Below are 117,054 nucleotides of genomic sequence, written 5' to 3'. Positions count from 1 at the left end.
CTTCGCGCTCTCCTTCTCAAACTGAATAGAACACAGACTATAGGCTAGTCTTCAAACTGAACAGAACACAGACTATAGGCTAGTCTTCAAACTGAACAGAACACAGACTATAGGCTAGTCTTCAAACTGAACAGAACACAGACTATAGGCTAGTCTTCAAACTGAACAGAACACAGACTATAGGCTAGTCTTCAAACTGAACAGAACAGACTATAGGCTAGTCCGTGCCGAAGTGTGCATTTTCTGGACTAGGCCTGATAAAAACAAAAATCGGAATAAGCCATTGACTCTCCTCCTGAACTGCCACCGTAGTCCTACACAGCACAGCCATTCATTAGGCAGCACACATTAACGTTTTGGATGAGTAAGAGCAGAGCAGGCTGGGGCTCAGGGTTAGAATATCCACTGCAGTGTTTAATGCAGCCTAGTTTTATTTAAACCATCCCAGCAGCCATTTTAGAAATATATCTTTGCTCTATGCTTCTCCGAGCATGCATTTTGTTTTCTATAGGCTATGGATCATTTGATTTAGACCACACTAAATAGGCACACTTGATATTGCACACCCAGCAGAGAATCGGAGTTGAGGGGCAGCATCGGGCACACATCGATATATAGATATATATAGCCTATTAAGCAACTAATTCTAAAACGCTGAGAAATATTGAAATTTCATCAATTACGAATTACATGACCCTCCCCTGGACTAGATTTTATTTTATTTTTATAAACCTCCCCTTGACTGAAATTGAAAAAGCATGACCCTTCCCTGTTTTTCTCCAGGTAACCATTCTGTAAATGTTTATCCATCCTCTACTGTAAAATATGGTAGTGGATCTTTGATCAGCACAGAATGTCAAGGATCTGGAAAGATTCTGTATTGGGGAATGGTCTAAGATCCCTCCCAATGTGTTCTCCAATCTAATAAAACATTTAGGAAAATATGTATTTTATTTCATGATGATGTCAATGTTACTGCAAACATTCTTCCTTCAACAACTCTACTTCCATCTGTCGTTGTGATTTAGCAGAAATAAACAAGTTTGAGTTGAAAGATTCAAGTTTATTAATTTCGCATTTGCTGTTTGTGTGATTTGACAAGAAAAAAATATAAAGTTAGGATTCTGGCCTTACAGACTGGACTCACTTCATACACAGCAATGCAGCTAGGGGGAGCTAGAGCACAGGCTACGACCGCCTAGCCTCTACCATCTCTGAACCTCATATTATAGAGTTGAAAGGATAGGACAAATAAAGTGTCCGAACTACACACTGACTCTTGGTGGTGCCTGACCAATGTCGATATCTTTCAGACTGATGGGGGGGCTACATTAATATTTTGCTTGTTATGGCCTGTTTTTGTTTTGGGGCTGCCCCTGTGTCTTGTGAGTCGTGACCTTAGACTTACATAATAAGGTCGTGGCTGCTCAGGCTGTTTTATTAGAACAGGAAATCAGGGCCACGTGAAGGAAGTGAAAGCATGGAGACTCATTGGAGGGGAACAGTTACATTCTCCTGTACTTCTGCATACTTCTTTAGCCAGTAGATCTGAAAGTCAAAAGTGGTCCCCGAAAATTGCATACTATGTCCCATATGTGCAGATATATGCACCCCGTCATTGCTCTCGCTCTACTGTGTGTGCATCTTAGCTGTCACTCAAATGGCGAAGGGCTGAAGCTCATTGGCTAATTGCAAGTGGGTTGGCACACGTGGGGAAAAATGTATAGTCTCTTTCAAACTTGGGATTTAGTGGCTAATTGAGGTAAGACAGTAATTCTGATCATAAATTATGCATATATGAACTATACATTGACACATCCAGCCCAAAGCGGGAAGTTTGAAAAAGACTTAGTAGTGGCCAAAGTTCCGGAGCATGTCTTTAAGGAAGTAGGGAGCAGAGGGAAGAAAGAGCCAGAGGCTGTGTTCACAATCTTTTACCTTCCATACAACTTAGTAGGCATGTGAGTGGTTGCTTATTGTAGTATGTGCAGGGTAGAATACTCATTTTAGAATACTTGAAAAAAGTATTACTGGTCAAAAAATCTGTACTGGTCATATAATAAACACCATCAAAGAATAAATACAATCTTTCACAACTGCATTTGATTTGCACAGCAGCATGTCTCAGTGGAGGGAGTTGACAGTTGATATCTTGCCAGTCCCACTTTGGTGGCATGTGTCTGATTTGATGTTTGATTGAATTCCACACTAACATTCCTACTGCCTTTATGGGTTTCTCCAAACACCACCTGGAAACATTGGACAAATCTTTATTGTAACACTCATCACCTGTGTGTCATCCATATAGTATGGAACATTGCCCTCAGTCAACTGTTGCATGACTTCTGAGTATTTGTGATGAGTCCACTTCTCCCGACTCAAAACATATTAAGGGCCCACATTATTTTCTTCCGACTGGCTGACAAATTGTTCTGCCTTATTCCAATACATCATTTGTTATCTGAAACCAATAAAGGTGTTGAAGATGATTTGAAAGCTTCAAAAAAAAAAAAGGAAGTACTCTGGAGAACCATGTCTGATTATGTGACTGGCACTGTGTCAGAGAGAGTGTGTGTCAAAAACTGTATTATGCTTATCAGGGGCGCAACTTTCACTGGAGTAGCATTTTTGTCCCCCCCAGTTTTATCATTGGAATTTGATACAAAACGAGGCAATGGTGTGCTTTAGGACCATGCGGACGCCTCTAAGTGGTCGGGCAGGCTCTTTGGAGTGTTTATCCGACTGGATAAAAAAAAAAGTACAGTGAGGGAAAAAAGTATTTGATCCCCTGCTGATTTTGTACGTTTGCCCACTGACAAAGAAATGATCAGTCTATAATTTTAATGGTAGGTTTATTTGAACAGTGAGAGACAGAATAACAACTAAAAAATCCAGAAAAACACATGTCAAAAATGTTTAATTGATTTGCATTTTAATGAGGGAAATAAGTATTTGACCCCTCTGCAAAACATGACTTAGTACTTGGTGGCAAAACCCTTGTTGGCAATCACAGAGGTCAGACGTTTCTTGTAGTTGGCCACCAGGTTTACACACATCTCAGGAGGGATTTTGTCCCACTCCTCTTTGCAGATCTTCTCCAAGTCATTAAGGTTTCGAGGCTGACGTTTGGCAACTCGAACCGTCAGCTCCCTCCACAGATTTTCTATGGGATTAAGGTCTGGAGACTGGCTAGGCCACTCCAGGACCTTAATGTGCTTCTTCTTGAGCCACTCCTTTGTTGCCTTGGCTGTGTGTTTTGGGTCATTGTCATGCTGGAATACCCATCCACGACCCATTTTCAATGCCCTGGCTGAGGGAAGGAGGTTCTCACCCAAGGTTTGACGGTACATGGCCCCGTCCATCGTCCCTTTGATGAGGTGAAGTTGTCCTGTCCCCTTAGCAGAGAAACACCCCCAAAGCATAATGTTTCCACCTCCATGTTTGACGGTGGGGATGGTGTTCTTGGGGTCATAGGCAGCATTCCTCCTCCTCCAAACACGGCGAGTTGAGTTGATGCCAAAGAGCTCCATTTTGGTCTCATCTAACCACAACACTTTCACCCAGTTCTCCTCTGAATCATTCAGATGTTCATTGGCAAACTTCAGACGGGCATGTATATGTGCTTTCTTGAGCAGGGGGACCTTGCGGGCGCTGCAGGATTTCAGTCCTTCATGGCATAGCGTGTTACCAATTGTTTTCTTGGGGACTATGGTCCCAGCTGCCTTGAGATCATTGACAAGATCCTCCCGTGTAGTTCTGGGCTGATTCCTCACCGTTCTCATGATCATTGCAACTCCACGAGGTGAGATCTTGCATGGAGCCCCAGGCCGAGGGAGATTGCAGGTATTTTGTGTTTCTTCCATTTGCGAATAATCGCACCAACTGTTGTCACCTTCTCACCAAGCTGCTTGGTGATGGTCTTGTAGCCCTTGTGTAGGTCTACAATCTTGTCCCTGACATCCTTGGAGAGCTCTTTGGTCTTGGCCATGGTGGAGAGTTTGGAATCTGATTGATTGATTGCTTCTGTGGACAGGTGTCTTTTATACAGGTAACAAGCTGAGATTAGGAGCACTCCCTTTAAGAGTGTGCTCCTAATCTCAGCTCGTTACCTGTATAAAAGACACCTGGGAGCCAGAAATCTTTCTGATTGAGAGGGGGTCAAATACTTATTTCCCTAATTAAAATGCAAATCAATTTCTAACATTTTTGACATGCGTTTTTCTGGATTTTTTTGTTGTTATTCTGTCTCTCACTGTTCAAATAAACCTACCATTAAAATTATGGACTGATCATTTCTTTGTCAGTGTGGCAAACGTACAAAATCAGCAGGGGATCAAATACTTTTTTCCCTCACTGTATGTTTCTAAAACCAAAGTTGCGCCACTGATGCTTATCAGCGTTTTGTCAGGAAGGCATGTGACAGAGGGTGCCATGCCAGGTCTTGATCACCCCGCCAGACAGCACAAGCCTGTTTTTGATGCCTGAAAGCAGGACAGGGCCGGGGCGGATCGGCAGATTTCACATGCCAGTAAGATAAGGGTTGTGGTGGGCTACTAAGCCCTGGATCTCCATCCCCTCACAGGCGTGGGTGGGTCATGTGCCTTCTGATTAAGAGGTACTCTCTTCATCACCCTAAATGTACCAAGTCCATGGATAAAGATGTGGGGTGGGGCTGTGAATATCAACGGTAAAGTGTGGTTTGGTTCGTTAATGATGATTAGCTAAGGGGAGTAGGCCTACAATGGCCTAGTATGTTGCGGTTAGCAACATCAGGCTGACTGAGTAAATGTCTGATGAGGTCACTACAGTGTCATTTTGTCAGGGCTTTTATGTGATCACATGAGAACAGTTTTCATAACAGCCTTGATAAGCCTATACATTTCCTTGATTTGGCCTTGAGTGTGTTGGACTTCTAAAACCGACATCAAAATCTGTGTGTCTGTACATGCACATGTGCGTGCTCGTGTGTTTTGTATACCGAAAAGGTATGACATGAAACGAGTCAAGACAGGAATGTACTCAGTGTGGGAACCATCTTCCCACCAAGGGTACACAGGGGTTCACATGTCCCTTAGTCTGGCCATTGCAAAAACAAAACCATTATTATATTTAAAAGGTGTTAAATATGGGAAGGTCAAACAAGTTCCTTTTTAGATTCATTAGAAAGTGGTAATGGCTTCCTCTCAGGTTAGGAGGGTGTAACCTTTTTAAATGAGGTAAATCTCTAACATTCAGAGGAAACTGAAAGCATCTTTACCTGTGATGGAAGTCTTGTAGTTTTTAACAGTTCGCCAAATCCCAAAACCATTTGAAGATCTTATTCGACCCTATTGGGAAAAGAGTTTCTGCATAAATAGGAGTATTACTACTGCAATGAGGGTTTGATTAAATAGAGCATATATAACAGACACAGCTATGTTTCAAAACATCCAAATGACTCTGATGATTTGTAGTGTGACTAAAGACAACCCATCCCAATCTGAGACAGAGGGATGGTGCAAGTGATCTGTCTTGTGTCAGGAGGGATGTAGACGCTGTGACGCCTGGTGACATGCAGGACGTTTAGGAAGTCCACACAAGGTCAAGCCTGGTCCACTCTCTCTGTCATCAGATGGACAGGAGATCATCATGAGATTAATTAAGAGGCCCAAAATCAGTTCAGGTCTATCACCCACTAACAGTGGAGCTCTTTTCAAACAGTGTTGACATTGGGAAAGGACACATTCTCCTGTTTAGCATCTGTTGAAGGTTTATGAGTGCCTTTGTGATTAGAAGGGTTTAACTTTTTTATTGATCATTTCTAGCATAGGCCACTAGGCCTACCTTCCACCTTGGGTGAGAATAAATGAAGTTATTAAAAAGGTTTATTGACCAGTATGGTCTGTCTTTTTTCATGCTCTACAAATGGAGAATATGAGTTTAGTTTGGTTAAAACTGTTGAGATGTCAAATGTCGCTATGAATCATATTACCCAGAGGTGGGTATAAACCTGGGTTTCAAGCTTCGAGTCTACATGCTGTTGCACACATCCAATCACATTCTGGCTGTGTTTACACAGGCAGCCCAACTCTGATCTTTTTCCACTTATTGGTCTTTTGACCAATCAGATCAGCTCTTTCTACAGTAATGGGGCAAAAGATCAGAATTGGGCTGCCTGTGTAAATGCAGCCTCTGTAATGTATCACCTACATTACTTGCATGAAGTTGGTTCTGGATCATGCTTTTCTAGTAACTCTTTGGATTCCTCTCTAGTTGCCTCTTTGTAATGTAGACTTAATATACACTGAACAAAAACATAAACGCAACATGCAACAATTTCAAACATTTGACTGAGTTACAGTTTATAGAAGTAAATCAGTCAATTGAAATAAATTCATTAGGCCCTAATCTATGGGTTTCACATGACTGGGAATGCAGATATGCATCTGTTGGTCGCAGATATGCATCTGTTGGTCACAGATACCTTAAACAAAAAAAAGTAGGGGCGTGGATCAGAAAACCAGTCAGTATCTGGTGTGACCACCATTTGCCTCGTGCAGTGTGACATCTCCTTCACATAGAGTTGATCAGGCTGTTGATTGTGGCCTGTGGAATGTTGTCCTACTCCGCTTCATTGGCTGTGTGAAGTTTCGGGATATTGGCGGGAACTGGAACACACTGTCATACATGTTGATCCAGAGCCTCCCAAACATGCACAATGGGTGACATGTCTGGTGAGTATGCAGGCCATGGAAGAACTGGGACATTTTCAGCTTCCAGGAATTGTGTACAGATCCTTGCGACATGGAGCCATGCATTATCATGCTGAAACATGAGGTGATGGCGGTGGATGAATGGCACGACAATGGGTCTCAGGATCTCGTCACGGTATCTCTGTGCATTCAAATTGCCATCGATAAAATGCAATTGTGTTTGTTGTCCGTAGCTTATGCCTGCCCATACCGTAACCCCCACCCCCCCACACCACCATGGGGCACGCTGTTCACAATGTTGACATCAGCAAACCGCTCGCCCACACGATGACATACACGCTGTCTGCCATCTGCCTGGTACAGTTGAAACCGGGAGTCATCTGTGAAGAGCACACTTCTCCAGCGTGCCAGTGGCCATCGAAAGGGAGCATTTGCCCACTGAAGTTGGTTATGATGCCGAACTGCAGTCAGGTCAAGACCCTGGTGAGGATGACAAGCATGTAGATGAGCTTCCCTGAGACGGTTTCTGACAGTTTGTTCAGAAATTATTTGGTTGTGCAAATCAGCAGTTTCATCAGCTGGCCGGGTGGCTGGTCTCAGATGATTCTGCAGGTGAAGAAGCCGGATGTGGAGGTCCTGGGCTGGCGTGGTTACGTGTGGTTGTGACGCCTGTTGGACGTACTGCCAAATTCTCTAAAACGACATTGGAGGCAGCTTATGGTAGAGAAATTAACATTCAATTATCTGGCAACAGCTCTAGTGGACATTACTGCAGTCAGCATGCCAATTGCACGCTCCCTTCAAAACTTCAGAGATCTGTGGCATTGTGTTGTGTGATAAAACTGCACATTTTAGAGTGGCCTTTTATTGTCCCCAGCACAAGGTGCACCTGTGTAATGATCATGTTTAATCAGCTTCTTGATGTGCCACACCTGTCAGGTGAATAGATTATCTTGGCAAAGGAGAAATGCTCACTAACAGGGATGTAAACAAATGTACAGTATGCACTCAATTTGAGAGTAATAAGCTTTTTGTGCGTATAGAAAATATCTGGGATCATTTATTTCAGCTCATGAAACATGGGACCAACAATTTACATGTTGCATTTATATGTTTATTATAATTGTGAGTGGATAATGTGGACAGAAGTTCATTTGGATTGGATAATATAGACAAGATAATTGCAGCAATCCATCAAGCCTCCTTACCGACAGAGGTGTGTCGTTTAAAGCTTCCCCAAGGGTAGAATTTATCTTTTTTTCTCACGAGACCACAACCATATTGGTTCACTTATCAGACTTATCGGACTGGTCTGCTTTTAACAAAATATTCACATTGGGAACCCATTACATTTCCATTCATCATTATCATATATGATGAGGTTGAAGCCGAAACACATCCTTAGCCTACAGTTAAATAAATTACATATTGAAGATAATTTATGATGTGCTGTCCAATCGCTTTCATTATTCCTCCCCAATTCCACCCCTGCCCCTTCAACCCTCCATAGCTTTACCAGCAGGTGGTTGACTTCTTCCTCTTACCCACAGGACACAGAGAGAGTTCTAAACTTCTGAAGGATACCTTTTTAGAAATAAAAAGTGGTGTGTAGGTCAGCAAAGGGGCCTTGAGGGTCCATTTGGATCAATTGAAATAACCTTCACAGATTTGCAGCCTTCCACAGGGCTCTTTTGGTCCAGAGCAGTTCACCACAATTTACACATGACGTTATCCTTGTTTGTCTGTCCATCCTTTGCCTGTCTGTGTTTGTCTGTCTGTCTCATAATTCACAACTGCAACACAAAAGGTGAGGGATCAATATGTAGGGCTTCATCTTCATTTTTCTGACCTGGAGCTTCATTTGCTAACTTTGCTTAGTTCTAATACAATCAGGTCTTAAAATGTGAGGAAACGCAATTTAAACAACATTTATATACATTAATAATGTGTATGTCAGATTTGCTTTGATTTTGCGTTAAATGTTGTGATTTATAAATGAAATGCATGTCTCTGCTGACGTAAATAAACTACAGCCCCCACCATCCTCAGCGTGTAGGGAGGCGTGGCTTGAACAATATAAACACGGCGATTCCACTCTGAGAGCCCTCACTTGACTTCAAGACCGGGTTTATCTAACTGTGTTTGGCAAGGACCTTCAACACTTGCATTCGGTTAAGGTGTAAATTGGTTGACAGTCCGTATTCATGAATCTTGTCTAGAGCTGCAATAAACCAGACAGCGCTCCGAACAAAAGCCACTGAACGACTTGCCTATAGCCGATAGCATACATGCATTGTTTTTATCTAGCTATAGCTTGATTTAGTACATATTTATTGGTGCCCAGTTAAACTGTGTCTACAGCTATGAATAAATCTAAGCTAGCAATCGGACTTTTAGTCGTAGGCACTCTGACGGCAGTTTTTGGAACGGTTCTTCTTTTCGTTGGACCAATCATTATCGACGACCAAATAGTCAAGGTAAGTGAAGGAGATTCAAGTTAAATAATATTGCTTTTACCTATAGGTTTTTAATAATCTAAAAACCTCTAATGCAAAGGCAATAATTTTTACCCTGGTCAGTCACGACTAAAGTATAGCGAAGTGCCTATAATGAACCTGACGTACACATTACTGATTGATTTAATTTATTAGCTATTAACATTAGTAGGTTGATCCAGCCGGAGACATTAACGTTACATGCATGTATCAGTCTTGGCCAACTGCCATCTGCCAAATGAGGCCCACTTTTATTTTTTTATTTTTTACATCACATGCACTCAATGCAATTGAAAACAACCGCCATTTACAACGATATCCATAAACAATTTTACAACACGTTTGAGTTACATTTTTTTATTTGTTTTTTGGGGGGATTTTTACATTAATTTATTCACATTTTATTATCGAGCTGGAACAAAATGTAGGATCTCTTGATTCATATTTTAATTATTAAAATGAAATATGTGCATGTTCGTATCAAATCATTTAACATGTAATGTAATTTCAATCTTCTCTTAGTTTTATCAAGCAGAAACGTAAAGCTGAATAGTATGCACAATACTGTAAGAAGGTATATCATCAAGAAAGAACTAGCCTAACATTTAGGGGGAATTGTGGGGCAAAACCAATCGATGATGAATAGATACAATTATAATATACAGTATATTACCTAAATGTAGTTTCCTATCCTGACATACAAAGTCTCAGCAGGCAGCAATGTGAAATTTATGTTTTACAGTGAGGGGAAAAAAGTATTTGATCCCCTGCTGATTTTGTACGTTTGCCCACTGACAAAGAAATGATCAGTCTATAATTTTAATGGTAGGTTTATTTGAACAGTGAGAGACAGAATAACAACAAAAAAATCCAGAAAAACGCATGTCAAAAATGTTAGAAATTGATTTGCATTTTAATGAGGGAAATAAGTATTTGACCCCCTCTCAATCAGAAAGATTTCTGGCTCCCAGGTGTCTTTTATACAGGTAATGAGCTGAGATTAGGAGCACACTCTTAAAGGGAGTGCTCCTAATCTCAGTTTGTTACCTGTATAAAAGACACCTGTCCACAGAAGCAATCAATCAATCAGATTCCAAACTCTCCACCATGGCCAAGACCAAAAAGCTCTCCAAGAATGTCAGGGACAAGATTATAGACCTACACAAGGCTGGAATGGGCTACAAGACCATCGCCAAGCAGCTTGGTGAGAAGGTGACAACAGTTGGTGCGATTATTCGCAAATGGAAGAAACACAAAATAACTGTCAATCTCCCTCGGCCTGGGGCTACATGCAAGATCTCACCTCGTGGAGTTGCAATGATCATGAGAACGGTGAGGAATCAGCCCAGAACTACACGGGAGGATCTTGTCAATGATCTCAAGGCAGCTGGGACCATAGTCACCAAGAAAACAATTGGTAACACACTACGCCGTGAAGGACTGAAATCCTGCAGCGCCCGCAAGGTCCCCCTGCTCAAGAAAGCACATATACAGGCCCGTCTGAAGTTTGCCAATGAACATCTGATGATTCAGAGGAGAACTGGGTGACAGTTTTGTTGTCAGATGAGACCAAAATCGAGCTCTTTGGCCTCAACTTACCGTGTTTGGAGGAGGAGGAATGCTGCCTATGACCCCAAGAACACCATCCCCACCGTCAAACATGGAGGTGGAAACATTATGCTTTGGGGGTGTTTATCTGCTAAGGGGACAGGACAACTTCACCGCATCAAAGGGACGATGGACGGGGCCATGTACCGTCAAATCTTGGGTGAGAACCTCCTTCCCTCAGCCAGGGCATTGAAAAATGGGTCTGGATGGGTATTCCAGCATGACAATGACCCAAAACACACGGCCAAGGCAAAGGAGTGGCTCAAGAATAAGCACATTAAGGTCCTGGAGTGGCCTAGCCAGTCTCCAGACCTTAATCCCATAGAAAATCTGTGGAGGGAGCTGACGGTTCGAGTTGCCAAACGTCAGCCTCGAAACCTTAATGACTTGGAGAAGATCTGCAAAGAGGAGTGGGACAAAATCCCTCCTGAGATGTGTGCAAACCTGGTGGCCAACTACAAGAAACGTCTGACCTCTGTGATTGCCAACAAGGGTTTTGCCACCAAGTACTAAGTCATGTTTTGCAGAGTGGTCAAATACTTATTACCCTCATTAAAATGCAAATCAATTTCTAACATTTTTGACATGCGTTTTTCTGGATTTTGTTGTTGTTATTCTGTCTCTCACTGTTCAAATAAACCTACCATTAAAATTATAGACTGATCATTTCTTTGTCAGTGGGCAAACGTACAAAATCAGCAGGGGATCAAATACTTTTTTCCCTCACTGTACATGACATACAGTGGGGAAAAAAAGTATTTAGTCAGCCACCAATTGTGCAAGTTCTCCCACTTAAAAAGATGAGAGAGGCCTGTAATTTTCATCATAGGTACACGTCAACTATGACAGACAAATTGAGAAAAAATAATCCAGAAAATCACATTGTAGGATTTTTTATGAATTTATTTGCAAATTATGGTGGAAAATAAGTATTTGGTCAATAACAAAAGTTTCTTAATACTTTGTTATATACCCTTTGTTGGCAATGACACAGGTCAAACGTTTTATGTAAGTCTTCACAAGGTTTTCACACACTGTTGCTGGTATTTTGGCCCATTCCTCCATGCAGATCTCCTCTAGAGCAGTGATGTTTTGGGGCTGTCGCTGGGCAACACGGACTTTCAACTCCCTCCAAAGATTTTCTATGGGGTTGAGATCTGGAGACTGGCTAGGCCACTCCAGGACCTTGAAATGCTTCTTATGAAGCCACTCCTTCGTTGCCCGGGCAGTGTGTTTGGGATCATTGTCATGCTGAAAGACCCAGCCACGTTTCATCTTCAATGCCCTTGCTGATGGAAGGAGATTTTCACTCAAAATCTCACGATACATGGCCCCATTCATTCTTTCCTTTACACAAATCAGTCGTCCTGGTCCCTTTGCAGAAAAACAGCCCCAAAGCATGATGTTTCCACCCCCATGCTTCACAGTAGGTATGGTGTTCTTTGGATGTAACTCAGCATTCTTTGTCCTCCAAACACGACGAGTTGAGTTTTTACCAAAAAGTAATATTTTGGTTTCATCTGACCATATGAGATTCTCCCAATCCTCTTCTGGATCATCCAAATGCACTCTAGCAAACTTCAGACGGGCCTGGACATGTACTGGCTTAAGCAGGGGGACACGTCTGGCACTGCAGGATTTTAGTCCCTGGCGGCGTAGTGTGTTTCTGATGGTAGGCTTTGTTACTTTGGTCCCAGCTCTCTGCAGGTCATTCACTAGGTCCCCCCCGTGTGGTTCTGGGATTTTTGCTCACCGTTCTTGTGATTATTTTGACCCCACGGGGGTGAGATCTTGCGTGGAGCCCCAGATCGAGGGGAGATTATCAGTGGTCTTGTATGTCTTCCATTTCCTAATAATTGCTCCCACAGTTGATTTCTTCAAACCAAGCTGCTTACCTATTGCAGATTCAGTCTTCCCAGCCTTGTGCAGGTCTACAATTTTGTTTCTGGTGTCCTTTGACTGCTCTTTGGTCTTGGCCATAGTGGAGTTTGGAGTGTGACTGTTTGAGGTTGTGGACAGGTGTATTTTATACTGATAACAAGTTCAAACAGGTGCCATTAATACAGGTAACGAGTGGAGGACAGAGGAGCTTCTTAAAGAAGAAGTTACAGGTCTGTGACAGCCAGAAATCTTGCTTGTTTGTAGGTGACCAAATACTTATTTTCCACCATAATTTGCAAATAAATTCATTAAAAATCCTACAATGTGATTTTCTGGATTTTTTTCCTCAATTTGTCTGTCATAGTTGACGTGTACCTATGATGAAAATTACAGGCCTCTCTCATCTTTTTAAGTGGGAGAACTTGCACAATTGGTGGCTGACTAAATACTTTTTTTCCCCACTGTAGTTGATAGACCTGCGTGTCTTACTTTCCAAGAACCTCTCCATCTCCTGCTCTTTTTATGGTTATGCCAAAACCAATTCACCCATGGGAATAATGACACTTTCTACTGCTACCATTATCCCTATTGGTGTAGAAAACAGGGGTATGTACATATTTTACATTTACATCATTTAGCAGACGCTCTTATCCAGAGCGACTTACAAATTGGTGCATTCAACTTATGATAGCCAGTGGGACAACCACATTTTTATTTTTTTGTGGGGGAGGGGGGGTAGAAGGATTGCTTTATACTATTCCAGGTATTCCTTAAAGAGGTAGGGTTTCAAGTGTCTCCGGAAGGTGGTCAGTGACTCCGCTGTCCTGGCGTCGTGGGGAAGCTTGTTCCACCATTGGGGTGCCAGAGCAGCAAATAGCTTTGACTGGGCTGAGTGGGAACTGTGCTTCTGTAGAGGTAGGGGGAGCTAGCAGGCCAGAGGTGGATGAACGTAGTGCCCTCGTTTGGGTGTAGGGTCTGATCAGAATCTGAAGGTAAGGAAGTGCCGTTCCCCTCACAGCTCCGTAGGCAAGCACCATGGTCTTGTAGTAGATGCGAGCCTCAACTGGAAGCCAGTGGAGTGTGCGGAGGAGCGGGGTGACATGAGAGAACTTGGGAAGGTCGAACACCAGACGGGCTGCGGCGTTCTGGATAAGTTGTAGGGGTTTAATGGCACAGGCAGGGAGCCCAGCCAACAGCGCGTTGCAGTAATCCAGACGGGAGATGACGTGCCTGGATTAGGACCTGTGCCGCTTTCTGTGTAAGGTAGTGTCGTACTCTGCGAATGTTGTAGAGCATGAACCTGCAGGATTGGGTCATCGCTTTGATGTTAGCAGAGAACGACAGGGTGTTGTCCAGGGTCATGCCAAGGCTATTTGTTGCTATAAAGATGCGTTGAGGCACTCGCATCGAGAAAGCGATAACATATAGTTGTGTGATGTTTACCTTTTAAGAATTATTTTCCTGCAGTGTAGGCTACAATTTTTTTTTTAAATTTTTATTCTTGTCACTGTCGTGCAAGAATTTGAACAAGCTGGAGCATGCGCTGCAACAATGTAACAAAATAGGAAGTTGCTGAAGTAGGCACTGGTCCCAATGGTTCAGCTGGTTGGAGCAGAGTGCTTCTGGCAGCAACATACTTTTGATCAGTGGTGTAAAGTACTTAAGTAAAAATACTTTTTATTAGTTTTTTTGGGTGTCTGTACTTTAGTATTTCCTAGCCTTGAGTCAGGCACATCTCCCGGCTATCTACCTCTCTGTCAACCGGACGGGACCTCCTAGAGTCGACACGGAGCCCCGACGATCCATCAAGACTGGTCTGCCGACGTAATCGTCTGTGGTTTCAATAGGCTTCCCATTGCGACAACCACGAAGATCCATCTGCTAGCCCCGGCCCGCTAGCACACGCAAACGACAGCCGTGCTTCCTGATCGCTGTGCTGTAGTACCAATTCGAACTGCTCTCGGACTCACATTGCTGTTCACTGGACCTTATGATCACTCAGCTGCACAGCTGATGCCTGCTGGACTGTTCCTTTACACGGTGTCCTGTTTATCTGTTTAGCCTCAGCCCAAACTTTATCGCTATTACCAGTTGTTGTCTTAGATCTCTCTAATAACACCTGATTGCTTTATGCCTCTCTCCCATGTCAATATGCGTTGCCTATTGCTGTTCCAGTTAGTTCTTATTATACAATTTCACTGTAGAACCCCAAGTCCCTCTCAAACTGCCTCAAATAGTTCCTTTGTTCCACCCCCCATACACGCCGAGACCGGCTCAATCGGTGCCTCCAGTGATGCTATCACTTTCATTGTTACCCAACGCTTAGGTTTACCTCCACTGTACTCATATCCTTCCATATCCTTGTCTGTACATAATGCCCTGAATCTATTCTACAACGCCCGGAAATCTGCCCCCTTTATTCTCTGTACTCAACGCACTAGAAGACCAGTTCTTAAAGCCTTTAGCCGTATCCTTATTCTAGACCTCCTCTGTTCCTCTGGTGATGTAGAGGCAAACCCAGGCCCTGCAGCCCCCAGTATCACTCCTACTCCCCAGGAGCTATCATTTGTTGACTTCTGTAGCAGTAAAAGCCTTGGTTTTCTGCACGATAACATCAGAAGCCTCCTTCCTAAGTTTGAGTTATTCACTGCGTTAGCACACTCCGCCAACCCTGATGTTCTAGCAGTCTGAATCCTGGCTTAGGAAGGCCACCAACAATTCTGAAATGTCCATCCCCAACTACAACATTTTCCGTCTAGATAGAACTGCCAAAGGGGGTGGAGTTGCAATCTACTGTAGAGAGAGCCTGCAGAGCTCTATCATACTATCCAGGTCTGTGCCCAAACAGTTTGAGCTTCTACTTCTAAAAATCCACCTTTCCAGAAATAAGTCTCTCACTGTTGCCGCTTGCTACAGACCCCCCTCAGCCCCCAGCTGTGCCCTGGACACCATATGTGAATTGATTGCTCCCCATTTATCCTCCGAGTTCGTACTGCTTGGTGACCTAAATTGGGATATGCTTAACACCCCGGCCATCCTACAATCCGAACTAGATGCCCTCAATCTCACACAAATTATCAACGAACCTACCAGGTACAACCTTAAATCCGTAAACATGGGCACCCTCATAGATCATCCTGACTAACTTACCCTCTAAATACACCTCTGCTGTCTTCAACAAGGATCTCAGCGATCACTGCCTTATTGCCTGTGTCCATAACAGGTCCGCGGTCAAACGACCACCCCTCATCACTGTCAAACGCTCCCTAAAACACTTTAGCGAGCAGGCCTTCCTAATTGACCTGGCCCAGGTATCCTGGATGGATATAGATCTCATTCCGTCAGTAGAGGATGCCTGGTTGTTCTTTAAAAGTAATTTCCTCTCAATCTTCTTTTTTTTTTTTTGGGGGGGGGGATGGATCAGCTTAATATTGCAGATAGATTGTATCTTCTATCAATGTAATTGTCTGCATCACTTCCAATCCCCCATGTTTTTTATATACAGTGGGGGAAAAAAAGTATTTAGTCAGCCACCAATTGTGCAAGTTCTCCCACTTAAAAAGATGAGAGGCCTGTAATTTTCATCATGGGTACACGTCAACTATGAGGAAAAAAATTCCAGAAAATCACATTGTAGGATTTTTAATGAATTTATTTGCAAATTATGGTGGAAAATAAGTATTTGGTCAATAACAAAAGTTTCTCAATACTTTGTTATATACCCTTTGTTGGCAATGACACAGGTCAAACGTTTTCTGTAAGTCTTCACAAGGTTTTCACACACTGTTGCTGGTATTTTGGCCCATTCCTCCATGCAGATCTCCTCTAGAGCAGTGATGTTTTGGGGCTGTCGCTGGGCAACACGGACTTTGCAAAATATGCAGAGCTGGGAAGATTGTATCCCCCATATAAATAACATTCTATTGGTAGCAAGAATTGTATATAATTGTATTTAAATTGAAAGATTCTAATTTTTGAATCCGGTGTCGTTTTGCGTGTCAGTTCATAAACACTATGCCATGGGATCGGTACGTCAAAAATCTCTTCCCAACTATTTTGCAATCTGTATGGGACGGCTGTCAATCCTTTGGTCCTTAAGTGAAACTGATATACTTTTTTATTTATCACAGTCTTCCTTAACCAATTATGTTCTTTAATGCAAGGCCGACAGACAAGTTCCTTACTTTCTCCCCCTTCCACTTTCCTCTTCCACTTTTGCGGTAAGGCTGCAATTATTTGGTTGTAATTTTGGGTAGAGCAGACATTTCCATATGTTTTTGTTAGCTGCGTGTGCGACATAACTCCACCAGTCCTACCGATGATATCATTTACGAAGATTATACCTTTTTTAAACATTCTGTCAAAAAATAGTTTTTTTTTGTCAATTAGTATATTTGAATTTAACCACAATATTTGTTGCATTATTTGTTCTGTCGTTTCTGGAGGATTAAATTGAAATTGCAACCAACTGTCTATGGCTTGTTTTAGAAATAGTGATATTTGGGAGATGATTTCCTTTTCAAATAACTGCAAATGAGTTGTTGTAATCTGAATAAAGGGAAAAAGGCCTTTCTTGAACATTGGGTGAGACAATTTTACTAATTTGCTTGAGAACCAGTTCGGATTTAAGTATAACTTTTGTATGACTGAAGCTTTTAGTGATAGGTCTAATGCTTTAATATTTAATAATTTCTGTCCTCCGAATTCATATTCATTATATAAATATGCCCTTTTAATTTTGTCTGGCTTGCCGTTCCAAATAAAATGGAATATTATTTTCTCATATAATTTAAAACTGTTCGCTAGGCGTAGGCAAGACCATAAACAAATAGGTAAACTGGGATAATGCTAAAGAGTTAAACAGGGTGATTTTTCCACAAATTGACAGGTATTTTCCTTTCCATGGTAGTAAGATCTTATCTATTTTTGCTAACTTTCTATAAAAGTTTATTGAAGTGAGATCATTTATTTCCTTTGGGATATGTATTCCGAGTATATCCACATCACCATCAGACCATTTTATTGGTAAACTACATGGTAATGTAAGAAATGTATTTTTTTGTGATCCAATACGTAATATAGTACATTTGTCATAATTTGGTTGTAATCCAGAGAGGTTAGAAAATGTATCTACCGTATTTTCCGCACTATAAGGCGCACCGGATTATAAGGCGCACCTTCAATGAATGGCCTATTTTAGAACTGTTTTCATATATAGGGCGCACCGGATTATAAGGCGCATAGAATAGAAGATACTGTAGTCAAACGAATTGACTGGGGTTGCGTTATGCATCCACTAGATGGAGCTGTGCTAAAAGGAATGTCAACAAAACAGTCAGATAAAGTCAAACTTTATTAAGCGTGCTGACAACTCCGTTCACTCCCATGGTAATGTTGTTCAAACGTTAATGTGCATATTAACAATATCTCCCAGCCTTGCTCACTCCTCTCCCAAACGTGGAGGGGAACCTTTCCCTGATTCAGTAAACACGTAGTAAAAGAAACAGTCTGATACCACTAAATCAAACGTTAGTGCATAACTCAACATTGTTCAGTTACATATAACACGTAAAGCTCACTTTTTCAGTTCATTCCCCATCCACGAACCCCTCGAATTCTTCTTCTTCAGTGTCCGAATTGAACAGTTGGGCGACTACGGCATCCAACCTGCCCGGCTCCCTCTCGTCATTATCCGAGTCAGTGTCGCTGCTGTTGCCTGGCAGTTCAGAGATTATTCCTGCCTTCGTGAAAGCTTTGACCACAGTTGAGACCGATATATCAGCCCAGGCATCCACGATCCATTGGCAGATAGTGGCGTAAGTCGCCCGGCGCTGTCTCCCCATCTTGGTGAACGTGTGTTCGCCTTCTGTCATCCACTGCTCCCACGCAGCTCGCAGTCTAGCTTTGAACGCCCCGTTGACACCAATATCTAGCGGCTGGAGTTCTTTAGTTAATCCACCCGGAATGACGGCAAGCTCCGAATTAGTTTGCTTCACTTGTTTTTTGACAGCATCGGTGATATGGGCGCGCATTGAGTCGTAGATCAATAGGGACGCTGCTGTGTGGAAAAAGCCACCCAGTCTCTTGACGTAAATTTCTCTCAGCCACTCACTCATCTTTTCCTCATCCATCCATCCCTTCGGGCTAGCTTTGATGACGACGCCGGCTGGAAAGTTCTCTTTTGGCAAGGTCTTCCTCTTGAAAATAATAATGGGTGGAAGTTTCTGGTCATTAGCCTGGCAGGCGAGAACTACAGTGAAGGATGACTTCTCATTCCCTGTGGTGCGTACAGACACCGTACTGGTCCCCGTTTTCTCCACAGTGCGGTTCACGGGAATATCAAAGGTGAGTGGAACCTCGTCCATGTTGGTGATGTGCTCTGGCCGGATCTTCTTTTCAGTGATCTTCTTTTTGCAGTATGCGCGGAAAGTGACCAGCTTTTCTTGGTAATCTTTTGGCAGTTGCTGCGAGACGGTAGTTCGTGTGCGGATGGAGAGATTACGTCTTTTCATAAACGAAAGCACCAAGAAGGACCGCCTCGAAATTCATCGATTGTCATGTCCCGTGCTAGCGCTGTTGCCTTCATTCGAATAGTGACTGTAGAGACGCTTCTACTTGCTGCTCTCTGTTCAACAACCCACTGTTCGAGTTTGTCCTCTAACTGTGGCCATCTCGCTTTGTTCCCTCGGAAACTCTGTTTAGTCTTCTTTACTTGGCGCAGGTCATCTTCTTGCTTCCTCCACTTCCGTACCATTGATTCATTAATGTTGAATTCTCTCGCTGCTGCTCTATTCCCATATTCTACTGCATGACCGACAGCCTTGAGCTTGAACTCTGCGTCGTAAGCGTGTCTCTTGAAAGGTGCCATTTTGGGGTCTTTATACACACACAAGTGGTGTGGGACTGTGAGTAAGCACAGTACCGGTGTGTACTGGCTACCGTAATGCTGCAAGTGGTGCGGCTTTGTAGTTTACCAGTCGTACTGAAACATTTCATTTTTATTATTGTTTTTATTGGTTTTTCATACTGAAACATTTTGACAGAGCACCTTGAGCGCCGTGTACAACCAGTATGGATCAACCAATTAACCAATTGATCCATATATAAGGCGCTCCGGATTATAAGGCGCACTGTCGTTTTTTGAGAAAATTAAAGGCTTTTAAGTGCGCCTTATAGTGCGGAAAATACGGTAGATCCTCTGAGGCTGTGGAGGGATTCTAGTTGTGGATTTAAAAGAAAAGATGAATCATCAGCGTACAATGACACCTTTGTTTTTAAGCCCTGGATTTCTAATCCTCTGATATTATTATTGGATCTGATTTTAATAGCTAACATCTCGATGGCCACAATAAATAGATATGCCGATAGTGGACAACCTTGTTTCACTCCTCTTGACAGACTTTCTGAGAAATATCCATTATTGACTATTTTACACCTAGGGTTACTATACATGATTTTGACCCATTTTATAAGAGATTCTCCAAAATTGAAATGCTCCAGGCATTTATATATAAACCCCAGTCGAACTTTATCAAATGCCTTTTCGAAGTCTGCTATGAATAGCAGGCCTGGTTTCCCATATTTTCCATAGTTTTCTATTGTTTTCAATACTTGCCTTATATTATCTCCAATGTATCTTCCATGTAAAAAACCTGTCTGATTACAATGAATAATATCCGACAATACCTTTTTAATTCTATGCACTATACATTTGGCTAGGATTTTTGCATCACAACACTGAAGTGTAAGGGGCCTCTAATTTTGTAAATGGACTGGATCTTTATATTTTCCACTTGTATCCTGTTTCAGTAATAATGAGATCTTCTTCTTGAGTGTCAGATAATCTACCATTTACATAGGAGTGGTTAAAACATGCTAATAACAGTCCTCTTAGTATATCAAAAAAGGTTTGGTATACCTCGACTGGTATGCCATCCAACCCTGGAGTTTTCCCAGACTTAGTCTTTAATTGCATCCAGAAGTTCCTCCTCTGTAATTTCACCTTCACATGAGTCTTTGTGTGGCTGTTAATTTGACATTATCAATAGAAAAAAAATCTCTACCATTAGCTTCAGTTAGAGGAGATGGAGGCGACTGAAAAGAAAACATATGCTTAAATTTCCTCTCAATCTTAAATAAACATGCCCGTTAAAAAAATACAGAACTAAGAACAGATATAGCCCCTGGTTCTCCTCAGACTTGACTGCCCTTGACCAGCACAAAAACATCCTGTGGCGTACTGCATTAGCATCGAATAGCCCCCGCGATATGCAACTTTTCAGGGAAGTTAGGAACCAATATACACAAGCAGTTAGGAAAGCAAAGGCTAGCTTTTTCAAACAGAAATTTGCGCCGTGTAGCACTAACTCCAAAACTGGGACACTGTAAAGTCCATGGAGAATAAGAGCACCTCCTCCCAGCTGCCCACTGCACTGAGGCTAGGAAACACTATCACCACCGATAAATCTACAATAATCGAGAATTTCAACAAGCATTTTGCTACGGCTGGCCATGCTTTCCACCTGGCTACCACTACCCCGGCCACCAGCTCTGCACCCCCCGCTGCAACTTGCCCATGCCCCCCCCGCTTCTCCTTCACACAAATTCAGACAGCTGATGTTCTGAAAGAGCTGCAAAATCTGGACCCCTACATATCATCTGGGCTAGACAATCTGGACCCTTTCTTTCTAAAACTAGCAGCCGAAATTGTCGCAACCCCTATTACTAGCCTGTTCAACCTATCTTTCGTAACGTCTGAGATCCCCAGAGATCCCCAGAGAAGCTGCCGCGGTCATCCCCCTCTTCAAAGGGGGTGACACTCTAGATCCAAACTGTTACAGACCTATATCCATCCTGCCCTGCCTTTCGAAAGTTTTTGAAAGCCAAGTTAACAAACAGATCACCGACCATTTCGAATCCCACCGTACTTTCTCCGCTATGCTATCCGGTTTCCGAGCTGGTCATGGGTGCACCTCAGCCACGCTCAAGGTCCTAAACGATATTATAACAGCGATCGATAATAGACAGTACTGTGCAGCCGTCTTCATCGAACTGGCCAAGGCTTTCAACTCTGTTAACCACCGCATTCTCATTGGCAGTACTAAATAGCCTTGGTTTCTCAAATGACTGCCTCGCCTGGTTCACCAACTACTTCTCAGATAGAGTTCAATGTGTCAAATCGGAGGGCCTGTTGTCTGGAGCTATGTCAGGGTTCAATTCTTGGGCCGACTCTTTTCTCTGTGTATATCAATGATGTCTCTCTTGCTGCTGGTGACTCTCAGATCCACCTCTACGCAGACGACACCATTTTGTATACATCTGGCCCTTCATTGGACACTGTGTTAACAAACCTCCAAACAAGCTTCAATGCCATACAACACTCCTTCAGTAGCCTCCAACTGCTCTTAAACACTAGTAAAACTAAATGCATGCTCTTCAATCGAACGCTGCTGGCACCCTTGACGGGTCTGACCTAGAGTATGTGGACAACTACAAATACCTAGGTGTCTGGTTAGACCGTAAACTCTCCTTCCAGACTCACATTAAGCATCTCCAATCCAAAGTTCAATCTATTTCGCAACAAAGCCTCCTTCACTCATGCTGCCAAACATGCCCTCTTAAAACTGACTATCCTACCGATCCTTGACTTCGGCGATGTCATTTACCAAATAGCCTCCAACACTCTACTCAGCAAATTGGATGTAGTCTATCACAGTGCCATCCGTTTTGTCACCAAAGCCCCATATACTACCCACCACTGTGACCTGTACGCTCTTGTTGGCTGGTCCTCACTACATATTCGTCGCCAAACCCACTGGCTCCAGGCCATCTATAAATCACTGCTAGGCAAATCCCCGCCTTATCTTAGCTCATTGGTCACCATAGCAACACCCACCCGTAGTATGCGCTCCAGCAGGTATATCTCACTGGTCATCCCCAAAGCCAACACCTCCTTTGGCCACCATTCCTTCCAGTTCTCTGCTGCCAATGACTGGAACGAATTGCAAAAATGTCTGAAGCTGGAGACTCTTATCTCCCTCACTAACTTTAAGCATCAGTTGTCAGAGCACCTTACCGATCACTGCACCTGTACACAGCCCATCTGAAATTAGCCCACCCAACTACCTCATCCCCATATTGTTATTTATTTTGCTCATTTGCACCCCAGTATCTCTATTTGCACATAATCTCTTGCACATCTATCATTCCAGTGTTAATACTAAATTGTAATTATTTTGCACTATGGCCTATTTATTGCCTTTCCTCCATAACTTGCTACATTTGAACACACTGTATATATTTTTTCTGTTGTATTTTTGACTTTGTTTTGTTTACCCCATATGTAACTCTGTGTTGTTTTTATCGCACTGCTTTGCTTTATCTTGGCCAGGTTGCGGTTGTAAATGAGAACTTGTTCTCAACTGGCTTACCTGGTTAAATAAAGGTGGGGGGAAAAAATGTGGGTGTCTGTACATTACTAAGATTTCCTTCACTGTAATTAAGGGGCCTAGCCCAAACCATGAAAAACAGCCCCAGACCATTATTCCTCCTCCAACAAACTTTACAATTGGCATTATGCATTGGGGCAGGTAGCGTTCTCCTGGCATCCGCCAAACCCAGATTCGTCCGTCGGACTGCCAGATGGTGAAGCGTGATTCACTGCTCCAGAGTTAAATGGCGGAGAGCTTTACACCACTCCAGCCGATGCTTGGCATTACACATGGTGATCTTCGGCTTGTGTGCGGCTGCTCGGCCATGGAAACCCATTTCATGAAGCTCTCGACAAACAGTTATTGTGCTGATGTTGCTTCAAGAGGCCGTTTGGAACTCGGTACTGAGTGTTGCAACCGAGGACAGACGATTTTTACGAGCAACAGCACTCGGCGGTCCCGTTCTGTGAGCTTGTTTGGCATACTACTTCGCAGTTGAGCCGTTGTTGCTCCTAGACGTTTCCACTTCACAATAACAGCACATACCGGGGCAGCTCTAGCAGGGCAGAAATTTGACAAACTGACTTGTTGGAAAGGTGGCTTCCTATGACAGTCCCACGTTGAAAGCCACTGAGCTCTTCAGTAAGGCCATTCTACTGCCAATGTTTGTCTATGGAGATTGTATGGCTGTGTGTTCGATTTCATACACCTGTCAGCAACGGGTGGGGCTGAAATATCCAAATCCACTAATTTGAAGGGGTGTCCACATACTTTTGTGTGTGTGGTTGTGTGTTTGATTCCCACATGGGTCACACACTGAATATGGGCTACTGTCAGTGAGACCCTCCCACAGAGCATAGATCGAGCTGTCGTACTGAACACCATGTATATTAATGTGTACATATGTTTTGTATGGTAGTTAAAGCATTATTGTCCTCTCCTCAGAACTTAGTGATAGACCCTAAGAATGAGATGTCCTACACCATGTGGAAGGATGTCCCTGTCCCCTTCTTCATGTCTGTCTATTTCTTCAATGTCCTGAACCCTACCGAAGTCCTGGCTGGAGAGAAACCCATGGTGGAGCAGAGAGGACCCTACGTATACAGGTAGGACTTCACACCTGACATCTTACCTCTAACCCTTATCACTGACCTATGGCGGAACAGAGGGCCCTTCACCCCTGACCTCTGATCTCTTACCCTTAGGCCTGCTTGTTTCACATGGTGGATTAGAAAGCACCCCTAGTGCACGATTTAGGGAAAAAGGTGCAACTTTATAAGGAATATGGAACCATTTTGGCTTTAGTGTCCTGGTGTTAGTATGGGTAGTAGTGTAACCCAGTATGTCTTTAGGACTGACAGCGGTGTATACTTCGGTCCATAGGCCTGGACCAGTGATTCCGCTAGCCGGTAATAACCGGCTTTTGTCCGAGTTAATGCATTAAGAAAAATGTATTAATGAAAAGCCGGTAAAATTATTCATTTTAGCAGATTCATTGATTTGAAATGAATCAATTTTTATTTGTCACATGCGCTGAATACAACATGTGTAGACCTTACCGTGAAATGGTTACTTACAAGCCCTTAACCAACAATGCAGTTCAAGAAATAAGAGTTAAGAATTAAGAAAATATTTAATAAAAAAAGTAACACAAACAAATAACAATAACGTGGCTATATACAGGGGGTACCGGTTAGTCAAGGTAATTTGTACATGTAGGTAGGTGTTGTGATGAGTTTTCTGGTATCAAGTAATTCAGGATGCAAGAGAATAGTTAAACACTTAGATGGAGAGTTGGTTCAAAGTATTTAATATTGCGGTACTGGATTCAGCATAAATTGCCCCGCGTTATATGAACTAAGTGTTCTCTGAACTAACTGAACAAAGGAAATCTCTTATAGCTTATAGCTTATATACTTGTTTGCAAGCTACTTCTATCCAACAGTTGCCAACCATTATTGAGTGTCAATCTTCACCACATATAGGATCACCCTAATGGTATTGTGTTGCACTCTAGTCAGGATATTCCATAACGTACTCATAAGATTAGCACCAGTGGCCCCCCAGCTATCTTGGCCCGCATACCTTCTGGCACCCACCAGTGACATAAAGAAATACATGGAATGTCCTCATCCTCCAAATCCTTATGCAGCTCATAATATCTAACATGAACTAATCCTGTATAAAATACGTAATATCAATCCCCCATTTTCCACAGATATAACATTACTTAAACCAAACAAACAAAACCTACAAATTTAATTCCTAACCTCATGACATCATCCCAGAAAAGACATTGATTCATGACAATTTGTAAGTTACATGTAGACTACAATATAGGTAGATGAATATATCCCAATAAAAATAACTTCAAATACATTCTCAATTTCTTCATCCAGAGGAGCCCCAAGCTTTTCTCTGGCCACTTGGGGCGCTATCTGATCAACTGAGGTAGTCTTGTTTCCACATTTCCAATCCTGTAAACCTTATATCCACTGTTATACAGTTCCAACATCACATTCCCCACACCCCAATCAACATTATACAATGGACTCTACACTTGAATATCATGATATAGATGAAGAATTTTTACTTTCCCTCCTTGCATTAATATTGACTGATACATCTCTAGCTGTAATCACTAATCCCATCCTGTATTTCTGTAATATTTCCCATAGCTTTAGTTAAATTCCCAAAACCTTCCTATTCTGATGGCAAGTATGTACAACATGCATCTCCCCCTATAATCGCATACATTCCCCCTTTATCTACTGTAATAGCATCCAATGCTATGCAATTATCAATTGCATATTGTCCAATGAGTGACATTTCATACCCAATTGCTTGAAAACCCATGAATGTTAATAGGTACCATGTTCAACTCTGTTCAACCCTGACTCTGTTCCCATAATATGCCTGAGGAGAGATACAAAGGATAACACTCTGGTTTCAGTTAGTGATAAATCAGTATAGCCTTGGATTAGTTAGGCTTGAGGAAAGGTCAGATCAGATGAAAATAGCATAAACATTCCTATGTCACACCCCATGATGGGAACCAATTAAGTTCTTGCATATCAACATAGGGTTACATCTATCTTAGTGTTCACTGATTAACTATGTTGATCTTATAGTTCACTGAGTCTGAATAAATGTAACTATAGTCTACTGAAAAATCATCAACATATACAAATTAATTATTCAACCCAAATTTAGAATGACAATGCTTAGTGATTCACATGGGCCTTATCAATAAAAGTTAACCCTCAACTTAGCACATATCACCACTCTTAGAATGTACACTTATATTACTTACAGTATAACAATCCAGAATGCTACTATTACTATTCAAAATGAATTGCCCATGACAATGTCCCAACTTCAATGTCTCATCCGAGTCACCACCATCTCTACACACAATGTTGTATTTGAACAGATCTCTCTGCATTCTCACTCATCGTGGACTCCTGTCCCACTCCAGAGAAAAAAGGCATGAGAGAAAAGCAGTTGATAGCTTCTATTGGCTGTTGTACACCGGTTGCAGGTAGAAGTGGTGCTGTACAGGAACGTCTTCAACGCCTCTGATGTCCATCTTCAGCCGATTTTTATTATTTATTTTTTTGAGTTTCACACCAATCTAGGCCGAATTATCCCTGCTATGCATCAATACACCATCTGTATTTACCGCAAGAGAAGACAGAACATAACAGTTTAGTTGAGTTCATTCCTAATCCAATAAATCCATATAAGCATTGACTATATGACAAATTATTATGTTTTACTAATTATTCTTAATACCAATTTCTAATATACAGTGGGGGAAAAAAGTATTTAGTCAGCCACCAATTGTGCAAGTTCTCCCACTTAAAAAGATGAGAGGCCTGTAATTTTCATCATAGGTACACGTCAACTATGACAGACAAATTGAGGAAAAAAATCCAGAAAAATCACTTGTAGGATTTTTTAATGAATTTATTTGCAAATTATGGTGGAAAATAAGTATTTGGTCACCTACAAACAAGCAAGATTTCTGGCTCTCACAGACCTGTAACTTCTTCTTTAAGAGGCTCCCCTGTCCTCCACTCGTTACCTGTATTAATGGCACCTGTTTGAACTTGTTATCAGTATAAGAGACACCTGTCCACAACCTCAAACAGTCACACTCCAAACTCCACTATGGCCAAGACCAAAGAGCTGTCAACGGACACCAGAAACAAAATTGTAGACCTGCACCAGGCTGGGAAGACTGAATCTGCAATAGGTAAGCAGCTTGGTTTGAAGAAATCAACTGTGGGAGCAATTATTAGGAAATGGAAGACATACAAGACCACTGATAATCTCCCTCGATCTGGGGCTCCACGCAAGATCTCACCCCGTGGGGTCAAAATGATCACAAGAATGGTGAGCAAAAATCCCAGAACCACACATGGGGGGACCTAGTGAATGACCTGCAGAGAGCTGGGACCAAAGTAACAAAGCCTACCGTCAGTAACACACTACGCCGCCAGGGACTCAAATCCTGCAGTGCCAGACGTGTCCCCCTGCTTAAGCCAGTACATGTCCAGGCCCGTCTGAAGTTTGCTAGAGTGCATTTGGATGATCCAGAAGAGGATTGGGAGAATGTCATATGGTCAGATGAAACCAAAATAGAACTTTTTGGTAAAAACTCAACTCGTCGTGTTTGGAGGACAAAGAATTCTGAGTTGCATCCAAAGAACACCATACCTACTGTGAAGCATGGGGGTGGAAACATCATGCTTTGGGGCTGTTTTTCTGCAAAGGGACCAGGACGACTGATCCGTGTAAAGGAAAGAATGAATGGGGCCAGGTATCGTGAGATTTTGAGTGAAAACCTCCTTCCATCAGCAAGGGCATTGAAGATGAAACGTGGCTGGGTCTTTCAGCATGACAATGATCCCAAACACACCGCCCGGGCAACGGAGTGGCTTCGTAAGAAGCATTTCAAGGTCCTGGAGTGGCCTAGCCAGTCTCCAGATCTCAACCCCATAGAAAATCTTTGGAGGGAGTTGAAAGTCTGTGTTGCCCAGCGACAGCCCCAAAACATCACTGCTCTAGAGGAGATCTGCATGGAGGAATGGGCCAAAATACCAGCAACAGTGTGTGAAAACCTTGTGAAGACTTACAGAAAACGTTCAACCTGTGTCATTGCCAACAAACGGTATATAACAAAGTATTGAGAAACTTTTGTTATTGACCAAATACTTATTTTCCACCATAATTTGCAAATAAATTCATTAAAAATCCTACAATGTGATTTTCTGGATTTTCTTTTCTAATTTTGTCTGTCATAGTTGACGTGTACCTATGATGAAAATTACAGGCCTCATCTTTTTAAGTGGGAGAACTTACACAATTGGTGGCTGACTAAATACTTTTTCCCCCCACTGTACTCCCCTTATCAGTCTATCAACTACACTGCAGATTCACAGGATCGAGAAGTTAGACCTCAAGTTCTGATAGGGAAACCCTCGACAGACAGAGAAAAGAATGGTTGGAAAGTCAGGTGATTCTTTAACTTCTGGAAAATCTTGAAGTCCTTGGATGTTCTTGGAGGTCTGTCCCTCCGCCGAGGGAATCAGCCATATCACCTAGCTCATCAGTAGCATTGCCATAGTCTCCCATCACTTGATTCTGGTCAGCTCCAGCGTCCTCAGCTCCCTCATCTCTAGGTCATCGGTTTCCTCGTAGTACTCTGTTGCAGTGGTTTAGATGATACCAGGTCGCTCTCCCCTCTATCCGTACAGCCGTTGGTGTAGCCTGGGTGATGATGTATGGTCCCTTTTAGCTCTGAACCTTTTTCCGTTGCTAGGGTCTCGGATCATGCAGAGTCCCTCTCAATCCACCAACATCGTTTTGTGGAGTGTGTCATTCTGGCAGCGTACCAATGGGGAAGTTGAGTCACTGCTGCAAAGACACACAGACACAGACAGACACAAAATAAAACAATGCTCCGCAGTGGCGGTGCCATCTTCCTCCTCTGGGGTTGGAACACTCCTACAGTGGGACACATGGATGCAGGTATCTCTCTCTGCTACTGTCCCCTCCATCGAGGTAGCCAGCAACACCTAGTACTGACCTCTCCACCTAGGTTTTGTCCATCTCTTAATTCTGTAATCCTTTACCGCCAGTCTCCAGGGTGCAGACAAGGCTCATATTCTCCTGCTAGGTTGGGCAGAGAAGCCTTCACCCGTGGGAAGAGAGTCTTAAGAACATTGTTAGGTGAGACACCGTATGCTACGATACCCTGTCTTCTTATCAGACAGGAGAAGCCTTGAGATTAGGAAGTGCACACTAGTTTCATAGACGGGCCTCCTCTACACCCTGCCTCCTACCACAAATACACTTGCACATAAAACATTTAATCTAACCCATAACACATTAATTACTACTGCTCATATTCTTAAATCAATTTGCATATTTTGCATATTTACCAAAAAGACCTATGCGACCAGTGCTTACCCCCTTTGGACACATGACTCACATTGATTCATGCGTTAAAAAAACCCCCAAAAAACAACATTGCCTGTTAAAACAAAATAATAAATTGAATTAAAATGACAACCTTTGATAATACCTTAACTTAATTGTATCCCATAAGGTAATTCAAGGAATATTAAAATTGACTAGCGACAGGTGTCCCTCATTCAGGACTAGCTCTCTCACTCTGTCCATGTCATGGTCCGAATCATATATAGGACTATTGCCAAATTATAAACTTCTTCATAATTATCAGTATTACTAATGACCCTCAACTCGGTATAATAAATTACCTTAAATTCATCATCCTATGTCACTCTGTTGTCCAGTGTGGGTGATCAAATCACACTAGAAAGTCAGGACAGAGGTCAGAGGTCATTCAAACCCTTCAAAGAAGTGTTTCATTCTATAGTAGACTAATCATTAACAACAGTCAAAACATTTCATAAATGTTGTATCCCAAGTGTACATTAAGTCCTCATTACATTTCTTCTTAAAAGAAATCACGTGTTTACCCAAAACTCACTCAGAAAACAAAAATTTCAGAAAATTGTGTACCCCTTTAAGACTTATCTCTAACCTGTTAAAACCCCCTAAAATAAAAATAAAAAAACCTATGTAACCATGTATAATAGGTGGGTTGTGTGTGGTTATTTGAAAAACCATATTGGAAAACAACAAACAAAAATGGCCAGGCCTTATTTAAGTTGGTAGCTCCCTCTTATTACCTAATCCTGAATGTAACTAACACCTCTTCCCAAGACCATATACATGGGAACATCTGTAAAATATACTGAAAGCCCTTTTCTCCTTACTCGTAATCATGGCAACGATAATTCCACTGTCTTCCCTTAACTCATTAATCGTTTGTTTCAAATTAATTACATGTGACTACTCCAGAAGAAGATGACAAACTCTCTCAAAGATGAAAGCCACTCAAGGTTCTCTGAGTTTACAATTAGTATTTTTAATTGATTACCCTTTAGACTCTCTCACAATGATTATTCAACCCCAGCATCGGTTCCTTTTGATCCCATATCAAATTATCATGGTATCGTTACTGGATCACTGTCCAACGACATAGGTAATATCTGTTTCCCCTTAGATTGTTCCTGTCACCCCTATAAATTTAATATTTTAGTCATTCGCAAATAAAATCAATTACTACGCATAAAGAATCAGTGATATTTGATCCCAAGCGTCTTATTAAAAGGTGTTTGAGATGATGATAATAATAATAATAATAATAATAATAATAATAATAATATGCCATTTAGCAGACGCTTTTATCCAAAGCGACTTACAGTCATGCGTGCATACATTTTTGTGTATGGGTGGTCCCGGGGATCGAACCCACTACCTTGGCGTTACAAGCGCGGTGCTCTACCAGCTGAGCTACAGAGGAGATGTGATCTCCTACGTCTTCCTTAACAATTATACTGTAGGGTACTTCCACCAATCATATAGGAAATAATCCTGCTCAAAACACATCAGATAATACCACGTTTCATTGAGTTGACTACACCTTCTAATATAAACCTATAATCCCTTTCCGGTAATGTAGTCATCACAACCTGTTGCATTGATGTATTAAAATATAAACGTATTGTTTAATAAATCCAGAACCTACAAAAAATGTACTTCCCCATCAGCGTAATATTCAAAACTACCTCCCATCCACTTTTCAACGTACCAGAAACAGATTATCGTTTTTAGAATTATAGAATTGAATAATAATAATAATTATTATTATTAAAAATTGGCGCGTATTCATGGATGCCAAGGGACGCCAGGCTTCCCCAAAACATGTAAAATGTTCCTTCAATTCGTTTGAAGCCGAATGTACTGTATATCACAAAAGAAGGCATCCGAGCAAACGAAACAGTGCCCCTCTGTATGTGAAGGCCATCTATCTGATGCTGTCTGGTCAGAAAGAGTATGATATTGTTGCCGCCCGTTGCATTGAATGCAAGGGAAGCCAGCGAGTATTAGGTCTCCCTTTATATTTTTTTAAATAATAGCCAATCAGCGTTGAGCTAAACTGTGAATGGTCCTGGCGCACCAAAAAAAGTGTAAAGGGAAGCCAGTTTGGATTTGGCTTCACACCAATCACATCACAACAAAAGCCAAACGTCATTGACAGAACTTGAATTGTTGCGTCTCGTTGTCCTCCAGTGGCTGAAATTGTCCCTTTACTAAATTAGCCATGGATGGAGATAGGGATTTGGACTTGTGGTTTTACTTAATTCGCCGTACTGGACAATAATTATAATGGAGATTCTGATCCAACCATAAATGCATACATTGTGCCCCTGGCCTGAGAGGATGGAAGTTCAATGTGTAGTAGGCTAATGTTAACTAGCTGGCTCATCATTGCCCATGAAAGGAAGTTAAGCTAGCGAGCAAGCATTTTAGCCAGGACAACAACTAAAAGCATATAGCCTACTGTATGACAGTCATAGACTATTTTGGCGACATGCTAGAGAGGAGGATGGCATTGGGTGAGTCAACGTTTTTTTCTTCTACTTGCGCACAAACACACACCCACATCAGTACCATGGACAGCCACTTCATATTTAGCTTACATTGATTGGACTAAATAGTTTTTGGTATCTTTTCATTGTCACTGTATTAGACTAAGCATAGGTGATTTGATGTTGAAATGGTGCTGGAATAGTGGAGGCAGCTCCTGTTTTCTTTGCGACTTGCGGTAACTCTCTGTGGTTCCAAATCAAGTTGTTTAATAGTCCGAAAATGTCGGGAACTTGATTGACCATGCTGTAGGTCATGTAATTGTTTGTTACATGCAATATTATTTGTGTACAGATGTTGCTCTACGGTTTTGTGATGAAACAAAGGTGTGGTTGAATTTATTCTTCCACTGTGTCTTATCGTCTCGGTCTTAGGCCTATATACACTATATATACAAAAGTATGTGGACATCCCTTCAAATTAGTGGATTCGGCTGTTTCAGCCACACAGCCATGCAATCTCCATAGACAAACATTGGCAGTAGAATGGCCTTACTGAAGAGCTCAGTGACTTTCAACGTGGCACTGTCATAGGATGCCAGCGTTCCAACAAGTCGGTTCATCAAATCTCTGGACTGGTGAAAAGCTTGCAGCCATTGGACTCTGGATAAGTGGAAACCAGTTCTCTGGATTGATGAATCACGCTTCACCATCAGGCAGTCCGACGGACAAATCTGGGTTTGCCAGGAGAACACTACCTGCCCGAATGCATGGCGCCATCTGTAAAGTTTGGTGGAGGAGGAATAATGGTCTGAGGCTGTTTCATGGTTCCAGGGAAGGGAAATCTTAACGCTACAGCATACAATGACATTCTAGATGATTCTGTACTTCCAACTTTGTGGCAACAGTTTGGGGAAGGCCTTTTCCTGTTTCAGCATGACAATGCCCCCGTGCACAAAGCGAGGTCCATACAGAAATGGTTTGTCGAGATCGGTGTGGAAGAACTTAACTGGCCTGCACAGAGCCTTGACCTCAACGCCATCGAACACCTTTGGGATGAATTGGAACGCCAACTGTGAGCCAGGCCTAATCGCCCAACACCAGTGCCCGACCTCACTAATGCTCTTGTGGCTGAATTGAAGCAAGTCCCCGCAGCGATGTTCCAACATCTAGTGGAAAGCCTTCCCAGAAGAGTGGAGGCTGTTACAGCAGCAAAGGGGGGACCAACTCCATATTAATGCCCATGATTTTGGGATGAGATTTTCGACGAGCGGGTGTCCACATACTTTTGGTCATGTAGTGTATCACGGTCGCAAGGCATATGAACTAACAGGTTATAGAGCAATCAATGCAATTATCACAACACAGGTTCTGATATGGCTTTTTTTGTGGGGGGGGGGGGGAGCTTTGCTTCCCCAGTGATAAAAAAACAAAAACAATTTTTTTAAATATTTAAAAAACAAAAAATGTTTACCCACACACCCCTACTGGCTGCATACTAACAACAGGCAGGGGAAATCACACAGGCACAAGGAGATTGAAAATGATAGAATGGCTCCGGCAGCTTTACTGTACGTTCTGCACAAAGTAGTTTTCTGATCCAACAAAAGCCTCTGCAATATACGTATGACCCATGGAAAAACCAAAACAACTTACAGTATCTTAGTCAGGATGCAGTGTCTCGTCGATGGAATCAGGGCCTTGGTCTCTTACAATATGTGATTACTGCATGGTTAAAACATTTAGCTGACTGCTCTGTGCCATGTATCCGTCTCTATATCCAAGATACGGGGAGCCCCTGGAGGGTTGTTTTTCTTGGCTGAAATATTGACATCAGTCGAGATGGAAGAGGAATAGTTGGAGGAAGGGATGAGCAGAGGGGTAAAGTGGGTGATGGCTGTGCCCCTTTTTAGGAGAGGGGGGACATTGGTGCTCCTGACATTGGGAGGATCTCGATTGGTTTTGCTCGCCTCTTGCCGCCTCGCCTGCTTTTGAAAAATGTCAACAACAAAAAAATCCATCCTCATCAATGCCCAATAATGACAAAGCGTAAACAGGTTTTTAGAAATTAACACATTTAAAAATTTAAAACAGAAATTCATTTTTTACATAATTATTCAGACCATTTGCTATAAGACTCGAAATTTGAGTTTCCATTGATCATTCTTGATGTTACTACAACTTGATCGGAGTCCACCTGTGGTACATTCAATTGATTGGACATGATTTGGAAAGGCACACACCTGTCTGTATATGGTCCCCCAGTTGACCGTGCATAGGAGGACAAATAGATCGCATTCTTCTCATACTTTCACTCTAGGAGCGAGGGATGAGGAAATGTTTTTCTTAGTGAAAGGGTACGATGGGGTAGACTCGAACCCTATTCGAGGGTCTTTTCCCTCTCTCTCCTCCCTCTTGCTTTCTCTTACTGTCGCCTCCAGGTTAGTGTTTTTTGTCATGAATCGTGCTCTGGAGGCAGTTCTGCAGAATGGTCACTAGCTGGCCAATTTGGACTTTGCAGCTGGCCAATCTAGGGGAAATTGCTCAGTTCTGCCTCAAGGATAGGACTCATCCTAATAGAAACCGATGTTATGGTCAATCCAGCCTCTGTATTGGCCGTACAGCATTTACTGCAATGTGGCCTCTGCAGAAGTCAGGGCATTCATACATCTTGTGCTTCGCAGAGCTGTTGTCAAGGTAGTGAGTTTGTGTTTGTACAGGAAGTACCGCCCCTACCTACCGTCAACCAATCATGTCAATACGGAGCTATACGGAGCCATCCGCATTGATACAAAATATGGGAGGCGCACAGCGATGTGGTATGGAGCTTGATTTGGCCTCTGCAAGCCTCCGAAGGTGCCGCATTTGCGTCACACCCTCCATACGGAGCCTCCGGACTGCATCGCCGGATCAAGCATAAATCGTCTTTAAACGTCAACCTGCCTGTCTCTGTCTCTTAGCGTCTCTGTCACCCCTGAATATCGGACCCCTGTCCTTATTGCTCTGGCCTCTTTCACCCTATAACTTAACTATCCACTGTCTCTCTGTTTTCAAACCGATCTTCTTTCTCTCTACCTTTCCTCCCTTTCTCTTTATTCTCTAACAACTTTTCTCCGTTCTCTCTTAAGTTCTCTCCTGTTTTTTGTCTCTGTAAGCTAATAGGAGCCAGTCTCAGTGGAATGCCCTCAGTGGTTAATAAGCGGAACAGTTATGACCTAGTACTGTTGTGCTGATGGGAGGAAAGTCTGCTTTTTAGATCTAAAGTGCTGTGAAAAAGTATTTTCCCCCTTTCTAATTTTCTCTACTTTTGCATATTTTTTATACTGAATGTTATCAGAGCTTCAGCCAAACCCTAATATTAGATAAAGGGAACCTGAGTGAACAACTAACGCAACAATTGCATACTTATTTCATAAAAGTTAAGCAACACCAATGCCCCTGTGTGAAAAGTAATTGCCCCCTTACACTCAATAACTGGTTGTGCCATCTTCAGTTGCAATGAATTCAATCAAACACTTCCTGTAGTCATTGATCAGTCTCATGTTGCTGTGGAGGAATTTTGGCCCACTCTTCCATGCAGAACTGCTTTAACTAAGCGACATTTGTGTGTTTTCAAGCATGAACTGCTCGTTTAAAGTCCTACCACAACATCTCAATTGGGATTAGGTCTGGACTTTGACTAGGGCATTCCAAAACTTCAAATGTGTTGCTTTCTAGCCATTATAGCATAATGGGACCCATGTTGTCCAAAATGTTAGACGTCTGTCCATAGAACATTCTTCCAAGAGTCTTGATGATCTTCCAGGTGCTTTCTGGCAAATTTGAGTCAACTCTTTGGACGAGATGGTTCCCATCAATGCTGCATTCCACAGAAAGGACCTCATACAAACGGTCAAGCTTGGTGGTAGTGTGATGGTTTGGGAATGCTTTGCTGCCTCAGGACCTGGACGACTTACCTTAGTAGAAGCAACCATGAATTCTGCTCTGAATCGGAGGATGTCATGCCATCCGTCTGTGAGCTGAAGCGCAGCTGGGTCATGCAGCAAGACAATGATCCAAAACACGCAATCAAGTCTACATCAAAATGGTTAAAAAGCAACACATTTGAAGTTTTGGAATGGCCTAGTCAAAGTCCAGACCTAATCCCAATTGAGATGTTGTGGCAGGTCTTGAAACGAGCAGTTCATTCTTGAAAACACACAAATGTAAGTGGGCAATTACGTTTTACTTTAATTGGTTGTTGCGTAACTGCGTTAGTTAAATAAATAAATAAAATAAGAATACTTTTTTGTTATAAACTCCTTTTATCTAATTATGTTTTGGTTGAAGATCTGATAACATTCAGTTTCAAAAATATGCAAAAATAGAGAATCAAAGGGGGCAAATACTTATTCAAGGCACTGTACATGTTTTATTTTGAGTGTTGTCCTGTGATGTATGCCTAAGTCTAAGTTTGTTTTCGTTCTGGAGGTTTACTTTGGGGCATATGGTTTTCAGTATTTGGAGTTCAACATTCTGTGGCTCTGAGCCTCTACATGTGGACCATTGTGTAACAGTTAGGCCAGTTGGAGAAAAAAATTGTCTCTGTGGGGGAGTGCATAGTCATGGTTTTTCTGCTCTCGATCAGCAAGTAGGGAAAAATTGACAGGCTTTACCCCTGCAAGTTCACTCTTCATTCAGATCTCCAGTCAACTTTCATGTATGATTTAACAATCAATAAAGTATTCATAAATGCCTCAATGCCTTATAAACCCCTTATAAATGACTTGTAAACCCCTTTAAAGTTGTAAAGTCTCTCTATCCATTTACATCTACAGTCAGTTTGAGGTTGACCTGGGTTGTGTGGTTGTATGTGTTTCAGGAAGCGTATTCAGAAGCAGAACATCACGTTCCATCCAAACCACACAGTGTCGTATCTTGAATACAGGAGCTACTTCTTTGAGCCTAGCATGTCAATGGGCAATGAGTCGGATGTGGTCACCATCCCCAACATGCTTGTGTTGGTAAGACTGCACTGCTGAGTGCACACACACTCACTAACTTATTAGAACTGGACTCTCCCTCACCTCTTCCTCTTTCCCCTCTGTCTCCCAGGGTGCGGCAGTGATGATGGAGAACTTGCCGTTCGCATTGCGTCTGATGATCAGCACCACCTTTAAGACCTTTAAGGAGGGACCTTTCCTCACCAAGTCTGTAGAAGAGCTGATGTGGGGCTACGACAGCAAGCTGGTGGACTTCCTCAATAAATGGCTCCCTGGGATGCTACCCTCCACTGGCAAGTTTGGCCTCTTCGCTGAGGTGAGTGGGTGAGCAAGACGGTGGAGGAGAGGAGAGCAAGCCATTTTAGACGGGAGGGAGGTGCGTGCATGGGCAGTTTTCCTATTATGTAATTCATTGACAGACCTTGAAGAGCTATTTATAACCTGTTAGAAATGAACAGTTGATAAACTAGCCCATGTTAGCCAGGTAGGTAAGTTAGGCTAACCAGCTATCTAAATCTTGTAGTTATAGTTGAAATCGGAAGTTTACATACACTTAGGTTGGAGTCATTAAAACTTGTTTTTCAACCACTCCACAAATTTCTTATTAACAGACTTTAGTTTTGGCAAGTCGGTTAGGACGTCTACTTTGTGCATGACACAAGTCATTTTTCCAACAATTGTTTACAGACAGATTATTTCACTTATAATTCACTATCACAATTCCAGTGGGTCAGAAGTTTACATACACTAAGTTGACTGTGCCTTTAAACAGTTTGGAGAATTCCAGAAAATGATGTCATGGCTTTAGAAGCTTCTGATAGGCTAATTGACATCATTTGAGTCAATTGGAGGTGTACCTGTGGATGTATTTCAAGGCCTACATTCAAACTCAGTGCCTCTTTGCTTGACATCATTGGAGAATCAAAAGAAATCAGCCAAGACCTCAGAAAAGAAATTGTAGACCTCCACAGGTCTGGTTCATCCTTGGGAGCAATTTCTAAACGCCTGAAGGTACCACGTTCATCTGTACAAACAATAGTATGCAAATATAAACACCACGCAGCCGTCATACCGCTCAGGAAGGAGACACGTTCTGTGTCCTAGAGATGAACGTACTTTGATGCGAAAAGTGCAAATCAATCCCAGAACAACAGCAAAGGACCTTGTGAAGATGCTGGAGGAAACAGGTACAAAAGTATCTATATCCACAGTAAAACAAGTCCTATATTGACAACCTGAAAGGCCGCTCAGCAAGGAAGAAGCCACTGCTCCAAAACCGCCATAGAAAAGCCAGACTACGGTTTGCAACTGCACATGGGGATAAAGATCGTACCTCTGGTCTGATGAAACCGAAATAGAACTGTTTGGCAATAATGACCATTGTTGTTTGGAGGAATAAGGGGGTCTCTTGCAAGCCGAAAAACACCATCCCAACCGTGAAGCACGGGGGTGGCAGCATCCTGCTGTGGGGGTGCTTTGCTGCAGGAGGGACTGGTGCACTTCACAAAATAGATTGCATCATGAGGAAGGAAAATGATGTGGATATATTGACGCAACATCTCAAGACATCAGTCAGGAAGTTAAAGCTTGGTCGCAAATGGGTCTTCCAAATGGACAATGACCCCAAGCATACTTCCAGAGTTGTGGCAAAATGGCTTAAGGACAACAAAGTCAAGGTATTGGAGTGGCCATCACAAAGCCCTGATCTCAATCCTATAGAAAATGTGTGGGCAGAACTGAAAAAGCGTGTGCGAGCAAGGAGGCCTACAAACCTGACTCAGTTACACCAGCTCTGTCAGGAGGAATGGTCCAAAATTCACCCAACTTATTGTGAGAAGCTTGTGGAAGGCTACCCGAAACGTTTGACCCAAGTTAAACAATTTTAAAGGCAATGCTACCAAATACTAATTGAGTGTATGTAAACTTCTGACCCACTGGGAATGTGATGAAAGAAATAAAAGCTGAAATAAATCATTATTCTGACATTTCACATTCTTAAAATAAAGTGGTGATCCTAACTGACATAAGACAGGGAATTTCTACTAGGATTAAATGTCAGGAATTGTGAAAAACTGAGTTTAAATGGATTTGGCTAAGGTGTATGTAAACTTCTGACTTCAACTGTATCATGGCAAGAGTACGTGCCCAGGGGCCCCCATTTTGATTTTGTTGAGTCACTCAATTATCATATTGTTATAATATGGGGGCTAGTTTAGGGTTGCCACATAGATGGACACTACATGACCACTTCCACATTCCATTCCTAGGGGGCAGCAGCAACTGGGTCAGGTGCCCTGCTCGGAAGCATTGATAAGTACATAGGTGCGGGGTGATCGGCAATCAGTGCGAGAGGTGGCCAGAAGCCTCTTTCCCTGCCAGTGGTCATTTTGTGTTAATGTTACCTCCTTTAGTTTGGGCACGCCTGTTTAAAAAAAAAATAAGACGTTTTCTTTTGTATACATTTATATCGGCATCAACTAAACAAACAATAATTGCTTGGGCATACCGACCCAGGAGTCGAGACTGAGCTGGCCCTGGACCCAGGTAAGGTTGCTGTGTCCTGGGGCACACGTGCATAAAACACTGTTCTCATATTCTGACTTCTCACCTAATTGCACACATTAAATCCGGTTACAGACCACGTAGCTATGCCTAGGACCCCTAGACATAACGAGTGTATTTAAACCGGTAGGCTGGCTAATCGGTTACATAACAATAGGAACACCCAAGACATGAGAATTGCATGAAATTTGCTTTAACTGCAGAATTCTCTCTCTGCCCAATGGCAAAATGTGTAGAATTGCAGGAAATGTGCTTTTAAAAATGCAACGAGGGGTGGGAACTGTTTGAACAGTTTGGGATCGCATGGGTTGTGAGGTGGGGCTTTGTTACTACGGCAATTAATGACAATATCCATCTGGACCTTTGCCACCTAGGAAATGTGTGTGTCCGGACCGCAAATAGTATTTGCGTACCCCTGATCTACAACCTGTTTAGGTTGGCTGTCTGGTTTTAGTGAAGGGTCAAATGTCAATCTGTGTCCGTTTCTTCCATCAGTTCAACAACTCAAACACTGGTTTGTTCACCATCCACACTGGGAAGGATGACATCAGGCTGATTCACAAAGTGGACTCATGGAATGGCCTGACCAAGGTGAGAGGTCAGAGGTCACACATCCATGTGCCTTCACCTTTACAGATTGGGCTGAGAGGGGCTGTTGGAAGAAGCATAGATGAGAAACTGAATTTGGCCTCTTTTACAAGGACTCCATGGAAATCAATGGCAACTGTTACAGAGTGGACTATTCTGGCTATATACATTAATCAAAAGTTCTAAAATGTGACTGTAGTGAAATCCTGAATCAACTCTTTCAATTATGTCCTGCTCTAGAAAGCGAGCTCATTGTATAATGGATGATAACCCTCGGTCTCTCTCTCTCTAGTTGACCAATTGGAAGACTCCTCAGTGTAACATGATCAACGGTACAGCAGGACAAATGTGGCCTCCCTTCATGACCAAAGAGTCTACACTGCCCTTCTACAGTCCTGACGCCTGCAGGTACAGACAGACAGACAGGCAGACAGACCAGACAGGCAGACAGGCAGGCAGACAGGCAGACAGACAGACAGACAGACAGACAGACAGACAGACCGACCCTCACTCTTTCTCTCTGTCTCTAAAGGTCTTTGGAGCTGGTGTACCAGCGTGAGGGGATAATGGATGGGATTCCTCTGTATCGTTACGTGGCTCCTAAGACTATGTTCGCTAATGGCTCAGACTACGCTCCCAACGAGGGATTCTGTCCCTGCAGACAGTCTGGCCTCCTCAATGTCAGCAGCTGCAGATCCAGTCAGTGCACGCACACACACACACACACACACACACACACACACACACACACACACACACACGCACACACGCGCGTGCACGCAGTCACACCCGGAGGCATGCACATGTTTTTTTTAGGGCTGCAGGTAGCCTAGCGGTTAGCGCATTGGGCCAGTAACTGAATAATGGCTGGTTTGAATACCCAAGCCGCCGAGGTGAAACATGTCTGTGTCCTTGAGCAAGGCACTTACCCTAGTTTCCTCCATGAGTGCCGTACTACTATGGCTGACGCTGTAAAAAAACACATTTCACTGCACCCATTTTATTTTTTCAAACACATGGACACATCTCAGGGGTGACCGTCATATACCCTTTTAGTCATGACCCAGATACCTTGTCTGAAAAACAGACTGGTGGAGGGGGTATGACAAGCACGCACACAGAGGAGCCATGCCGCGGTGTACGCACACAGAGGAGCCATGCCGCGGTGTACGCACACAGAGGAGCCATGCCGCTGTGTACGCACACAGAGGAGCCATGCCGCTGTGTACGCACACAGAGGAGCCATGCCGCTGTGTACGCACACAGAGGAGCCATGCCGCTGTGTACGCACACAGAGGAGCCATGCCGCTGTGTACGCACACAGAGGAGCCATGCCGCTGTGTACGCACACAGAGGAGCCATGCCGCTGTGTACGCACACAGAGGAGCCTGTGTAAACAGATGGAGAAACACTTAGGCATGAGACAACATACCATGATTCACTTATGTTCCTAATCTAGCACCCCATAGAACATGCCTCTCAAGATAACATCCTGTATGCACTTGGGGCTGAATTGTATCTTGAGAAATGCCCACATACTGTATAAAAGTTTTGTATAAATCATGCATTGATGTCAAGGGGAGATTTGAACAAAGTTCATAGTCAGGATTCAACCGCTTGTCTCACAAATACTTCTTACATAGGATATTTATGATAATGATGATTGTGATGTTGTATTAACATTGTGTTCTAGACTCCCCCGTGTTCATCTCCCACCCCCACTTCTACAATGCTGACCCTGTCCTGCTGGACTTCGTACAGGGACTTCAGCCTACTGAGGGCGAACATGGACTCTTCATAGACATCCACCCTGTGAGTAACAGACAGACACACACACAGCTAGCTAGATAAACACACAGATGGCTAGCTAGCTAGAGACACGCACAGCATTTACACACACGTCTATAATGGGGTACAAATGCTTCAGGCTGCCTGGCGGCCCTCTGCCTGTCAGGCATAAGGAGCCTCATCAGTCAAGTCATCAATGACATTTTATTTGATCTCTGACACCAAGTGGTGACAGTAGCAAAGGAAAAACAAGCTGTGCGTGAAATAACTTGAGCACACCCGTAGTTTTGTCGACGCTTTGGACACTTCTTGTGTGTTCTTCTTATTATCGTTAGATGTAGTGTCATGGTCGAAAACGTACCCACCATAAACTATGGTATGAACAGAACATTAATGTACCCAGTATCTCTGTTTGCCCATAATGTCATTATCTATATTTATCTGGTATAAACCGAGTAGAGATCGTTGTCTTTATTGCCCACAACTCTTTCTGTCTGTGTGTTTACCACCCAGAGATGCAGTAAAAGTGAGGTTGTTTAGTCCTTATCTAAATTGGTTGTGTAAACACATCTGATCTGACAGCTGTAGGGAATGTCCAATGTTCATACCTACTGTCCTAGTGGCAATCACCTAACCCATAAAAACAGAGTGCGCTTGGCTATGGCAGTTTCTTACAATAATCTGTCCCCTGGACTGGGGGAAATTTGTCTTGGACATTCATTTTCAGAGACATTCACATGAGGACTCTAAGTTTAGAGGCAGGAGAAGCTAAAGCAGGGGTAGACAACTAGATTCAGCCGCTGGCCATTTTTATGGGATGGAGTGGATGGTCAGGGGGCTGGAACATAATTATAATAATTTGTACACTGCAAATTGACCACAACTAAGCCCCAAAATAAATTGTATTTGAAAATAACAATTTCATACTTTTGAATATTTTGAGACAAGATCATGTACAGTTGAAGTCGGAAGTTTACATACACTTAGGTTGGAGTCATTAAAACTCGTTTTTCAACCACTCCACAAATTTCTTGTTAACAAACTATATAGTTTTGGCAAGTCTGTTAGGACATCTACTTTGTGCATGACACAAGTAATTCTTCCAACAATTGTTTACTTATTCACTGTATCACAATTCCAGTGGGTCAGAAGTTTACATACACTAAGTTGACTGTGCCTTTAAACAGCTTGGAAAATTCCAGAAAATGATGTCATGGCTTTAGATGTTTCTGATAGGCTAATTGACATCATTTGAGTCAATTGGAGGTGTACCTGTGGATGTATTTCAAGGCCTACCTTCAAACTCAGTGCCTCTTTGCTTGACATCATGAGAAAATCTAAAAGAAATGTAGACCTCCACAAGTCTGGTTCATCCTTGGGAGCAATTTCCAAATGCCTGAAGGTACCACGTTCATCTGTACAAACAATAGTACGCAAGTATAAACACCATGGGACCACACAGCCGTCATACCGCTCAGGAAGGAGACGCGTTCTGTCTCCTAGAGATGAACGTACTTTGGTGCGAAAAGTACAAATCAATCCCAGAACAACAGCAAAGGACCTTGTGAAGATGCTGGAGGAAACAGGTACAAAATATCTATATCCACAGTAAAAACGAGTCCTATATCGACATAACCTGAAAGGCCGCTCAGCAAGAAAGAAGCCACTGCTCCAAAACCGCCATAAAAAAGCAAGACTATGGTTCGCAACTGCACATGGGGACAAATATCGTACTTTTTGGAGAAATGTCCTCTGGTCTGATGAAACAAAAATAGAACTGTTTAGCCATAATGACCATCGTTATGTTTGGAGGAAAAGGGAGCAGCTTGCAAGCCAAAGAACATCATCCCAACCGTGAAGCACGGGGGTGGCAGCATCATGCTGTGGGGGTGCTTTGCTGCAGGAGGGACTGGTGCACTTCACAAAATAGATGGCATCATGAGGAAGAAAAATTATGTGGATATATTGAAGCAACATCTCAAGACATCAGTCAGGAATTTAAAGCTTGGTCGCAAATTGGTCTTCCAAATGGCAGCTCTGTCAGGAGGAATGGGCCATAATTCACTCAACTTATTGTGGGAAGCTTGTGGAAGGCTACCCGAAACGTTTGACCCAAGTTAAACAATTTAAAGGTAATGCTACCAACTACTAATTGAGTGTATGTAAACTTCTGACCCACTGGGAATGTGATTAAATAAATAAAAGCTTAAATAAATCATTCTCTCTACTATTATTCTGACATTTCACATTCTTAAAATAAAGTGGTGATCCTAACTGACATAAGACAGGGAATTTCTACTAGGATTAAATGTCAGGAATTGTGAAAAACTGAGTTTAAATGTATTTGGCTAAGGTGTATGTAAACTTATGACTTCAACTGTATGTCTTTTTATTTGTGGGAAAACTTGGAAGAGATTTCCTAAATGATGATTTTAGTCTTTTTTATTTTTTAAATAGCTTGTGGGTCGCCTGTTGCTGACCCCTGAGCTAATGGATGTGAGAGCGGATATCACCCCTTTGTTTTACATTAATTTTTATTTTTTAACCTTTTTCTTTTGGTCCAGCTCCTGTGCCAAGTTGGCAGTACTGTATGTACACTCTGCACTGTACTCTTCATAGTACACAGAGGAGGACTTGGAATTGGTCAGACGCTAATAAGACCTTGCTGTAGAACCATGACAACATGAGTAGGTTTGTCGGACCGTAGGAGTGAAAACCGTTAGTGACCAGGGTAGCTGGGGTCCTCGATTATACAGAGGGCTTTGCTGTGGCAGCGGTTAGTGTAAATATCCTCTATAGATGGCAGCTCTGTCCTTTATGATTCTTTGTACAGTCTTCACAAGGCTTTGTATTGTGGTCACACAGGTTTTAGTTTGTGTGCCATATGGTAATACACCCAGTCAATGATTCAATTAGAAAAGTTCCCAGCTAAGTGTCTGACTGTCCATGCTTAACTCCCTCAGACATTAGCAGCTAAAAGTCTAGTCAGTGGAATCTGGGCACCCAGAACCAAAACATGCATGCTGATGGTAAAAAGTCTTGCGAGTCTTCAACTCCCACCTCCTCGCTTCCTTCTCAAGCGTATTAGAGGAGAAGGTCGAAAGTCCCTTCCCTCAGACCACCTTCTCCAATGTGTTTTGAGGAGGCAAGGAGAGAGGATGCGAAGAATCGCAGAAAGATAAATTGACAAAGAGCCCATGCCAGTGTGACCTGTAGCGATAAGCTAATTGTAATTGCAGTATTGATTATTATTTTGACGTGGGTGTTATGTTATGAAACCTGTGTTATGATGCCTGTATGGTACCACTAAACCAGATTAGTCCTATAAAATTAAGTAAGCCAAGATTTGAGGGTAAGGTGTGACTGGTCTTTTTGGCTGCGATCTACTGTTGCTGGCCAATACAGTGGAACAATCTTGGCACGATTTTATAATGTGGATGCAGGTGATTGAGATGAGGCACGTATGTGTGCACAAGAGCTGCTAGTATTTTGCCTCTTTATTTGGCCCATGGTACATAGTGGGATAAGATTAGCTTATGTTTATGATTGCTGACTAAGCAAGAATCACACACTTGTTTTAGATAACTCGTTTTCTCTACTCTCACACCAATGTCAATTATAAAGGCATGGTAGACACAAAAACTGCTATAAGCTTTTCCCAGCGATTGGTTAATTGACCAGTCTGTTGGTGTAGCAATTAAGGGGGATCAACCAGAACAGGGCTTGTACCAGTGACCTTTTGGTTCCAGGGCTATGGCTGCTGCGGTGACCTTACCACCACACCGCAGTCATGAGTCATGACCGCAGTAAAATTCCAAATGACCCTTGAGTCATGGTAATCTCCTTTATTTCACTCTGGACATGCCTTAGTAGCAGCCTACCCAACTTGCTAATGTTCATCAGGTCGCTAATGGCCTGGTACTCAGGGTTCTATTGTCCCTCTCGCTCTGACATCAATGCAAATGCTATCAAATCACATTAAACACTTAGCAAAACAGTATGTGCTTTAAAAACTCACCTCACTGTGATTTGATCAATTTGAAGAAAGAAGTTCAACAGCAGATTGAAACATGGCTGTTGTGGATGTTGTTTTAAAGCCTAACAGTAGTGCTTTCTAAGGTGATTAATTAAAAACACCCAAATGCATATTAGCGCTTATGCAAAAACATAGGCTTATATATGAGCCCCCCCAAAAAACTGAATTAAAATGATTGTGTGGCATTTATACAATACATAGCCAACCGAATATTACACATGGTAGAAAAACATGAATCAGAATTTTTGTAAGATATCTTTCGTACAAAATTGGTCTAACCTAAATTATACAAATTCAGATTTAGCCTATAATTATAGTGAATTTGTTTTAGATTTTGAATAGCCTAATAGGGCTTTTTTAAATTTTTATAATTAAGACTGTCACAGAATATCTCACCACCGTGCGTTTCTATCTCCTCCCCTCTCTTCTTCATTCCTTTCTCCAGCGCGCAGAGATGGGGGCTGTCAACAGTTTAATGGAATTTGTTTCGTTGTGAACATGTCACTATTGATGTTCCTGAGCAGAATACATTTTGTTTCCCAATTTAAGCACAGGGTAGTTTGGCCGGAATATCACCTGTGGCACAGCGAAATTACCAGAGTAGCATACCCAACATGAGTGAAAAAACGTACTGGTGGGAAAGTGGCCTCCAGTTGCTATTCCAGTACATACGGATGACTTTTTTGTCTTGCCCATTTTGATAATGGGCCATTCTAAATCAAAACTATTTTGACATATTAGTAAAGACAAGATTAAGTTGAGGGTCGTCTGATGGGTGAAAATATGATCACTTGTCGGGTGTTCAGCCTGCGGCAAGGAACAGGGTGGCAGGTTTTTTTGTTGTTGCGACTTTCTCAAATCATCAGCAGCCTATAGTCGCATCATGCAGCCCATGTATCTTTTGGATTTCTAAGGCATTCAAAGTTTTGTATCATTTACAACTAAAGTTGCCAAATACAGTTGAAGTCAGAAGTTTATAGTGGGGAGAACAAGTATTTGATACACTGCCGATTTTGCAGGTTTTCCTACTTACAAAGCATGTAGAGGTCTGTAATTTTTATCATAGGTACACTTCAACTGTGAGAGACGGAATCTAAAACAAAAATCCAGAAAATCACATTGTATGATTTTTAAGTAATTAATTTGCATTTTATTGCATGACATAAGTATTTGATCACTTACCAACCAGTAAGAATTCCGGCTCTCACAGACCTGTTAGTTTTTCTTTAAGAAGCCCTCCTGTTCGCCACTCATTACCTGTATTAACTGCACCTGTTTGAACTCGTTACCTGTATAAAAGACACCTGTCCACACACTCAATCAAACAGACTCCAACCTCTCCACAATGGCCAAGACCAGAGAGCTGTGTAAGGACATCAGGGATAACATTTTAGACCTGCACAAGGCTGGGATGGGCTACAGGACAATAGGCAAGTAGCTTGGTGAGAAGGCAACAACTGTTGGCGCAATTATTAGAAAATTGAAGAAGTTCAAGATGACGGTCAATCAACCTCAGTCTGGGGCTCCATGCAAGATCTCACCTCCTGGGGCATCAATGATCATGAGGAAGGTGAGGGATCAGCCCAGAACTACACGGCAGGACCTGGTCAATGACCTGAAGAGAGCTGGGACCACAGTCTCAAAGAAAACCATTAGTAACACACTACACCTTCATGGATTAAAATCCTGCAGCGCACGCAAGGTCCCCCTGCTCAAGCCAGCGCATGTCCAGGCCCGTCTGAAGTTTGCCAATGACCATCTGGATGATCCAGAGGAGGAATGGGAGAAGGTCATGTGGTCTGATGAGACAAAAATAGAGCTTTTTGGTCTAAACTCCACTCGCCGTGTTTGGAGGAAGAAGAAGGATGAATACAACCCCAATAACACCATCCCAACCATGAAGCATGGAGGTGGAAACATCATTCTTTGGGGATGCTTTTATGCAAAGGGAACAGGACGACTGCACCGTATTGAGGGGAGGATGGATGGGGTCATGTATCGCGAGATCTTGACCAACAACCTCCTTCCCTCAGTAAGAGCATTGAAGATGGGTCTTGGCTGGGTCTTCCAGCATGACAACGACCCGAAACACACAGCCAGGGCAACTAAGGAGTGGCTCCGTAAGAAGCATCTCAAGGTCCTGGAGTGGCCTAGCCAGTCTCCAGACCTGAACCCAATAGAAAATCTTTGGAGGGAGCTGAAAGTCCCGAAACCTGAAGGATCTGGAGAAGGTCTGTATGGAGGAGTCGGCCAAAATCCCTGCTGCAGTGTGTGCAAACCTGGTCAAGACCTACAGGAAATGTATGATCTCTGTAATTGCAAACAAAGATTTCTGTACCAAATATTAAGTTCTGATTTTCTGATGTATCAAATACTTATGTCATGAAATAAAATGCAAATGAATTACTTAAAAATCATACAATGTGATTTTTCTTTTTTTAGATTCCGTCTCTCACAGTTGAAGTGTACCTATGATAAAATTTACAGACCTCTACATGCTTTGTAAGTAGGAAAACCTGCAAAATCGGCAGAGTATCAAATACTTGTTCTCCCCACTGTACATACACCTTAGCCAAATACATTTAAACTCAGTTTTTCACAATTCCTGACATTTAATCCTTTTAGAAAATGTATGCACTCACTAACTGTAAGTCGCTCTGGATAAGAACGTCTGCTAAATGACTAAAATGTAAAATGTAGAAATTGTTTAACTTGGGTCAAACGTTTCGGTAGCCTTCCACAAGCTTCTCACAATAAGTTGAGTGAATTTTGGCCCATTCTTCCTGACAGAGCTGGTGTAACTCAGTCAGGTTTGTAGGCCTCCTTGCACGCACACGCCTTTTCAGTTCTGCCCACACATTTTCTATAGGATTGAGGTCAGGGATTTGTGATGGCCACTCCAATACCTTGACTTTGTTGTCCTTAAGCCATTTTGCCACAACTTTGGAAGTATGCTTGGGGTCATTGTCCATTTGGAAGACCCATTTGCGACCAAGCTTTAACTTCCTGACTGATGTCTTGAGATGTTTCTTCAATATATCCACATAATTTTCCTTCCTCATGATGCCATCTACAGTGGGGAAAAAAAGTATTTAGTCAGCCACCAATTGTGCAAGTTCTCCCACTTAAAAAGATGAGAGAGGCCTGTAATTTTCATCATAGGTACACGTCAACTATGACAGAAAAATGGAGAAAAAAAATCCAAAAAATCACATTGTAGGATTTTTTATGAATTTATTTACAAATTATGGTGGAAAATAAGTATTTGGTCACCTACAAACAAGCAAGATTTCTGGCTCTCACAAACCTGTAACTACTTCTTTAAGAGGCCCCTCTGTCCTCCACTCGTTACCTGTATTAATGGCACCTGTTTGAACGTGTTATCAGTGTAAAAGACACCTGTCCACAACCTCAAACAGTCACACTCCAAACTCCACTATGGCCAAGACCAAAGAGCTGTCAAAGGACACCAGAAACAAAATTGTAGACCTGCACCATGCTGGGAAGACTGAATCTGCAATAGGTAAGCAGCTTGGTTTGAAGAAATCAACTGTGGGAGCAATTATTAGGAAATGGAAGACATACAAGACCACTGATAATCTCCCTCGATCTGGAGCTCCACGCAAGATCTCACCCCGTGGGGTCAAAATGATCACAAGAACGGTGAGCAAAATTCCCAGAACCACACGGGGGGACCTAGTGAATGACCTGCAGAGAGCTGGGACCAAAGTAACAAAGCCTACCATCAGTAACACACTACGCCGCCAGGGACTCAAATCCTGCAGTGCCAGACGTGTCCCCCTGCTTAAGCCAGTACATGTCCAGGCCCGTCTGAAGTTTGCTAGAGTGCATTTGGATGATCCAGAAGAGGATTGAGAGAATGTCATATGGTCAGATGAAACCAAAATATAACTTTTTGGTAAAAACTCAACTCGTCGTGTTTGGAGGACAAAGAATGCTGAGTTGCATCCAAAGAACACCATACCTACTGTGAAGCATGGGGGTGGAAACATCATGCTTTGGGGCTGTTTTTCTGCAAAGGGACCAGGACGACTGATCCGTGTAAAGGAAAGAATGAATGGGGCCATGTATCGTGAGATTTTGAGTGAAAACCTCCTTCCATCAGCAATGGCATTGAAGATGAAACGTGGCTGGGTCTTTCAGCATGACAATGATCCCTAACACACCGCCCGGGCAATGGAGTGGCTTCGTAAGAAGCATTTCAAGGTCCTGGAGTGGCCTAGCCAGTCTCCAGATCTCAACCCCATAGAAAATCTTTGGAGGGAGTTGAAAGTCCGTGTTGCCCAGCGACAGCCCCAAAACATCACTATTCTAGAGGAGATCTGCATGGAGGAATGGGCCAAAATACCAGCAACAGTGTGTGAAAACCTTGTGAAGACTTACAGAAAACGTTTGACCTGTGTCATTGCCAACAAAGGGTATATAACAAAGTATTGAGAAACTTTTGTTATTGACCAAATACTTATTTTCCACCATAATTTGCAAATAAATTCATAAAAAATCCTACAATGTCATTTTTCTGGATTTTTTTTTCTCAATTTGTCTGTCATAGTTGACGTGTACCTATGATGAAAATTACAGGCCTCTCTCATCTTTTTAAGTGGGAGAACTTGCACAATTGGTGGCTGACTAAATACTTTTTTTCCCCACTGTATTTTGTGAAGTGCTCCAGTCCCTCCTGCAGCAAAGTACCCCCACAGCATGATGCTGCCACCCCCGTGCTTCACGGTTGGGATGGTGTTATTTTGCTTGCAAGCTGCCCCCTTTTCCCTCCAAACATAACGATGGTCATTATGGCCAAACAGTTCTATTTTCATTTCATTAGACCAGAGAACATTTCTCCAAAAAATACGATCTTTGTCCCCATGTGCAGTTGCAAACCGTAGTCTGGTTTTTTTATGGCGGTTTTGGAGCAGTGGCTTCTTCCTTGCTGAGCGGCCTTTCAGGTTATGTCGATATAGGACTCGTTTCACTGTGGATATACACTGCTCATAAAAATAAAGGGAACACTTAAACAACACAATGTAACTCCAAGTCAATCACACTTCTGTGAAATCAAACTGTCCACTTAGGAAGCAACACTGATTGACAATACATTTCACATGCTGTTGTGCAAATGGAATAGACAACAGGTGGAAATGATAGGCAATTAGCAAGACACCCCCAATAAAGGACTGGTTTTGCAGGTGGTGACCACAGACCACTTCTCAGTTCCTATGCTTCCTGGCTGATGTTTTGGTCACTTTTGAATGCTGGTGGTGCTTTCACTCTAGTGGTAGCATGATACGGAGTCTACAACCCACACAAGTGGCTCAGGTAGTGCAGCTCATCCAGGATGGCACATCAATGCGAGCTGTGGCAAGAAGGTTTGCTGTGTCTGTCAGCGTAGTGTCCAGAGCATGGAGGCGCTACCAGGAGACAGGCCAGTACATCAGGGGACGTGGAGGAGGCCGTAGGAGGGCAACAACCCAGCAGCAGGACTGCTACCTCCGCCTTTGTGCAAGGAGGAGCAGGAGGAACACTGCCAGAGCCCTGCAAAATGACCTCCAGCAGGCCACAAATGTGCATGTGTCTGCTCAAACGGTCAGAAACAGACTCCATGAGGGTGGTATGAGGGCCCGACGTCCACAGGTGGGGGTTGTGCTTACAGCCAAACACCGTGCAGGACTTTTGGCATTTGCCAGAGAACACCAAGATTGGCAAATTCGCCACTGGTGCCCTGTGCTCTTTACAGATGAAAGCAGGTTCACACTGAGCACATGTGACAGAGTCTGTAGACGCCGTGGAGAACGTTCTGCTGCCTGCAACATCCTCCAGCATGACCGGTTTGGCGGTGGGTCATTCATGGTGTGGGGTGGCATTTCTTTGGGGGCCGCACAGCCCTCCATGTGCTCGCCAGAGGTAGCCTGACTGCCATTAGGTACCGAGATGAGATCCTCAGACCCCTTGTGAGACCATATGCTGGTGCGGTTGGCCCTGGGTTCCTCCTAATGCAAGACAATGCTAGACCTCATGTGGCTGGAGTGTGTCAGCAGTTCCTGCAAGAGGAAGGCATTGATGCTATGGACTGGCCCGCCCGTTCCCCAGACCTGAATCCAATTGAGCACATCTGGGACTTCATGTCTCGCTCCATCCACCAACGCCACGTTGCACCACAGACTGTCCAGGAGTTGGCGGATGCTTTAGTCCAGGTCTGGGAGGAGATCCCTCAGGAGACCATCCGCCACCTCATCAGGAGCATGCCCAGGCATTGTAGGGGAGGTCATACAGGCACGTGGAGGCCACACACACTACTGAGCCTCATTTTGACTTGTTTTAAGGACATTACATCAAAGTTGGATCAGCCTGTAGTGTGGTTTTCCACTTTAATTTTGAGGGTGACTCCAAATCCAGACATCCATGGGTTGATAAATTTGATTTCCATTGATAATTTTTGTGTGATTTTGTTGTCAGCACATTCAACTATGTAAAGAAAAAAGTATTTAATAAGATTATTTCATTCATTCAGATCTAGGATGTGTTATTTTAGTGTTCCCTTTATTTTTTTGAGCAGTGTAGATACTTTTGTACCTGTTTCCTCCAGCATCTTCACAAGGTCCTTTGCTGTTGTTCTGGGATTGATTTGGGATTGATTTGCACTTTTAGCACCAAAGTATGTTAATCTCTAGGAGACAGAACGCGTCTCCTTCCTAAGCGGTATGATGGCTGCATGGTCCCATTGTGTTTATACTTGCGTACTATTGTTTGTACAGATGAACGTGGTACCTTCAGGCGTTTAGAAATTGCTCCCATGGATGAACCAGACTTGTGGAGGTCTACAATGTTGGCTCATTTCTTTTGATTTTCCCATGATGTCAAGCAAAGAGGCACCGAGTTTGAAGGTAGGCCTTGAAATACCTCCACAGGTACACCTACAATTGACTCAAATGATGTCAGTTAGCCTATCAGAAGCTTGTAAAGCCATGACATCATTTTCTGAAATTTTCCCAGCTTTTTAAAGGCACAGTCAACTTAGTGTATGTAAACTTCTGACCCACTGGAATTGTGATAGTGAGGGGAAAAAAGTATTTGATCCCCTGCTGATTTTGTACGTTTGCCCACTGACAAAGACATGATCAGTCTATACTTTTAATGGTATGTTTATTTGAACAGTGAGAGACAGAATAACAACAATGAAATCCAGAAAACGCATGTCAAAAATGTTATAAATTGACTTGCATTTTAATGAGGGAAATAAGTATTTGACCCCTCTGCAAAACATTACTTAGTACTTGGTGGCCACCTTGGTGTAGTTGGCCACCAGGTTTGCACACATCTCAGGAGGGATTTTGTCCCACTCCTCTTTGCAGATCTTCTCCAAGTCATTAAGGTTTCGAGACTGACGTTTGACAACTCGAACCTTCAGCTCCCTCCACAGATTTTCTATGGGATTAAGGTCTGGAGACTGGCTAGGCCACTCCAGGACCTTAATGTGCTTCTTCTTGAGCCACTCTTTTGTTGCCTTGGCCGTGTGTTTTGGGTCATTGTCATGCTGGAATACCCATCCACGACCCATTTTAAATGCCCTGGCTGAGGGAAGGAGGTTCTCACCCAAGATTTGACGGTACACGGCCCCGTCCATCGTCCCTTTGATGCGGTGAAGTTGTCCTGTTCCCTTAGCAGAAAAACACCCCCAAAGCATAATGTTTCCACCTCCTTGTTTGACGGTGGGGATGGTGTTCTTGGGGTCATAGGCAGCATTCCTCCTCCTACAAACACAGCGAGTTGAGTTGATGCCAAAGACCTCGATTTTGGTCTCATCTGACCACAACACTTTCACCCAGTTCTCCTCTGAATCATTCAGATGTTCATTGGCAATCTTCAGACGGGCCTGTATATGTGCTTTCTTGAGCAGGGGGACCTTGCAGGCGCTGCAGGATTTCAGTCCTTCACGGTGTAGTGTGTTACCAATAGTTTTCTTGGTGACTATGGTCCCAGCTGCCTTGAGATCATTGACAAGATCCTCCCGTGTAGTTCTGGGCTGATTCCTCACCGTTCTCATGATCATTGCAACTCCACGAGGTGAGATCTTGCATGGAGCCCCAGGCCGAGGGAGATTGACAGTTATTTTGTGTTTCTTCCATTTGCGAATAATCGCACCAACTGTTGTCACCTTCCCACTAAGCTGCTTGGCGATGGTCTTGTAGCCCATTCCAGCCTTGTGTAGGTCTACAGTCTTGTCCCTGACATCCTTGGAGAGCTCTTTGGTCTTGGCCATGGTGGAGAGTTTGTAATCTGATTGATTGCTTCTGTGGACAGGTGTCTTTCATACAGGTAACAAACTGAGATTAGGAGCACTCCCTTTAAGAGTGTGCTCCTAATCTCAGCTCGTTACCTGTATAAAAGACACCTGGGAGCCAGAAATCTTTCTGATTGAGAGGGGGTCAAATACTTATTTCTCTCATTAAAAGGAAATCAATTTATAACATTTTTGACATGCGTTTTTCTGTCTCTCACTGTTCAAATAAACCTACCATTAAAATTATAGACTGATCATTTCTTTGTCAGTGGGCAAACGTACAAAATCAGCAGGGGATCAAATACTTTTTTCCCTCACTGTATAAGTGAAATAATTTGTCTGTAAACAATTGTTGGAAAAATTACTTGTCATGCACAAAGTAGATGTCCTAACAGACTTGCCAAAACTATAGTTTGTTAACAAGAAATTTGTGGAGTGGTTGAAAAACGAGTTTTAATGACTCCAACCTAAGTGTATGTAAACTTCAGACTTCAACTGTAACTCTAAATCTTGCATATAGGACCTGTTTCAAATTATCACTTTTACACTCAAAATATCAATTCTATTTCATTCAGCGAAGTTCAATTATATTCTTCTGACTATAAAATAATGGCACAGTATTTATAAGCATATCTTGTCTGCTAAATGAACAAGCCTATGGTGCATAGCCAAATACATTTGGCCAGCTCATATTGTGTTATTCTGAAATACATTTTCTTCATATCATGTTTCTTTTGACCTGCCTAAAATAAATAATGTATTTGTGATGGTGAATGTTCAGTTGATTTATGATCCTAAGACATGCATCAGAGGCTTTTGTGCTGCTTGTATGAGTGGAGCCTGGAGATGCTAAACATGTTTGTTCATTTAATGGTAAACTACCGTGAGACCAGCAGTGTTTTGCATGACAATAAGGTCTGATAAAATCTAATGACTGCCACAGCCCTATCCATGGGAAGTGCAGTAGTGCACTACCTCCTGTGCCACTAACTCAGTCCTCTTGGTCCTCTTTAATAGAGGACGTGGAAGTTTACTTCCATACAGGGAGGGTTCTTTAGCTAAGTGAAGACATGACGTTCATAACTGCTGCTGTAACTATTGGCAGGCAGTGGGGTCAGACAGGGACAGTTGAGCCATGCAGAGCTCGAGGAGGGAGAGTGGAGGAAGGCTCCCCGATGTGGGATTAACCATTGAGTTAGATCCCAGCATGACTCCTTGCGGTCCCAAAGGTCCATCCAACTCTCCTAGAACTGTCTCCTAGACAGAACTCTCTGAACAGAACCAGAACAGGATAATATAACTCTCTCCTCAAATGATCCAAGTGTTTTTTTTCTATCTCTCTCTCTCTCTCTCTCTCTGTGTGTTAGTGTGTGTTTGTGGGATGGGTGTGTGTGCAGGGGGGAAGGGTGCGGGTATATGTGTATGACTGTGTGTGCATGGTACTCACACTACCCCACCTACTGTACAGTTCCTCACCACCTCTGGGTCTGGCTGTGGTCTTGTTTGCATCTGGATGTTTGTTTCCAGGCAGGGTGTAGTCTCAACAGTCTTGTGGAGAAACAGAATTGGGGTTTTTACTGAACGAAGATGGGCCTGAAAAACAGCATTGGAACTGTTAGAATGAAGTATATCTACTAAATTGGCATGTAACAACTTCAAGGTGTGTGACACAGATTAAGCCTATTTCTGGATTTAAAAAGTTTAAATGGAAAAGTTATATTAAGCATGCTTTTTAGTCCAGGACTAGGCTCAATCTGTCTGGCAAGCTGGCCCCAACAGCCTCTAGGCAGTCACGAGCTTGCCCACCCCACCCCCCTTTTTGTTGAAACTTGCTAACGGAAGTCCAAACAATAAGGTCATATTTTGACAACTTGTATGAACAGAGTTGCTGATCTGTCAAATACATATTGTCTACGGTTTAACTGTATAGTCTAGTTTAACACTTCAGTTTTTGACCTCACCTGACAGACCCTGACTGTATCTAATCTCCAGTTTTGATAATGACAGATTAATGACCTCCCTTCAGTCAGTTTTCACTAATTATCTATTGATGTATGTAACCCATAGATCTGTACTGAGATGTTAGCTAATGGACTCAGTAGATAATGTTGATTTGTCAGTCTGTTTTATGAGTGTAGGCAGTAAAATGTTATTGTGACTAAGGTTGGAGATCACTCTTATTGTCCCATGTTATCCACTAATGTGGTGTGATATGGTACAGGCAGGTATTGATGTTTCAGATGGGGTGAAAAACAACTCTCATGGCTTGTGAAAGTGTCTGCTTGGACAACTAATACTCTCACCTCAAGTGAAATCACTAACGATCTGAGATTATCCTAATGTGCCTCTCTCTTAATAACAATGGTTGTTTCTCAAACCTTTCTGTGTTGGGATGCACATGAATCCTTTCAAATGATCTTTTCACAAAACAAATCAATAACACCAGCTAGTGTTTCTAGCTAGGACCCAATCTTCAGCTGTTAGTATGATCCATAAGCAGCATACCACCCTGCATCCCACTGCTGGCTTGCCTCTGAAGCTAAGCAGGTTTGGTCCTTGTCGGTCCCTGCATGGGAGACTAGATGTTGCTGGAAGTGGTGTTGGAGGGTCAGTAGGAGGCACTCTTTCCTCTAGTCTAAAAAAAATATATCCCAATGCCCCAGGGCAGTGATTGGGGACATTGCCCTGTGTAGGGTGCAGTCTTTCGGATGGGACGTTAAACGGGTGTCCTGACTCTCTGTGGTCACTAAAGAGCCCATTGAACTTATCGTAAGAGTGGGGGTGTTAACCCTGGTGTCCTGGCTAACTTCCCAATCTGGCCCTCATACAGTCATGGCCAGCTAATCATCCCCACCTTCCAATTGGATCATTTATCTCCCCTCCTCTCCCCTGTAACTATTCCCCAGGTCGTTGCTGTAAAATGAGATATTTTACCAGGTAAGTAACTGAGAAAACTAAGAGATAAATAAAACATAATAAGGAAGTTCCCCCACACTATTTTGGAATCCCTTCCTTAGAAGCATATAAACAGCTTTGTCTGTTTGCCTGCTTATCTATCGATCTAACACTTCTTATTAACTACAGTAGATTGTGGGGAAATATTTACAGCATGAAGAGCAACGCAAACATTCCCATATGACAGGACAGGGCAAAGAGTAAAGTACAGCAGAGTAATCCGTATGAGGAGGATATAGATAACTTAGATATAGATCACCCATAAAACATTGATATGGATATATCTTGATCAGGTCACCTGACTATGTAGGCCTATACAGTACAATGTTTATTCCTCCATTTGAAACTAGGGAACTACACACACACACATTGCTGTATGACAGGCATTAAAGGTTTAATTTCTAAGTAAGACTGGGGACAAAAATCTTTTTTTTATGTTAGGCAAATGTTTTCAATATGTTTCTCTTATATTGTAAAAGGACTAAGCCCGCTAACAGACAAGTCATAGTTGATTGTGTGTGGGACCGATGCTCAGTCTCTGTCCAGAGGGTATTTTTGCACTTAATGTGCATGTGTGTCCATATGCATCCGCACATATGTAAGTCCCTTGAGTATTAATTTAGCTAGGTGTGTGTGTGTTCCTGTTTTTGACAAAGTACAGACTTTAAGCAGCCTGGGGATGGCTTGGAAAACAGAGCGATGGTCAAGGAGACTGTCAGTCCGGTTATGATGACAAAGTCGTTTTGTGCCACAAACTATTGTGAGTTTGGAAACCAAGGGAGTGGAATGAGATAACCCTGGTAGAAGAGAAAAGAGGGAGACGAGACGTTTGATTCTAGCTCTCACTAAGCGTAACGACTGCTTCTTCAACTTAGAGGCCAAAGAGCCCTTGTCCAAATGCTAAATCTATTTCAATTGGTCGCCTCAGTATTTAGAGTGCACTCAGCACAGACCACTTCTTTGTCATTAGCGATGTCTAGGGAACATGTTTCTCTCTCTTCCTCCAACAACCCAACATTGTTTACTTGCTTGCTGTGGCAAGTATTTTCCCTATTTGACTTATTGAAGTTGTAAAGATGTTTATGAATATCTCTCTCTCTCTGCAGGAGACTGGTGTGCCTCTGAATGTGTCTATCCGTCTGCAGCTCAACTTGTACATGAAGAAGGTGTCTGGAATCACGTAAGGATAACCCCTACCCAGGGCCTCTAACCTTTTTTGTTCACCAGCCACTGTGGCAGGTAGATGAAAAAAATAAATAATCTACCAGTCACTCAGATTTCTTTTTAAAGTGTATCGTTGCCCTTTAATGATTTCTGCCGCACCTTGCAAAAGACTGGTGATTGGGAAGGGTGATACCGAGTCAGTTGCACAACTGAATGCATTCAACTGAAATGTCTCTTCCGCATTTAACCCAACCCCTCTGAATCAGAGAGGTGCTGGGGGCTGCCTTAATCGACGTCCACGGCGCCCGGGGAGCAGTTGTTGTGGTAACTCCCTTGTTCAAGGGCAGAACGGCAGATTTTTCTGGCTACAGAGCCACTTAGCCAGGTAGTAGACGCGAACTGGCTGAATCGATTCAGTGGCTAGCTTTGCACTTACAGTGGGGAAAAAAAGTATTTAGTCAGCCACCAATTGTGCAAGTTCTCCCACTTAGAAAGATGAGAGAGGCCTGTAATTTTCATCATAGGTACACGTCAACTATGACAGACAAAATGAGAAAAAGAAATCCAGAAAATCACATTGTAGGATTTTTAATGAATTTATTTGCAAATTATGGTGGAAAATAAGTATTTGGTCAATAACAAAAGTTACTCAATACTTTGTTATATACCCTTTGTTGGCAATGACACAGGTCAAACGTTTTCTGTAAGTCTTCACAAGGTTTTCACACACTGTTGCTGGTATTTTGGCCCATTCCTCCCTGCAGATCTCCTCTAGAGCAGTGATGTTTTGGGGCTGTCGCTGGGCAACACGGACTTTCAACTCCCTCCAAAGATTTTCTATGGGGTTGAGATCTGGAGACTGGCTAGGCCACTCCAGGACCTTGAAATGCTTCTTACGAAGCCACTCCTTCGTTGCCCGGGCGGTGTGTTTGGGATCATTGTCATGCTGAAAGACCCAGCCACGTTTCATCTTCAATGCCCTTGCTGATGGAAGGAGGTTTACACTCAAAATCTCACGATACATGGCCCCATTCATTCTTTCCTTTACACGGATCAGTCGTCCTGGTCCCTTTGCAGAAAAACAGCCCCAAAGCATGATGTTTCCACCCCCATGCTTCACAGTAGGTATGGTGTTCTTTGGATGCAACTCAGCATTCTTTGTCCTCCAAACACGACAAGTTGAGTTTTTACCATAAAGTTCTATTTTGGTTTCATCTGAACATATGACATTCTCCCAATCCTCTTCTGGATCATCCAAATGCACTCTAGCAATCTTCAGACGGGCCTGGACATGTACTGGCTTAAGCAGGGGGACACATCTGGCACTGCAGGATTTGAGTCCCTGGCGGCGTAGTGTGTTACTGATGGTAGGCTTTGTTACTTTGGTCCCAGCTCTCTGCAGATCATTCACTAGGTCCCCCCGTGTGGTTCTGGGATTTTTGCTCACCGTTCTTGTGATCATTTTGACCCCACGGGGTGAGATCTTGCGTGGAGCCCCAGATCGAGGGAGATTATCAGTGGTCTTGTATGTCTTCCATTTCCTAATAATTGCTCCCACAGTTGATTTCTTCAAACGAAGCTGCTTACCTATTGCAGATTCAGTCTTCCCAGCCTGGTGCAGGTCTACAATTTTGTTTCTGGTGTCCTTTGACAGCTCTTTGGTCTTGGCCATAGTGAAGTTTGCAGTGTGACTGTTTGAGGTTGTGGACAGGTGTCTTTTATACTAATAACAAGTTCAAACAGGTGCCATTAATACAGGTAACGAGTGGAGGACAGAGGAGCCTCTTAAAGAAGAAGTTACAGGTCTGTGAGAGCCAGAAATCTTGCTTGTTTGTAGGTGACCAAATACTTATTTTCCACCATAATTTGCAAATAAATTCATTAAAAATCCTACAATGTGATTTTCTGGTTTACTGGTAACCAGAGTCGTTCAAGGGAATTCAGGACATGGGTGACTAGTCAACGTTAGCTTGGCTCTCTCTGTGTGTTCGTGCCGTGGGAGGAGGGTTTTTTCATTGGCAAAGAGCAATGGCTAGCTAGTATGCTAACTATTCTAGCTAACTAACTGGCTGAATAAGTTGACGACGGACTCACTCAAACTGTCAAAACTAACCTAAAACTTTACACAACGTTAGACACGGAGACTAATGATCTGCTTGGCGTGTTAACACACTGGTGGTTTGCTGTAACCGAGTATTGGTGCTAAACCGTGTTATTGGAGGCTGGCATGCTAGTTGGCTATGGCGTCATAGGATTCGGTGCCCTGGACGGTTTTCACGGAAGAATACTGTACCAAGTTAGCTAGCTGAATAAACTAAGTTAGTCTATTCCTAGAAAACATTGAACCGCTGTAGTTTACAACAATTATAATTTCTAAAGTGAAGTTGGGAGAGTTATATTTGAGTGTTTCAGTGAAACGTAAGTGAGGGAGGCCCCGCTCTCTCGCTTTCCCAGATGTTTAGTTCATTTCATTCCGATCTCCTTTGCATTATTGTAGCCGTTTTCTGTAGCCTGTCAACTATGTGTCTATCTATCCCTGTTCTCTCCTCTCTGCACAGGCCATACAAACGCTTCACACCATGTGGCTGTTGCCACTCTAACCTGGTAGTCCCTGCGCGCACGACCGACGTGGAGTTCCAGGTCTCTGGGAGCCTCTGGAAATGCCGTTCTGCGGCCAACAAGGCAGAGTTCATCTCAGCCTATGCTACCCTCCAGTCCCTTGACTTCTTGGCGCTGACGGAAACATGGATTACCACAGAAAACACTGCTACTCCCACTGCTCTTTCCTCGTCTGACCATGTGTTCTCGCATACCCCGAGAGCATCTGGTCAGCGCGGCGGTGGCACAGGAATCCTCTCTTTTCCCCCTGACCCATCTGTCTATCTCCTCATTTGAATTCCATGCTGTCACAGTCACTAGCCCATTCAAGCTTAACATCCTTGTCATTTATCGCCCTCCAGGTTCCCTTGGAGAGTTCATCAATGAGCTTGACGCCTTGATAAGTTCCTTTCCTGAGGATGGCTCACCCCTCACAGTTCTGGGTGACTTTAACCTCCCCTACGTCTGCCTTTGACTCATTTCGCTCTGCCTCCTTCTTTCCACTCCTTTCCTCTTTTGACCTCACCCTCTCACCGTCCCCCCCTACTCACAAGGCAGGCAATACGCTTGACCTCATCTTTACTAGATGCTGTTCTTCTACTAATCTCACTGCAACTCCCCTCCAAGTCTCCGACCACTACTTTGTATCCTTTTCTCTCTCGCTCTCCTCCAACACTACTCACTCTGCCCCTACTCAGATGGTAATGTGCCGTCGCAACCTTCACTCTCTCCCGCTACTCTCTCCTCTTCCATCCTATCATCTCTTCCCCCTGCTAAATCCTTCTCCCTCTGATCTCCTGATTCTGCCTCCTCAACCCTCCTCTCCTCCCTTTCTGCATCTTTTGACTCTGTATGTCCCCTATCCTCCCGGCCGGCTCGGTCCTCCCCTCCTGCTCCGTGGCTTGACGACTCATTGCGAGCTCACAGAAGAGGGCTCCGGGCAGCCGAGCGGAAATGGAGGAAAACTAGACTCCCTGCGGACCTATCATCTTTTCACTCCCTCTTCTCTACATTCTCTTCCTCTGTTTCCGCTGCCAAAGCCACTTTCTACCACTCTGAATTTCAAGCCTCTGCCTCTAACCCTAGGAAGCTCTTTGCCACCTTCTCCTCCCTGCTGAATCCTCCTCCTCCCTCTCTGTGGATGACTTTGTCAACCATTTTGAAAAGAAGGTTGACAACATCAGATCCTCATTTATTAAGACAAATGACACCGCTGGTCCTGCTCACACTGCCCTACCCTATGCTTTGACTTCTTTCTCCCCTCTCTCTCCAGATGAAATCTTGCGACTTGTATTGGCCGGCCGCCCAACAACCTGCCCGCTTGACCCTATCCCCTCCTCTCTTCTCCAGACCATTTCCGGTGACCTTCTCCCTTACCTCACCTCGCTCATCAACTCATCCTTGACCGCTGGCCATGTCCCTTCCGTCTTCAAGAGAGCGAGAGTTGCACCCCTCCTCAAAAAACCTACACTCGATCCCTCCGATGTCAACAACTACAGACCAGTATCCCTTCTTTCTTTTCTCTTCAAAACTATTGAGCGTGCCGTCTCTAGCCAACTCTCCTGCTATCTCTCTCAGAATGACCTTCTTCATCCAAACCAGTCAGGTTTCAAGATTGGTCATTCAACTGAGACTGCTCTTCTCTGTGTCACGGAGGCTCTCCGCACTGCTAAAGCTAACTCTCTCTCCTCTGCTCTTATCCTTCTAGAACTATCCGCTGCCTTTGATACTGTGAACCATCAGATCCTCCTCTCCACCCTCTCCGAGTTGGGCATCTCCGGCGTTGCTCACTCTTGGATTGCGTCCTACTTGACAGGTCGCTCCTACCAGGTGGCGTGGCGAAAATCTGTCTCCGCACCACGTGCTCTCACCACTGGCGTCCCCCAGGGCTCAGTTCTAGGCCCTCTCCTATTTTCTCTATACACCAAGTCACTTGGCTCTGTCATATCCTCACATGGTCTCTCCTATCATTGCTACACAGACGACACACAATTAATTTTCTCCTTTCCCCTTCTGATAACCAGGTGGCGAATCACATCTCTGCATGTCTGGCAGACATATCAGTGTGGATGTCCGGATCACCACCTCAAGCTGAACCTCTGCAAGATGGAGCTGCTCTTCCTCCCGGGGAAGGAATGCCCGCTCCATGATCTCGCCATCACGGTTGACAACTCCATTGTGTCCTCCTCCCAGAGTGCAAAGAACCTTGGCATGACCCTGGACAACACCCTGTCGTTCTCCGCTAACATCAAAGCGGTGACCTGATCCTGCAGGTTCATGCTCTACAACATTCGCAGAATACGACCCTACTTTACACAGAAAGCGGCACAGGTCCTAATCCAGTCACTTGTCATCTCCCGTCTGGATTACTGCAACTCGCTGTTGGCTGGGCTCCCTGCCTGTGCCATTAAACCCCTACAACTTAGCCAGAACGCTGCAGCCCGTCTAGTGTTCAACCTTCCCAAGTTCTCTCATGTCACCCCGCTCCTCCGCACACTCCACTGGCTTCCAGTTGAGGCTCGCATCTACTACAAGACCATGGTGCTTGCCTACGGAGCTGTGAGGGGAACGGCACCTCCTTACCTTCAGATTCTGATTAGACCCTACACCCAAACGAGGGCACTACGTTCATCCACCTCTGGCCTGCTAGCTCCCCTACCTCTACGGAAGCACAGTTCCCGCTCAGCCCAGTCAAAGCTATTCGCTGCTCTGGCACCCCAATGGTGGAATAAGCTCCCCCACGACGCCGGGACAGCAGAGTCACTGACCACCTTCCGGAGACACTTGAAACCCTACCTCTTTAAGGAATACCTGGAATAATATAAAGTAATCCTTCTAACCCCCCATAAAAAAAAGAAGAAGAAAAGTGGTTGTCCCACTGGCTATCATAAGTTGAATGCACCAATTTGTAAGTCGCTCTGGATAAGAGCGTCTGCTAAATTATGTAAATGTTATAACGTTACACAGGCATTCTCATGCCGTAATGTCTTCAGAAGGTTGTAAGAAATGGCCTACAAATCACTGATGCATTCTTTAATTAATATTCTTTACATGTGGGCTTTGGATTGCCCAAGTGCTCTGTGTAACCACTGCTAGACATTCTGCCCGCCAATGCCAAAATCTACACGCATTTGGTGGGTGGAGGGTGTTAATTTTAGGTCCTGCCTCTGATCTATAACTATCTAACCCCCAACCCATCACTCCATAGTTCAACATGTGCATGTCATAAAGGACAATCCCTGACCCCTGACCTTTAGCCACAAAGCTGGAGGGTCCTGTTCAATCTGGGAGTTTCTGAGGAGAGAACAACAGTCTTCCTCTGCGGTGACAGTTTCATGCATTTGTGTGTATAACTGTGTGACGATTTGTCTTTGTTTGTCTGGTGCAGGGAAACAGGGAAGATCTCAGAGGTGATGATGCCCATGATCTGGTTTGAGGAGGTGACTGATGATGAGGATATTACTGGGTTCTCTTACCCCCTTAACTTGCTTTATACCCCAAACCCATCTCTCCACCCTTAACCTGCTGTATACCCCATACCCATCTCTCCACCCTTAACCTGCTGTATACCCCATACCCATCTCTCCACCCTTAACCTGCTGTATACCCCATACCCATATCTCCACCCTTAACCTGCTGTATACCCCATACCCATCTCTCCACCCCCAACCTGCTGTATACCCCATACCCATCTCTCCACCCTTAACCTGCTGTATACCCCATACCCATCTCTCCACCCTTAACCTGCTGTATATCCCATACCCATCTCCACCCTTAACCTGCTGTATACCCCATACCCATCTCTCCACCCTTAACCTGCTGTATACCCCATACCCATCTCTCCACCCTTAACCTGCTGTATACCCCATACCCATCTCTCCACCCCCAACACTCTCCACCCCTAACCTCTGGACTCCGACATTGCTCGTCCTAATATTACATAATTCCATTATTTTACTTTTTAGATTTGTGTGTATTGTTAGATATTACTGCACTGTTGGAGCTAGGAACACAAGCATTTCGCTATACCCGCAATAACATCTGCTAAATATGTGTATGCGATCAATAACATTTGATTCGATTTTTTAACCTGCTGTATACCTCATACCCATCTCTCCACCCCCAAACACGCTCTGCCCCCAACCTGCTGTATACCCCATACCCATCTCTCCACCCCAACACTCTCCACCCCCAACCTGCTGTATAACCCATACCCATCTCTCCACCCCCAACACTCTCCACCCCCAACCTGCTGTATACCCCATACCCATCTCTCGCCCCCAACATGCTCTGCCGCTAACACGCTCTGCCCCTAACCTGTTGTATTCCCCATGCCCATCGCTCCACCTCCAACACTCTCTATATTCCTCACCCATAACCCTAGTGTATATACTTACCCCTAACCCTTTCTACACCCCCATATCTCAGTCCACTCATTATATTTTTGCTCCCTCTCCCCCTTTTGTAGAGTGGTTATATCGACGGTGAAATCCTGACGACGTTCCACACTAACCTGGTGATATTGCCAATGGTGATGGTGTACATGCAGTACTGTTTCATAGGCCTGGGCCTGGCCACAATACTGGGAGCTGTACTACTACGCTACAGGGAGAAGGTAAGGCCTCTACACTGCATGTGCATGGCTCACCGCCTGTGTGGAGGGATGGATGGGAGAGAGAGTGTTTGTAAGTTTGTTCACAAACTGGATGTGGTACAAGTGGTTGTGAGAGAGGAGAGAAATAACATACTCATTCTTTGGTTTGCGTGGCATGTGTACTAAATACTGCGACTCTTGGACAATCCTGAGCAGCCCTCCACTAGCCACCAGAGAACAGAGAGACTTCCCACAGCCTTGCCTAACAAACCAACACACTGGTGCTCCCCCTCTATCCACCAGTAGGGGTATACAGCACAGTAAACCAAGTTTGTAGTTCACTGATGGGGTACCCAATCTCCCTCTGAGTAGATCAGTAGATTGTGGGTTATGGTGTGTTCAGTGATCTATACTGTACAGTGCAGAGGTGCCACTTGGGGACACGGTCTCAACCCCCCTCCTGACTCTCATTAGACTAATAACGGGAGAGATTTCCCTAATGCGCACACACTCACTCATGTTACCATCCAAAGGCCATATGTTGTATTTTTCATAGCTAACGCTATACATTAGCCAGTTAATTTGATGAACACGTGGACATAACTCTTAATGTTCCAGTTTATTACAAGATATCGTTAAGTATGGGGTATCATGTCAGTTCTGCTATAATGCCCATTTCAAGTTTATTTTCCTTTTGGAACATCGGATTTGTTTTGGAGAATTTAGGCAACCATTAGCTGTGTACACACTCTCACTTCCCTAGTGAGGATCATGTGATTTGTATGCTGCCTTACAGTAGCTGTATATCATCTACTGGCTAGACTAGCTGTGGAGAATCTACTGGCTAGACTAGCTGTGGAGAATCTACTGGCTAGACTAGCTGTGGATAATCTACTGGCTAGACTAGCTGTGGAGAATCTACTGGCTAGACTAGCTGTGGAGAATCTACTGGCTAGACTAGCTATGTAGACTTTAGATGCATCATTTTGATCACACCTGTGTACAGTGGGGAAAAAAAGTATTTAGTCAGCCACCAATTGTGCAAGTTCTCCCACTTAAAAAGATGAGAGAGGCCTGTAATTTTCATCATAGGTACACGTCAACTATGACAGACAAATTGAGATTTTGTTTTCCAGAAAATCACATCGTAGGATTTTTAATGAATTTACTTGCAAATGATGGTGGAAAATAAGTATTTGGTCACCTACAAACAAGCAAGATTTCTGGCTCTCACAGACCTGTAACTTCTTCTTTAAGAGGCTCCTCTGTCCTCCACTCGTTACCTGTATTAATGGCACCTGTTTGAACTTGTTATCAGTATAAAAGACACCTGTCCACAACCTCAAACAGTCACACTCCAAACTCCACTATGGCCAAGACCAAAGAGCTGTCAAAGGACACCAGAAACAAAATTGTAGACCTGCACCAGGCTGGGAAGACTGAATCTGCAATGGGTAAGCAGCTTTGTTTGAAGAAATCAACTGTGGGAGCAATTATTAGGAAATGGAAGACATACAAGACCACTGATAATCTCCCTCGATCTGGGGCTCCACGCAAGATCTCACCCCGTGGGGTCAAAATGATCACAAGAACGGTGAGCAAAAATCCCAGAACCACACGGGGGACCTAGTGAATGACCTGCAGAGAGCTGGGACCAAAGTAACAAAGCCTACCATCAGTAACACACTACGCCGCCAGGGACTCAAATCCTGCAGTGCCAGACGTGTCCCCCTGCTTAAGCCAGTACATGTCCAGGCCCGTCTGAAGTTTGCTAGAGTGCATTTGGATGATCCAGAAGAGGATTGGGAGAATGTCATATGGTCAGATGAAACCAAAATATAACTTTTTGGTAAAAACTCAACTCGTCGTGTTTGGAGGACAAAGAATGCTGAGTTGCATCCAAAGAACACCATACCTACTATGAAGGGTGGGGGTGGAAACATCATGCTTTGGGGCTGTTTTTCTGCAAAGGGACCAGGACGACTGATCCGTGTAAAGGAAAGAATGAATGGGGCCATGTATTGTGAGATTTTGAGTGAAAACCTCCTTCCATCAGCAAGGGCATTGAAGATGAAACGTGGCTGGGTCTTTCAGCATGACAATGATCCCAAACACACCGCCCGGGCAACGAATGAGTGGCTTCGTAAGAAGCATTTCAAGGTCCTGGAGTGGCCTAGCCAGTCTCCAGATCTCAACCCCATAGAAAATCTTTGGAGGGAGTTGAAAGTCCGTGTTGCCCAGCGACAGCCCCAAAACATCACTGGTCTAGAGGAGATCTGCATGGAGGAATGGGCCAAAATACCAGCAACAGTGTGTGAAAACCTTGTGAAGACTTACAGAAAATGTTTGACCTGTGTCATTGCCAACAAAGGGTATATAACAAAGTATTGAGAAACTTTTGTTATTGACCAAATACTTATTTTCCACCATCATTTGCCAATAAATTCATTAAAAATCCTACAATGTGATTTTCTGGAGAAAAAAAATCTCATTTTGTCTGTCATAGTTGACGTGTACCTATGATGAAAATTACAGGCTTCTCTCATCTTTTTAAGTGGGAGAACTTGCACAATTGGTGGCTGACTAAATACTTTTTTTCCCCACTGTATGTACAGTCAAGATGCTGAAACACAATGTTCCCTAAGGACAATGGACTGTACTCATACATTTATTGTGACAAACATACACCCTGAGGCATTTCAGGTCATGGAGTTATGACTGTTGTGGTGTGAATGTTGCAGGGAATCAGTTGTCCTGGTTTTTCTTTCTTTCCTACAGGCGTCGTTGAAAAAATATCCGCCTACAGTGATCCAGAACCATGGGGTTGGTCCACATGTTAAACTGTTCCCAATCACTCCTGAAAACATGCCTCTATCATATCAATCAGAAGAATGTGATAGCAATATGAATATAAAATAATAAAATAATGATTTACCCTGACAGATTCTGATCTGCCTTGAGTCCATTATTAGGCAATAGTGGCCAACTCTGGTCCTGGGGGATTGATGTACAGGCTTTTGATCCAACCAGTTCTAAAACGCATGCTAAACTACAGTGGTCATGGTCTTTAATCTGGACCATAATGAGTTGTAGTCTCTAGATCTTTAGTCTAGTTCTATTGGTCATAATGGTCAGATTGAAGACTGACTATTGTAGTATTAGCTGAACCAGGTGTATAGAAGCTGGGTTGGTGCAAAAGCCTGCACACACTGGCCTTCTGGGACCAGAGTTCTCCTGATCAGTAGGAGAAGGATGTATATAGATCAGTTCGTCTGTTTGTGTTACTGTATGAAGCTGATCAATCAGCTCGATCTGATCAATCCAAATGTCACGATTGATTGGTCAAGATTGTCTGTATGAGGTGCGTCATTAACCAATCGCATTAACCCTGGATGTCTTGCATGCCACGCCCTCAATCATCTCTCACAGTTTTCAAACTGCATGATGAAACCGCACACTGCATGAACACACACACACTCACTCAACACTATTAAATGACCCAAAGGCTGAGAAACGAAATACTGGGCCATGTTCAGTACAAAAACGTTGTGGAATGTTGCAGATAGAAATGCCATGACTAGAGCTGAGTTGATTACATATTCTATATACCAGTGGGGTATGTTTGTTTTATATCATACATTCCTATCTGAAAGTTATTGCCAACGTTTTCCTGCTGAACTCGGCCCTGAGCTCCTTGTCTCTGGCTGTCAGGTGGTTGATTATATTGTGACAATCAGGTTGCTCTGTAGCTGCTCTGATTGGCTGATTTAGTGAAGGTCTGGTTATCTTTTAGGCATCTGTTAAAGACACAGTAAACATCGCAGATGCCCACAAACTACAGACGGAAACATTAATTGTGAATGACAAAGGTGGGTTTCAGGCCGACACACACACTCTTATGTCCTAGGTGTACACACACTCACTCTTCCTTTATCTTGCGTGTACACACCCTTTCTTCTACAGGACACACACACATTGAGGACCCACACAATAGGCATCACACTCACCCATATTCATTTACCAACATCTCTATCATTTTAAATCTACCATTTTCTCATCCACTGCTGTTGTGCCATGTTTCATACGACCCAGAGTTCTCTCTGCCCGTGGTTTGAGTGTGTGTTTGGAAGTGTCCAGTCGAAAGATCTGAGCATGGTTTGAGCCAGAACTCCCAACAGCCCAAAGTTAACACATTCTCTTGCAGCAGACCCTCCGGTTGAAGACTGCTATTGCTGTATGAACAATGTTTTAGGTGATATGTTGACAGGATGTTGTGGTTTTCAGGTGACCCTCTTTAAGCACTGACACAGGTGAACTGGACTCTGCATCTGACATGAGACTGTGTTTGTCTGTTTAGTTGCATGCGTATGCATGTCTGTGACTCGCCATTGTTTTGTTGGCCTTTTGTAGTGAAAATACGTGGGTGTGCAGTTGATAGATGATTGATAAAGATGATAGTGAATCTGTTCAAAGAGAGAACTGACAAATGAGAGCATACTTGATCCTAACTATGCTAACAGTGTTGTGCTTTTAACATATTTTCTCACATTCAATCTCTCTGTCTCTATCCCCTCTCTGACTAACACTCTCTTGTTCTCCTGACAGATAAGATGTGAGAGGACTGTCATACTGGACACCAATTTGAGCGATTCACCCAGTGTAAAAACCCCTCTACTACAGGACCGTGTGGACTAACACCCACAGCTGCCTAGCCCAGTGCTGCAGGGCTCTGTCTGTGTGTTTGAGACTGAAGAGCACTGGAACCCCATAGCTACTGATTGACAATTTGATCTCTTATTTTTTTATATATATACAGTGGGGAAAAAAGTATTTAGTCAGAAATCCTATATGGATGGTGTTAAGAGATAGATGGGAGGTATTGAATAGAGTTGAAGGATGGGACTAATAACAAATAACAACAAATAATAACAAAGATAGCTAATAATGTAAGCCTACTGTGTCCATAATAAGTATATAGGTTGTATGTTGGGAGCTTTTGGGAAAGAGCACAGTTAGAAAGATATGGCATATAGAAGCAAACCGGATGGACATCATGAAAATGAGCGGAGAGGTTGAGAGTAGAAGTAGTTCAGGAGCAAAAAAAAAATATATATATATATATATATATATATTAGAATTATTGTAAAATTAACTGTGTCCATAAGGTGTAGATAGTAAGTATAGACCGGAAGTAGAGGCCTGGGCATTGTTGTTCACTAATTTACTCCAAGTAGGGAAAGGATGGCGGGGTTGAAAAGTAATAAAGGGGAGTATATACAGTGGGGGGAAAAAAGTATTTAGTCAGCCACCAATTGTGCAAGTTCTCCCACTTAAAAACATGAGAGAGGCCTGTAATTTTCATCATAGGTACACGTCAACTATGACAGACAAAATGAGAAAAAAAATTCCAGAAAATCACATTGTAGGATTTTTTATGAATGTATTTGCAAATTATGGTGGAAAATAAGTATTTGGTCAATAACAAAAGTTTCTCAATACTTTGTTATATACCCTTTGTTGGCAATGACACAGGTCAAACGTTTTCTGTAAGTCTTCACAAGGTTTTCACACACTGTTGCTGGTATTTTGGCCCATTCCTCCATGCAGATCTCCTCTAGAGCAGTGATGTTTTGGGGCTGTCGCTGGGCAACACGGACTTTCAACTCCCCTCCAAAGATTTTCTATGGGGTTGAGATCTGGAGACTGGCTAGGCCACTCCAGGACCTTGAAATGCTTCTTACGAAGCCACTCCTTCGTTGCCCGGGCGGTGTGTTTGGGATCATTGTCATGCTGAAAGACCCAGCCACGTTTCATCTTCAATGCCCTTGCTGATGGAAGGAGGTTTTCACTCAAAATCTCACGATACATGGCCCCATTCATTCTTTCCTTTACATGGATCAGTCGTCCTGGTCCCTTTGCAGAAAAACAGCCCCAAAGCATGATGTTTCCACCCCCATGCTTCACAGTAGGTATGGTGTTCTTTGGATGCAACTCAGCATTCTTTGTCCTCCAAACACGACGAGTTGAGTTTTGACCAAAAAGTTCTATTTTGGTTTCATCTGACCATATGACATTCTCCCAATCCTCTTCTGGATCATCCAAATGCACTCTAGCAAACTTCAGACGGGCCTGGACATGTACTGGCTTAAGCAGGGGGACACGTCTGGCACTGCAGGATTTGAGTCCCTGGCGGCGTAGTGTGTTACTGATGGTAGGCTTTGTTACTTTGGTCCCAGCTCTCTGCAGGTCATTCACTAGGTCCCCCCGTGTGGTTCTGGGATTTTTGCTCACCGTTCTTGTGATCATTTTGACCCCACGGGGTGAGATCTTGCGTGGAGCCCCAGATCGAGGGAGATTATCAGTGGTCTTGTATGTCTTCCATTTCCTAATAATTGCTCCCACAGTTGATTTCTTCAAACAAAGCTGCTTACCTATTGCAGATTGTCTTCCCAGCCTGGTGCAGGTCTACAATTTTGATTCTGGTGTCCTTTGACAGCTCTTTGGTCTTGGCCATAGTGGAGTTTGGAGTGTGACTGTTTGAGGTTGTGGACAGGTGTCTTTTATACTGATAACAAGTTCAAACAGGTGACATTAATACAGGTAACGAGTGGAGGACAGAGGAGCCTCTTAAAGAAGAAGTTACAGGTCTGTGAGAGCCAGAAATCTTGCTTGTTTGTAGGTGACCAAATACTTATTTTCCACCATAATTTGCAAATAAATTCATTAAAAATCCCACAGTGATTTTCAGGAAAAAAATTTCTCAATTTGTCTGTCATAGTTGACGTGTACCTACCTCTCATCTTTTTAAGTGGGAAAACTTGCACAATTGGTGGCTGACTAAATCCTTTTTTCCCCACTGTATAAATAACCAGTCAAACGTAGCATTCAAGGGTTTTTCTTTATTATTATTAATTTTTTTACATTGTAGAATAATAGTGAAGACATCAAAACTATGAAATAACACATGGAATCATGTAGTAACCAAAAAAGTGTTAAACAAATCAAAATATATTTGAGATTCTTCAAATCGCCACCCTTTGCCTTGATGACAGCTTTGCACACTGTCAACCAGCTTCACCTGGAATGCTTTTCCAACAGTCTTGAAGGAGTTCCCACATATCCTGAGCACTTGTTGGCTGCTTTTCCTTCACTCTGCCGTCCGACTCATCCCAAACCATCTCAATTGGGTTGAGGGCGGGGGATTGTGGAGGCCACGTCATCTGATGCAGCACTCCACCACTCTCCTTTTTGGTTAAATAGCCCTTACACAGCCTGGAGGTGTGTTGGGTCATTATCCTGTTGAAAAACAAATGATAGTCCCACTACGCCCAAACCAGATGGGATGGCGTATCGCTGCCGATGCTGTGGTAGCCATGCTGGTTAAGTGTGCTTTGAATTCTAAATAAACCACAGACAGTGTCACCAGCAAAGCACCCCCACACCATAACACCTCCTCCTCCATGCTTTACGGTGGGAAATACACATGCAGAGATCATCCGTTCACCCACACTGCATCTCACAAAGCCACGGCGGTTGGAACCAAAATTCTCCAATTTGAACTCAACACCAAAGGACACATTTTCACTGGTCTAATGTCACATTTTCACTGGTCTAATGCTCGTGTTTCTTGGCCCAAGCAAGTCTCTTCTTCTTATGGTGTCCTTTATTAGTGGTTTCTTTGCAGCAATTTGACCGTGAAGGCCTAATTTCACAGTCTCCTCTGAACAGTTACTTGAACTCTGTGAAACATTTTATTTGGGATGCAATTTCTGAGGCTGGTAACTCTAATGAACGTATCCTCTACAGCAGAGGTAACTCTGCATCCTCCATTCCTGTGGCGTTCCTCATGAGAGCCAGTTGCATCATAGTGCTTGATGGTTTTTGCAACTGCACTTGAAGAAACTTTCAAAGTTCTTGAAGAGTGTGCAAAGCTGTCTAGGCAAAGTGTTAGCTATTTGATATTTCATTTGTTTAACACCTTTTTGGCTACTATATGATTCCATATGCGTTATTTCATAGTTTGGATGTCTTCACTATTATTCTACAATGTAAAAAATAGTACAAATAAAGAAAAACCCTTGGTGTAGGTGTGTCCAAACTTTTGGCTAGTTGTATGTATGTATGTATGTATGTATGTATGTATGTATGTATGTATGTATATGTATATGTATATGTATATGTATGTATGTATATATATATATCAGCCATGAACTTTCTCAGGCCTGGGCTTGCGCCCACCTGACTACACCTCACCTGGTACGGTTCTCAGCTGGTCCTGCGTCTGCTCCTGGAGAGACTCTGGACCTAGGTTCTGTTTAGGACTGATGAGTCGACAGGGAAAGGCAGGACCACTCCGGTGGTGGCCCATCCAACCCGCCAATGGAGGATCGTCATGGAACATCACTGCATCCACACAGTCTTTTGTTTTATATTGTGAGTCTCCTTGTCTGTCTGTTATCCTTGCATTTTGTCAACAACTCAGTATAATGTGTTTTTACTAGCCCTGAAATGCTGTAGGAAACCACTGAACAAAAATATAAACAACAATTTCAAAGATTTTCCTAAGTTACAGTTCATATAAGGAAACCAGTCAATTGAAAAAAATTCATTAGGCCCTGATCTATTGATTTCGGATGATGTGAATACAGATATGCATCTGTTGGTCACAGATACCTTTAAAAAAAAAGGTTGAGGCGTGGATCAGAAAACCAGTCAGTATCTGGTGTGACCACCATTTGCCTAATGCAGCGTGACATCTCCTTCGCATAGAGTTGATCAGGCTGTTGATTGTGGAATGTTGTCCCGCTCTTCAATGGCTGTGCGAAGTTGCTGGATATTGGCGGGGTATGGAACACTGTCGATCCAGAGCATCCCAAACAGCTCAATGGGTGACATTTTTGAGTATGCAGGCCATGGAAGGCCATCAGCTTCCAGGAGTTGTGTACAGATCCTTGCAACATGGGGCTGTGCATTATCATGCTAAAACATGAGGTGATGGCGGCAGATGAATGGCACGACAATGGGCCTCAGGTCTCATCACGGTATCTGCATTCAAATTGCCATCGATGAAATGCAATTGTGTTCATTGTCTGTAGCTCATGCCTGCCCATACCATAACCCCACTGCCACCATGGGGCACTCTTCACAACGTTGACGTCAGCAAACCGCTCGCCAACACGATGCCGTACACGCTGTCTGCCATCTGCCTGGTACAGTTGAAACCGGGATTCATCTGTTAAGAGGACACTTCTCCAGTGGCCATTGAAGGTGAACATTTTCCTACTGAAGCCGGTTACGAAGCTGAACTGCAGTCAGGTCAAGACCCTGGTGAGGATGACGAGCACACAGATGAGCTTCCCTGAGACTTTCTAACAGTTTGTGCAGAAATTCTTCAGTTGTGCAAACCAGTGGAGGCTGCTGAGGGGAGAAAGGCTCATAATAATGTCTGGAACGGAGCAAATGGAATGGCATCAAACACATGGAAACCATGTGTTTGTATTTGATACCATCCCACAATTCCGCCCCAGCCATTACCACGAGCCCGTTCTCCTCAATTAAGGTGCCACCAACCTGTGGTGCAAACTCACAGTTTCATCAGCTGTCTGGGTGGCTGGTCTCAGACGATCCCGCAGGTGAAGAAGCCGGATTTGGAGGTCCTGGGCTGGCGTGGTAACACGTGGTCTGCGGTTCTAAGGCCTGTTGGGACGTACTGCCAAATTCTCTAAAAAGACGGAGGTGGCTTATTGTAGAGAAATTAACATTAAATCATCTGGCAACAGCTATGGTGGACATACCTGCAGTCAGCATGCCAATTGCATGCTCCCTCAACTTGTGACATCTGTGGCATTGTGTTGTGTGACAAAACTGCACATTTTAGAGTGGCCTTTTATTGTCCCCAGCACAAGGTGATCATGCTGTTTAATCAGCTTTTTGATATGCCACACCTGTCAGGTGGATGGATGATCTTGGCAAAGGATAAATGCTCACTAACATGGATGTAAACGAATTTGTGCACAACATTTGAGAGAAATAAGCTTTTTGTGCGTATGGAACATTGCTGGGATCTGTTCAGTTCATGAAATGTGGGATCAACACTTTACATGTTGTGTTCATATTTTTGTTCAGTGTAGATATGTATTATTCTGCTTTCCGCTCTTACTCTTCTCCGGGTAGCAGTTGCCTGTATGCACAGATCTAGGATAGGCAAATCCTAACCTTTAGCCATTACGGGGAGAAATGCAAAACTGACCCTATGTCAGCATCTAGAGGCAACTTCATTCTACAATAGCTCACCAGATGAAACAACCAAAAAGTGTACTGTTATTTGAGATAACTGAGATGCACATTTGTTTTGTTGCAAGGGTTGGGGTCAATTCTATTTTCATTTCAGTCAATTCAGGAAGTACACTGAAATTCCAATGTTTTTCGTTGAGGAAAATGTGGAATTGGATTTTCTTTAACTTTCTGAATTGAAATGGAATTGACCCAACCCTGTTTTTTTGCATGTGGAGAATAACGCCTCATTCAGATCAAATTAGGTATGTCATTGGAATGTCCCTCTGCTGATGCCGTAGCCACCAATAATGACTGTTGAGTTTGGTTTTCGCCAGGCATTACTGGAACCATGTCGTCCAAAAAGTTATACTTTTGAATCATCTGTCCATAGAACATTCTTCCAAGAGTCTTGATGATCATCCAGGTGCTTTTTGGCAAACTTGAGTCAACTTTTTGGATGAGATGGGTCCCATTATGCCTGGCGAAAACCAAACTCTGCATTCCACAGTAAGAACATCATACCAAAGGTCAAGCGTGGTGGTGATGTGATGGTTTGGGGATGCTTTGCTGCCTCAGGACCTGGACGACTTGCCTTAATAGAAGGAACCATGAATTTAGCTCTGTATCAGAGAATTCTACAGGAGAATGTCAGACCATCCGTCTGTGAGCTGAAGCTGAAGCGCAGCTGGGTCATGCAGCAAGACAATGATCCAAAACACACAATCAAGTCTACATGAAAATTGCTAAAAAGCAACACATTTGAAGTTTTGGAATGGCCTAGTCAAAGTCCAGACCTAATCCCAATTCAGATGTTGTGGCAGGACTTGAAACGAGCAGTTCATGCTTGAAAACCCACACGTCACTGAGTTAAAGCAGTTCTGCATGGAAGAGTGGGCCAAAATTCCTCCACAGTGACTTGAGAGACTGATCAACAACTATAGGAAGCATTTGGTTGGAGTCATTGCAGCTAAAGGTGGCACAACCAGTTATTGAGTATAAGGGGGCAATTACTTTTTCACACAGGGGAATTGGTTGTTGCATAACTTTTGTTTATTAAATAAATATGTAATTGTTGTGTTATTTGTTCACTTATGTTCAGTTTATCTAATATTAGGTTTTGGTTGAAGATCTGATAACATTCAGTATCACAAATATGCAAAAGTAGAGAAAATTAGAAAGGGGGCAAATACTTTTTCATTACACTGTATTCTACTGTCTGTGGTTTTTAATTGGAGACGTTTCCTTTGTCCAATTCTGAATTGACACCTAACCCCTTGGCACTCCATGCAGATGTAGATTTGAGAGGATTGGATAGCTTTCAATTTTCAGCATACAGAAAATGCTCCAGGTTAGGGGCTAGCCAGCCTCTGTCACAGGCTTTCACTTTACCTTAACATGAGTGATGTTTGGGGCGTCCAAGGTTATGTGCTAGGGGTCCATTTGGAATTTGGCCATTGTTTGTTTGTGTCTTCTGCATTTCACTGTGTTGCTTTCTCACCACACAGGATCTTCGAATGAGATTGAAAATGTGAGATGTGGATTTGCCCCCTCATACTCCTGTTAGACTCCTTAGTAGTGAGGATGAATAACTCTTTCTTAAATAGTAAATAAATGTGCCTTGAATGGGTATATAGTACTTCTATTGCTGGGTTGGTCTCCTGTGGTATTTTACATCAGAAGGTGGCCTCTTCTGTTCAGGGAAAGGACAAATGTGTGTGTGTGATTACTTTTTGAAATGGGATGGAAGGTAAAGACAATGTGCAGTGTTCTATGAAAGATGCAGCAGAGGTAACCGCTGGTACAAGTCTAAAACTGATAAGCCCCCAACATTTACACTAATGAATAAACCAATCAGAGTTTACTCTCGTCACGAAACATATAGTTATCTTGGATATACGTTTAATGTTGCTGGCGAGTGGGGGGGAACAAGTTGAGGAGCTTGTCAATGAGTATTCAACCAGGCTTGGTATGATTGACATTTCCCCTCTGCCTGTAGTCATGGAAGCTAGAAGCTGTGAGAGAGGTGGCCCTAGCAAAGATTCAACATATGCTTGCAAATGTGCATATCCCACAGAAGGTTCTGAGGGAAATGAATAACAAAACTGTTCAAGTGGTGATGAAGATGCTTAAACACACACCACACGTGACGTTGTCTTCCTGAGCCGAAGAGTGGTGGGTTTAGGTGTCATGTATATTGAGTGGATTTACACTGCTATCAGACTGACTCACCTGTTGAACATGCTCAACAGTGACGATGTGACAGTTCGGAAGTTAGCTAGAGCCTCTCCTTCTGGACCTACAGATGAAGGTTCCACTGGCCAGGGACACTGAGGACAACTTCCTGGGCTTCAGGAGGAAGGCCAATGGAAAATTGGACACTCGTGCTGCAGGCTTTGGAGACTGGCCGGGCCTCAATGACCTGTGCAACCGGACTGGAGTGGAGCTCAGGTGGACACGGACTGATATGCAAACTGATCCAGTTGTGGCAGATCGCTGTGTTGTGGGGGCTTCTGTCACCCATGATGGAACATCTCATCCTACATCCAGGACAACACTCCTTGGAATCAGACGGATGCAGCTACTGCAACACTGGACTGGCCTGAGGCTGCAGGGGAAACTCACTGCTTTGGACTGTGCTGACCACTCTGTCTCCCATTCCATGTACCAGAATGCTGCCGTTGGTCAGGACATTCTCAACTTTACTGTTAAGATGAGGCTGCAACAAAATATAATCTATCACTCTGGTACCTACTGTTAAGGCGAGGTACCCTGCAAACCATGACCCATTTTGTATTTTACATGAGTCAAATGTGGTGGAGTTCATTGCCCATGTTGTACAAGGATTTGTACATTGCTAGACATGGCCGCCTTGTTGACCTGATAGCCAGCGAAGTGAGACAAGTAGTGTCACCAACAGCACACATGCATAAACATTATTGTGTAAGAGGAAGCTGGTTTGATGTTGATGTGTTTTCCTGTGTGCCAAATACGCCAGATATTGTTGGGGAGGCCAGGGGAGGTGCTCATTTTGGAAGTGGGCTGCTCATTGGATGGCTACTTGGAGCAGGCCTTTGCCGAGAAGCTGGTTAAATACCAGTCCCTCGTGGCACGCTTGGACAGCCTCTGGTATAGGTGCAAGCTGGTGGCGCTGAAATTTGGCAGTCTTGGCCACGTACACAGGCTTGCAGTGTGTAGCCTCCAGATTACGGGCCTGACAAAAATTAGGGCAAACCAATTGGCTAGGTACTGCTCTGTTTCAGCTGTCGTGGGCAGCCTAGCTGTTTGGAGAAGGAGGTGCTTTCTGTACCCTAGAGTGCCATGCATACAGGGACCTTTGACATGTTTGGATCCTTTGTGTGTGTGTGTGTGTATACATAATTATTCACTCTGGTAACTGTAAACATACTGTTATTGAGTAACACATACAAAGACTTGTCAAGAGATAAAGTGCAAATAAGCCATGAGGCTTTAGATGTGTTTGTGTACATGCAAGTGTGTTTGCTCAGTATGTAGGCTACGTGTGTTTGTAGGCATAGACTATGAAGTGTGAATTTAAGAGTGTGTGTGTGAGTGTGCTTTTATTGATTTATAACACGTACAAAGACTTGCATTACATACATACATACACACACGTGCGTTAGTGTGAATTGAAGTGTGTGTGTGTGTCAGGGCGGTATGGTAGGGGTTATTTCATGGGGATGACTCCAGTGGTCAACAGAACGATGGCAATGATAACGAGCATGACGGTTACTATGCCAACGATCAGCTTGATGTTCTTCCTGCGGTAGGAACGAGCCACCGCTTCACTCTTCCTCTCAAAGAGCTTTGACTGTAAGAAAGAGCAATGGGGCAAAGAGAGAGACATGTACAGTAGTCTATAGCATGCGCTGAACTCGGAGCTGCAACTGCTAAAACTGACCAGGATCCCACTTTGTTTGGTCCCTATTGATGGTCTATAGATGCTCAGACTATCAACAACAACTTGATATGCAACAACTTGGGAGGGAAAGAGATAGAGGTGGGAGGAAGGAGGAGAAGGAGGAAGCGCGGGTGAGGTGGGTGAGATAGAGGGGATGTAAATGTACTAACTGAGTCCTGGAGATTTTCTGCTATGGAGGTGAGGTGATCCAGTCTCTCCTCTCTGCAACATGTTCTCTGTGTTCTGTTTCATCTTATGTCACCTCGTCTATAGTACGATGAAGGGACCGGATCTTGTCCTCCCCCTCGCCTTCTCCCCCCTCTTCTTGTCCCTCTTCCTCATCCTGGTCTCCCCGCCCTGGAGGGAAACTCACCTGGAAGAAAAAGTTTAGTGAAGTTCAAAATACAATCTTATCTGCAAACTGTTGTGTAGTTGCAGGTTTTTGCTCCAGCTAAAGCAGTATCACCTGATCCAACTATCACCTAATCATAGTTTAAAAAAAAGAAGACTTATAAGGGCTTTATTCAATCCGTAGCGCTGAAGAAGCTTTATAGCTGATTGCCAATTAAAGGCAACGTTCCTGCGGTAGCGGAGACTGCATTCAGGTAAACGCTGCATATGCCAGCTCAATTGGAAATTACCTTTACATTTGAATGCTGTTCTTCCGCAATACTTCGGCAATGCTGATTGAATAGAGCCCTTAGTTGAATAGCTGTGTTACTGTTTTGGCTGGTGTGAAAGCCTGCACGTACTCTGGTCCTCACTCCTACTCTGGTCCTCACTCCTCACAAGGTAAAACACATTCAGGGTCGTATAAGAGAATACATGCTGAATACCATACACTAGTCACACTCACCAGCTCATCTTCCATGACCAAAATAATATGTCGAAACTCAGCGATCACCAAGAAAAATTCAAAATTACAGAGTTGTGTGTTAGGATACTCCTGTGTCATGAGTTGGTTTGGGATATTTAGTCAACATCTTCCTGATTCTTCAGTTCTCTCTTATGGTCCATCTATATGGTCATCCCTCACCTCCTCACCAAACTCTCTCCTATTCTCTTCCTCCTCAGACAGGTTTTTCCACATATTTCCTCTGCACCCTCCAAGAGTCAGCTGTTGTTTTGAATGTGTGCTTGCATTTGCATGCCTGTAAATGTGCGTGTGTGGAGAGAGACTATAGTATGCTGCCGTTTTAGTTTGGTCCACTAGATGGCATCAGAGAAACAGATGCTTGTTGTTGAAGAACAGAATCAGTCCTCATTCCCCTCTTCTTCCTCTCAGATGGCTGTGACACAGAGGGCAGAGATGGCCTTAAACAAACTGATAATGGTCCGATTCCGAGAGATAGAGAGAAGGCCTGGGTCTGGAAGAGTGTATATCAATGAACAAGAGATGAGCAAGCCTGAGAGGACAGGACAGAGGAAGACAAAAGAAAGAGGGATGGGGGAACAAGATTAAAACTGAAGCGTTACAGATTCCGCGATATAAATTTAAAATTAACTTCTGATTGAGTCGACATATGCACCGTTTACCGTAAATGCAGTCTCCGCTAATGTGGGAACATTTCAATCACGCTGTAAAGCTGAACTTCCCCGATGCAGATTTATTAGAGTCCTAAAAGAGAGGTATTCTTTTCCATAATGCCCTGAATGGGTTCCCAGGTACACATGTAGTCTGGCTGCACAACTCTGCAGGCTAAGCATGTGAGAGATCAAAAGAGAGAGAAAGGGAGGGAGAGAAAAAGAGTGCGGAAGAAAGAGGGGATGAGTGAATCATCTGGTGGCATTCAGAGCTGCTAAACTTTGACTAATTTGACAGTGTCTGTCTATCTGTCTGTCCCCTCTGTGTAAGTCGCTCTGGATAAGAGCGTCTGCTAAATTACGTAAATGTAAAAATGCAGGTGCATGTTTATGTGTGTACTTGCAGGTGTGTCTTTGTATGCAGGTGTGTGTGATTTTAACCTTCTCTCTGAACCTGTCCTCCATCCCTCCATCCCTCCATCCCTCCCTCCATATAACTCAGGTCTCCCCACAGGCTTTAGAAGTGTGAACATCAGTTCAGAACAAACACAGTCTTGAAGTGCAGGTGCATGGGTGACACAGGAACAGGTGTTTGTGTTTTCACTACACAGATGCCACCATTCCTGGTTTTCAGGTTATGCTATACGGGGTCGGCAGGTAGCTTAGTGGGTAAGAGCTTTGTGCCAGTAACCGAAAGGTCGCTGGTTCTAATCCCCGAGCCGACTAGGTGAAACATCTGTCGATGTGCCCTTAAGCAAGGCACTTAACCCTAATTGCTCCTGTAAGTCGCTCTGGATAAGAGCGTCTGCTAAATGACTAAAATGTAAATGTAAATGTAATACAATTCACTTGTCATTCACTAGCAACGCACATATCAACATGACTCATTGGACAGAGCGACAGCAGAACAACTCATTTAGTGGACGTTTTCTCCAATTATTAAGTGTCTCCAGTAATGGCATGGTGTCAACCAATGACGGCGAGTATTTACTTTAACGTAGTTGTGTGTGTGTGCATGCATACGTGTGTGTGTGTGTGTGTGTGTGTGCATGCATGCGTGTGTTTTATTTATTTTATTTTATTATTATTATTATTTATTTTTTTTGGGGGGGGGGTGGATCAGCTTAATATTGCAGATAGATTGTATCTTCTATCAATGTAATTGTCTGCATCACTTCCAATCCCCCATGTTTTTTTTTATATATATACTCCCCTTTATTACTTTTCAACCCCACCATCCTTTCCCTACTTGGAGTAAATTAGTGAACAACAATGCCCAGGCCTCTACTTCCGGTCTATACTTACTATCTACACCTTATGGACAGAGTTAATTTTACAAGAATTCTATTATATATATATATATATAATATATATATATATATATATTATTATTTTTTTTGCTCCTGAACTTCTTCTCTCCGATCATTTTCATGATGTCCATCCGGTTTGCTTCTACATGCCATATCTTTCTAACTGTGCTCTTTCCCAAAAGCTCCCAACATACAACCTATATACTTATTATGGACACAGTATGCTTACATTATTAGCTATCTTTGTTATTATTTGTTGTTATTTGTTATTAGTCCCATCCTTCAACTCTATTCAATACCTCCCATCTATCTCTTAACACCATCCATATAGGATTTCTATTTGCCATATATATTTCAACCGTACTGTGATGTTTTACAAAAGTTCTGAACCTTTCTATTCTCATTGCTTCTACAGATTGTGAATTAAAAATAAACATTTTTGCTAAAAGTATTATTATATTATTGATTGATTGACTATGACTTTTCAGATCACCCAGTAATGCTATCTGCAAGGTTAGCTCCAGGTAAATATTGCAATCCTTTAGCCATTCCTGGACCTGTGTCCAAAAACAAACAAATGGACAGAACCAAAACAAATGATCTAATGATTCTGTCTCTTCACAGCAAAATCTGCAGAGCTGGGAAGATTGTATCCCCCATATAAATAACATTCTATTGGTAGCAAGAATTTTATATAATAATTTAAATTGAAAGATTCAAATTTTTGAATCCGGTGTCGTTTTGCGTGTCAGTTCGTAAACACTATGCCATGGGATCGGTACGTCAAAGATCTCTTCTCAACTATTTTGCAATCTATATGGGACGGCTGTCAATCCTTTGGTCCTTAAGTGAAACTGATATACTTTTTTATTTATCACAGTTTTCCTTAACCAATTATGTTCTTTAATGCAAGGCCGACAGACAAGTTCCTTACTTTCTCCCCCTTCCACTTTCCTCTTCCACTTTTGCGGTAAGGCTGCAATTATTTGGTTGTAATTTTGGGTAGAGCAGACATTTCCATATGTTTTTGTTAGCTGCATGTGCGACATAACTCCACCAGTCCTACCGATGATATCATTTACGAAGATTATACCTTTTTTAAACATTCTGTCAAAAAATAAAGGTTTTTTGTCAATTAGTATATTTGAATTTAACCACAATATTTGTTGCATTATTTGTTCTGTAGTTTCTGGAGGATTAAATTGAAATTGCAACCAACTTTCTATGGCTTGTTTTAGAAATAGTGATATTTGGGAGATTATTTCCTTTTCAAATAACTGAAAGTGAGAGGTTGTAATCTGAATAAAGGGAAAAAGGCCTTTCTTGAACATTGGGTGAGACAATCTTACTAATTTGCTTGAGAACCAGTTCGGATTTAAGTATAACTTTTGTATGACTGAAGCTTTTAGTGATAGGTCTAATGCTTTAATATTTAATAATGCATACGTGTGTTTGTGTTGCTGTAATATGTGGCACATTGACATGAGATATGAGTTTATTAGGTACACCCTTCTAGTACAGGGTCGGATCCCCCTTTGCCTCCAGAATAACCGGAATTATTCGGGGCACGAAAACGTTGCTAAATTGGTATCAAGGGACCAAACGTGTGCCATTCCCCACACCATTACACCACCGCCAGCAGCCTGTACCGTTGACACCAGGCAGGATGGGGCAATGGACTAATGCTGCTTACGCCAAATTCTGACTCTGCCATCAGCATGAAGCAACAGGAACCAGGATTCGTTGGACCAGGCAATGTTTTTCCACTCCTCAATTGTCCAGTGTTGGTGATCGAGTGCCCACTGGAGCCGCTTCTTCTTGTTTTTAGCTAATAGGAGTGGAACCAGGTGTGGTCGTCTGCTGCAATAGCCCATCCGTGACAAGGACCAATGAGTTGTGCGTTCCGAGATGCCGTTCTGCACACTACTGTTGTACTGCGCCGTTATTTATCTGTTTGTTGCCCGCCTGTTAGCTTGCTTAACCCAGAACTGTCGTGCGTGAAAAGCTCTGGACGCAGGCCGTTTCTGAGATACTGGAACCGGCACGCTTGGCACCGACGATCATACCATGCTCAAAGTTGCTTAGGTCATTAGTTTTGCCCATTCTAATGTTCAATCGAACAGTAACTGAATGCCTTGATGCCTGTCTGCCTGCTTTATATAGAAAGCCACGGCCACGTGACTCACTGTCTGTAGGAGCGATACATTTTCGTGAACCTAATAAACTGGCCACTGAGTATATTCAGCTATTAGCAGCTTCCTGTCTCTCTTCTTCTCTGACTCTGGATGTCTAAAGGAAATTACCTGCAATTTACTTGCCAGTACGTGTTCACACACACACAGGCTAAAGCAGACGGGTTCACATAGAGTAGCTGTAACCATAACAACCTGGCCTGGCCAAACAGAAGCCCCCCCTCCTCCCGTCCTCAATACCACCTCTGTCACGCTGTCTGGTTTGAACACACTGGAGCCGTAAAAAGGATCTGTGATTATTGAATTGAAACACAAAGGAGTAATGTAATATCTGGACTGTAGAAACAACCAGCCTGGTCCCATCTTTATTTACACACCAACTGCCAACACAGCATAACAGCTTCCAATCGCTATCTTTCGCTTTCTGATACACACACACGAACACACTCATCGTGGCAGAACATACGGTCACAGATGGTGTACAATAGCCTAATTTCATTTCCAATCAATTGAATTGAAAATAAACTGTGTGTTCACTAAGACTGTACTCTATCAGAGGTTTTAACTGCCATAAAATCAGCAGCACGGTTTAGATTTAATAGCAACTGACTGAATTTTGGCAGACATAAAATGAGATCAGACTGGGGTTGTTGAGAGAGAGATTTACTGATCAGACTGATCGATGGGCTGTTCACAGCATCTCTCCATACAGACAGCCTGTCTTCCTGTGGAATGGATTGTCCTACTCCTGCAGGCTCACCGTCTGTCTGGGTCTCACAGACAGTTAACTTTCCTCATGTTGTTGTCGTCAGGTACCTTATTCCATATACTGCACTACTTTTGAAGTTAAAGTTTTCTGATCAGACTGATGGATCTGCTGAACACAGACAGCCTGTCCTCCTGTGGAATGGAATGTTCTACAGGCTAGGATGTCTGTCGAGACAGCCATTTAGAGAATGTGAACTTTCCTCATGTTATCTTAATATAATGTACTACTTCAGAAGTAAAGTTTTCTGTATCATAAATATGTTTATTTTTGGTATATCAGCAGCATTCTTCAGAAAGTTCACAACTTTGACTACTTTGACAGAAGGAAGTCTGGCTACTGTTTGATACAGTAAATAACATGTAATCATACTTCAGTTAGGTAGCAAAATATAATGGTCACAATGTAATTCAATACACCACAAACATGAACATTGTAAAACTCTGGGCAACATCTTTTGATGCACAACAAAGCCAAAGATAGATACACCTGTATATTCAGTACAGAGTCACCATAACATAACATACCATAACATAACGCATTAAATTGTTTCACTTTTCATGTTCATTTATGTAAACACTGGACACACTCAATAAGAATAAATAACAGTGACTATACTTTATAAAACATTGTGTGATATGACAATCATGGAGAACATAACGTTTTCAGTTCTTCAGGTAAATCAGTTTAAATAGTTTGTTTACCTTTGAAATAAAATGGCCATAGATATGTCCAGTTGTTTGGTGACAATCATGCATCAATCACAATGGTGCGTATCATCATGTACTCAACACAGATAGCTGAACCAATAGCTGAAGCAGGGCATGACAATCAGGTAAGTGTGTGTGTGTGTGTGTGTGTGCGCACCATTGTTCTGTCAGACACACACGCTGTAGGGAAGGAGCAGTTGCAGCTGGTGGATGCTCAGTCAGGTGTTCAAAGCAAGACACACACACACACACACACACACACACACACCTGGGCATTGAATGATGCTTGGCATGTCATACCTGGCTGTGATACGTCAGCCACCAGCTGTGGCAGAGATTTCAAGTGCCAGTGTTTGTGTGAACCAAGTATATGTATATACAGTACATACATACATTATAAACACACATGAAAGCATAGACACATACTAAGTAACATAGTAAATAACATACTAAGTAACATACTAAGTAACATATGAAGTAACATACTAAGTAACATACTAAGTAACATATGAATTAACATACTAAGTAACATACTAAGTAACATATTAATTAACATACTAAGTAACATACTAAATAACATACTAAGTAACAGTAAATAACATACGAAGTAACATACTAAATAACACACTAAATAACATACTAATTAACATACTAAATAACACACTAAGTAACATACTAAATAACATACTAAGTAACATACTACCATGCTTTTCTTGTTTGTGCTTCTCTCTACACACACAATGCATCTTTCAGTGAACTATCTAAAACGAAATGTGCACAGGTAAAATAATGTGTGCAGAGGCTATTCTGATTTTCTCTCCAGCATAGACAGACTCACACATCTGTTGGATTGCTTTCTAGAGTATATCAGTGGGTTAGCCTCTGTACTGCACATACAACACAGATAATAATGCAATAGACATAGGCAACAATGTAAAGCTCGCCAGACACAAATACAAATATACACAAACACACACACACACACAGCCCCCCATAGCCCTGCTCCATACTCTGTGTGTGGACAGATTAGGTAACATAGAGGGCTTAGAGAGGAGGAAGAGGAAGAGGAAGACTGTTTTTCTCCACCTCTCCTCTCTTTCCACTGACCCCTCTCACTCTGACCTCTCCTCTCTTTCCACTGACCCCTCTCACTCTGACCTCTCCTCTCTTTCCACTGAACCCTCTCACTCTGACCTCTCCCCTCTTTCCACTGACCCCTCTCACTCTGACCTCTCCCCTCTTTCCACTGAACCCTCTCACTCTGACCTCTCCCCTCTTTCCACTGAACCCTCTCACTCTGACCTCTCCTCTCTTTCCACTGAACCCTCTCACTCTGACCTCTCCTCTCTTTCCACTGACCCCTCTCACTCTGACCTCTCCTCTCTTTCCACTGACCCCTCTCACTCTCACCTCTCCTCTCTTTCCACTGAACCCTCTCACTCTGACCTCTCCTCTCTTTCCACTGAACCCTCTCACTCTGACCTCTCCTCTCTTTCCACTGACCCCTCTCACTGACCTCTCCTCTCTTTCCACTGACCCCTCTCACTCTCACCTCTCCTCTCTTTCCACTGAACCCTCTCACTCTGACCTCTCCTCTCTTTCCACTGACCCCTCTCACTCTGACCTCTCCTCTCTTTCCACTGACCCCTCTCACTCTCACCTCTCCTCTCTTTCCACTGAACCCTCTCACTCTGACCTCTCCTCTCTTTCCACTGACCCCTCTCACTCTGACCTCTCCTCTCTTTCCACTGACCCCTCTCACTCTCACCTCTCCTCTCTTTCCACTGAACTCTCTCACTCTGACCTCTCCTCTCTTTCCACTGACCCCTCTCACTCTGATCCCTCCTCTCTTTCTCTCCTGTTGTTTTTCCTCCTCACTTCTCTATGTGTAACTGACCCCTCTCACTGTTTTCCCTCCCTACTTCCCCACCCCGCCTCTTCTCTACTCTATTTGTGTCCCCCTCTTTTTTCTCCTGTCTAGATATATCTGCCCTGTGCCCTGACCAGGCAGACAGAGTACTGCTCCTCAAATTGTTGTCTCTGAACAGTAATCCCCGACAACAGGTGCTGGACCAACAACCTTCCGGAAATACACACACACATACGCTTGCACGAACGAATGCACACACACACTTGCATGAAGAAATGTATGTACACACACACACACACACACACACACACACACACACACACACACACACACACACACACACACACACACCCTGCCTGACTCTGTTCACACTCGCACAAAAACATCAGTGTTTTCTTAGGGAGAGAGCTGTGGCTGCCATTGATGCTAGGAGAAGCGATTGGTTGAGTGTTCCAAACATTACATTTACATTTTAGTCATTTAGCAGACGCTCTTATCCAGAGTGACTTACATGAGCAATTAGGGTTAAGTGCCTTGCTCAAGGGCACATCGACAGATTTTTCACCAAGTCGGCTCGGGGATTAGAACCAGCGACCTTTCGGTTACTGGCACAACGCTCTTAACCACTAAGCTACCTGCCACCCCAAAGACAGCCCTACACAGCCCTAGGGTTCTGGAATGCAGGTGGGTATATGATGGAAAGAATCCTTATGAGCTGCCCACTTGGCCTGGTCAGATATACTAGACAATGAGAATAGAACACTACACCAGGTTCTAGGGCATAAAAGCCATGTATGCCTAAAGAAGAGCTCTGGACTCCAGTTTGATATACACTGATTGTACAAAACACTAAGAACATCTGCTCTTTCCATGACATAGACTGACCAGGTGAATCCAGGTGAAAGCTATGATCCCTTAATGATGTCACTTGTTAAATCCACTTCAATCAGTGTAGATAAAGGGGAGGAGACAGGTTAAAGAAGGATTTTTAAGGGGGTAAATGGGCAAGACAAAATATTTAAGTGCCTTTGAACGGGCTATGGTAGTAGATGCCAGGCGCACCGGATGGTGTCAAGAACTGCAACGCTGCTGAGGTTTTCACGCTCAATAGTTTCCCGTGTTTATCAAGAATGGTCCACCACCCAAAGGACATCCAGCCAACTTGACCCAACTGTGGGGAAGCATTGGAGTCAACATGGGTCAGCATCCCTGTGGAACACTTTCGACACCTTGTACATTTACATTTTAGCAGACGCTCTTATCCAGAGCGACTTACAGGAGCAATTAGGGTTAAGTGCCTTGCTCAAGGGCACATCGACACATTTTTCACCTAGTCGGCTCGGGAATTAGAACCAGCGACCTTTCGATTACTGGCACCACTCTCTTAACCACTAAGCTACCTGCTGCCCTGACCAATTGAGGCTGCCCTAGCCGATGTTGTGTCAGCATTCGAATGTGTGAGAATAGAGCACTAGCCCAGGCTATAGTGCACTAAACCACGTATAATCTCTCGTGGACAGTACCTAAACATAACTGGTACGGTAGATCTGTCGGCATGCTATGGGATGTGTGAGATTATGAGCAGCATTAGTTCCGGGGCTTGGGTTTTCATCACTGCTTATTTGGACATATCAGGATTGGGTGAAGGCGGTGCTTAAACTGCTTCACTTCGACAGATGATAAACACAGGTGAAAATATCAGAAGGGGGTGGGGGGCGTTGACTGAGATTTTCCTTTTGCGAGGGTGGAGACAAAACTGAAATCTCAATTTCTAACACGCTTCCCCCAGAACCTAATCGAGCAGCTGACCAAATTACGCAACATTTTAGTTCTGGGTTAAGTGAGATTAAACCACGACTAATCCAGTTAGGTGTTTGTTATGCCACTAGGCCATGTTATGTCTGCCGTAGTAAGGGCTGTCGGGGGAGTTAAGGGCTGATCGTGAGGCTGAGCCGTTGGAGGTGGAGGTGAGCTCCAGGGTTGTCTGGATGATAGGGGGGCTAGCTGGCTGCTCTGCCCCACAGCGCTCCTCCTCAGTGGGCTGCAGAACTGTCGACATACTGGTCTCCATCCGGCTGGCCCGGTACACACTCACCTGGAAACAGAGATAAGGGGGACAGAACTTAAACATACACACTCATACACACACCCAGAAAGAAGACGGAATCTACACACACCTGGGTCTGTAGGTAGCGGGTGGACTTGAGTTCCAGTCCCCCGTAGGAGGTGGCAGGAACACACGGACACCAACAGAACACCTGCTGAAAGCCTGCCCTGAACCTAAACAGAGGGTTGAAAGAGAAAGCAGGAGAGAGGGGGGAGTGAGAGAGAGAGAGGAGAGATAGATGGGGAGAGCGAGAAGGAGAGACCAATGGGTCAAATAGACGTGTGTGTGTGGTGTGTGTGTGTGTGTGTGTGTATGTGTGTGTGTGTGCGTGCGTGCGTGCGTGCTTGCGCGTGCGTGTGCACGCCTGTTGTGTTTGTGCTTGTGTGTGTACCACAGGAGGCTGGTGAGGGGAGGACGTGTAATAATAATGGCTAGAATGGGGTAAATGGAATGGTATCAAAGACAGTGTGTTTGATGTGTTTGGTACCACTCCTATCATTCCGTTCTAGCCATTAGTTTGAGCCCATCCTCCCCAATTAAGGTGCCACCAGCCACCTGTGGTGTGTACACAGTCACCTACCTGTCGTTGAGACAGCAGTAGATGATAGGGTTGTACATGGTGGAGCTCATGGCCAGCCACAGGACAGCCAGGTAGACCTGTTGGATGTAGCGCCATTCAAACAGCTGCATGGGGTCAGGGTGGAACTGATGGAGCAGGAAGTAGATGTGGTAAGGCAGCCAGCACACTGCAAAAGTACACACCACCACGATCATCATCTTCACTACCTACAGAGAGAGGGAGGGAGGGAAGGACAGTTGAAAGAAATTTAGGGATTCGCTTAAGAGGTTCCTGTCACGACTTCGGCCGAGGCTGCCTCCCCTCCTTGTTCGGGCAGGCTTTGGCGTTCGTCGTCACTGGAGTACTAACCACTGTCGCCCCAATCATCATCACAATTGTCTTGTCAATCACACACACCTGGTTCTAATCCCCTCATTAGTCCATGTATAAGTGTTCCCTCTGCCCCCTTGTCCTTGTGGGTGATTATTAATTGTGAGAGTATGTAGCTCTGTTAGGCCTACTGCTGCTAGGTAGCTCTCTCTCTGCTCTCCCCCTCCCCTCTGTCTGTCCTTGATTGCAGGAGTGAAGTCTGGTGTGCGGGAGTCAGGGTTTCCAGCTGCAGCTCATTCACCATAATCACCTCAGCCTTTAAGACCCGGTCAAACTTTCCACTCATCGTCAGATCATAGTCAAGACAACCATGTTAGTCTCGCTGCCGACTCAACCTGTCTGTTTTCGCTCTTGTGTTTTTTGGACTGTTTATTTACTTTTTCTCCTGTGCCACAGATATTTGGAACCTGACTCCTGCCTCCGCTTCACTCCTGCCACCACCATCCTGCTCTTCACTATCGGGCCTCTCCTTTGGACTCACCACGGACACTAGGACATTACGGTACCACACCTGCCCTGACCTGGATCTGTACCCTCCCTGTAACCTGGACTTGCTCTTCCCCATTTATTGGAAACCTGGACTATTGAACATTATAATAAACCTGTTAAAACTTCTCTGGCTTGGTGTACTTGTCTGCATTTGGGTTCTATCCAGTTAAATCATAACAGTATGATCTGACCAACATGAACCCAGCAGACAGTAGCTCGGATACCACCCCAGAGTGCACTCAAATTTGGACTGCCATAGCCAATCAGGGCATTCTACTTGGCCAACATGATACCCTGTTTAAGACGATTGCTGAGGACAGTCAGGTGCTGCTTAATCAGGTTAAATTACTCACCAATCAAATGTCTTCCCGAGTCGATACGAGGAGCACTGAACCCGAAGCCATGGAGGTGGGTCGTGCACGGTTGTCCTCAGAGGAGCGTGCACGTCGTATTCAGGCTCGGGTCTGCCTGTATTGTGGAGAAGCTGGTCATTTCGTTCCTTCCTGCCCAGTTCGTCCGGGAAAAGGGCCGGCTCATCATTTATGGGAGAAGTTTTGGTGAGCCGAGCAGCGGATTCTTCCTCTTCTCCCCGCATTCTGCTCCAGGCATCCCTCCAGTGGCAGTCCCAGAATTTCTCTGTTAGTGCGCTGATTGACTCTGGTGCCGACGGAAAGCTTTTTGGATAGAGAGTGGGCTCAACAAATGGATTTGGAGACTGTTCCTATGGACTGTCCGCTGCAGGCTAAGGGTCTAAATGGACAATTGTTGACCCGCATTACCCATCAGACTGTTCCTGTTTGTCTTAGAGTGTCGGGAAATCATCAGGAGAACATTCAATTCCATATTATCGACTGCCCACAGACTCCCCTGGTCCTTGGTATCCCCTGGCTCATAAAACACAATCCACACATTGATTGGGTGACAGGTAGCATTGTTTCATGGAGCACATTTTGTCATGTGAATTGTTTGTGTTCTGCTCAGACTCCTGCCAGTACTGTGCCTCAACCTCCACTGGAGTCCATGGATCTTTCTGCTGTTCCTGACGTGTATCATGACCTGGCATCCGTTTTCTGCAAACACAGAGCTACTTCTCTTCCTCCTCACCGGCCTTACGACTGCGCCATTGACCTCCAGCCAGGAGCCCCGCTCCCCAGCAGTCGCCTGTACAATCTCTCCCGGCCGGAGACGGAGGCTATGGAGAACTACATTCGGGACTCCTTGGCGGCAGGTATTATGCGTCCTTCCTCGTCACCTGTAGGAGCGGGATTCTTTTTTGTTGCTAAGAAGGATAAGACCCTCAGACCCTGTATTGATTACCGTGGACTTAACAACATCACCATTAAGAACAAGTATTCTCTGCCTTTGATTAATTCTGCTTTTCCCCTCCTTCATGGTGCTACCATCTTTACGAAACTGGATCTACGAAATGCGTATCACCTGGTGCGCATTCGTAAGGGTGATGAATGGAAGACTGCCTTCAACACACCCTTGGGACATTTTGAGTATCGGGTTATGCCTTTTGGGTTGTCTAATGCCCCTGCTGTTTTTCAGGCACTAGTCAATGATGTCCTTCGGGACATGTTGAATCGGTTTGTTTTTGTCTATCTGGATGATATCTTGATTTTCTCAGAGTCCTCCCAGGAACATGAACTGCATGTGCGCCAGGTGTTGCAAAGGTTGTTGGAGAACAAACTGTTTGAAGATGGAGAAATGTGAATTTCATGTGTCTGAGACCTCTTTTTTGGGTTACATCATAGCTCAGGGGGAGCTGCGGATGGACCCAGCTAAGATCTCTGCTGTCACGGACTGGCCAGCTCCCTCTACCCGCAAACAACTTCAACGATTCCTGGGGTTTGCGAACTTCTATAGGAGGTTCATCAAGGACTACAGCCGCATTGCGGCGCCACTCACCGCTCTCACCTCCATCTCACGACCGTTCGCTTGGAATGAAGGGGCCGAATCAGCGTTCGAAGAACTGAAACATCGCTTCGCCTCGGCTCCCATTCTGATGCAGCCGGACCCCGACCGCCAGTTTGTCGTGGAGGTGGATGCATCCGACACTGGGGTAGGTGCAGTGTTGTCACAACGTTCTCCTGAAGATAACAAACTGCATCCCTGTGCTTTTCTCTCAAGGAAACTTTCTCAGGCAGAGAGGAATTATGATGTTGGAAATCGTGAACTGCTCGCCGTTAAGCTGGCTCTCGAGGAGTGGCGACATTGGTTGGAGGGGGCGGAACAACCCTTCATCGTTTGGACGGATCATAAGAATCTGGCTTACCTCCAGTCAGCGAAGCAGCTCAACCCCCGTCAAGCCAGGTGGGCACTATTTTTTGGGAGATTCAATTTTTCTCTGTCTTACCGTCCTGGGTCACGCAACGTCAAGCCTGACGCCCTGTCTCGTGTTCATTCGGCTGTTGAGACTGGTAGTAACCCTGAACCCATTTTGCCTCCTACCTGCAGTATTGCAGTCATCACATGTGACATCGAGGGGATTGTTAGACAGGCTCAACATCATCAAGCTGACCCTGGGAGGGGTCCTCCTAACCGGATGTTTGTCCCTGAGTCTGCTCGCTCCCAGGTACTTCAGTGGGCTCACTCGTCTCCCCTTACCTGTCACCCTGGAGTTTCGCGGACCCTTGACTTTGTGCGACGGAAGTTCTGGTGGGCCACGATGGAGGCGGACACTCGAGCCTTCATTGCTGCTTGTACGGTATGTGCACGAAGTAAAAACTCCACCCAGGCCAGCGCTGGTCATCTACGACCTCTACCTATACCCAGCCGGCCCTGGTCGCATATCGCTATGGATTTTGTCACTGGACTTCCCCCCCTCATCTGGTAAGACTGTCATTCTTACGGTGATTGATCGTTTTTCTAAGTTCGCTCATTTTTTGGCCCTACCTAAACTGCCCACTGCCAGAGAGACGGCTGATATTTTGGTTGAACATGTGTTCCGCTCTCATGGTCTACCCACGGATATTGTCTCTGACAGGGGTCCCCAGTTTGTCTCCCAGGTGTGGAAAGCTTTCTGTAAAGCTTTGGGCATTACATCCAGCCTGTCCTCTGGATATCACCCCCAGACCAACGGGCAAGCCGAGAGAGCGAACCAGGAGATGGAGACCGCACTTCGCTGTGTCACTGGGTCTAACCCTGGGTCATGGAGCTCCATGCTCCCCTGGGTGGAATATGCTCATAACACCTTGACTAACGCTTCCTCTGGTTTGTCTCCTTTTCTGTGTGCTCTGGGTTATCAACCTCCCCTGTTCCCTTCCCAAGAGAGGGAACTTGCGGTACCCTCGGTGCAGTCCCACATGCGCCGCTGCTGCAAGGTCTGGAGGAAGGCCAGGGTAGCTCTGTCCCGAGCTTCGGCGTACATGCAGAGGCAAGCCAACCGTCACCGGTCCCAGGCTCCCGGTTACTCTCCTGGTCAAGAGGTATGGCTGAAGTCACGGGACCTTCCATTGAAGGTGGAGTCGAAGAAGATGGCGCCTCGTTTTATAGGACCGTTCAAGATACTGTCTATTGTTAACCCCTGCGCGGTTAAGCTACAGCTTCCTGCCTCCCTACGGGTTCATTCCACCTTTCATGTTTCCCAGATTAAGCCTGTGTCGGTTAGCCCTTTGTGCCCGCCCTCTCGTCCCCCTCCTCCGCCCAAGATCGTGGGTGGGGGTCCGGTCTACACTGTCCGGCGACTTCTGGATGTTCGCCGCCGGGGTCGTGGTTTCCAGTACCTGGTGGATTGGGAGGGTTATGGTCCTGAGGAACGTTCCTGGGTGCCCAGGAGCTTCATTGTGGATCCTGCTCTGGTTCGTGAGTTTCATAGGTTACATCCTGATAAACCCTGTCGGCCGCCAGGTGGCGTCCGTAGAGAGGGGGTACTGTTAGGCCTACTGCTGCTAGGTAGCTCTCTCTCTGCTCTCCCCTCCCCTCTGTCTGTCCTTGATTGCAGGAGTGAAGTCTGGTGTGCGGGAGTCAGGGTTTCCAGCTGCAGCTCATTCACCATAATCACCTCAGCCTTTAAGACCCGGTCAAACTTTCCACTCATCGTCAGATCATAGTCAAGACAACCATGTTAGTCTCGCTGCCGACTCAACCTGTCTGTTTTCGCTCTTGTGTTTTTTGGACTGTTTATTTACTTTTTCTCCTGTGCCACAGATATTTGGAACCTGACTCCTGCCTCCGCTTCACTCCTGCCACCACCATCCTGCTCTTCACTATCGGGCCTCTCCTTTGGACTCACCACGGACACTAGGACATTACGGTACCACACCTGCCCTGACCTGGATCTGTACCCTCCCTGTAACCTGGACTTGCTCTTCCCCATTTATTGGAAACCTGGACTATTGAACATTATAATAAACCTGTTAAAACTTCTCTGGCTTGGTGTACTTGTCTGCATTTGGGTTCTATCCAGTTAAATCATAACAAGCTCGATGGAGCTACTCATAACATTGTGTGCCAGGGATGTTTGTTTCCCCTGTGCCTGTTTCGTTGATCGCTATTGGAGCGCATTTGTGTGTCAACGAAGGAATAAACTCTGTATTCGGTGATTACCCTCCTGCGCATGACTCCTTTCACCACACTCACCACAGTTCCCTGCTGTGTGTGGCCATGCATGAGTGTGTGTACATACAGGTATTGTGTTCTGCCTGTGAGCTTCAGTGTGTGTGTGTGTGTGTGTATGTGCACCTTGCGTTTGGCGATTAGCTGCTCTCGGTAGCGGTGGGTGGAGTCTCCAGGGATAGTCCCCACCCACAGGGACAAGCCCACCACCAGGTAGGCACATCCCATAATGCACAGCGGCAGGAAGTAGTACAGCAACACCACAGACACAGAGTACCTACACAGAGAGAGATATATATATAAATACACACACACACACTAATGAGATTGTTGGACTGGGGTCTCAGGTCTAGTCTAGTAGAACCCTGTTCTGATTTGATTCCTTATCTCTGCCTCCGAACGCGCACACACACACACACACACACACACACACACACACACACACGATGTCTGCTGATTCCTTATCAGTCTCGCTACAGGGAGTAGCGGCCCAGAAGATCAGCTCTCACTGAAAGATGCATGAAATCAATTTACTGAGAGGACGAGAGGAGAGGGGGAGGAAGAGGAAGGAGGAGAAGAAAAGAGAATGAGTGGAGGAGAGCGAGGCCTAAATCAAGCCCTAGCCCCTAACTTCTAACATCAGACCAACTACAGGAACTCAGCTGCTTATGGAAATGACTTCATTCCCCCGAACACCTGAGACTAATGGAGATACTAAATAACACACACACACACACACACACACACACACACGCACACACACACACGCAAACGCACAAGAGCTTTTGGCAACACTATACTTGACACCCAGTGTCATAACATGTTATGACACGGTCATAACCATGTCATAACAGCTGACATAACTTGTCATGACCTGTCATAATATGGTCATAACACTGTCATGACCCATATATTTTACACCTGTTGTGACATATATTGTGTTATTTTATTGCTGGTTATGACACCTTCATAAGAGTTGGGAAAGAGTCAGCAAGAAAGGCATTTCACTGTACTAGTGCACGTGCAGTGGTGTAAAGTACTTCAGTAAAAATACTTTAAAGTACTACTTAAGTCGTTTTTCGGGGTATCTGTACTTTACTTGACTATTGATTTTTGACAACTTTTACTTCACTACATTTCTAAAGAAAATAATGTACTTTTTACTCCATACATTTTCCCTGACACCAAAAGTACTTGTTAAATTCTGAATGCTTAGCAAGACAGGAAAATGGTCCAAGTCACACAATTATCAAGAGAACATCCCTGGTCTCTGATCATCTGGACACACTAAACACAAATGCTTCGTTTGTAATTATGTCTGAGTGTTGGAGTGTGCCCCTGGCTATCCATAAATTTTAAAAACACGAAAATGGTGCCGTCTGCTTTGCTTAATTTAAGGAATTTTAAATGATTTATACTTTTACTTTTAATTTTGATCCTTAAGTATATTTTAGCAATTACATTTACTTTTGATACTTAAGTATATTTAAAACCAAATACTTTTAGACTTTTACTCAAGTAGTATTTTACTGGGTGACTTTCACTTTTACTTGAGTCATTTTCTATTAAGGTATCTTTACTTTTACTCAAGTATGACAATTGGGTACCTTTTCCACCCCTGTGCACGTGACAATAAAAAACTTGAAACACACATCCTCTCTCACACATAATTATACACACCCCACTCTTGCATATGTAGCCTACCTTTGAAGCATCTCTTTGAGGAGCCTATTCTTGTTCAGTTCTTCCTGTGCCATCTACATTTGTGCATAGCCTAGTCAGTGGTCAAGTTATCAGGTTGCTAGCTAGCTAGGTAACATGACTAGCTAGCTAAACAATGTTGTTTGTTATCAAAACCAAAAAATAACGGCTCGTGAGTAGTTTAAAACAACCCATGACATCCGCACCAATCCATGGAAGAAAGAAAAAACAGACTCGATTAACGGCATCAAATAAATGTACGCGTTAACTTTGACAGCCCTGCTAATTAGTAAAGTAAATTCTGTGTGAAGAGCTTTTTAATAGCTAAACAGTCTACTCTTTGTTTATAACTACTGCAATGTTGACTAATGATATCAAACTGTTATCATTCATAGAGAATAACTTATATTTCACAGTTTGGAACATGGCTGTCTAGGGAGTCTAGACTGTTAACGATGGTTATTCATCTCTTTAATATATAATTGATTTGAATTTTCTTATTTTCTATGTGCCAGACAAAATGCTTGAGATATATAACGATGGCCACACAGCATCAATAAACAACACAACAAAACAGAAAAACAGTAACAACAATACAATTAATTCAAGTCCTAGCAATCCTACGACTTCTGTCTAACAATGGTTATTCATAACACATAACACCCACAGACTGAACATCTACTATCTGTTTGGTTCTAAATCAATCTCTTGACTAATAGAGGTTGGATAGATTCATGAATCATTCCACTCGGATGTTACATTACAAGGAGACAAATAGCAGAAAGACGCTAGGCCTATTCATCCAGAAGTTTGATTGGATTTTAGCTCAGACAGAAAAAGGATGTGAGTAGTGAGTCAGATTTTACAGACAGAAAATAATCCAGTTTATTCTCTAATGTCTAGTGAACCTCCTAGTGAACCTCCTAGTGAACCTCCTAGTGAACCTCCTAGTGAACCTCCTAGTGAACCTCCTGAAGATGATGCTTCCTTCAAACAAACCCCTTAGTGTGTGTGTCAGTCAGTACTCACATCTTATTGAAGTCCATGGTTGTGTCATTGGTGTATTCAGGCCATTGGATGTAACAGACAGTCCTACCAGGCAGCTGGTCAGTAGCTGAGTAGTAGTACTGGGGGAAGGCCAACAGTAGAGCTAACACCCAGATCACTCCGATCACTACACAGGTCTCTGCTGAAGACAACCTCTGCCTCAGGGGGTGGATGATAGCCATGTACCTGGAACAAACACACACACACACACACACGCACACACACACACACACACACGCACACACACACACACACACACGCACACACACACGCACACATACACACACACACACACACACACACACACGCACACACACACACACACATCACACACACACACACACACACGCACACACACACACACACACACACACACACACACACGCATATAGTGATCAGTTATACACACACACACGTGGGATATGAATTTTTGCACTAACTCTCTTGCACTGACTTTACGCACATACACTAGACTCTACCCACACACTTACACATACACTAGAGACCCCAACACACACACTACATACACCCACATTACACGCGCACACATGCATACTGATGCGACACTCACACACACACACTTTCTCGTTATTGTTATTCATTATTCACTGCGCGCGCGCTCTACTGAAGGGACACCAGGGGATACAGACATGGCTATGATTAGTTTTACATTCCACTGGTTTAATTTAATTGGCAATTACTGATAGTTCAACTTCTTTAGCTCAATAGATACATTCTGGTGACAGATGGAGAAGAGACACTGCACTGTGTGTGTGTGTGTTCCTCCAAGCCCTAATGAAAGGTAATCATGCAGAGTTGATGTGAGAGTATCTGATCCTACTCCTCTACCTTTCTCTCCTCTCCTCTCCTTCGCTCCTCTCCTCCTCTACCCTCCTTGCCTCCTCTCCTCCTCTACCCTCCTTGCCTCCTCTCCTCCTCTCATTGTGTTGCTTCACTGATGTGATTTACAAGACAAGGAGATGGGGTGACACCAAAACTATCATCTCCCTTCCTCTCTTTCCTTCCCTTCTCTCTTTTTCCCCCTCCGCCCTTTCTCTCCTTAATCCCTTCCACCCCTTCTCCCCTCTCTCTTCCTCTCTTCCCCTCTCCTTCCCACTTGATTATCACCCCTTCCCATTTGTTCTCTCTCTCTCCCTCCCTCTCACTCTCCCTCTCCCTCTATCACTTTAAGGGTCTTTATTGGCATAGGAAACATGTATACATTGCAAAAGCAAGTGAAATATATATATTTTTAAATAACAGTAAACATTACACTCACAAAAGTTCCAAAATAATAAAAACCTCTATCCCTCCCTCCCTCTCTCTGTATCCCTCCCTCTCTTTCTCTCTATCCCTCCCTCTCTCTCTCTATATATATATATATATATATACCTCCCTCTCTCTCTCTATACCTCCCTCTCTATCCCTCCCTCCCTCCCCCCTCCCCCTCCACTCTCTCTCATCCCGCTCTCTCTCTCTCTCTCTCTCTCTCTCTCTCTCCCTCTCTATCTCTCTTCTCTCTCTCTCTCTCTCTCTCTCTCTCTCTCCCTCTCTATCCCTCCCTCCCCCTATATTCCTCCTTCCCCCTATATCCCTCCTTCCCTCTTTATCCCTCCCTCCCTCCCTCTCTCTATACCTCCCTCCTTCTCTCCCTCCCTCCTTCTCTCCCTCCATCCCTCACTCCCCTTCTCTCTATCTCTCTCTCTATCCATCCCTCCCTCTCTATCCCTCCCGCTCTATCCCTCCCTTTCTCTCTCTCTCTCTCTCTCTATCCCTCCCTCTCTATCCCTCCTTCTCTCTGCCTGTTGAGGTAAAATTGATCCTCTTCAGACACAGCGGTTTACAAACACACCTCTTGTAAACACTCCCGGGGAGCATGGGATCATCTGGGGAAAGGGCTACTCTCTTTCTCTCTCGCTCTCTCTACTTCAATATTGCAAGAATGTTCCGATTATTCTAACATTGTGGTGACGTACTGAAGAGAGGGGGATCTGTGTTCTGACAGTGAGCCCAGTATGAGGGATGTGGAGAATGAGGGATGGAAAAGAGAGGAGCAGGGATGATGTGGAGGAAAAGGCAGCTCACACACACAGGCTGTGGCGACATACTGATGACGGTATGTGAGAGAGAAGCAGGGTTGGAGAAGGGATCTCTAGGAAAAGGTTGCTTTTAAACACATTAAACACACATAACAGTACACACACACACACACACACACAAAACGTCCACTTGAGTAGTGACTAAACAAGTCCAAAGCTAATAAATGTTTGACTGAAGCCAGTGCTGAGATTATAGAGGAGAGGATTTAAGACTCATGTTGCACTGAAGACATGGATGTTACATAAGCTTTAGTGTAGCTGGCTGTGGTGTGGTCATGCACACACAGCATATAGGGTTGCTTACTTGTTCCGAGCTATGGCAGTCATGGAGTAGATTCTAGTGAAAACAAACACACACTAGCGCGCACCCATTCACCGACACACACACACACATACTGCTCACCTTTCCAGTGCTATGGCGGTCATGGAGTATATGCTGGTGAAGACCGCTGCAATGGGGAAAAAGTTATGGAAGCGACAGTAGCCCAAACCAAAGTACCACTCGTTATGGACGCTGTAGGCAAAGTTTATCACTGTGTTGAAGGCAGACATAGACGCCTCTGCAAAGGCTAGGTTCACCTGGGAGAAGAAAATAGGAATCAGACAGACAGGCACACAAAACAAAGTTCACATTCACTGGTGAATTTTTTTAATAAACTAATTTAGAAATGATGACATAAGGTCTGTCCAAGCTCTCTCGGTCCTTAGCATTTTACATTTGTTTGTTTACCAGAAAGTAGTTGGTCACGGTCCTCATGCGTTTGTGCGCGAGGATGATCCAGATGACAACCAGGTTACCGATCACGGAGACGCACACCATGCTGCAGTAGGCGATGGCCCAGAGAGCGATCTGCCACACCGGCTGTACGAACTGGTTATAGCCCTCTGTGTCGTTCAAACCGGAGCCGTTAGTGGCGTTAACGGAAGGGTAGTAATCCGTGGTGTTCAACAGCGAGTCCATCTTTAGATCTCAGAGCTTTTGTGTTGAAAGAGTAAGAATCCAAATAGTATAGGCTAAAATAATAAATATTATATTTGAAGAATAAGTACAGATATTCACAGTAGCCTAACTTTGTGATCGTTTTTGTTCTTGTTTCACAACAAAACAATCTTCTGAGGTTTATCTTTGTTGCGGAGGGTTATAAACCCCAAAATATTTTGATAGTAACAAAAAAAATAAAAAGTGAATGGAATGTTGATCTGGGAGAATATCGCAGTAGTAAAAACAGTCGTAGTTACTTTCTTCTGTTGACCGGGTCATTGGTCAGATTTACGCACTTCTCTCTCCCAAATGGACAAGAATGTTTTGGAATCTGAGTTACAGGTGAAAAGCGTTGGGATTGAAATGGTCTTCATTCTCCATATTCGTGTTTACTTTCCCGTGAACGGTAAACCTTGTGTCCGTTTTTTCTTGTCGCGCGCAGGCTGGGAAGGACGCACACTATGCGAGTCCATCACAATGCCAAGCATTGACATACCCATGCCGCACACAGACATTTGAGCCACATACGCACGCGCGTAAAAGCCACAGCCTCACACACACGAATATGTTTGAAGTGAAGTGTATATATAAGAATGGTTGATGTATTCTGGTGTGATTTCCCTCAGTGAGCAAGGTAAGGTGTTGAGTCAGATGGAAATCTCTGAAATGTCTCTCTCTGTAAGTAATGTTTTCTGCATCTAGGCTATCATCTTCTGAGTGGTTCAAATGATCGATGCCATGGCCTGCAGTCAGACATCTGGAGTTCAGTCTTCTATTTCAACTATTTCTCTTCATTTCCTCCCTCCCTTCCTCCTCAGTCTCCCTATGTACCTCCATTTATCTCCCATCCTCCCTCCAATCATTCTCTTCCTCTTTACCAGAGAGAGTGAGCATCATTAGGAAGAGTGGTCTGTGTAAGTTCCCTACATAAATATTCTGATGTCTGGATCTCAAGGCTGTGGAGATGTAAAGCCTCATTTACAAGACAGGGGCTGCATTACTATTATATAGTAACATTACTCGATTCTGTCTCTCTCTATCCTCTACCTGCTCACTCTCTAGGCGCATTTCCTCTCACTCAGTTGGCTCTCCCCCTCTCTCTCTCTCTCTCTCTCTCTCTCTCTCTCTCTCTCTCTCTCTCTCTCTCTCTCTCTCTCTCTCTCTCTCTCTCTCTCTCTCTCTCTCTCTCTCTCTCTCTCTCTCTCTCTCTCTCTCTCTCTCTCTCTCTCTCTCTCTCTCTCTCTCTCTCTCTCTCTCTCTCTCTCTCTCTCTCTCTCTCTCTCTCTCTCTCTCTCTCTCTCTCTCTCTCTCTCTCTCTCTCACCAAACAGGGTTATCATCAGAATGGACAGTAGGGAAATGGAAGGCAATTTCACCAACTACTACTCAGAACTACAACACAATCCACCTTGAGAGGAGGAGATGTGAGGAGAGAGGGATGAGGAGAGTAGGAGGGGAGTGGACTGGAGGAGAAGAAAGGAGAGGAGGGGAGATGAGGGGAGTGGATGAGAAGAGTAGGAGGGGAGTGGACTGGAGGAGAAGAAAGGAGAGGAGGGGGGATGAGGGGAGTGGACTGGAGGAGAAGAAAGGAGAGGAGGGGGGATGAGGGGAGTGGACTGGAGGAGAAGAAAGGAGAGGAGGGGGGATGAGGGGAGTGGACTGGAGGAGAAGAAAGGAGAGGAGGGGGAGATGAGGGGAGTGGACTGGAGGAGAAGAAAGGAGAGGAGGGGGGATGAGGGGAGTGGACTGGAGGAGAAGAAAGGAGATGAGGGGAGTGGACTGGAGGAGAAGAAAGGAGAGGAGGGGGGATGAGGGGAGTGGACTGGAGGAGAAGAAAGGAGAGGAGGGGAGATGAGGGGAGTGGACTGGAGGAGAAGAAAGGAGAGGAGGGGGATGAGGGGAGTGGACTGGAGGAGAAGAAAGGAGAGGAGGGGGGATGAGGGGAGTGGACTGGAGGAGAAGAAAGGAGAGGAGGGGAGATGAGGGGAGTGGACTGGAGGAGAAGAAAGGAGAGGAGGGGGATGAGGGGAGTGGACTGGAGGAGAAGAAAGGAGAGGAGGGGGGATGAGGGGAGTGGACTGGAGGAGAAGAAAGGAGAGGAGGGGAGATGAGGGGAGTGGACTGGAGGAGAAGAAAGGAGAGGAGGGGGGATGAGGGGAGTGGACTGGAGGAGAAGAAAGGAGAGGAGGGGGGATGAGGGGAGTGGACTGGAGGAGAAGAAAGGAGAGGAGGGGAGATGAGGGGAGTGGACTGGAGGAGAAGAAAGGAGAGGAGGGGAGATGAGGGGAGTGGACTGGAGGAGAAGAAAGGAGATGAGGGGAGTGGACTGGAGGAGAAGAAAGGAGAGGAGGGGGGATGAGGGTAGTGGACTGGAGGAGAAGAAAGGAGAGGAGGGGGGATGAGGGGAGTGGACTGGAGGAGAAGAAATGAGAGGAGGGGAGATGAGGGGAGTGGACTGGAGGAGAAGAAAGGAGAGGAGGGGGATGAGGGGAGTGGACTGGAGGAGAAGAAAGGAGAGGAGGGGGGATGAGGGGAGTGGACTGGAGGAGAAGAAAGGAGAGGAGGGGGGATGAGGGGAGTGGACTGAAGGAGAAGAAAGGAGAGGAGGGGGGATGAGGGGAGTGGATGAGAAGAAGAAGAAAATGTAAAAACATTTAGTTTATTTGAAAAATGTATCAACCCCTACAAAAATGTCCATTAATTATAATCCACATAATAATTCACATTTCAAGTTGCTGCAGGATTATTTTAATGCTCTATTAAGATCCTATATCTGTAGCAAGGAGAGGGGGAAAGAGAGAAGAGGGGGGAGAAGAGAAGGAAAGTTACAAAGAGAGGGTTATAATCCATCTCCTCTTCCAGAGATGTGGGATAGATAACACAACATAGTTCATCTTCCTGACAAATCCTGGACACACAGGTCTCCAATCTGAATGTACGAAAGAACGATGGAGAGAAGAAGAAAGACATCTGAAAGTGAGAAACAGCGGTGGAGCGAGAGGTAGAGGATGGAGGAATGGAGTGAATACATAAGTACCTGGAACCTTGGGCTAGTCTCTCAGCCTCCCAGTCACACATAGGTGATTCAATCTAAGAGCCCGAGAAATATAAATAATAAAAAAGGAAGAGAGAGCGAGCGAGAGAGAGAGGGGGGGGGAGGAGGAGGAGAGAGAGACAGAGAAGGAGAGAGAAAGAGTCAGAGAGAGGGGAGAGAGAGAAAGAGAGGGGGAGAGAGAGAGGGAAGGAGGGGGAGAGACAGAGAGAGAGAGAGTCAGAGAGAGGGGGAGAGGGAGAGGGGGGGAGGAGAGAGAGACAGAGAAGGAGAGAGAAAGAGTCAGAGAGAGGGGAGAGAGAGAAAGAGAGGGGGAGAGAGAGAGGGAAGGAGGGGGAGAGACAGAGAGAGAGGGAGAGAGAGAGTCAGAGAGAGGGGGAGAGAGAGGAAGCGAGGGGGAGAGAGAGAGGGAGAGACAGAGAGAGAGGGATAAGAAGGAGGAGGGAAGGAGAAATTGATTTGATATATGCAGGCTTATGCAGAATTAGAATAGGATTTTCCTCTTATAGTGAGTGAGATTAAGACAGAGAAACAACAACCATTCCTCATGCAGAGAATAAGAAATATGTACAGATTCTGTAAGTGGATTTGTGCACACGAGCGCAAACACTTAATGCAACCACACAGCCTGGAGTAGAGCTGAGTGCTCAGGGACCTATTGTCCAGCTGAGCTGTGGCACACTTACCTGGAGAGAGAGACAGAGGGAGTGGGGGACAAAATGGGGGAAAGGAAGAGTGCATTAGCAAAAGAGAGAGAGGGAGAGAGAAAGAGAAGCTTACGTGATGAGTGATGAGTTTGTGTGATGAGTGTTTGTTGAGAGAGCATACCCATGTCCAGTTAGACCCCAGCTTTAAACCCCATGTCCAGTTAGACCCCAGCTTTAAACCGCATGTCCAGTTAGGCCCCAGCTTTAAACCCCATGTCCAGTTAGGCCCCAGCTTTAAACCCCATGTCCAGTTAGGCCCCAGCTTTAAACCCCATGTCCAGTTAGACCCCAGCTTTAAACACCATGTCCAGTTAGACCCCAGCTTTAAACCCCATGTCCAGTTAGACCCCAGCTATAAACCCCATGTCCAGTTAGACCCCATCTTTAGACCCCATGTCCGCTATACGATCCCTCCTCCCCTCAGGCAGACTGTATAGGGTCACTCCTCCCCTCAGGCAGACGCTTTAGGGTCCCTCCTCCCCTCTGGCAGACACTCTAGGGTTCTTACATGTAAGCTGTTCAGGTATAATAAGCACTCCTTAAACAGCAATAAATAATAGTCTATTCTGCAATAGTCTATGTGCCGGGGATAGTCTGAGCTAGGGTCAGTCTGTTATATCTGGTGTAATTCTCCTGTCTGATCTGGTGTCCTGTGTGAATTTAAGTATGCTCCCTCTAATTCTCTTTCTCTCTCTCTCCCTCCCCTCCCAGAGGAGCCTAGGACAATGCCTCAGGACTACCTGGCCTGATGACTCCTGGCTGTCCCCATTCCACCTGGCCGTGCTGCTGCTCCAGTTTCAACTGTTCTGCCCGCGGCTATGGAACCCTGACCTGTTCACCGGACGTGCTACCTTGTCCCGGACCTGCTATTTTCGACTCTCTCTCTCTCTCTCTCTCTCTCTCTCTCTCTCTCTCTCTCTCTCTCTCTCTCTCTCTCTCTCTCTCTCTCTCTCTCTCTCTCTCTCTCTCTCTCTCGCTCTCTCTCTCTCTCTCTCACTCTCTCTCTCTCTCTCTCTCTCTCTCTCTCTCTCTCTCTCTCTCTCAATCTCTCTCTCTCTCTCTCTCTCTCTCTCTCTCTCTCTCTCTCTCTCTCCCTCTCGCGCTCTCTCGCTCTCTCTCTCACTCTAATGCACCTGCTGTCTCGACCTCTGAATGCTCAGCTATGAAAAGCCAACTGATTTATACCCCTGAGGTACTGACCTGATTCACCCTCTACAACCACTGTGATAATTATTTGACCCTGCTGGTCATCTATGAACATTTGAACATCTTGAAGAACAATCTGGCCTTAATTGGCCATGTACTCCTATAATCTCCACCTGGCACAGCCAGAAGAGGACTTGCCACCCCTCAGAGCCCGGTTCCTCTCTAGGTTTCTTCCTAGGTTCCTGCCTTTCTAGGGAGTTTTTCCTAGCCACGGTGCTTCTACATTGTTTGCTGTTTGGGGTTTTAGGCTGGGTTTCTGTATAAGCACTTTGTGACATCTGCTGATGTAAAAAGGGCTTTATAAATACATTTGATTGATTGATTGATACTGTAGGTGTGTGTGTGTGTGTGGGGGGGGCACATGGGGATGTGGGAAACCTACTCCTCAGCCTGAAGTGTCGCCACTTGCATCGCCTAACTTGTGGCGCCGACTGTTAAGACGCTTCGGGAGGGCGGTCACGTGCTGGTAATGCAGAGGTCCTGGGTTGGAGTCTCGATGTGAGCCTCGATGTGAGCCTCGATGTGAGCCAAATCAGGAGGACGTTGTACTCACTAAGCAAGCAGCCTGACGTCCTTTACACTTGTGAGTGTTTCATACCCTATCATACTGACACACCTGAGGGCAGAGCTGACATTACACATGTCAGTCACATAATCTAATTACAACAGGAGAGACAGAGAGAGAGAGTGATGATGAGGTGATAGATGCATGGTCACAGAGCAGGCCTGGTATATCAATAGTAATCTTCCTGTGAGATTGACTGAACAGGACTGAGAGGTGCTGGAATCTAATCAGATAATCATGAAACAGAACTTCATAATAGTGTGTGTGTTAATTCATTATACGGCTACAACAGATTAGTTTCTTCTTAACAGGAGACCCTCCCTCCCTCCCTCCTCCCTCTCTGTCTCTCTATCCCCTTTCCTCTCTCACATTCTGTCTCTCCCTCCCTCCCTCCCTCCCTCCCTCCTGCCCTCCCTCACCTCTGTCTCACCCTCCCTCACCTGTCTCTCTCTTCTTAAAAACTCCAACTCTCAGATTAGCTGACAGAACAGGAACACAAGTGTGCGTGTGTGTGTGTCTCACATTGGCCTGCACAGCCACATGCAATGGCATAAACACAACCCCCCTACAATAACCTGATATAGAAATTAAAATATGTACAGGTTAAAAGTAATGACTAAATGTTCCACCCTTAAATATAGTTGTGAAATGTTCTTGTTTTAAGTATGATTAGTACTTTCTTAGTAGTGACTAATTATTACACTCCGAAACTGTGTGAGATGTGTTAGAATCTACTACCTGGTAATGTGTGAGTGTAGGACCAGTAAAGATTATGACATTGTGTTACTATTTAGCAATGTGAGTAAGAGTTAGGCCAGACAACAAAGGACAAGGAGAACTGTCTACAGACAACTGAGAAACCAAGATAAAGAGGCCTCCCAATTTAGGGAGGAGAGAGACTATGATAAGAACATGTGTGTGTGTGTGTGTGTGTGTGTGTGTGTGTGTGTGTGTGTGTGTGTGTGTGTGTGTGTGTGTGTGTGTGTGTGTGTGTGTGTGTGTGTGTGTGTGTGTGTATGCGTGTGTGTGTGTGTGACCTGATGGTCAGGAGAGCAGTTTTCAAGTGGAAAACTACAACCCGCCTAAAGAGGGGTGGGATTTTTGTATGACGTGTGTGTATAAAAGATGGACTCTGAAATTGTGATAACAGAATTCTCTGAATAAAGACCTGGCTATTGCACTGAGGCTCTGTCCGTTTCTTGATCCAAAAGCCTTACAACCTTTTGGGAGACACACAGAGACACTGAAATAGTTAGTTAATAAATTCTCTTAACATAACCACAATTGGGCAACGTCATCATCGACATCGATGGACAGTGTATGTATGTGTGTGTGTATGTGTGTGTGTCTGTGTTTGTGTGTTTGACAACTCTGACAGATCACAACCCTGTGAATCACTCCATTCAATATGTATCATGATTACAGAAGCAAATCCTTGTCATCTCTGTTTTGATATACTTAAATGATAAAACTAAAACATGTATCCAGGGTCCCCATCCTAAAACCTCCTGTTTTTCATGTCACACTCCCCCTCTTCTCTCTCCTCTTCATGTACCCCCTCTAGTAATCCCTCTCTGTTTGTGGGACTCTTGGGCATACACAACGGCAGAGTATTAATTAATAATGGGTCTCACCCAGCTGTGTGTGTATGTGTGTGTGTGTGTGTGTATGTCAAGCCTTCTGATGTTTAATGTAATCTTTGTCATCATTTCCAGAACACAGCGTTAACAACAGGAAGGATCCAGGAAGCTTGTAGACACTTGAAGTGAAGGATGACACAAACACAAGAGAGAGATAAGATATCTGTTAGGCGACATACCGCTATTAAAGCAACTAGATTTGTGACCAGTTGCCATGAAAACAGGGCAACCAGTGGAGCACAAACAACCTTGTAAATACAAACAATATTTATCTGTTTACTTATCTTCCCCTACTATTTGTACTAAAACTATTTTCACATTGTTAAAAACAATGTACATAGCTGATAAATAGAACATTTGAAACGCCTTATTAGTTTTGAAACCTTTTTGAGTGCAGTGTTTACTGGACAGCTTTTGTTGATTGTTGTTACATTTGTTTCTTCTCATTTTTGTTTATTGTTTATTTCACATATGTTTCCCATGCCAATAAAGCCCCTTTGAATTGAACTGATAGAGGGAGAGAGATGAGAGAGAGAGAGATGAGAGAGAGGGAGAGAGATACAGTGGGGAGAACAAGTATTTGATACACTGCCGATTTTGCAGGTTTTCCTACTTACAAAGCATGTAGAGGTCTGTAATTTTTATCATAGGTACACTTCAACTGTGAGAGACGGAAAAAATCCAGAAAATCACATTGTATAATTTTTAAGTAATTAATTTGCATTTTATTGCATGACATAAGTATTTGATACATCAGAAAAGCAGAACTTAATATTTGGTACAGAAACCTATGTTTGCAATTACAGAGATCATACGTTTCCTGTAGGTCTTGACCAGGTTTGCACACACTGCAGCAGGGATTTTGGCCCACTCTTCCATACAGACTGTTATGATTTAACTGGATAGAACCCAAATGCAGACAAGTACACCAAGCCAGAGAAGTTTTAACAGGTTTATTATAATGTTCAATAGTCCAGGTTTCCAATAAATGGGGAAGAGCAAGTCCAGGTTACAGGGAGGGTACAGATCCAGGTCAGGGCAGGTGTGGTACCGTAATGTCCTAGTGTCCGTGGTGAGTCCAAAGGAGAGGCCCGATAGTGGAGAGCAGGATGGTGGTGGCAGGAGTGAAGCGGAGGCAGGAGTCAGGTTCCAAATATCTGTGGCACAGGAGAAAAAGTAAATAAACAGTCCAAAAAACACAAGAGCGAAAACAGACAGGTTGAGTCGGCAGCGAGACTAACATGGTTGTCTTGACTATGATCTGACGATGAGTGGAAAGTTTGACCGGGTCTTAAAGGCTGAGGTGATTATGGTGAATGAGCTGCAGCTGGAACCCTGACTCCCGCACACCAGACTTCACTCCTGCAATCAAGGACAGACAGAGGGGAGGGGGAGAGCAGAGAGAGAGCTACCTAGCAGCAGTAGGCCTAACAGTACCCCCCCTCTACGGACGCCACCTGGCGGCCGACAGGGTTTATCAGGATGTAACCTATGAAACTCACGAACCAGAGCAGGATCCACAATGAAGCTCCTGGGCACCCAGGAACGTTCCTCAGGACCATAACCCTCCCAATCCACCAGGTACTGGAAACCACGACCCCGGCGGCGAACATCCAGAAGTCGCCGGACAGTGTAGACCGGACCCCCACCCACGATCTTGGGCGGAGGAGGGGGACGAGAGGGCGGGCACAAAGGGCTAACCGACACAGGCTTAATCTGGGAAACATGAAAGGTGGAATGAACCCGTAGGGAGGCAGGAAGCTGTAGCTTAACCGCGCAGGGGTTAACAATAGACAGTATCTTGAACGGTCCTATAAAACGAGGCGCCATCTTCTTCGACTCCACCTTCAATGGAAGGTCCCGTGACTTCAGCCATACCTCTTGACCAGGAGAGTAACCGGGAGCCTGGGACCGGTGACGGTTGGCTTGCCTCTGCATGTACGCCGAAGCTCGGGACAGAGCTACCCTGGCCTTCCTCCAGACCTTGCAGCAGCGGCGCATGTGGGACTGCACCGAGGGTACCGCAAGTTCCCTCTCTTGGGAAGGGAACAGGGGAGGTTGATAACCCAGAGCACACAGAAAAGGAGACAAACCAGAGGAAGCGTTAGTCAAGGTGTTATGAGCATATTCCACCCAGGGGAGCATGGAGCTCCATGACCCAGGGTTAGACCCAGTGACACAGCGAAGTGCGGTCTCCATCTCCTGGTTCGCTCTCTCGGCTTGCCCGTTGGTCTGGGGGTGATATCCAGAGGACAGGCTGGATGTAATGCCCAAAGCTTTACAGAAAGCTTTCCACACCTGGGAGACAAACTGGGGACCCCTGTCAGAGACAATATCCGTGGGTAGACCATGAGAGCGGAACACATGTTCAACCAAAATATCAGCCGTCTCTCTGGCAGTGGGCAGTTTAGGTAGGGCCAAAAAATGAGCGAACTTAGAAAAACGATCAATCACCGTAAGAATGACAGTCTTACCAGATGAGGGGGGAAGTCCAGTGACAAAATCCATAGCGATATGCGACCAGGGCCGGCTGGGTATAGGTAGAGGTCGTAGATGACCAGCGCTGGCCTGGGTGGAGTTTTTACTTCGTGCACATACCGTACAAGCAGCAATGAAGGCTCGAGTGTCCGCCTCCATCGTGGCCCACCAGAACTTCCGTCGCACAAAGTCAAGGGTCCGCGAAACTCCAGGGTGACAGGTAAGGGGAGACGAGTGAGCCCACTGAAGTACCTGGGAGCGAGCAGACTCAGGGACAAACATCCGGTTAGGAGGACCCCTCCCAGGGTCAGCTTGATGATGTTGAGCCTGTCTAACAATCCCCTCGATGTCACATGTGATGACTGCAATACTGCAGGTAGGAGGCAAAATGGGTTCAGGGTTACTACCAGTCTCAACAGCCGAATGAACACGAGACAGGGCGTCAGGCTTGACGTTGCGTGACCCAGGACGGTAAGACAGAGAAAAATTGAATCTCCCAAAAAATAGTGCCCACCTGGCTTGACGGGGGTTGAGCTGCTTCGCTGACTGGAGGTAAGCCAGATTCTTATGATCCGTCCAAACGATGAAGGGTTGTTCCGCCCCTCCAACCAATGTCGCCACTCCTCGAGAGCCAGCTTAACGGCGAGCAGTTCACGATTTCCAACATCATAATTCCTCTCTGCCTGAGAAAGTTTCCTTGAGAGAAAAGCACAGGGATGCAGTTTGTTATCTTCAGGAGAACGTTGTGACAACACTGCACCTACCCCAGTGTCGGATGCATCCACCTCCACGACAAACTGGCGGTCGGGGTCCGGCTGCATCAGAATGGGAGCCGAGGCGAAGCGATGTTTCAGTTCTTCGAACGCTGATTCGGCCCCTTCATTCCAAGCGAACGGTCGTGAGATGGAGGTGAGAGCGGTAAGTGGCGCCGCAATGCGGCTGTAGTCCTTGATGAACCTCCTATAGAAGTTCGCAAACCCCAGGAATCGTTGAAGTTGTTTTGCGGGTAGAGGGAGCTGGCCAGTCCGTGACAGCAGAGATCTTAGCTGGGTCCATCCGCAGCTCCCCCTGAGCTATGATGTAACCCAAAAAAGAGGTCTCAGACACATGAAATTCACATTTCTCCATCTTCACAAACAGTTTGTTCTCCAACAACCTTTGCAACACCTGGCGCACATGCAGTTCATGTTCCTGGGAGGACTCTGAGAAAATCAAGATATCATCCAGATAGACAAAAACAAACCGATTCAACATGTCCCGAAGGACATCATTGACTAGTGCCTGAAAAACAGCAGGGGCATTAGACAACCCAAAAGGCATAACCCGATACTCAAAATGTCCCAAGGGTGTGTTGAAGGCAGTCTTCCATTCATCACCCTTACGAATGCGCACCAGGTGATACGCATTACGTAGATCCAGTTTCGTAAAGATAGTAGCACCATGAAGGAGGGGAAAAGCAGAATTAATCAAAGGCAGAGAATACTTGTTCTTAATGGTGATGTTGTTAAGTCCACGGTAATCAATACAGGGTCTGAGGGTCTTATCCTTCTTAGCAACAAAAAAGAATCCCGCTCCTACAGGTGACGAGGAAGGACGCATAATACCTGCCGCCAAGGAGTCCCGAATGTAGTTCTCCATAGCCTCCGTCTCCGACCGGGAGAGATTGTACAGGCGACTGCTGGGGAGCGGGGCTCCTGGCTGGAGGTCAATGGCGCAGTCGTAAGGCCGGTGAGGAGGAAGAGAAGTAGCTCTGTGTTTGCAGAAAACGGATGCCAGGTCATGATACACGTCAGGAACAGCAGAAAGATCCATGGACTCCAGTGGAGGTTGAGGCACAGTACTGGCAGGAGTCTGAGCAGAACACAAACAATTCACATGACAAAATGTGCTCCATGAAACAATGCTACCTGTCACCCAATCAATGTGTGGATTGTGTTTTATGAGCCAGGGGATACCAAGGACCAGGGGAGTCTGTGGGCAGTCGATAATATGGAATTGAATGTTCTCCTGATGATTTCCCGACACTCTAAGACAAACAGGAACAGTCTGATGGGTAATGCGGGTCAACAATTGTCCATTTAGACCCTTAGCCTGCAGCGGACAGTCCATAGGAACAGTCTCCAAATCCATTTGTTGAGCCCACTCTCTATCCAAAAAGCTTTCGTCGGCACCAGAGTCAATCAGCGCACTAACAGAGAAATTCTGGGACTGCCACTGGAGGGATGCCTGGAGCAGAATGCGGGGAGAAGAGGAAGAATCCGCTGCTCGGCTCACCAAAACTTCTCCCATAAATGATGAGCCGGCCCTTTTCCCCGGACGAACTGGGCAGGAAGGAACGAAATGACCAGCTTCTCCACAATACAGGCAGACCCGAGCCTGAATACGACGTGCACGCTCCTCTGAGGACAACCGTGCACGACCCACCTCCATGGCTTCGGGTTCAGTGCTCCTCGTATCGACTCGGGAAGACACGGCTCTCTCCGTAGGGACGATGCAGGGAGGAGTTTGTTGATGACAGACAGGTTGCTTGGAACTAACACTCCTCTCCCGGCGGCGCTCCCGAATCCGATTATCCAACCTGATAGTGAGTGAAATAAGATTATCCAGCGTAGGCGATTCATCATATGACACCAATTCATCTTTTAAAGTCTCAGACAAAGCATTGATGAACACTCCTTGTAATGCCTCGTCATTCCAACCACTCACTGCTGCTAAAGTCCGAAACTCCACTGCCATCTCCGCCACACTACGAGCCCCCCTGCCGAAGAGAAAACAACCGTTTCGCAGCCTCCTTGCCTCGTACGGGGTGGTCAAAAACCTTCCTCATCTCCGTGGTGAAGACCACGCAAGCGTTGCAAATGTCCGACTGACTCTCCCAGACCGCGGATCCCCAGGCACGAGCGGAACCGCTAGTAGAGTTGATAAGGTAGGCAATACGGGCTCTTTCTGAGGCGTAGGTGAGGGGCTGTTGTTCAAACACTAACGAGCATTGAGTCAAAAAATCGCCACAGGTTCCCATGTTCCCGTCATAGCGCTCTGGAGCAGGAACAAAAGGCTCTCTGATCTGGGCTGAAGGGGTAGTAAGGGCAGACACTTGATTGGTGAGTAATTGAACCTGATTAAGCAGCACCTGACTGTCCTCAGCAATCGTCTTAAACAGGGTATCATGTTGGCCAAGTAGAATGCCCTGATTGGCTATGGCAGTCCAAATTTGAGTGCACTCTGGGGTGGTATCCGAGCTACTGTCTGCTGGGTTCATGTTGGTCAGATCATACTGTTATGATTTAACTGGATAGAACCCAAATGCAGACAAGTACACCAAGCCAGAGAAGTTTTAACAGGTTTATTATAATGTTCAATAGTCCAGGTTTCCAATAAATGGGGAAGAGCAAGTCCAGGTTACAGGGAGGGTACAGATCCAGGTCAGGGCAGGTGTGGTACCGTAATGTCCTAGTGTCCGTGGTGAGTCCAAAGGAGAGGCCCGATAGTGGAGAGCAGGATGGTGGTGGCAGGAGTGAAGCGGAGGCAGGAGTCAGGTTCCAAATATCTGTGGCACAGGAGAAAAAGTAAATAAACAGTCCAAAAAACACAAGAGCGAAAACAGACAGGTTGAGTCGGCAGCGAGACTAACATGGTTGTCTTGACTATGATCTGACGATGAGTGGAAAGTTTGACCGGGTCTTAAAGGCTGAGGTGATTATGGTGAATGAGCTGCAGCTGGAACCCTGACTCCCGCACACCAGACTTCACTCCTGCAATCAAGGACAGACAGAGGGGAGGGGGAGAGCAGAGAGAGAGCTACCTAGCAGCAGTAGGCCTAACACAGACCTTCTCCAGATCCTTCAGGTTTCGGGGCTGTCGCTGGGCAATACGGACTTTCAGCTCCCTCCAAAGATGTTCTATTGGGTTCAGGTCTGGAGACTGGCTAGGCCACTCCAGGACCTTGAGATGCTTTTTACGGAGCCACTCCTTAGTTGCCCTGGCTGTGTGTTTCGGGTCGTTGTCATGCTGGAAGACCCAGCCACGACCCATCTTCAATGCTGTTACTGAGGGAAGGAGGTTGTTGGCCAAGATCTCGCGATACATGGCCCCATCCATCCCCCCCTCAATACGGTGCAGTCGTCCTGTCCCCTTTGCAGAAAAGCTTCCCCAAAGAATGATGTTTCCACCTCCATGCTTCACGGTTGGGATGGTGTTCTTGGGGTTATACTCATCCTTCTTCTTCCTCCAAACACGGCGAGTGGAGTTTAGACCAAAAAGCTATATTTTTGTCTCATCAGACCACATGACCTTCTCCCATTCCTCCTCTGGATCATCCAGATGGTCATTGGCAAACTTCAGACAGGCCTGGACATGCGCTGGCTTGAGCAGGGGGACCTTGCGTGCACTGCAGGATTTTAATCCATGACGGCTTAGTGTGTTACTAATGGTTTTCTTTGAGACTGTGGTCCCAGCTCTCTTCAGGTCATTGACCAGGTCCTGCCATGTAGTTCTGGGCTGATCCCTCACCTTCCTCATGATCATTGATGCCCCACAAGGTGAGATCTTGCATGGAGCCCCAGACCGAGGGTGATTGACCATCATCTTGAACTTCTTCCATTTTCTAATAATTGCCCCAACAGTTGTTGCCTTCTCACCAAGCTGCTTGCCTATTGACCTGTAGCCCATCCCAGCCTTGTGCAGCTCTACAATTTTATCCCTGATGTCCTTACACAACTCTCTGGTCTTGGCCATTGTGGAGAGGTTGGAGTCTGTTTGATTGAGTGTGTGGACAGGTGTCTTTTATACAGGTAACGAGTTCAAACAGGTACAGTTAATACAGGTAATGAGTGGAGAACAGGAGGGCTTCTTAAAGAAAAACTAACAGGTCTGTGAGAGCCGGAATTCTTACTGGTTGGTAGGTGATCAAATACTTATGTCATGCAATAAAATGCAAATTAATTACTTAAAAATCATACAATGTGATTTTCTGGATTCCGTCTCTCACAGTTGAAGTGTACATATGATAAAAATTACAGACCTCTACATGCTTTGTAAGTAGGAAAACTACAAAATCGGCAGTGTATCAAATACTTGTTCTCCCCACTGTATATAAGAGGGAGAGTGAGATATAAAAGGGAGAGTGAGAGATAAGAGGGAGAGAGAGAGATATAAGAGGGAGAGTGAGAGATAAGAGGGAGAGAGATATATAAGAGGGAGAGTGAGAGATAAGAGGGTGTTTGTGTGTGTGTTTGACAACTCTGACAGATCACAACCTTGTGAATCACTC

At 44.4% G+C, this 117,054-nt stretch overlaps 2 protein-coding genes across 7 annotated transcripts; one reads left to right on the top strand and one right to left on the bottom strand.

The window, feature by feature from the left end:
• Positions 1-8,792: 8,792 nt before the first annotated feature.
• LOC121582691 (scavenger receptor class B member 1) lies at positions 8,793-70,508 on the top strand. 6 transcript variants are annotated; one of them, XM_041898692.2, is made up of 14 exons: positions 8,793-9,169; positions 24,052-24,212; positions 36,934-37,075; positions 37,167-37,370; positions 40,112-40,207; positions 40,497-40,612; positions 40,737-40,903; positions 41,898-42,016; positions 58,389-58,462; positions 64,433-64,484; positions 65,513-65,659; positions 68,417-68,461; positions 69,432-69,507; positions 70,244-70,335. In XM_041898692.2, exons 1-14 carry the CDS (start codon positions 9,056-9,058, stop codon positions 70,252-70,254), a joined length of 1,524 nt encoding a protein of 507 aa, XP_041754626.1. In that variant the 5' UTR covers positions 8,793-9,055; the 3' UTR covers positions 70,255-70,335. The 6 variants fall into 6 exon arrangements, with proteins under 6 accessions (XP_041754626.1, XP_041754624.1, XP_041754628.1 ...); XM_041898690.2 differs by having other exon boundaries at positions 69,432-70,333; XM_041898694.2 differs by lacking the exons at positions 68,417-68,461; positions 69,432-69,507 and having other exon boundaries at positions 70,244-70,508.
• A 19,044-nt stretch (positions 70,509-89,552) lies between these two features.
• Positions 89,553-102,171, bottom strand: LOC121583382 (substance-P receptor-like). Its single transcript, XM_041899560.1, has 7 exons — positions 101,887-102,171; positions 101,560-101,735; positions 99,040-99,243; positions 96,436-96,586; positions 90,892-91,097; positions 90,382-90,484; positions 89,553-90,299 (listed from the first exon to the last, which is right to left on the bottom strand). Exons 1-7 carry the CDS (start codon positions 102,115-102,117, stop codon positions 90,090-90,092), a joined length of 1,281 nt encoding a protein of 426 aa, XP_041755494.1. The 5' UTR covers positions 102,118-102,171; the 3' UTR covers positions 89,553-90,089.
• Positions 102,172-117,054: the final 14,883 nt, after the last annotated feature.

This window comes from Coregonus clupeaformis, chromosome 15, assembly GCF_020615455.1.
Source record: "Coregonus clupeaformis isolate EN_2021a chromosome 15, ASM2061545v1, whole genome shotgun sequence".
Taxonomy (NCBI): domain Eukaryota; kingdom Metazoa; phylum Chordata; class Actinopteri; order Salmoniformes; family Salmonidae; genus Coregonus; species Coregonus clupeaformis.
Note: the sequence above shows the minus strand (reverse complement) of the source record. Positions and strands in the feature narration are given on the sequence as shown.

Coding starts and splice junctions, on each gene's coding strand:
- LOC121582691 (XM_041898688.2), top strand. CDS start 9,056: ATGAATAAATCTAAGCTAGCAATCGGACTTTTAGTCGTAGGCACTCTG. Junction 40,208..40,496: donor CATGGAATGGCCTGACCAAG/GTGAGAGGTCAG, acceptor CTCTCTCTCTAG/TTGACCAATTGGAAGACTCC. Junction 42,017..58,388: donor TCTTCATAGACATCCACCCT/GTGAGTAACAGA, acceptor CTCTCTCTGCAG/GAGACTGGTGTGCCTCTGAA.
- LOC121583382 (XM_041899560.1), bottom strand. CDS start 102,117: ATGGACTCGCTGTTGAACACCACGGATTACTACCCTTCCGTTAACGCC. Junction 99,244..101,559: donor ACCGCCATAGCACTGGAAAG/GTGAGCAGTATG, acceptor TGTTTGTTCCAG/GTACATGGCTATCATCCACC. Junction 91,098..96,435: donor AGCTAATCGCCAAACGCAAG/GTGCACATACAC, acceptor CTCTCTCTGTAG/GTAGTGAAGATGATGATCGT.